This window comes from Excalfactoria chinensis, chromosome 2 (assembly GCF_039878825.1).
Source record: "Excalfactoria chinensis isolate bCotChi1 chromosome 2, bCotChi1.hap2, whole genome shotgun sequence".
Classification (NCBI taxonomy): domain Eukaryota; kingdom Metazoa; phylum Chordata; class Aves; order Galliformes; family Phasianidae; genus Excalfactoria; species Excalfactoria chinensis.
Window position 1 is genome coordinate 79,452,408 of NC_092826.1, and position 136,849 is coordinate 79,589,256.

A 136,849-nucleotide genomic window follows, 5' to 3' on the forward strand; every position below is an offset into this window, starting at 1 on the left:
GTATTTATTTCCATGGAAACTAGAACAGATACAAAGAAAATTGATAGAGCAAATTCTCAACTACAAAACACTATTTTTCAGTGTAGTCACCACTATTAGCTATGCATTTTTGCCAGCAATGAAGAGGAGCCTGCATACTGTGCTCATAAAAATCTCCACCAGTGGAGATGACCTGCAGTCACTGTTGCCAGTGCTGAAAGGCAGCACCCACTGCCTCACTGTGCTCACACTGTTTGGTCTTCAGAAACATTCAGCAAGTGTTGATGAATGTCAGTGGGTACAATTTGTTCCACATGGAGGAATTCAATCACACATCTTTGTTTCATTCATGCTTCCATATCAGACACCATTTTGTCAGACTGCCCCTCTGCTGCCATCTGTCCCACAGCAACAACATGTAATGGAATATTGGTGGGAAGGTTCCACCTCTATTACTGTACCACCAATGTCCTCCTCTATGCGATGGGTGTACATCATAATAAAATTTCTTTCTGAGCAGCCATCATGTATCAATATTCCCAGTACTGAGGAAAGCAAAGAACGAGGTGATTAGACTTAAGAAGATGATCCCATTCCTGGATGTTTCTATATTATCTTCTTCAGACAACATGTTGCTTCTCTATGAGCTGGAGGACAGAATGATCTGTGCCACTCTCCCAGCAGCTGTTGCTGAGACATCACAACTATACTTGATATTCTGAGATCACCATGTTAAATTACTCTTCTGGTCATGGGAAAATACTGGGTTGAAAGTTGAAACTGAAATATATATAGAGAGAGAGATAGAGAGAATATATATATATCTTTGACCCATTTCAATCTGCAAAAAAATCATCTGTTAGATCAAGGATTTCATATTCTTTATTCTTAATGATGCTTTACTATTACTACAGGAGATGGCTTTCCTCTGCATTTTCCAGTTTTCCTTTCTATAGAAAAAAAAATAAAAAGAATGGTCAGGCTTCTAATTTTTTTTCCTATCTAAAAGGAGAAAAACAATGTTTGTTAGTTTTCTAAAACTATCGGATGGAATAGTCTGTTCTTTCTTGATATCTGCAAATACCCTTATCATAAAGAACAACTCATAACCTGGGGAAAAAAAATATGAAGAAAAATCTCTATGAACAACTATCATAGTGTCCTACATGAGCTATATTGGAATATCTACTTAAAGATCTGTAGGGTTCTCTGTATTCACTATGAAAGCACATAATTTCAGCTGCCTCTATTATTCACACATTAACTACATTAAAACTGTATTTAGTCATGAGAAGATAAATCACGGATTCCAGAGAAAATGAAAGAATTAGTATTTCTTAGACACGGAACCTACATTTACATCAGTTCTCAACCTACTACTTTCTTAGCTTACGGCATCTATTTTCAAACATTTAAGAGGACATTCTCTAATTAAGAGGACATTCTCTAATTTTATTTTTGGTTGATATTGGCCTTCGTAATGACCGTCATTTTGACTATGAGAATGAGCAAATTTTTACAGCTGATCATCCATCTAAAGAGTTCTGCAAGGACGAAATTATTCTTCAGCTTCATACCATGCTCTCTTACCAGCTCAATTATTAATCTTGTATTTTGTTTTCGCAGTTGTTTTACAAATCTGTTCCCATCCACACCAAGGGAAGGATGTGATGTTCCAGTGGTAAGTCAGCACCAATTCGAATAGAACCAAGGTATTCAATGAAGTAGCTCATTTTTCTTTTCTCTCTGATGTGAATATCAATGTCTAGGATCTGCTGGTGACCAACGAAGTAAGCTGAAAAGGGAGAACAATGCATTTGCACGAGATAATCCTTCTTCTAGCTTTGCATTTTGGGGTTTTTAAAGATTTATATAGATATAGATATATATTTGTAAGTTAGATAATACCTGTATATACGCCTCTAAAACCTGTAATCAGAGGTGTGTAGCAGACAGATTTACCAGGGATGTGAAGAGATTTTAATCTCATCTCCATTACTATTGACTGTAGGGCTCCTGTAGCTAAGGCTATGTCTGTCCCTCTGTAATGATGGAAGATGTTGTATTTAAGATTCCAGAGTCATGCACTGCAAAACTAGAAAGGCAGGTAGTGAAAGAGGCAGGGAAAAGCAGAAAGAGAAAAGCAGGTCCCATAGAGGAAAAAGATGAAAAAGAAATGAAAAAAACATATATGCATTTTAACCTAGGAGATTATATTTTAGTCCTACATCTGTCACAAAGCTTCCATGTGATACTAAGCAGGTAATTCAAAACACAGTAATCACAAATGTCTTTGATGTGTATAATTGGAGACTCAACTCTAGATGCTGAGTACTAGGCTAGAGTCGTAGAAGTATCTAGTATTTACATCTGCAACTTATAGCTGTGAGAATTATATTTTTAATATATAAAGCAATATGTTATCTTAGATACGTATATACAACCAGGCTTCCTTAACGGAGCAGCAGAAATCAGTGGACATCTCTGACTTGAATTTCATGTCTCATTTCTATATGATGCAATAATACAAACACATTTCATGGGCAGATTGTGAAGAAAAAATATGTATTTGTTCACAAATAATATTACATCATTAAATTTCATGAGGAAACAATGGACCATTTGCTAGTGTTGCAGAAAGCAAGTATCAGTGGAAAGAAACTACACCCTTACCTATAATGATGTGATGATGAGAATCCACAGAATTTACCAATTAACATGTGTGATTAATGTGTGATTAACATTCTTTTCTTCAGTGATTTAAATATGATTATATTACTGTCTCAGTCTGTTTGAGAAGTCGGTGCTAACAGATCAATGAAAATTATGTCTTCATAGTTTAGATAATAAGGGGGTTCTGTTTTCCAAACCTTCCCTTTAAGAATCACATTTAACAGCCACTCTTTCAGGTGATTGTGTTCTTCACATTGTGTCACAGGATAAAGGTACAGATTGTAATAAATGTGTTGAGTGGCTTTTTTGTTTTCTTTTGTTTTAGATTTTCTTTCTCCTTAGCATTTTCAGTTATTTATTTTAAATTAAATATCCCAGAATGCTTAGAAGACAAGAGAAGGAGGCAGAGATGAGGGAGAGGTGCACAAAAGAAGAGCAATAGTAACTTCAGAGATGATCTGAGTACAAGGATGAGCTACATCTTAAGTTATAAGGCAGAACAGCTACAGCACAAATAAAGATAGGATCAAAATATGAAAGTAAAGCTATTAGGGACAAAACTATATATGTTATATGTACTTTATTGACATAATTTGGTCAGCATGCAGTTTTAAGTCATCCAGTTATCTTGGGTAATAGAAATGTGAGAGGGATTCACGTCTCTTTTCTTTAGGCAGTTGCAGAATAAGTATCACACTTCCAGTCTATAAAACTTCAGTCAACATATTCAATCAGATTTAGAGTGCAATTCATCTGGCCAGACACGAGCATCTATTTAGGATGAGATGAAGCATGCCATTAGTTCTATTCAATATGTTTGATAGCTTTTCCTTGAGTAGCATAGGATGAGATAGACACACATTCACTAGGGAAAGCCCAGCAGAGGACCACTAAGATCATCAAGAGACTTGGAGTCCTGTGAGGAGAGGCTTAGGGAGTTGGAACAGTTCAGCCTGGAGGAGTCTCAGGGCACATCTCAACAATGTGTATAGATAACTGAAGGGAGGAGGAAATGAAGATTGTGTCAGGCTCTTTTTAGTGGTGACCCGTGCCAGTACAAGAGGCAGTGGGTACAAACCGGGACACAAAATGTTCCATCTAAATACTTGGGAAGTACTTCTTTATCACGTTGGTAGTGGAGCACTGGCACAAGCTGCCCAGAGAGGTCATGGAGTCTTGGAGATCTTCAAAAGCTGCCCAAATCTGGTCTTGGGCAACCTGCCCTGCACATCCCAGCTAGAGCAGGGGTTGGGCCAGATGGCCTTTAGAGGTTCTTCTGAACCAACTGTTCTGTGATTTTGTGATAAGATTTGATCGGATGTTAATGCCTACAGTGTAGACCATCACATGTAACTGTATCTGTCCGATCTTTGAAATCCTTCAGCTAATCACTGACTGCATCTCAACTACTAAATACTTAATTTCCAAGCCCTACTTCCAGATACAAAAAGCCACCTTGATATCACCAATCACTGACAGTCTCCTTAATGTCAAGAGTTGTGGTCTTGTGAACAAACGTCTGCATATCAAATATGGCTGGGATGTCTTGATTACAGCAGATTCTGTTGATGGAGACCCATTCCCTTCTAACACATACTTCTACAATATTTACAGTAATAGATTTATTTATTTATTTATTTATTTATTTGCCAGCTCCGGTCTACCACTGTAAGAATCTGAAATTCAGCTACTCCATCATCAGTTCATATCCTTACAGACATGCCAGTGGTCAACGGTGATATCAAAATGAAGTTGACCTTTCAAATGAATGTAATTCCACTATCTGTACCTTGTCAATAAATTAGTACATTCTGCAAAATAGAGCAGCTGTCCTGACTTTGACTAAGACTGCCAAGCCAGATGTCTACTTCGGACTGGAAGCTCTGTGTGCTAACACTACCTGCATTATTCCTGTTTTCTGATTGTTACCAAGTCTGGATTAACCAAGGTGGCTTCACATACCTCTAAGAACTCTTCCTGATGCTTTCAGATATGCAGCTGGCCTAGCTTTCCAGTTTCCTAGACTGGTCAGTCAGTGCCGTCCATACAGTCCCTCTACTAGAGACACTTATATGCTATGTTACTGCAGCCATTTACAAAGTTGCTACAAAGTTCTGTCTTAACAGCTAAAACATTGTTGTAAAACCAATAGCGATAATTGACAAGTGCTTCCTGGATGAGAGAAGTGTGAAGCACATTAGGAAAATAAGATGGCAGCACTGATGTAGACAGTTCACCACATAACTTTTAGACAACTCGATTATTTATTAATTTATTTCTTTGTTTTTTTAGATAGAGCAAGATGAGAACAAGCTATTGTGATACTGTAACAAAATCCAACTGCTTAACACCAGCCACAAAACTTGGTAACTCAGATGCTTGAACCACAGCAGTAGCAGCGTGTTGCGTTTTCGTATAGTATGGTTAATTCACCTGGTAATTTTTATAAAGCTACAAGGACAAAAGCTTAGAAAAGGAGGCAAAGAAGAATTAAGGGCACTGCAAGCAATGAACGTGTGAAAGAACTTCCTTCACTAAAGACAAAATGAGGAGGATGGTTGAAACATAAAAAAATAAAATCATTAGTAATAACTCTGAGCTTTCATTGTTTCCTTGAAGTACTAAAAATAGAAAAGTACTGATGAACTGCATTTCTTTTTAGTCATCCAGAAGAACAAAATGCCTAAGATCTGGTTGACTTCAATGGTAAAACCCTTAGAAACAAACAAAAAAAGAAGATGAACTTTCTGTGTTCTATTCTTAGGCCTCACAAGCAAAGTAACATCTTCAGCAACCATTGCTGCCATCTCTTTGCCAAAACATGAGCACAGATTACCTTAAAAAGCTGTCCTTCAAAAGATGAGTACAGCAGTGATGGTATGCTAAGCACAGCTCAGAAAGGATTCAGAGCACACCCCAGGAACTGTGGGTAAATGCTTAGCTCAAGGTGACACTTAGTCTAAGCCCAACTCTTGAAGATCTCCAGAAGTTGTTCAAACATAGATCTGCTCTAAACTTCCCGTAGATTAGTTAGGAAATTACAAAGGTATGAAAGGCGAAAACTATTTTATTTACGCAAATAGTGCCTGCCTGGCAGTCCAGCATCAGATAAGATTTTCAGTCATCTAGAAGAAGAACACTGACCTGGAGGAAGCAAGCAATCTGCCACTAAGAACGGACAAGTCAACCATGTCCACTAAAGGAGATTCCATCTCTTTCTGTATAACTTATCCAAATTTCACAAACAGATCAACATTTTCTAAACGGACACTTGCTGAAGAACTGTTCAAAACATGTTTCTCAAAGTAGAATACTGAGGAGCATCTTCATTTTCCAGAAATGCTTTGCAAAGCCTTTGGAAACAACAACAACAAAATCCAACCAACCAAACCAACCAACCAACCAAACAAAAAACAAAAAAACACAAAAACAAGAGGTAACTTGATCAAGACTTGGTTGAGTCAGTGTGTGGGTTGACCACACAAATGTGATGAACTCTGCTTTAACTTGAGCTGTTCTGTACTAGAGTAAGGCTTCCTGGTGCAGAATAGGGAAAGAAACACCAAAATGAGTGCCTCCATATGGTATAGCTCTTGTCCTGACCTTGGTCTGACTGGTTTTGTCCCACCCTTCTACCTTTTAAGACCAGAAACACCACCTTGCAGAATCTGCTCTTGAAGGAGTGACTCTTCATGTCTGACTTGGCACAACAAGGCATCCAGTCCATCAAGTTGGCAGTTGACTATATGGCACCTTATTTGCACAGCTCCCCATGGAACACCCTAAATGAGATAGTCGGGTGGCAAGTCGCATGGAGTAATTCACGCCGGCCCCAAGCAAGTCAAGAGCTCAGCTGTCTTCCTTTGACCCTCATGCCTGCGAGGCCTCAGTGGGGCCTTCCCTACACCGCAAACACAGCCAGTTGTCAGATGCAAGTCTGGTGCTTGCGGTCGGCAACGATCGGTGGGGACCGGCCGTTCCCCTCGCCCGTTTCCCTTGTGCATTCGCCACGTCCTTGGCTCAGAAAGACCTTCTGCCAACTCGCGTCGGGTTGGAAAACGCACGGGGACACTCGCCACGGGCTGGGCCCAGCGGGCGGCGGGGGTCGGAGCGGGGCGGGTGCGGGCGGGCGACTCGGAACTCCGCGGTCGTCCCGCAGCTTCAGGCACCGGCCCCGCGAACGGCAGCTCCGAGCCCCCCGGCCGCCCGCGGACCCTGCCGGGCGGACAATGGGAGATCAAAGCGCGGGGGGGGAGGAGGAGGAGGATGGTGGTGCTGGGGGCGGCGGGAGCCGGGGCGGAGTGGTTACGTGTGGCGCTCTCTCTGCGCTCGATTAGTGTTCCTGGGGAGGGAGCGAGCGAGCGAGCCGGCCGGGGACAGCGGGGTGGGGGTGCGGGGCGCGCCGCCGTGTGCGCGCCCGCCCGGCCGCGTGTGCGCGCCCGGGTGTGTGTGAGCGCGCGTGTGTGCGTGCGTGCCCGCCCGGCGGGGTGCGCGAGGGGGAGAGCGCGAGGGCGAGCGGGGAGCGAGCGAGTTGCGCAGCTGCGGTGCGCACAGCCCCGCCGCCAGCAGCAGCAGCAGCAGCAGCAGCACCTCAACGGCACGGAGCGAGCGGAGCTGCTAGCTGCGCTGGAGAGAGACGCGCAGGGAGGAGGAGGAGGAGGAGGAGGAGGAGGAGGAGGAGGAGGAGGAGGAAGAAGAAAAAGAAGAAGAAGAAGAAGAAGAAGAAGAGGAGCAGGAGGAGGACAGGAGCAGCAGCAGGAGGAGGAGGAGGAGGAGGAGAGCGACGGAGAAGACGGGGGAGGAGGAGGGAGAAGAGGAGGCCACACGGACACCAACTGGAACAAAGTATTTCCAAACCAGCACCCAACTCCACCTTGTGAGGCTCCCAGCATGGCTTCCGAGGAACTCTACGAGGTAACAGCCCCCGGGCGTCCGCCCTGCCCCCGGCCCCGCCGGCCACCCCGCCCCGCCCGCGGCTGCGGGGGGACGCGGTGCTCCGATCTCCCCCGTCCGCCGGGCCCCGACCGCCGCCGGCCCCCCGCCCCGCTCCCCTCCCCGGTTCCGCCGGGGGAGGACGGAAATGTGAGCGAACGGAGGAGACGGCGAAGTGCTGCCCGTGGCCTGCGCTCCCCCCCCCCCCCCCCGCCCCGCGGCACGCAGCCGCCCGCACGGCACTTCGGCCCGGCGGCAGCGGGGAGGGAGCGCCCTGACAGCCCCCCGGGCAGCCCGCCGCGTCGCGCCGAGTTCTAGCCGTGCGCCGGGCGGGGGGGGGGGCTCGGCCCCGATCCGTCTCCGTCCCGGAGTCCCGTGCCACCATCGTGCGCCGCCGCCGTGCGAAACGCCGCGATGAGAACTCGGGGCGGTGCGAGGAGCGGGGCTCCGCACACCATCCCCCGCCCGCCGGCGTTGGGGGGCACGGGAGGGTGCGACTTCGAATTTCCTGTCCCGAGTGTGTCAATTTCACATCCTTGCCCTTAATTGAAAAGCATGATGGTCCTCTTGGATTTAACTTCCTTGTTTTTATTTTTGCAAGAAGTCATCCCTGGGAGCGAGATGAGGTTGTCGTTTTCTTGTCTTTCGGTTGAATAAATAGTCTTCCACCAAACAAGAATGCTTTTATCTGGTGGGTAATAGGCATCTCGGCAGTGCTCTATAAAAAATATTTATATCCATGGGCTGGAATGCTAAGGTCAAAGCAGCCGGCCGGCCTTCAGGACGCTTGACAGAAGGCGATAGCTTCCCGTGCTGGTGGTGCGCTCGTCTCCCACCGGTGGGATTGCATCCCTGTGTTGAGGTGGAAGGCTCCCCTTGAGAGATCGTGCTCTATGAGAGATGAGTGCTGAGTGGAGGTGCTGAACTGCTGGACAGGAAGACTGGAGGCCTATGTTTCCAAGGCAGATAGATCGTGGCTAATTGCTTTGGCAAGTTTCCCCACCCTCGTTGCATGGCTTAAGCCAGTCTTGAAGGGATGATCCCTGGAAGTAGGTGAGAAATTTAGAGACTGCTCTCCATAGAGGAAAATTGCCCCGGCTTTGCTTTGACTTCAGGAAAAGTTCTGTCAGGCTGGAAGAGTTGGGCCTTTAGACCGTGCTGTGGCCAGTACTTGAACATTGCATCTTTCTGGATTTGTTCAATGACCGACAATGGGTTGTCAGTTTTGACTGGCATCAGAATGACCAGAAAAACTGTTTGCTGGACACTGGGCTGAAGTTAACTGTGACCGCTGCTTATTTTTCTGCTTGGTTGACTTGTGTTGGAAGTGTTGGCTTGTCTGAAAGGTTCCAGTAGGCCGTTGACCGTGGTCATTCTTGCTAGGCAGGCTAGGTGCTCAGTTCCATGGGCAAAAGCCTGTATTTCAAAACACCTGAGGTGATAAACTGCTCCGTTTAATTTTAAAATCAGTCGCATTGTTTCACCGTGTAAGTGCAGGGTTTATTGGAGGTGCTAAAAGCGTTGATGCTTTTGGACTCACGTGTGGTCAAGCTGTCTCTTTTACAATCTCTTTTCTAAACTGCTGATCATTTTTGACAAATTTTATGCCGTAATGCGATTTACAGAAATCACGGGTGATTGAAATGTAGTGAATACTAACTTGGGAAGTACACAACTACAAGTTGACCTGAAATGTTGAACGTTATGTAACTTAAACCTTCTGTGAACTACCACGTATAAGTGACTGTTTCGTGGATATTTTCTTTGTAATTAGTGCAATACGGTATTCTTTTAGACTGGTTATTGAAGTCTACTGTAATTTGGTTTATCTCTTATTCTTTCTCTTGAGTCTTGATCACGTGTCTTGAACAACAACAACAAGAAGTGCATAATCTATTTGAGACTATTAGATTAAATACGAATGTTAACTACAGCTGATAGGTGTTGTGGTTCTTCCAAATTATGAGAGAAATCTTTGCGTAGCAATAAAGATGAAGGTAAGTACCTTTAAACATAATAATAAAAATTAAAGAAAAAAGAAAAAAGTAGTGGATTAGTTGTTGTTTGTGGGTTGATTTTTGCTTTGACTGCGGGTATAATCTCTGGAGAGGGGGAGCCTAACTGTAGGGCAGTGATTGGGAATTGAAGGATAGAAACATGGAAGAAGTGCTCTTGCTGGCTGAAGGGGTGGCTTTGTTGTGCTGACTGTACATCCTGCATGTTTGTTTCTCAGCTTTCTCAGGATTGTGGTAGTGATGACCATATATATATATATAATATATATATATTATATTATATTATATTTATTTATTTATTTATTGAGGGGGGAGATGATCTGAAGAAAACGTGAAGCTTGTATTGAAAAGCATTGAAGAGGCTGTCTTTTCTAGATGAAAAATGAAACACTCAGTAATCTTGCCAACCTCCATGGGTGAGGCTAAGAACATAGTTCTTCTGTTTGTAAGTTTGAGTTTTCAAGTGACAACATGTTGGTGAGGTGGACAGAGCTGGAGAAACTGGTGAACATGACAGCGAAGGGAAACTATAAGCAAAAGCGCTGTCTTCTTTTTTTTTGTTGTTGGTTTATTTATTCACTTTCTTTCCTTTTTCCCAAATTTTGTGTCAGAAGGCACATTTTAGGGCATCTTTCTTTATCCACGCCTTCTGTGTTTCTGTACTTTTTGAGAAGTCAGCAAGTGCTCGGTCTACTTTCTTGTACGCTGTGACAAGTTCACTTTACTGTCTGGATCCCCACCTGTTGCAAGGTTGTTGATTGTTCTCATCATCTTCCTTGGAGTACTTAGAAGTACAATCCCCACACCATGTAGGTGGTTCATCTGGAAAGCAGCTGCGGTTGTGCTGCCTCAGCAGTCATATCACTTGACCTTCTCTGACAGACCCTTGCTATCACATCTGGGATTAAAGTCAGCCTGAATTGTGGTTGGCATGAAGGATTTGTTTGATGAAATGTGGAAGTGATCCCAGGAAGGTACTTCCCAGGACAGCTGTGTATCAGCCAGCATGTCAAGAGCACCAGTGGTAGTACTTCAGTGCACAGTGGAAAAGCTGTGCTGAGTTTGGCAGAGTATCTTCTCAAATTCAATGATTTCTTTACTAACGGCAGAAGAAATATACTAAAATTCTTTGCCTGACAGAGATTATGGCTTACCATCTTTGCTCTAGATGTACGTACAGGGTGTATATGTACATGGTTCACTGGATTGATCCATTTGAGTGACTGTAGTTAGACCTGAGCTGCAATTGCTGTTTGGATGAAAACATTCCTTTCGGGCTTTACCAGGAAGCAAGCAAAGCAGTTTGTGTAAACTTGGCAAGTGTGTGTGTGCATTGGTGTTTTCTTCACTACATGTTTTACCTTGACATTGCCCATAAACCTAGCAGTTTAAGGTGACTTCATCGATATCCATTAAAATATCAAAGCTGAACATATTTAAGTCCTGTAGTCCTATTGCGATTATTTTTGTATTTTATAGAATGGGTGGACCTTTTGGTTTCTGTTTTCTCTTCTAATTTTCAAGTGTCTTGCTAAATGCATATGCATTTTTTTCACCCCAATGTCTTGTGTTCTCAAGGTGATGCTTCCCTTCAGGTGATGATTTGGTATTTTTGTTTTTATTTTTAGAGCTAAAGCCTTCAACATTAAATTCTACAGAGACAGTGAAATTACAAACTGAAACCCATCTCTGGTGCACCTGACCAAAGTCCCGTAGCCTTGCATTAGTGTGTAGGTCAAATCTGACCACCAAATAATAGCATGTTCTATGCAATAACGTATGCAACAGCGGTCACAAGTGAAAAATAAAACAGCTTCTGATACCGTGGGCTGTTCTTCAGCTACTGTGCTAATTTCTGAAATGGCAGAATATAGAAAACTGAAGGAGAAATGCTGTCACTTAGTTGAAAATTGGTTCCTGCATAGAAATTATCAATTTAAAGTTTGTATCAGAGCTCTAGTTACACTGTAGCCACGTCTTGTGAACTTCTGCTGGAAATTTAAAGCATTTGTTCTGCGTAAGTTGACATTAAGGTTGAATCTCCCATTGTCTACAGTCTGCAACTCATAATTTTCTTGTGGCTACTTGAATAAAAACTGATATTAACACAAAATTGATAATGCAGTTTTGGGCTCTAGCAATTGTTTTCCCATTAAAACGGGTTGTTGTTATTCAACCTGTTTTGCAGGAAGTTTGAAGTATCTTGGGACCGATCTTCTGCTTCTTGTTTCTTTTGTGCCAATTCCTAAGATGTTGGCTAAACATCAGTGACATTTCTTCATAAAGGGGATCTTACAGTTGATGTGCCGTGGTGACTGAATTGGTCAGGTTTTGTTTTGACAAAACGTTGCGTGGATGTTATTGCTTGTTTGGGTGAAGGAGACATTTGCTCAACTAAGCAAGTGCAAAGTGCTGCACTTGGAACAATCCTAGATATGAGTACAAACCTCAAGAACTCCTTGAGAGCGGCCCTGCAGAGAAGGACCTGGGGGTCCTGGAGGATGGAAAGCTGGGCGTGAGCCAGCAGTGTGCTTGCAGCCCATAAGGACAACGGTATCTTGGGTTGCATCAAAAGAGGGGCTGCCAGCAGGGAAAGGGAGGGGATTGTCCCTCTCTGCTCTGCCTTTGTGAGGTCTCAGCTGGAGTACTGTATGCAGGTTTGGGGCCACCAGCTCAGGAAGGATATGGAGCTGTTAGGGTGGGTACAGAGGAGAACCCTGAAGATGATCAAAGTATTGGAGCACCTCTCCAGTGAGCACAGGCTGAGAGAGCTGCACTTGTTCAGTCTGGAGAAGAAAAGGATCCTGGGAGACCTCATTGTGACCTTACAGTGTATATGGGAGGCTTATGAGAAGGACTGAAATACTTTTCCAAGAGAAGGGGCAATGGTTTTAAACTGGAGGATGGTAGATTTAGATTGAGTATAAGGAAGAAATTTTTTACATTGAGGGCAGTGAGACACTGCAGAAAAGTTTCAGGGAAGCTGTGGTTGCACCATCTCTTGAAGTGTTTAAGGCCAGGTTAGGTGGGAGTTGTGTCCTTGTCAGTGCTGGGGGAGTTGGAACTAGATGACCTTGAAGGTCCCTTCCAATCAAAACCATTCTGTGATGCTGAAAAAGAGTATAAACTGTATTTCTAACTTAGAAATGAGTTGAGGGTTAGCTTGATTCGCCTTTGGTCGATGTGACTCTTTTAAAATAGAGAGCTAATGAAAGAGAACCTTAAGAACGGGATCGCCACTTAACTCTTTTCCATGTCCCTTGCTACATTGTCCTTCACCACTTTAAGGTATTTCTTATCATCTGCCCCAGAGCTCTTGACAGATCCCAGGAGGCCTCAGTGCCTTCCCTTCCACTGCTGCCTTGGAAGCGCCCAAGCCCCAACTCTTTCAGTATGTCATGCCCTCTGCTGTGCTACTGGCCTGGCAGGACTGTAGTAGCTGTTTCTGTACTCCAAGAACTCAAAGGAGTTAAATTCTGCCCGTGACCTGTGTAGGACTGAAAATGATTCACAGAAAGTGAGTGTTTTTTTTGTTTTGTTTTTGTTGTTTTTTGTTGTTGTTGTTGTTAATATATGAGACTGTTTTGTACATGCACTTACATCTAGTGTGCATGTAAATTATGAAAACATTTTATTTCTTCATGTTTTGGTTCAGTCAAAGGTGTTGATGAATGTGGTACTGGTTACACTTAAAGAGTTACGGAACGATTACTTTCAGCTTACAAGTCTGTAATGTCACAGAAACTTGCTACCTGTGTGCCTACACTTGGTACCTCTCAAATGAGGAAAAATTATTGGACATAAAGAACTTAACGAGACACATCATAGCCTCTTGTTCTTCGGGAAGCCTGGCATAGCTGGAACAGCATCAGTGATGCAGTATTTCCCTTTTGACTTCTCAGTAGGTACAGCTTATTTATTCCTGACCACTTCAGCATGCTCTAGCCATGGGAAAAAAACAAGTTACTGACAGTTATGGTGTCATTTCTATTGGAAGTATTCCTTTCTTGCAAAGATTGTATTTGATACAAAGCTTTGGCAACCAGAATGACTTCTTAAATATGTGATAGCTGGATGTGCAGATCTGTTAGATATAACTGATAGGCAGATCTATAACGCCACTCATAAAGCACCATAATGAACTCCCAATCTGGTATCCCTGGATGATGTATTATTTTTGGTTATCTGATGGAAGTACATACATACTGTACTTGTAAAATGAAAAAGAGCACATAAGTCCAATTAAACTCTGTGCTTTTGAGGTTTGGGATGGCTGGATGACCTGTGATAGCATTACACATCAATAACTGCAGAATTGTCGGGGATTTTTTTGTTTATCTTTGAGTAAAATGATTTTAAGTGATTTTAGCTACTTTGCTAGCACTGGAATGTGTAATTAAACAACTATTTACTAAATATCAATTTACTATATATATATATTTGATAATGAAACAAAGTAATTACACTGGGTGTAATATGAGTCCTCAGTGAGGCTGCACAGTTTATGATCACATTGCACAAAATAAATAAGTACAGCTCTGATCAAATCTTGATCTTGACCACGTTTTGTCTGATGACGTGTTCGTTTCTCTCTTCTCTTCTCTTCTCTTCTCTTCTCTTCTCTTCTCTTCTCTTCTCTTCTCTTCTCTTCTCTTCTCTTCTCTTCTCTTCTCTTCTCTTCTCTTCTCTTCTCTTCTCTTCTCTTCTCTTCTCTTCTCTTCTCTTCTCTTCTCTTCTCTTCTCTTCTCTTCTCTTCTCTTCTCTTCTCTTCTCTTCTCTTCTCTTCTCTCTCCCCTTTCCCTTCCCCTTTCCCTTCCCCTTCCCCTTCCCCTTCCCCTTCCCCTTCCCCTTTCCCTTTCCCTTTCCCTTTCCCTTTCCCTTTCCCTTCCCCTTCCCCTTCCCCTTCCCCTTCCCCTTCCCCTTTCCCTTCCCTTCCCCTTCCCTTCCCCTTCCATTTTCCTTTTCCTTTTCCTTTTCCTTCTTCCTTTTCCTTTTCCTTTTCCTTTTCCTTTTCCTTTTCCTTTTCCTTTTCCTTCTTCCTTTTCCTTTTCCTTTTCCTTTTCCTTTTTCCTTTTCCTTTTTCCTTTTCCTTTTTCCTTTTCCTTTTCCTTTTCCTTTTCCTTTTCCTTTTCCTTTTCCTTTTCCTTTTCCTTTTCCTTTTCCTTTTCCTTTTCCTTTTCCTTTTCCTTTTTTCCTTTTCCTTTTTCCTTTTCCTTTTTCCTTTTCCTTTTTTCCTTTTCCTTTTTCCTTTTCCTTTTTCCTTTTCCTTTTTCCTTTTCCTTTTTCCTTTTCCTTTTCCTTTTCCTTTTCCTTTTCCTTTTCCTTTTCCTTTTCCTTTTTCCTTTTCCCTTTCCCTTTCCCTTTCCCTTTCCCTTTCCCTTTCCCCTTTCCTTTTTTCCTTCTTTTTTTTATTAGCAGGAAAAGATAAATGTATGTTTTAAGTGGCCTTACCGCATCTATAGTTGCACCTCTCCAAACTCTTACACCACCACAATTTCTGAGTGTTTCACAGCTTCTCAGTAATTTAAGTCTTATGTTTTGTTTTTAATATCAGAAAAAGTTTGGATGTACGTTTCACAAATATATGTGCAGGGGAAAACTGAGGTACATTTTTACTTGTTGAAATGAATATAACTCAACTGTAAAATTCTTCCCCAATACTGGTGTGATGGATGTTTTATTTAGTAGATATTTAAAAGCCTGTGGTTTTTGAAGTTCTTTCCATAAAACACAGTTATTACATGAAGCATCATCTGTATGTTGATTACACTTGAATGAAGATATACTACAGGTTCAAAATTATTCCAAGTATCTTCAGGAAAATTATCTGCACTATAGTCTGACTGGTTGCTGCCTCAGAGTTGCTAGTTCTGTTTGATTTTAGCACCTGACTTTCCTCGGCTGTACATATAAAATACAGCTTGTGCCAGCACAGTGTGACTCTTCGGTCATATTTTACTGGCTAGGTCATGTACAAGGTTAAAACTAACAGACCTGGAACTGTGTCTTGAAGAAATAATGAGAATGTAAGACTATACGCATCATCACAACAGATTTGCCCAGTTCAGCATCCTGATGCCTATCACTGGTCAGTAATTTCTAACAGTAGAAGGGAAAAATGGGAGACGTGGGACAGTGGTAATCATTGGGAGCTTTTGTGGTTGGTTTTGTTGAGGCCAAGAGAGATTTCAGCCACGTCTCTTAGAAGTTGGGCAGCGTAACCCAAGGTCTCCAGGTGTCTGAAACCATGTTGATACTCTGCACACATCAGTCAAGGGCTGCTGCAGACTCCAGGGAGGGCAGACACCCCTGAGGGAAGATCATTGCTTTGCGCATCCATCATTTCTGATGGTGTGAGTAGGACATGGGATAAGCAGGAGTACAGTATGGTTGCCAGATCTCTCACCTTCTGTGTCAAGCTAAATGTCTGTCCTCTTCCCTTCAGACTTCCTTTCTAAATGCACTTTGGATGTTGTTCAACTGGTAGAGTTTAAGCACAAGCCTTATCTGAGTCATAACCACTAAAAAATTGCTGTTTAGTAAGCAAAGTAGTAACTTGAACCTAAGGTTTCCAGAAGAGGTTATTATCACGTGGTCAGGCAAAACAGAAATACAAACTCTGGATAAAATCTAAAATCTTCGTCAGCCTTGTATATTCTAGATACACGAAAAGACCTTCATGAAGACTTGATATGCATAAGGTCTGTATCCCAAAATAAGGTCTAGATAACTGCTTTGTATGAACAGACTCCTAGTTTAGAAAGTTAGAGAGAGGAGTATAGTCATAGATAGAAACAAATTGTCATAACAAATTCCAGGAATTAATTTCATTATTTGTAATGAATAGTATTTTGTAAGTGTAAACGTAACAGATTTAGTGGAGTGTAATCCTTCTTAAATTTGGAAGATTTGTGGAAAACTCTTCCAAAAGAAGAAAAATCTGATTTTATTTAATTATTTTAGCTATATAGGCTTTTTGCCATACAGTAACTATTTGGTAGCCCTTAGATAGCTTTTCATGGTTACAGGGTTGAGATATGCTTGTTTTGGTCACAGATAATGAACAGATGTGATCTTTGATTAAAAGGACTTTCAAAGAACTAAGAAACACAAGGACAGTAAAAGCAACAATGTTTTTATCAGACTGAGAATTTTGAGCTTTTGTTCTTAGTGCACTTTTCTGTGGAATTTGACCATAAACATATTTATTTTGAACAAACGTACTTAACGCACACTATGGTCAGTTGAGTGAGCAGTTCTAGATAGAAGATTTCTAATGCTTTCTGAAGTATCATAGAATTATAGAATTACTCAGGTTGGAAAAGACCTCAGAGATCATCAAGTCCAACCTCAGACTAACCATAGTACCCTAACTCTAACAACCCTCTGCTAAGTCATATCTCTGAACACCTCTCACTGTAGATCCTCTTCCTGTGGAAGACTGGATTTCCATAGAAACAACTATCTACTGCCTTTTACAGCTGAAGAAATAACTATGGTGTCCTAACACTCATGAGGGCAATGGAAGTTTTAAATTAGTGAAGTTTTAGAGGAGTCAATCAATTTTCACTTGTGATACAGTAAGGTCAGAATATTCAAAGTTAAAATTTAAACTCATTGCACACCAAGCTGTTTATACTGTATGTACATTTCCAGAAGAGGTTAAAGCCCAGCTTACAAAATTCTTTTCAGATTTTCTTATTTTCGTTGTGTCGTTCATGTGCCTAGTACTTCCTGGTTTTGTTTCATTATACACAAAATTATGTATTGAGAGGTGAATATAAGGATTCTTGTATAATATCTATTTTATTTTAATTCAAAAGAAACATACATGAGCTAAAGTAATAAAGAAGTCTAGTACTAGTTTAATGGAGCATAATCTTTGGGAGGCATAATTTCCAGAGAAATATTAGATATATTTTTTACCCAGATCATCAAGAGATCACAGAATTGTAGGGATCTGAAAGAACCTGTAGAGATCTTCAAGTCCAACCTCCTGTTACGGCCAGTAGCAGCTTACAGTAGGTTGCATAGGAAAGTGTCCAGGCGGATCTTGAATATCTTTAGAGAAGGAGACTCCACAGCCTTTCTGGGCAGGCTGTTCCAGTGCTCCATCAATCACACAGTAAATGTGTTCTTCCTTAAGTTAGTATGGAACTTCCTGCATTCTAGTTTCTGCCAGTTTCCCCGTGTTCTATCACTGTATGCCACCAAAAAGAGTCTGCCCTCAACAATTTGACTCCTTCACTTTAGAAGGAGTCTTCTCCAGGCTGAACAGCCCCAGGTCTCTCAGCCTTTCCTCATGCAAGAGATGCTCCAGGCCCCTTATCATCTTTGTGGCCCTCTTCTGGACTCTAGGTCTAGGTCTTGCTGAATGACGACACAGCCTTTTGGTGTGTTATCTACTCCTCCCAGCTTTGTATCATCAAACTTGCTGAGGCTGCACTCTATCCCTTCATCCAGGTCATCGATGAAAGTGTTAAATAGGACCAGACCCAGTACCAACCTCTGGAGAATTCTAGCTACACCCCTCCAACTAAACTCTACCTTGCTGATCACAATTCCTTGAGCTCCACCAGACAACCAGTTCTTAATCCACTGTCTGCTCATCTATTGCACTCTTGCTAAGGTTCATTACAAGAATGTTCTGAGAGACTGTGAAATGCCTTGCTAAAGATAAGGTAGACAACATCCATTGCTCTCCCTACATTTATCCAGCTGCTGATGACATTGTTTCAGGCTACCAAATTGGTCAAGCGTAATTTCCCCTTGGTGAACCTATGCTGCCTACTCCTGATCAATTTCTTCCACTTGCTTGGAGATGACATCCAAAACAAGTTGCTCCATTGCCTTCCCATGGACAGCAGTGAGGCTGGCTGACCTATAGTTGCTCAGTTCCTCCTTGGCCTTTTTAAAGACTGGCGTGTCATTAGCTATCCTTCAGTCTTCAGGCAGCTCTCTGTTCTCCATGACTTTTCAAAGATGATAGAGAGTGGTTCAGCAATCACCTCTGTCAGCTCCATCAGCATGCTTGGTTGAAATTCATCAGGGTCCGTGGATTTATGTGCATTGATTTTGTATAAACAATATGTGGCCAGCTTCTTTTCAACTAAGGGGAAGTCAGTCTTCCTCCAGTTTCTAATTTTCCTCAGGGATCTGGGATTTCCTAGCGGCAGTCTTGGCAGTAAAGAGTAAGGCAAAGAAGGCATTCAGCATCTCCGCTTTCATTGTAGCCCCTGTTACCAGGGCACCCACATGGTAATGATCAATAACAACAAATAATTTTTCCCAGGTGCTGATGACAAATGAAATACCTTCGTGTTTTGAAAGTTCCATAAACACTTCAGATCCTATTTAATTCTTGTTGCAGGCATCTCGTATCAGGGTAGCTGCTTAACTGATTTGTTTTTTTTCTTTCCACCATATTATACTCATCAAATCCCCTGAAATTTGTGCTTATTTATTGAAACTGCTCAGCACTAAAATATTACCTTCTGAATTAGAAATAAATTGTTTTATCTAAGGATACTTCTTTGAGATGTGGCACTGTAAAAATGTTAAATCATGGAAGACAGCATACCTGTCTTAATTGTATGCAAACAGTGCCATGCTTCTGTACGTTGTTATCAGTGAAGGCTAAATAGCAGGGTTGATTGTATTTTATTGGATTATTATTTTTTTTTTTAAGCTTATCAAGGTACATCTTGTTTTTAAAACCATCTATTTATAAGTATCAGTGTCAATTGTAAGTTAAATTTTACTTGTTCAGCATTTCACCTATTTCAAGGCATGTTGAATGAGATGGTGTTTTAGAAGTTCTCTCTGGTGGCATTAGTGACAAAACATGGATTCTGTGAGAGGACAGAGTTATAGTAGGTCGTTATATTGTTTCTGTTCCCTTGAATATTCCAGCTTGATCCATGTGCAGTAACAGATGAAACATTTTTACTGCTGATCATTTATACCTACTCCTATGTTTTTTGCCTCTGATCACTCAGATGAAATTACTTATGTTCCTGTTTTCATACCTTCAGATACTGAAGAGCGATGAATGGTGGACAGTTGTTGGTTAAATTGCAGTTAAATCAGTGTGAGATACAATTTATCTTCAACATAAGTGAGGACTTTTTATTTATACTTTACTGTCATTGGTCACTAAAATGTGAAGTTTCTGTCTTTATTACTGTCTGTTGTTTGAGCACATTCAATATTAATTGAATTATTCAACATTAAAGTCATTACTCAAGTAATTACAACCAGGTTTATTCTAAAGAATGTTGTCAACTGTACTTGAACATATACATCTCTAATCAAAACTATTAAATGCAACAAAACCAAGTCCTCGCATGCATACAAAATAATTTCCTCCATTATGGCATTATTATTGGCAAGTAAAAAAATGTCTTTTGGCTTATTTGTTTGTTCTTGATGAGCATTTTTATAAATAGCGGGGATTCATTACAAGAATTATTCTAATGTGTATATATGTGTGAGTCTGTGTGTCTTTGCATTTCCATTAGTAAAATAATGCTTTATATGGCTCTAATTTTATTTTTCTTCTTCATTCTTGTTTTAAGAAGCTTGGATTAAGATGTGAATAGTGATGATTAAAGTTGGGGAAGAGATTTTAGATGTTTATATGCTAAATCAAGCCTTAAAGTATACAGAGACGTAACATTTACGATAAGTGGAAGAAGAAAGTCATGGCTGGACTGTGAAACCATGTGATAACTTTTATATTCTGCTTTTCACTAAGCAAATGCTCTCTATCCATTAACTTGTCCCTTTTGTCAAATGTTTGAGCTCTGCCTTCCCAGCCTCTACCCAATAGATGTTTCTCTCATTTTTAGTCAAACCACAAGATATAGCTTCTTCCATCTGACTTATTCGAAAAGTACAATTCCAGAGTGGAATCATTTCTCTACTGATTGTGTAGTAAGGATGATTTTTATTTTTCTGAGCAAGTGACTGGACCTTTGTTATGGAGTGAAAGAAAGACATTCTGCTACAACTGCCTTACCATTTGTAGAAGCTGGCAAATGGGTAGGCAGGGGCTGTAGGGGGGAAGTGTTGGATCTCATCATTAGGATACCTGAATGCTGCATCGAAAAATGTAATTCTTTCTTTCCCTCTGTCACAGCTAATGTACCACTGAGCAAATCAGTCAGCCTGAGTATTTCAGAGGTGATTGCTAATTGTTCTTCTCATACTTGAGCCAAAATAGGAGCAGCATAAAGGTGTCGTTTGTTTTTATGTTTTTTCTAAAGTAAATATGGTCAGAACATCTTAGAATAAAATAATCGAATTGAATCTTACAGAGACAAGCTATACTGAAAGTACAAGTCACAAACGAATCTCTCTCACTTATATGCTTTATTTATTTATTTACGTGGGGCTAGCTGGAGAGGTATTCAGCTAGCATGCAATATCATCTTTGACATTCTCTGTAAAAAGTGACAAGAGTCATCCAGCCATTCAGACCTTTCCAATAAATTTCTCTAGAAGGTCATCAGAATAGAAACTTTATCTCCTTTCTCTACAAAGAGGTATAGAAAGGCTAGTCCGGTTCATTTAGTCAGTTCTGGTAGATATGCTTAAATTGCAACATGCTAAGCACTGTCCTTTTCTCCCCCTACAGTCTTCTGAACCTACTGCAGGATAGTACTCAACTTCTTCATTACAGGCCTTCCCTTGGGACTGTAAACTGTGTTAGTAGGTGAATGTTGTTAAGGGATTGTGCCATTGAAGCTGGGTTTAGGCACAGCAATGAGCTATTGTGGTATAAAGCAAAGTGGTTTACAGTTATCTGTGTGGTAGATCAAATTGTGTTTTTAAACCATAATTTTACTTCTAAAGTTACCATAACTTTACTTTTTTTACCTTAAATCTCTGAAGGATTTTGGGTGGCAGCACATTATAATTGACTTCAGCAGCTCCTTCCTCAGACACCTCATCTATTTCTTCCATTGAACCACAATGGAAGCTCAGCCATTTGTTAAAAGGGTTGAAAAATTAACCTGGTTCAATTAAACAACAAAAAAACTTATCTCCAAAAGTGTTAATTTGGTTGGAACCGTTCCTCTGTGTGTTTCAGTGAGTAGTTGTGAATATCTGCTGGTATGACAAAACGTGTCCAAGGTTTGTACAGCCATGTAGTGTACACAGAACAGCCTCAGTGAAAGCATCCAGAGAATGAGGGAGGAAATCCTGACAACATTTGTGTTGGTTGTTGCATATGCCGTGGGGTCAAAGGGAGGTAGGAGAAGAAACTGGGTAGATATTGGGGTTGGTTGCAGCAGTGATCAGTTAAAAAGCATCTGTCAAATAGTGTATCACATTTTAAGCTGGGCTAATTCTGTGTGCTGCCTTGTGGTATGGCTACAGGGCTTCCATGTCTTGTGCTGGCTCTGGAACAGGGTCCACATCCCTTGAAGGCGCTAGGAGGGCCAGAAGCTGCAGGCAGGGGATAGAGCAGGCAGTGAGACAAAGAAACTGTGCTAGGTCATCATGTCAGAGGACAAACCTGTTCTGCACCATGTAGTTTTGGGCTACTTACTCTTCTGTTTTGATGCAACATGGTAAACTCCTACTTGCAACAGTTTGGGATTACAGTTAATTCACAGTCATATAATAGAATCACAGAATGGCTTGGGTTCAAAGAGACCTTAAAGCCTATCCAACTCCAACCCCATGCTGTGGGCAGGGCTGGCACCACAAGCTCAGCTGCCCAGGGCCCATCCAACCTGGCCTTGATCCTCCAGGGATGGGGCATCACAGCTTCTCTGGGCAGCTGTGCCAGTGCCTCACTGCCCTTTACAAAGATAATTTCCTCATAACATCTCACCTAAATCTTCCTTCTTTTAGTTTAAAGCCATTCCCCCTTGTCTTACTGCTATCAGACCATGTAAGAAGCTGATTTCCCTCCTGCTTATAAGCTTCCTTTAATTATTGGAAGGCTGCTCTCAGTCTTGCACAGGTACTACTTACTAACATTTTCCTAAATTTTACACTAAACGCTGCAGTTAGGAAGTGTGATGAATTTTTTTCATTACTTTTTAGTGCTCAACACAAGTGATAAAACTCTTGCAGCCATGCAAGGCTGCTTGTTTGTTTGTTTGTTTTTTGCCTGTCCACTTGGATCATATTATACTTTTGCTGAGATGCAAAATTGTTGTTGTGCAAACCCAAACTAAGACTGTGGGAGGCATAAAATGAAATTCAGAGTATAATTTAATTTTTTAAGTGATGTTTTATTTTAGTTATACACTAAATGGGCAGCGGGCAGGAACTTGGATAGGACAGCATGTCTTTTAGTAGTTGAGCTCATTTTATACTTTATTTCTTTGAAAATGCTGCGTTTAATAAATATTATATTTAGTCTCTCCATTGGAATTAAAGTTCAAAGTATGGGGGCCATCAATAGCTTTTGAGTAGGAAAACTTGTGCTTTTGTGACTTTTGGTTTCAGTTTTACAGGCAGGAGCAAATTATTTTCACTTTAAATGTGAAGGTGGGAAAACTGATAAGGAAAGTAAGCCATGTTGCTCTTCAGTTCATTCCAAAATATAAATAAGAGCTGGTAGGAAAGAATAATAGTTAATATTAAAGACTATAATGCTAGTGCTTTATCATTGAAGGTGTTCATAACAGAGTGAGAATTTATAAAGCAACTGAGTAGTTTAAGTGCCCCCAGTCCAATGTTCTCAGTTCAGTGTGTTGTTAGGCCCATATTTTGTTCATATTAAGCAAAAATGTTCTGCCATTTACTTAAGTGTAGCTCATAATTAATTATGAAATTAATTTTAGGTTGAACATGATGATAAGAAGCCTAGATTATGTATTCAGTATTGTAAAGACAATTGTATGTACTTATTAAAATCTAGTCTACATTTGTATGCAATTTCAAAACATCATAAAATAAATTGATTAAAATATTATTTTAGAGGCATAGCACTCAAAAATTAGGATTGGATGAAAGTATATTTGGATGACTCACTGTTTTAACAGGTGCACACAGCAATGAGTTTAAAACCTATACTTGCGTTTGAAACCAGAACAGTTTAATGACATTGCCAACCACTGGCATTGATTTTTGGTTTAAATAATATATACATATATATCATTAAATAAATAATTTGAAAGCACAGAACAAGATTACACTCAGAAAAAACTATATTCTCTTGATCGCCATCTGGAAACTCAATCCAATATATTCAAACTGGTTTACTTGCCAACAAAGTATTAAAAAAAAATACACCCAAACACTTCAGACTACTTATGTGAAAATGACCAAGTCGAACAGACTTCCACTGTGCCAGTTTTTATTGAGTGCCACGCTTCATTAAGAGTAAGATCGAATTATGAAATCGGGCCTTTCTCATTGCCCTTCCCACCTTTTCTTTTATGGTTCCATTCTGGCATTATTGTAGGAGCCAGACTTGCCTAGGCACTTGTTCTTTTATATATATGTTTTCACTGAATTCTGTGTCTAATTCTTTGCAAGGTAATGACAACTAAACAAGTTGGATTCTTAGGAACAGAAAATTGCCTCTGAAATTTCTGTAAGTTCTAAACATTTTTTAATAGACATGAGGGTCAGTGTTCCTAAGGTTCATAACATCCGGTGCTACTTTTATTTTTAACGTATTATTTTGGTCAAGGCTTGGAAGACATCACTGATTATTTTGGTTTTTCTCTTTAATTTTTCCAAAATATAATCTGAATCAAAGTTATCATAACTAAAAAGGACTGTGGACATGAGAAAGGGTCTTGGACTTTTTCTTACTGTATAATAGCTCTTTCATATTTTAGTATTTGTGAGATATGTTAGGGTGATTTGTGCTGTTGTATTTCCGCAGTAATATCAGGAATGTATACGCGAATATATATATATATATATACTCTGTTTTATGGGAAATGCTAAGTGTGGAAAATAATATTGGAGTTGCTGTTTGCTTAGAAATAACTGATGATACAGAAATCAAGGAAATGTTTTTTATTGGGCAAGTACTCCGGCTAGATGAGTAACTTGCTCTAAGATTTTCATTTGGAACACTTATTTCAAGAGGAATCTTTCTTTAAGTGTCTGCAGAGAAAATATACATTGCTATTTCAGCGTGATTATAGTAGGTGATCATTAACAAAACCTTCCTAGACTTCATAATGTCTTCAGGTCTTTTGTCACGTTTTCCTGAGAATGAAAAATTATTCTCTGTAAAATCTTAGTTTTCTGAAAAAAATTAACTGAGATTTAAGCTCTCCTAACTTTCACCAGGACAATCAGCACTGGGAGCTCCTGTATATTTAAATCAGTTCTATTTGGTGTAGTGCTTGCCGACAATATTTACTCTTTTATTTTTCTTCAACAGGATGATTTCCTAAAAATAATTTAACAGAGATTTTACTGAAAATATAAAGAAAACTGGTTTGTCTGAAAGTTACAGCATTTATAAAATAAAAATTACCCAGGGGGTTTGTAATTCTTACAATGCAAATTCAAAACAGACAGACAGGAAGCTGTCATAACATAATGAGACAGAGGTGAGCTTTCTGTCAGTGGGGCTAAGAACGATATTATCTTCCTTATTAAGAGCAAAACAATGCTAGTAATGGCGTTAGTCTACTAGATAGGGACAGTAATAGTAAAGAAAAGAAAAATAATGCAAAAAAATTATCCTATGTTAGAAACATAGGAGATCCAATTGTGAATCTAAACACTAATTCTTTGGGCAGGTTCTGGCTGTTGTATTCAAAAATGGCAACAGTTTACAAAAATAAATAAATAAATAAATAAAATTGCTTTATCTGCAAGGAGCAACTAAATTTAATATTTTTCTTTAGTCTACTGCAGTCAGCATTTTCACAGTATGACACATCTAAGAATACATGTAGGGTAATTGGGTCTATATTTTGTTTTTACTTCAGTTTTAATTATTGAAAAGGTGTAAATGATATAGGATAGGCCAAGATGCAACATAAACACTAGACTAGATAGGCTGATAATGATCAGAGGTAGAACTGTGGAAAGGCTGGGATGAGAGCTTGTTAACAGAAAATGGAAGACTGCAGAGTTGGTGCTTGCCCAGCTGTTCATACATACAACTTGTTCATACAACTTGTCTGTATTTATTTCTTCATGTTGAGGCTGAAAGGTTAACAAAGGCATTCACATAGATATAATAAGCTTTTGTAAGGCACTTGATGTACAACTGCACGGTATTCTGATTTTCAAAATCTATCTTTTTGCTAAGTCAACATGGCCAATATTAAATCTAGATTCATAGGACCACAGAATTACCAAGGTTGAAAAAGACCTCCAAGATCATCTAGTCCAGCTGCCTGCCTTCCACCACTATTTCCCCCACTAAACCATGTCCCTCAGTACAACATCTAAACATGTCTTGAATACCTCCAGGGACAGTGATTCCACCACCTGGGCAGCCCATTCCAGTGCCTGACTGCTCTTTTAGAGAAGTCGTTTTTCCTAAAACCCTACCTGAATCTCCCCTGGCACAACTTGAGGACATTCCCTCATGTCCTATCACTAATTAGACAGGAGAAAAGGCTGACACCCACCTCCATTCAGGTAGGTCTCCTCTCAGCCTCCTCCTCTCCAAACTAAACAATCCCAATTCCCTCAGCTGCTCCCCACAATATTTGTGCTCCAGACCTTTTGCCAGTTTCATTGCCTTTCTCTGGATGTGCTTCTGGGCCTTGATGCCTATCTTGTAGTGGGGTACCCAAAACAGAGCACCATACACAGTACTCAAACTGGTTAATGAACAGATCATAGAGCAGTAATAGATGAAGGACACTCGTGTTGGATTTTATAGAGATTTTTCACAGCCCATTGCTTTGAGGACTTAGATAATGATCAAGGGGGAAGTGGAATATAATTTCCGGTAAAATGCATACCTGCAAAAATTGGTGGATTGATAACTGTGAAGGATGGTCTCTACTTAGTTAATGGAGATCATTTTAACATATGTTAATATAGCTAAATTTATCTGTCTAGACAGTAAGATCATACATGTAGGCTGGAGAGCAGTACTTCAGAAAGTGCTAATTCTTCACAGATAAGATGCAGGAGCTAAAATGCACTCTGTAGTTCTTTGGTATGGATATGAGGGATCTCGATATGAGATGTACTTTTATTTTGCTGTATGTTCCTAGTGAGATAACATTAGATAATTATACCCTGTTTGAGTCTAAGATACAGAAGCACCCTTGTTATGATCAGAAAAGATTCAGAAAAATACCTAAAGGACAACTAAAATCCTTGAAAGAAATATGTAAAGAAACACTGATGTATTTAGTAAGAACCTAGAGTCCAGTCTACTAAGTTTAGGAGGTAACTGATAGCCTGAAAGTCCATATATAGTGCCAAACATTTCAGAAAGAACCACTGCCTTTACCTTTACTGTAGTAGACAATGATATTGCAAAATGTGGCATCTGAAGGCTGATCTCAGGTATATCTCTTTTAGAAACAGAATAAATTTAAAACTGAAGGCAGTTATCTATCAGAAGAATTTATTTAAGGATGTTCTGAATATGCAAGTGACAAAAGCTGTGAATCTTTGCAAAGAGATGCCTCTAGCTCAGGCAGAATAAGATGATCTGATGCAGGAATTATGGAGTGATATTGTACAGGAAGGCAAAACTGCACTCTCATCCCTTGGCTAAGTCTGTGAGAGTCATTTACAAAATATGGCAGAGTTGTTTCAGCATCAAAGCTTCCCTGAACTCAGCTTTAATATATGTCCATTTATTTGCAAAGGGAAGGTTGAAAACAGAAAGGAAAGGCGTGGCTGGGGTGGTGAGAAGAGGGCACAATGGTCACTTTAAATACACAAAACAAATACACAAGGAAATAAATTATGAGATTTATTAAATAAAAATATATCACAAACCAAGCAGTACATACTTCTGCCTACCATTTTGAAGGATTTCAACATGATAATTATGTGAATTAGCAACCAGCTGGGAACAATACTCTGCTATTTGTTAAAGGAGAGGACAATGAGGTTCTTCTAGACAGGAAAGAATCTACATTGTTAACAGATGACCTGAAAGTTCAGCTCATTGAAAAGGCAAATATTTTGACCAGGAGAATAATTCTTCATGTACAACGCTGTGAATAGAAGAGCTTAAGCCATAAAACTATTTTTAACCGTGTCACAGCTTTTGAACTCAGTCTTCCATTTATTTTACAAACAATATTAAAAAAGTTAAATAGACCTTCTTCCTTGATGAATGTAGAGGTGAATATGTCACAGGTCTTTTAGATTGCTTTTTCTTTTTTGTTGTTGTTTATTTTGTGTAATTTCTGTGTTTTCTGTAACAGTTCATCATGGGTAAATATTTGTCTCTTGTTTTCAGTGTCTGCCACGTTCTGTTTTGTTGAATTCCAGAAGTATTATTGCATTAGAGTAACTGGGGGCAAGACCTGGACTTATATATGGAGTGGAAGATGTTATGGTCAAGGAATAAGATGCTGAGACTGTGGAAAATCCTACTTTCCTTGAGTGGCAAAGCTGTAGTTTTCCAGAAGTTTTTTCATAAACACTTCTGTAGCTTAAAATGCAGTTTTAAAGCACTGTTTGAGATCGAAGTGTAGCTTTTCAGCTTGTCTAGATTCTTTCAGGTACTTGATTTGATCTTCCAAAATGCTCATCAGAAAATCTTTTGATTGATTTCCTGAATTCAGGATGTAATATTTTTAAGATGAATTGATCTTTCTTCTATTCTGGATAGTGATTTTGCTAACTGTGATGAACTTCTAGGTTCCCTCGGTGCTTTCTAAAAGTAAAATAGTGTCTGAATTGCATTTTGCAAGTTAAAATTCTTCAATTCACAAGATTTGTTTGTAACATAATTAAGATCTAATGAGTAGCAACCCTGCCCACAGCAGGAAGTTGGAGCTCAGTGTTCTTTAAGGCTCCTTCCAAACCAAGCCATTCTATGACTGAACTGAAAAAATATTTGAATGAATGACGTACTGTTTTCAGGACTTATGATGATCATAGTTTTAATGTATCTTGGTATATCTAACCTCAAAACTATGCATAATTTAGAAATGTGTATATTTAGAAATAAACATCCAGGTAGTTCTTTGTTACGGTCTCTGAATGTTATTTTGTGATATGTTTTTTGAGATTTTGAGTTGTTTATGTAAAGTTCTATGTGATCTATTTCGTACATGCTATAAAGTTTACGCTTAGTGTGTGTCTACGTAGGTGTGTAATGCGTCCTTTGGGAAGAAAACAAGCCTCTTACCTCTGTAATTACCATACTCTTCCTTGTAATGTGGTTTTAGTTTTTAACCAATTTAAGAAGGCATGACCCAAATAGGAGAAACTATGAATTGAATAGTGCAAAGCTGTGTGAATTTGGTTTCTTGTCTCTGTTGCAGCTTGTAAGTGTAGTTGCTGTGTATTTCTAAATGATGACATTTGGTCAGGCCTGATGTTTTCTGTCTTCTCTCTACCACTTTCCTGCACCCATGTTAATATACGTGCAAAAACAGAAAGCAAGCATGATGTACTAAATTTTATGGCACCTTTATTGCTTACGAACAGGTTAAGAACAGATCAAGCTACCTTTGAATATTGTTCATGGAAGTGAACTAAGAAGTGTAGGAGAAGCATACAAAGTTTTTTAATATTCCTTATGTTAGTGCAAGTTTTGGTAGCTCATCATATTTTTAAGTATATATAGTTAGACAGTTTTGGAAAGATTATTTGATTCATATCCTAAACAAAATGAAGTGATACAATGTAATAGAAACAATATGAAGTCTGCTCTGTAATACAGTCAACTTGCAATGTTTATGTTGCCACAAAAAACAAACAAATAAACAAACAAAAACGTTTCAAATTCAGTTCCCACCAAATCATTAGATGGTTATTTTTCTTGCGTGACAAATAATGTACATGTAAACAAGCCATATTTAGGTTAGCCCCTTGTTCGTGTGTGGTTGAAAAATCTGATAAAACTCTTGCACCCTTGAAAGTAGGAGCTCTCTGGGACAAAGGGTGTGTCTGAGCATCTGTTCTTTTCTTTAGAGAATTTATACCACATTGTAAAAAGACTGTTATTTACATCACGAATTCAAACACTCTAGATTGAGGAAATGCCAGATTTATGGTTGCCTATGAGTTCGTAATTCTCTTTCTTTGTATCTAATTTGTGCAAAGAGTCAATCATGAATCCTGTGTTCATGGAAGAAAACTGTTTGTGGTAGTAATTAAAAGAGAACTAGGAGGTGCACAGCTAGTCTACTGTTTCAGTGGAAAGCAGTGCTTCCCCCTTTGGTGCTCCCAGAAAGGAAGCAAAAGCCATGACCAAAAAAAACCTCACGTATTACCAGCATGTTTAGCTTCTCTTGTTTATCCTCATTCTCAGCCATGAGAGATACCCATATATTGCAAATGCAAAGTATGTTGAAATCTTGCCTTCCCACTACCTAATCAGCTGGGTGTTCCCTCTAGAAACTCAATGCTCATAGCATTTCATGCAGAATCAGCTTAGGGAGTTCAGGAACCTGAAAATTCTCCTCCTCTTCATCTCCTCCCCTATTTATTTTATGTAGTTTGTTTGAGGCTGAATTTGCTCAGTGAGCACTTGCCCTGTTAGTTTTGGTAGCTTCATGAGGACTGCTTTAAGTAGTAGCTATGGAAGACCATCCTTGGGATAGTTCAACCCTTGGGACAGTTCAGTCTGCTGAGTTTTAGAGGCTGATGCTAATTTTGTAAGTGGTACAACTCAAAAAGACTGACATTGTTAGGGAGCTTTAAATGTATTATTATTTTAATAGCTTCCTTATAATGGAATACCTTTTAGAGTAGCATGCTAAATTATATTAAAATTCTAATAACTTTGTATTTGAAATACCAGCATTGGGTTTTTGTTTGATTTCTGTTTGTTTGTTTGTCTGTAGCTGGAAGTGTCTAGAATGAGTTTGTTAGTTAAAAACTTGAGTTACATCTACTTAAAACCAAAATGTCAAGTCCAAATGATAAATCTGGAAGTTAGAAAAACAAATGTTCTAGAAATTAATTTGCTGAGTCTGTCCATTGTTTTCTCACATAAGAGAGCAGGGTCAAATTTTGTTTTTCTTCCAGAATTTGCTCCTAATTTTGCTGTTCAATGTTTTTCTTAATTTGGATTGTATATTTTTTGATTGATATTTTTTCCCAATTTTTGGAAAATTAGAAAAATCTGAAGTAGGGGGAGCGCTTCTAATAAGGACAAACAGTACTTACAGCTTTCCTCTGTTCCCATCAGTTAACTGTTGCTATTAGCATCATTGCAAACCTTGTATCCAGTTGTATAAGTAGTGAGTTGATAGCTGTTACCACACCAACAAACCTACCTCTCATAGAAACAATTTTGTTTTTTCTTTAATTGTCTATTCAATTCCACTTAGTCTGCTTGACTCCATATGCAAAGCATCAATTTTCTGGGTAGTAAGACTTACTGGGATCATATGTATTTTCTGGAAGTTGTTGGCTCTCCCCACCTGAACTGATGAGTACCTGTCTTTGAAAGAACAGTGTATTTCATGCCCATGGAGTATTTCCTGTAGTTTCTCGCCTGGTTTTAAAAAAAAAAAAAAAAAAAAAAAAAAAAAAAGTAAACCACTCACTGTATAAATACACACATATATATACATATATATTTACAATCCTAATTCAGCTGTAGTCATGGCACCAGAAGAACAACCCACACATCATCAATGCCCTCTGCCTGGTGTCACTTGTCTCTCTGGTCTGCTAGCTGAGCCACTCGTGAGAGCTCTCCCTAATCCAATTCGGTCAAATTGAGCCATGTTAGGAAAGATTTGTTATTTAAATTGCTTAAGCTGATCTGGCTTATTTTGACTGACATGTTTAGGTAGTTCTTATATATGCAGCTCAGCCAGAAGATTTGAGACGTGGTTACTGTCAGCAGGATGTGGTGATAGACTAAGGACATGGGTAGCAAAGAGCAGGTCTTTTACAGGTATGGCCAAACTGGTTGAGGTGTGCTTGTATACAGCCCAAGATTTGGGAACCTGCTCTTCTTCATGGAACTCTTTGAAGTCTACTGGACAGTTTAGAAAGAGAAAACTGCCCAACACCAGTTGCTTTCTGAGTTGTCCTATTAGCCACAATTTCACCCAGAGCCACTTAGCGTACATTGGCCAAAAGGCTTTGATTGTCCACTTTTGAACAGCTCCTGCCGGCATTTTGAACTAAAGTGCAGGTCTCCCTCTGGTGCCTACTTTGTTAAAAGCACAAGATTTTATAATTGGGCTGGGCAATTGAAAACCAACTGTAAGAAAAGAGAAAGGTATCTTTGTAGTCCTGGTAATAACAGTTTGGAGAGTTCTGACAGTAACATTAGGCAGTAGACTACTCTTTTTTTCTTGTGTTTCATAGTGCTAATCTGCACATAAATTCAGTGTATTCACTGTCAGCTGCAGCAGTGCTCGTTCTCTGCACTTCTAACTGTAAAATCTCCTATTTGGGAGGTATATTTTTTAGCAGATACGTGGAAATATAATGGGAGGATTTTTGCCAGTTCCTAATCTTTTCCACTTCTCTAACAATTTCTTTTAGCTGCTCATTTTGGCAATTGCTTGACCACTGGTCAGTCTTATACAACTGGATGTTTTCTGCTTTGGTGGATTTCAAGGTGTCATGATCAAGATCTAACTGAAAGCCCTTTCCCTACTGATGGAAAGGCTTAAACATCAGGCATTGATAGGAGCGCACCACTGCACATCTTCCCAACAAAATGCTATAAACTGTTACCATCCCTGAGGGAGGAATTTTTCATTTGAATAACTTCCCACCCCGAGGCCTCTGACCCTTTCAGAGAACCCTGCTTTACATAAACAGCCCTACAGTTCACAGCTATCTATGTGTACATTTTTCTTCCCATATTCCCAAGAACAAAGAATGCAAGTGTTTCTCAGACATATGCTGATTATGCCAAACTTCAAATGAACTGCATGTGTTTTGGACTTAGGTACCTTCTGGTCTGTACCTTGTAGACTTTGAATACCTTGACTGCTTCTGACACGAGCAGGCAGTTCTCAAACAACCACAAATGATGCATGTGACTCAGTTCAGCAAGTGGTACTTCCAAAAATATTATGTTTTATAAATGCCCCAAACAATTGTATAGAAATACACGCATAGAGGATTGTTAATGTTTCGGTTGCAGGCTTTTGCCATCTTTTGTTGTGAATGAATGAATGCATGTCCAAAGACTTCCCTGGTGTGAGAAACGAGGCAACAAAAAGAACTGATTTGGAATGCGTCAGTATGAGCAAGGTCAAGTTGATATGTAGGGATGATAAACTGGCAGCAGCCACGCAGCACTTTGCTTGCTTGATGCACTTGTACAGAACAGCAACCTAAACCTGCTTTTGAAGGCTATCTTAGAACATCTCTGCAGGCTAAGCTATTCACAAAACCCTGCAGCTCCTCTGAGGTTCAGAATGCCTGTCTATGGGGGGATGAGCTGCTAGCCCCCAGAAGATGCCAGGCAATCTTTTAATTCCCTTTATGCTTTGCTAGTCTTTGGAAAACTGCTGGGGAAAGAGATCATCAGGTTCTTTGGGGGTTTTATATGGGAGTGATGTTGGCTTTTATTCTTCGACCCTGCTGAGAGCAAACTAGTGTTTCCCTGTCTGAGTGTTAGGCTGTAGTTAGGCGGTACTGCAAGAATGATGTGTGGGGTGGAGACATTTGGTTGTTGTTGTTATTTTCCAGTGTGCTCTCTTTCATTATGCTGGCTCATCTGTTTTTATGGCTGAATGTTAAGCAGGTCTAGAAATTCAGCTAAAATGTAAATATTATCTTCATCTGCTTCTTAGTAGAATTAGTTACCTGAGTAAGTACAATATGCAGCTGTGAAACAGCTATGCCTGCGCAATAGCGGGTGGAATAAAGGGGAACTTGAAGAAAAAATGTCTCTTTTTATTTTTATAAAGATTCTTGAAAGGAAGAAAGTAAGTGTGAACAGAGAGCAGGTCATATGATTGGTAATATTTTTTCCTGCAAGTTGCTGTTAAATGGCTTCTGTTCATTCACACTGTAGCAAATTCTCAGCGTGAGCATTTGGCTGTAACTGGCCTTTGTGTTGTCGTCTTCTCTCATATTTTTCTGATTTTTTTTTTTTTCCATAGAAAACAAAGTGTTGAAGAAGCTCTTTCATACCCCCCTATTCAGCTTTCAAAAGAAATAAACTGCGCTTTGTAATTGCGGTGCTATCCAAGGCAGGTCAGCGACCTCATCTAAGGGCACATCTTAGAAGACGATTACTTTTTCACTGCTAGCATTTAGTACCTCTTTAAATTCTGCCCTTGAGTTTAGATATCCTTGCAAAGAAAGGCAATCTAGGTCCCAGTGGTAACAGATATAATGTGAAGAGGTGGTGAAAGATTACTTGCAGGATTCTCCTATTTTTCAGTGGTATAAAAATTGTTTTGTCCTGGAGGCTCAGTCAGATGCTTTATGAGGCTTCTGAAGCTTACTCCTCCATTTCCTTCCCAAGGAAACTTCCTTTCTTTGTGTAGTTGTTTTGTCTTTAATGATTTGTTTGCTTGTAATCTTCCAAAGTGTCTTTGAATTGGAGAAACCCTAAAAACGCCTTGTTTTCAAAATGCACTTGGGTGCTCTGTAAGAATATTACTCAAGAGGCCCTGCCATTTTCACTCCCCGTGATCTTCATAGTAAAATAAAAAGGGCACTAAAGATTAATGGAAGCTATCCGAATTTCTGTCAGCACCAGATGATGGGAAAGATCAGTGAAATATAGTTCTGAATCTCCCTGTTTACACCTGCTGTATGTTGCACTACATCCTTAGGCTGGGAATCTCTGTAAGGACTGTACTGCAGGGCAAGTGAGTTAACATGTAAGAATGTTTTCCACTGAGTTCAGACATTAAGAGTGGCTGGTGGGGTTAGAAGGTGTTCAGAAGCGTGTATTGCGTCATCATAAAGATATTCCAAAATACCCAACTTTTTTCATGAGATCAGCAATGTATTTCTGGAAGACAGTACTTAAACACGGTGACAGTGTTGTCTGTTCCACTGTGGGAATAATTCTTGTTCAGCCTCAGGAAGAAAACAAGCTGTTGGTGTAGAGTACTGTTTCTCAGATTAGCCTTTTCCCTAATTTAATTTGTTCAGTATTGCTTAAATTCCTTTTAAACATATATTGAAGTTACCCATATCTTGAGTTTTGGATTGACCTCTGTGAAGCCAGGGTGTAACCTGTAATCTGATCATTTCTCCTTGGCATGGTCTTCACTGGGTCTTAAGCATATTCCCACCCTTCTTTGAGCCCCGACTGAGTTTGGCCATGAGTTAGGACATAGTTTCTAAAATCAGGGTGCTTCTGAGCATCAGCCATGCAGCTGTCTAAACATCTCTGCTTAAGGTACTGTAGCCCTGCAAAATAATAGTTAGTATTAATTTGCAGCATGTTTCCTGCTTTTCTGTTTGGCCATTTTATTCTCACTTTCAACTCCAAGCCTCTTGGAAATTTGTCATTGCATACAGTGCTACAAACATCTTGTCATTTTTTTATGAAGCTACTGTTGTACTGCATTTTCTACATACAACCTTTGCATCTTTTGTTCTAACCTAATCCTCACTTTCTTTTTTCTTGGCTCCTTTCACACTGTTCCTTCTTCCCTTCTGCTTATCACTACTCCCAAAAGTTATTTCCTTGAGCCCTTATTAAAAAATATCATCAGCTCTGCCACCTTGAGAACGGAGCACAGCGAGGGATGGCGAGCTGTCTTTCAGATGATGCTGTCTCACAGAATGTACTGCTTTATTGTTACCTTCTGTTCTCTTGTCCTCCCTACCCTCTCCTTCCTTCTTTTATTGTATTTTAAGACTTTGTAGAACAACTGTGTAACTAAGCACTTAACAGCAAGTTTTCAAGTTGTTTGGCAGGTGCCAAGCTGAGCATTTTTTTAGAATGCCTCTGGTATAAAAGTACGATCGGTTTCTGCTGATCTTGATTAATTACTGGTTGTGTGCAGTCAAGTATCTTGCAAGCTGTGTTGGTGTGACTGAACCGCACCACTAAATGCAATGCTTGCTGGTTAAACATGAATGGATTTACCTTTGACCCTTTGCTCTCACACTAATTTCACGCTAAATACAAAAACATATACTGTTGTTATTTCCATTGTATCTGGATCTACCACTAAGGAGAGTGTTTTGGAAACCATTGAGAGTAAAGTAAATACTGGTGCCTTGCTAAATGGTAGGATATTCACTTGTTTTCTGAAAGAAGTCAAAGCCAATCCTGCAAAATCTATTGTGAGGAAAACGTATTTTCAACCAAACAGTCCTTCAGACTGATTTATTTTTAAAAATTTAAGAATTTAAATTCAAATAATAGTTTATTTTTGATGCTTGAAAATGTATGTATGTGATTTTTAGGACAGAAGAATTTATAGAGACATACTTGTATTGGACACACTTCATCAGAGCACATGCAAGAGAGCATACTGATTCCCAGGCCCGAAAATGGTTATCTGAGTGAATCTTCACATACTGTACTTAGGACTCTTCATGTTCCTCAACATACTTCCTTAATTAAGCTGCTCATTTCCTACATTCAAATAGTTGTCCCCAGCTGTTGCACATTAGCAAATCCTCACTACTAGTCTAAAAAATTGGCTGAACTGGTTGGTTTTTGTTTTGACCTTAGAATTTGGTTTGAGTTTAATTTAGCCAGTGTTTACTACTGTAACGTCTTGTTCTTCTGTAACGTATAACAGGCACGGTTACACTTAGGAAAGTAGATGTCTGAAAGCTAAATCTGAGGAATTAAAAAGAATCTCTTTTCACTACTGAACGTGGAAATGACAGTAGGTTAATGTGGAAGCTAGGTAAGCAAATAAGTTATACATAAATGTAAAGTTCTGGGTGTGTGATGACATGGATAGAAGTAAAATGGTAGCAAACATTATTATAAAGCAGAGAGATACCTCATTATTTCAGTTTATTCAGTGGTATCAATTAATTAATGTATGGGAAGCTAAGAAAACATTTTGGACTTCAGAAATCAATGTCACCTATTCCTGTCTAAATAAAATAATAGGTATGATAGGAGTCGAGATATTTCACTTCCAAAATCTTGATGTACATAGTTAAAAACAAACTGAACCAAACCTATAGCTTCCCTCTACTGATGATTTTGTCAAAACACTTTCTAACAAAGTCGTGTTAAATAAATAAGGATAAATTAAGTATTCAAGTGTATAACCTCATCTTACTTAAATAATAGACTAAAATAGAAAGGTAAATTTTCTATGTTGTAGCTTAGTTTTCATTGATTAAAAAAGAAAATAGTCATGTCAGCATTAAGTACCTTCCTATAATTTAGGATTTAGCGTATTTTCCTTAATTCGTTTAGAATTAAGAATGGTGCACTGCTGGACTGTATACCAAGTCAATTAAATACTTTCACACCTTTATCATTACAGTAATACATATGAATAATGTATCATCGTCCAGTCTGGTAACACCTGCCAGGTTTAGTTAAAGATGGCATTTATCATTCCAGCTTAGCAGTACCTATCAATGAAAACGAGCCTTTTGGTATAATGTCAGATGCAGATACTGTTAAAATGTAAAAGCCAAGACAAGCAGAAAACCTTTATTTAAGTCAGGATCCAAATCTGTAGTGGTTTTAGTGTTGTTTGCTGGTTTGGGGTTTGTTTGTTTTTTTTTCCCCATAGAGTCCATTTTGCTGCTCCCATACCTTCACCTTTATTCACTCACGTTGCCCTACCTATGCTGTATAACAGGGAAAGAAGAACAGAGCAAGCTGAATAATAAAGTTTTTATACCCAGGTTATAATGAAGAGGGGAAACAGAACAGAAAGTGTAATATTTGGAAGTTGCAGATACAGTTGAGGGCAGTGAGCAAAAAGACCATAGAACTAAACTGGAGGAAGTAGCTCTCACTAAACTGATCTGATTCATTTCCATTTTGGTGTCAGAGAGTTAAATCAGGCAGGAAAGAAAGAGGGAGCAACTCTGAGTTAATTTGCTGAGTGGATGGATGAAGGGGGAAGGAGATATATTAATTTAAAGAAGTTGAACTTAGTTGAAAAACGAGTTGAGATATCTGAACTTTGTTTTAGTGCGTTTGTAACATCTGAAACATATTTATTTTCTCTTTTAAATTTGGCTTTCTATTCGGTGTGGTTTGGTTTCTCTTTTATTCTCTTTATGTGATGGTTAGTCTCTTCTGATCGCTAACGCTTACAAGAAAACCAACAAAAGAAGGCAACACCAAACTCATTCAGGTAATTCAAAAACGCGAGGGTGGAGTTAACTACCCAGAGAAGTGTAGGATGACTCATGAGTCAGGAGACTCGTGGTTTGAAAAGGTTCTCAATTAGCCAGGGCTGGACCAGTGTATCCAAACAAAAGGAGGTGGGGGTTCAAGGTGCAGTTCTGTTGCAGCTTTCAGGCTGAGCTGAGTGTAGGTAGATTTTTGTGGTTTCCCTTTCGAACCATCTCAAGCTGCAGTTTCCTGTCGTGTGAATGCTGCTGGATCTCTTGGTGAGGCAACCCAGAAAAAAGGTGAGTTTTCAACCGAGCGGTGGGATGGGGGTTAAAACGTCCCCGAATCCTCTCTGAGATCAGATGAACCCCAGCACTGTACCAAGGGACTTTTGCAGAAGTACCTGAGTGGTTGTTTTGAAACTTCCCTTGTAAGAAATCCAGAAAACGAGTGGGTGACTTTGTTAAATGACCTTTCCCAAGGCTTTGCTGAATGTGTAGGAGTATTGCGCTACTTTAGAGTTCAGCTTATCTTTAATAGGCTCAGCTATTGGGAAGCAATTGATTGCGGAGAGGGAAGGAAGAAAAGAGAAGAGGGAAGATTAAAAACAGGCTGTAAGAAAAAAATACATTGTGACAGTGGAACAAAGTGTTCTATGACCCACTACAAGAAGTCTTTAGACGTTTTGGTAACGGCACAAGAATGGTTGTGATTGATTATCACGGAGTGGTGCCATTTCTGCTTACAGTCGTTGAGTTTGTCAAATCATATCAAGATGAGAGAGCTTGCAATTTCAGGGAAGAGCCATGTTTAATGGAAACTGTATCTAATGCTAGCAAAGGCCATAAAACCCAAACGCAAGGTTTCTGAGTTGGATGCAGCTATTCTTTTTGAGGAGGACTTTAATGTTTTGTTTTTGTCATCGAAGTAATTAAAAAAAAAAATAAATAAAATGAAGCCTGCTGTCGGCTGAAAGAAAGAATAGAGGATAACCCTGTTATTTCACAGAATGGCTGGCTTTCTGTCGAATAAAGTAATTAAACTGATTCGTCAAGTGCTGCAAAATCCCTGTAACTAATACGAAGGGTTGGAAAAGGGTAATAGTGAAACTGTATCTGCCTGTTTCGGTGATCTCAGAGTACACTGGGTTGGAAGGGACCTACGAGAACCACTGCGTCCTGCTCCCGGTTTTAGGACCATCCAAAATTCAAACCCTGAGACCGTAGCCCAAATGCTTGAACTCCAGCAGCCCGGGGCCGTGCCCACTGCAGCGGGAAGCCTGTTGCAGTTACCTCTGGAGAGGAACCTTTTCCTAACCCCCAACCTGGGCCTCCCTCCATGTAGCTTTGTGCCTCTGGTCCTGTGGCTATCACCAGAGAGGAGGTCAGTGCTGCCTCTCATGAGGAATTACATTTATCTGCAACATCACGCCTCATCAGTAGACTTACGTTCTATTTCACAACACCACAGCTGAAATTAATGTTGTGTTGGCATAGGTTAGCACTGCTGCCATAGAAAGAGGGAAGGTGTGTGTTTGGCTGCTTTGCTGTGTCCACATGTATGGTGAAGCTTTTGTGCTAATGCCACAAAATGGTACCTGAAACAAGTCTGAAGTTGAAAATGCTGAATTTATTTACAGGGACGTTGTTAAGCTGGATCTGTTTCTCAAGCTGGTTCTTTGTATAGTACAAAAATACTGTGCCAAATTCTGTGCAACAGAAGACTTTATACACATCCAAAGAGCAGGGACTACTTAAAGCAGTGCTTGCTGGTACCCATGCTGAGAGAAGAGTGCTTTGTGTTTTTAATACACAACAGTATCAGTTATTCTGGGATTTAAAACATGTTTGTAGAATTATCTTCTGTTGTTTTAATTTTGAAGAAAAGGCTCTTCCATTATCATGTGTTTCTGGCCCTGGCATCCTAGCTATGTGATTGCCTGAAGATCAGCTTGCTTGAGGGCATGCAAATTCACATAGATGGAATTTGTTTGAGCTTGGGGGCAGGGAAGAGGATAACAGAAGATGGCAGGACTTTGTGTTTCTGGAAGTCAAATGGAGTGGACTTTTTTGAAAGTGGTGGTGTGTTTTTTCTTGTTTTTTTGGGGGGTGTTTTGTGTGTGTGTTTGTGGTTTAAGCTTTTGTTTTCCTTGTTGGGAGTGGTGACCTGACTTCTGATACATCAACTTACATTTTTGCCACTGTGACATATCATCTTCAGAGTTGTATTTTAAGAACTTCAATATATTATTTACCCAAATGAACCAAGATCTTATTGATGACATTATTTCTCCCAGAATGCATTGAGAATTCCATCTCTCGGGATTCCCATATGGAGTAGGTAGGCAGGATGCCTGTTTAGTATCCCATATATAGGAATCTCATAATCTTCTGATTTGGTATCTTCTAAAATGAGTGAGGAATTTAGAGCTTCAGAGAGGAGGCCATTCAGTCAACTCTTGTTAACTAGGTTTTGAGCTACATTAAAGCGAAGTGTGTTGAGTTGCTTTACGTAACTTGTTGGGATATTTCAATTGAGATCAGACAAAAGAATGAAAAAGTATCTGATTTTGTTTTTGATTTTGTTTATTGGGGAAAATAAAACTTTCAGTGTGAATTGAAATTTCCAATGGAAATTGAATGGATTTTATGAAAACAGCACTACCATTAAGAAAATATTTAATTTGAAAAATTCCTGACCACATTTAAATATAATAATTGGTTACATTTGTTGGTTATATTTTTCAAAGCTGGCTCTGTAATTCTGACTTTAAACTGTCACTGGTCTGAATCACACAGAACATAAGGGGTACTAGTACAGTTCAGGCACTTGACTTGATGATTACCTTGGCTTTTTCACTAACCTTCTTTATCCCCTTGTCTTTCTCCTTCTGAAAAGTACTGAGTGGCATTTGATGCAAGAGGAACTCTAAGCCAAAGATCCAGCTAGGTAGTGTCTCATCTTGAAATATCTGTGATGGATGGGTTAAGAATAATAAGTCTGCACTAAAGTGATTTTTCCTTTCACATACCCTTCTCATAATGGTAAACAGTAACTGAAATGTTTCTTCGAGTAGAATTTGTGTTTGGAGATTAGTAATATATAACAGATCTATGGTTCATAGGTTTGCAATCTACAATGCAATGTGGCAATGTTCTATAGCTTTATTTATTTATTTGTTTGTTTTTCACAAGATGCCCCCTGCCTTCCTCCATGCTCCCCATCTTATCGGAAATACAGGAAACATTTCCTTTTCATGTTCTTATTCATCATTTCACGTGCCTCTTAATCTCATTCATCTCTTTCCCAGACTGAAGAGTCAGTCTGTGTAGTTGTTCCTTCCTTGGAAACAGCCATAAATTTCTGACCATCTTGTCATTTCTGATCATCTGACCTTAAAGAAAAAAGAGATGTAGAGCACTACACATGTGATGTGTACAGCATTTGGGTTTGTACTGTGCCATGCTTGAGGCATTCAAGTAAACTTCAAAATGTTTATTAACTCATTTTGTGGTTTTCCACTTTGGACAAAAGTCTGGTCCTCAGAATCAAAGTTTTCATATTTGTGATGAGTTGATTAAACAAGAGGGATCTGATGATGCTGGGAAGTATAAAAGATGTTCTTTAGCTTTTTATGTGGGAGAGCAGCAGTGCCGTTGGTTCCTGGCTATGTTAGCTAAAATGGTTGGAGAAAAAATATGAAACAAAAGCAAACAGGTCACCTGTACTTATGGGGTTCTATCTAGAGACTGTGAGACCTAAAGCTTGCTTCAGCAAAGGACTCAGTTTTACACAAAGCGTGGCTCAAAACAGCAATCCTAGCAAAATATGAGGGGTCCAGAAAAGAAGCCCCTTGAAGAAGTTTTCAATAATTTCAATTATTCTCATTTTCACTCTCTGAAATTGGCTCCAATCTCCTTTATTCAAATTAAATTGCTGTGATTATCTTTGTTGTATAGTTGCATAGTGCAAAGTAAATCCTCTCCACCAATATGCAGAAACAGAAGCGTTTTTAAAATGATAAATAATACTAGAAATCAGACTTCCATAATCAGTAACTTCCATATTGTTTCTCCTAATTTTATTTTAATTTGGTTACAACTTTGAATATTTTAAAATTTATTTTAATTTTTTTAAGTGACAACTTATTGCAGTTTGTTAGAATGACTTCCCTAGTTTGTAACAGTATTTTGACTTCTATATTTCCTCCCTCCCTATCATAAGAATACATATATTATCCTCCTTCATACTGTAGTCTGTTCACCATTGTTAGCTCCAAATGTTAGTAAGTGTACTTGATGATGTGGAAGGACTATTCATCATATTATCAAAGTCCTACCTCTTATCCGACCTGATGATCTCATCTAAAAAATTAGTAGTAAACACTTCATTGTAAACATATTTTGCCTTGGAAAAACCCTATAAGGGAAAAGGAAACCCTAGTGAATCTGATTTATTTATTTTTATTTTTCTTTCAGGGCAGGAATGGTGATGTAGACTGCAAACTGGATACCTTGATCTAGACAGGATACTGGCACTTGGAAAGCTGTGAAGGTGTAAGAGTCAGCCTGCGCAACTTATGCAGCAGCATTTTAGGATGCAAGGAGGTAGACTGAAACAGTTATATTAAGGTTAATGGCAGCAGAAGAGTTACATTTCTTCTCACTCTCATCATGTTCAGTTCAAAAAATTAAAAAATAAGAGGGCGGGAGGAAAGTGAATATGTGCATTAACTGTAGGTGGTTTACAGAAGTGTATCTTTTTCATATCCTGTCATAAAGTGAGTGGTAGTAGTAAATATATATATCTCCTGCAATAGGTTGCGGTACAGTTAGCAGAGCATCTCTAATCTCATAGATGCATGCAAAATCCTTTTAGAAAAATAGAGTATTTTTTCCACAGATTGCCTTTTGAAAACAGTAATTGCTCTTTATATATAGTGGGAACTGAAATGAAATTTCACATTCATCAGTATATTTATCCTCTAGTCTGTTTTGCTTCCTTTTCTCCTCACTCTGGTAAGATGTCAAAGGGTTCTGGAAGTGTCAAGAAGAATCAATTCATTCAGATATTGGCATCTGAATACCACTTTTTTCTTAACAGTTGACTTAAAGGTTAAATGCTTTTCTAGTTTTGAAGCAGTTATGCATAGTTTGTTGTTTGTTTTTTGTTGTTTGGATTTTTTTTGAACAGAGGACTTGAATAAATGATCCAGTCTGGCCTTTGAATAATTATTTCTGAATGTGAGATGACAACTTAAAATGACGGTATGCATACAGAATGAAAATAAAACCTTTGGTCTAACGCTTTTTGTATTAATGGAGAGTACTGATAGATGCATCTGCAAAGGTCTGGAGTTTAACATTTTCTTTTATAGATTGGGATGGTTTCATTTTTACCTATCCTCTGTCTTAGTTGTTAGAAAGCAAAACATCTTCAAATAGGCAGTCGGGTTAGGAATACATGGAAGAAGAGGCCAAGACCTAATCATTTGTTTAGACGTTGCATTGTGCTTGATTACTGTGAAAAGAGTCATGTTCTAAGGCAAAGGGCTAAAGGCTGCATGTAGAAAAGCATTTGAAGGAGATGGACTTTTCAAAAACATGATAATGTCCTCTTGTAGTTTATGACTATTCATAAACTAGGAGTAAAAGATAAACATATGCAAGCAAGGAACCAAAAGGCTTAATTCATGTCCTTCCCAGTGTTCTGGAAAATGTAATTAATATTCTTTAAGAATTCTTGAGCACACATATAATTACCTTCAAATTTGTAGTTATTTTCATGTATGTAAATTCAGCATTCAGTCTCCAAAGTAGTCTCCAAAAACAATGCATTCTTTCAGGTATCTTCTTGGACCTGAAATAATGGAGATATGGGACCCTGGGTTAAATTTCCTTTGTTCTTATGACAACCCATTATAAACAATGCTGCTTCCAAACCAACAATTTTCTATGTAACTCATATTTCAGAAAAAAAAACCTCACCATTGCTGTTTCTATGCTAACTTTTTATTTCCTGCCTTTTCTCCCTGCCATCATGGGGGCGTATGGTTCCACAATAAACCAGATCAGCTGAAAAACAAAACATTTTAAAATATATTATAGAATCATAGAATTATTCAGGTTGGAAAAAGCCTCAAAGATCATCAAGTCCAACCTCAGCCTAACCATAGTACCCTAACTCTAACAACCCTCTGCTAAATCATATCTCTGAGCAACATATTTAGTTGCAGCAGATCCATCTGCAAATTTAATTTGTGTGCACTACATGGCTACATTCTGGAAAAGGAAGGGACCAGGTACATTCTTCACAGTAACTGAGCTAAGTTGTTCCAAATTCAACAGAATATGAAACAGAGGTGTTTGTTGTCGTGGATTATAATTATGAGAACATGGCTACTTTTTCTTAAAACCACATCTGTTGGGACAGGGCTTACATTGCTTATATGCATTTTTTTTTAATAAGTGTGTTTTTTTAAATAAAACACTTCAACATTTTTTATTAAAGGAATTACTAAAGAGAATTTAACTTCATTGGTTTGTGCTGTTTCAGATTCAGAAGGTATTTCTCATGTTGGTGGTATGGCTAATATCTCTCAAAGTGGAAAAATACAACTTTCAAGTCATGCTTTAAATGTGAGTGTATCTACTGCCAAAGTATCAAAGGCTGGAGCATGCAGAGTTATGACAAAGTACAGCAGTTTGGTCATAGTTTCCTGGAAATTCCTTTAGAAATTAATTAGTGCTTTTGATTGCATCTAAACTCTGCACTTGTCTCGGAGATTTGATTCTGCTCTCTGTATCACTATTGTAATGATTGTATCTATTCATTTAGTTTAATTTTTGAGTAGCTGTAGAGATAAGACTCAAGTTTTGTTCTGAGTAGAACTAACTGCACTCTAAAACTGTGCTAAAGAATTTGAAATGATACCAAAAACTATTGCGAAAGATCCTTAATCTGCAAAGCATCTCTTTTAAAGGTATGTTTCAAAAGGTATTCCTGTTAGCTGCTTTTCTTAGTGAGGTGATACTGGATATTGCCAACAGATGACTAGATTCATTATCAGCATCTAGAAGAGGGAAAATACCTATTTTTAAAGAAGATCCCAAGTTCAAAAGATTTTCAAAATATCTTGCCATTCATAGAAACAGACTCTTTTTGCAAAGATTTTACAGCATAAAATCTTTGGATGCAGTCTAATTATGCAGTCATAATGCTAGGAATCGAGACAAATGTAGGGAGAAAGCAAATCTCATCTATCCTTCCAATTAGAACTGAAAGAACATGAAATAAAATTCTTTATTTCAGTGTTACTGTAACTGTTCTATGACAAAAGGATAATTCCATATTCCTGGAATTGGATGGCTTGCTTCTAGATAAATTATTTCTGTTTTATACAGGCAGAGATTACCAAGTTTAGAAATTTGGAAGACCAACATGCTAAATCTTGCCTAAGCATTTCCTGAATTTGAGGACTTGTTTGTGCAATGAAACCAACAGGAATTACTTGCGCAGAAAAAGTGTTTTATGAGTTGGTAACTTGGGGAATCATAACTCCCCCCTGTTGTCTCTGCCCTACGATGAATATTTCTCAGTGTAGGCAATCTGTAAATAACACTGATGTTAAACTGTAACATTTTTATGTAAATTTTTACTTTTTTGTGGCATTAGTTTGAACTTTTTTGTTTCCATTGGAGAAAGGGGGAAGAAACAAAAATGTTGTATGTTAAAAGTGGCTCTTAATTTAAAAAAGTTCATGCTTAGAAAGCATATTTAAACCCTTTTAAAATATGAAAAGTCACATTGAAGGGTAAAATAGATGCCAGTCTGTATTACATGCCTAGGTCTTTACTCTCCACTGTCCAATTATTGATTTCCTCTATTTCATAAACAAGGAGGTGAGACAGTCACTTCTTCTCTAGAGCCTGTACAATAAAAAAAAAAAAAAAAAAAATTTAGATCTGTTTGTAATACTATGCACACACCTAATGCAGAAATAAAGATTTGGGGATGACTTTAAATACTTCAGACTGTATGCAAGCACTCACTTTACCACAAGCAGTTGCATAGGTAAAAACAGAGTGCTTTACTTCAGTGTGAAAACTAGAGAAATTAGTAAGAGCCTAATGTGCTGTTACAGTGTAAAATGATGAGGAAAATAATCCTCAAGGCATTGTTTGGACTGCAAGCTGTGATGTGTGGTTAGGCAAGGCCTTGCAAATAGCAGCATCAGACAGAGACAAAAAGGGGGGAAGCAATAAGAAACAACTAAAGAATAAGAAGAGACTGAAGGGGAGATGGTGTGAGAGTAGAAGAGCACAGATATATTTTCTTTTTCCTTTTTCCCTTTTTCCTTTTCGCTTTTTTCCTTTTTCCTTTTTCCTTTTCCTTTTCCTTTTCCTTTTCCCCTTTTCTTTTCCCTTTTCCTTTTCCCCTTTTCCTTTTCCCTTTTCCTTTTCCCTTTTCCTTTTTCCCTTTTCCTTTCCCTTTTTCCTTTTCCCTTTTCCTTTTCCTTTTCCTTTTCCCTTTTCCTTTTCCCTTTTTCCTTTTCCCCTTTTCCTTTTCCCTTTCCTTTTCCCTTTTCCTTTTCCCTTTTCCTTTTCCCTTTTCCTTTTCCTTTTTCCCTTTTCCTTTTCCCTTTTTCCTTTTCCCTTTTCCTTTTCCTTTTCCCTTTTCCTTTTCCCTTTCCCTTTTCCTTTTCCCTTTCCTTTCCCTTTCCCTTTCCTTTCCCTTTTCCCTTTCCCTTTTCCCTTTCCCTTTCCCTTTTCCTCTTTCCCTTTCCCTTTTCCCTTTCCCCTTTTCCCTTTCCCTTTTCCCTTTCCCTTTTCCCTTTCCCTTTTCCCTTTCCCTTTTTCCCTTTCCCTTTTTCCCTTTCCTTTTCCCTTTCCCTTTCCCCTTTCCCTTTCCCTTTTCCCTTTTCCCTTTTCCCTTTTCCCCTTTTCCCTTTTCCCTTTTCCCCTTTCCCTTTTCCCTTTCCATCCCTTTCCTTTTCCCTTTCCCTTTTCCCTTTCTCCCTTTTCCCTTTCCCTTTTCCTTTCCCTTCTTTCCCTTTCCCTTTTCCCTTTCCTTTTCCCTTTCCCTTTTCCCTTTCCCTTTTCCCTTTCCCTTTTCCCTTTCCCTTTTCCCTTTCCCTTTTCCCTTTCCCTTTTCCCTTTCCCTTTTCCCTTTCCCTTTTCCCTTTCCCTTTTCCCTTTCCCTTTTCCCTTTCCCTTTTCCCTTTCCCTTTTCCCTTTCCCTTTTCCCTTCCCTTTTCCCTTTCCCTTTCCCTTTCCCTTTTCCCTTTCCTTTTCCCTTTCCCTTTTCCCTTTCCCTTTTCCCTTTCCCTTTTCCCTTTCCCTTTTCCCTTTCCCTTTCCCCTTTCCCTTTTTCCCTTTCCCTTTTCCCTTTCCCTTTTCCCTTTCCCTTTTCCCTTTCCCTTTTCCCTTTCCCTTTTCCCTTTCCCTTTTCCCTTTCCCTTTCCTTTCCCTTTTCCCTTTCCCTTTCCCTTTCCCTTTTCCCTTTCCTTTTCCCTTTCCCTTTTCCCTTTCCCTTTTCCCTTTCCCTTTTCCCTTTCCCTTTTCCCTTTCCCTTTTCCCTTTCCCTTTTCCCTTTCCCTTTTCCCTTTCCCTTTTCCCTTTCCCTTTTCCCTTTCCCTTTTCCCTTTCCCTTTTCCCTTTCCCTTTTCCCTTTCCCTTTTCCTTTCCCTTTTCCCTTTCCCTTTTCCCTTTCCCTTTTCCCTTTCCCTTTTCCCTTTCCCTTTTCCCTTTCCCTTTTCCCTTTCCCTTTTCCCTTTCCCTTTTCCCTTTCCCTTTTCCCTTTCCCTTTTCCCTTTCCCTTTTCCCTTTCCCTTTTCCCTTTCCCTTTCCCTTTCCCTTTTCCCTTTCCCTTTTCCCTTTCCCTTTTCCCTTTCCCTTTTCCCTTTCCCTTTTCCCTTTCCCTTTTCCCTTTCCCTTTTCCCTTTCCCTTTTCCTTTCCTTTTCCCTTTCCCTTTTCCCTTTCCCTTTTCCCTTTCCCTTTTCCCTTTCCCTTTTCCCTTTCCTTTTCCCTTTCCCTTTTCCCTTTCCCTTTTCCCTTTCCCTTTCCCTTTCCCTTTTCCCTTTCCCTTTTCCCTTTCCCTTTTCCCTTTCCCTTTTCCCTTTCCCTTTTCCCTTTCCCTTTTCCCTTTCCCTTTTCCCTTTCCCTTTTCCCTTTCCCTTTTCCCTTTCCCTTTTCCCTTTCCCTTTTCCCTTTCCCTTTTCCCTTTCCCTTTTCCCTTTCCCTTTTCCCTTTCCCTTTTCCCTTTCCCTTTTCCCTTTCCCTTTTCCCTTTCCCTTTTCCCTTCCCTTTTCCCTTTCCCTTTTCCCTTTCCCTTTTCCCTTTCCCTTTTCCCTTTCCCTTTTCCCTTTCCCTTTTCCCTTTCCCTTTTCCCTTTCCCTTTTCCCTTTCCCTTTTCCCTTTCCCTTTTCCCTTTCCCTTTTCCCTTTCCCTTTTCCCTTTCCCTTTTCCCTTTCCCTTTTCCCTTCCCTTTTCCCTTTCCCTTTTCCCTTTCCCTTTTCCCTTTCCCTTTTCCCTTTCCCTTTTCCCTTTCCCTTTTCCCTTTCCCTTTCCCTTTCCCTTTTCCCTTTCCCTTTTCCCTTTCCCTTTTCCCTTTCCCTTTTCCCTTTCCCTTTTCCCTTTCCTTTTCCCTTTCCCTTTTCCCTTTCCCTTTTCCCTTTCCCTTTTCCCTTCCCTTTTCCCTTTCCCTTTCCCTTTCCCTTTTCCCTTTCCCTTTTCCCTTTCCCTTTTCCCTTTCCCTTTTCCCTTTCCCTTTTCCCTTTCCCTTTTCCCTTTCCCTTTTCCCTTTCCCTTTTCCCTTTCCCTTTTCCCTTTCCCTTTTCCCTTTCCCTTTTCCCTTTTCCCTTTTCCCTTTTCCCTTTTCCCTTTTCCCTTTTCCCTTTCCCTTTTCCCTTTCCCTTTTCCCTTTTCCCTTTTCCCTTTCCCTTTTCCCTTTTCCCTTTTCCCTTTTCCCTTTTCCCTTTTCCCTTTTCCCTTTCCCTTTCCCCCTAAAACTACTCCATTAAATTGATTGAGCATTATCTTAGAAGTAAGTGGAATGACTGAGGAGCTATCAGAAGCCAACACGGGATCCGTTTCTGGTGGAAAATGTAGAAAGATATCTTCTTCCTTTGCAATGTAGCTCGTAGTATTTCTCCTGCAAATATTTTTGTAGTAATAAAAGGAAAATGACAGATCATTTTATGTGGCGTCTCTAAGAGTGGGGCACTTGAATGTAAGTAGAGAAGGACATTTGTGCTCTGGAAAGGAACTCTTAATGCCTTGCTGTCTAAGACTGAACTTTACAAATATTAGTGCCATGCCATTTCTGGCTAAATGAAAATTTGAGCCATGGTTTAGTTTAGGAGGAGGCCCAGGCTTCCCACAGACTACAAAGAACATTGGTAAAATCACCAGAACAAATAGCATAGTTTTCTTTATTTGCAATGCCACCTCAAAATGCCTATACGTAGTACTTTTTTATCAAGAGTACAATGGCTCCTTCATACTAGAACCAGTTCTAAGATGGTGTGCCCTGGGAAACAATATGAGTAAATATAACAAGTGTTTGGGCTAAGCTTCTCTTTTTTGTTACCACTTTCTGGAAATGGAGCATATTTTTCCTTTTTTTACCTAAAGATTTTTCTAAAGAAGGTTTTTATATCTTATGCCATTGTCTAAGCCTAGAACACTTTTCCTGCTGTTTCTGTCGTTGTTGCCAGAATGGGGAATTTTAAGATGGGACGGCTTGTTTAATTAACCCATGTCTGCATAATCAGTTTAATTTCTACTGTTATTTATTTTCCTGCATATATGAACAGTGAAGTGGATAGAATCAAGAAATTATGGAGCTTAAGACAGCGCGTATTATCATAAGACAATAGAAGAAAATCATATAGGCCTCAGTCCCTTTGATTCAGGACCCATAGTGTGTAACACTGAATTAAAAGTTTTTTAATATTAGAAAGTATTCATCGTGAAAAAGCATTGATATATTTCAGAAATAATCATAATTATCAGAAATATAATTTCATATAAATAAAACCAGGAAGAGTTGTGTGTTTAAAAATACGAATAAAAATAAATTGTGTGTTATGTCTGATTGGCATGTTTAAAGGATGAAAAGGTATGGTTTAGGAAACTCCTTAAAGTTATAAATATTGGTGAATGAAAGAAATGATTTGAACAAATACATTATTGCAAGGCTTGTCTTCCATATGTTCTGTGTTCAGGCCAAGTAAAAAGCAAATAATGAGCTGAAGATGATGAGGTCCTTTTTTAATTACTTCAAGAAAAAAAAAAAAGTACACATTGTAGGAACATCATAAAGCTTACTTGTTGTTACAAATAAACATTAAAACCTTGCAGCTTGTAAGAATCTTTGCCAAGCAGAGTTACCGACAATAGCTACTGTATGTATAGCTTTATGTGTATTCCGTAACTATGTTCCAATTGACAGTGGAAAAGAGAATGGAATCACAGAAGCCACAGTGATATTAAATAAGAAAAAAGAATTTGGGTTTATACCAAAAGCTGAGCAGATATGGAGAGATGTGACACCTAAAACAGAGAAATGCCCGTTTCCTACTTTCCAAGGAAAAACAGATCATCTTCTAGTAAATCCCAGAGCCAAACAACGTAAGAACTAATAGGCATCTGTACAGCATTGAGGCTGACTAATTAGAGGAAATTTTTTTTATCACCATCTTTTTGAGACAGGGTTAGATCAAGTACCGAGTGATGTCATGTTACAGGCAGAGAGACTGGGAACTGTGCTCCTACAGCTCATTCATCTAGGAGATGTTGAAACAGGAAAGGAATACAGAGAAAGCCAGCAAAGAATGTTGATCTTAAATATGGCCTGGATCTGTTTAGTGTGTTTTTTGTGTTTGGAAACAAAAATGTGGTTGTAGTCTTGTATCCAGATGCTTGAATTGTGTCTTGTGGAAATAAACTTTTACTCCCTGTTTATCTGTAATCTTACATGGCAAGGGTGAGAGAAGTCTGGTAATATGAGTAAGATGTGTGAGTGTTCTGTATTCTCATATCCAGTGACTCCAAAGAAAGCTGTCTCTAGTCAACTTTATTTAATGTAAGCACCTCAACCTCCAAGAGGAAATAAGTACTAAATAATACTAAGAAATAATAAATAAAACAAATAAAAGCTTGCTACCAAGTAAGCTTCTGAGAATTTGCCTGAGGCCTGATGTGCCTTCTTACTGAGGTCTGGTCAAATGATCTACAACTGCAGGCTCCTCACTGTCCCTTCCACAATTAGGAGGCTGCTGGAAAGCATCATTTGATTCTGGTTTGTAAAAGTAGAATTAAGAATTTGATAAGTCAAATGCAGCAGACACTCAGCATTTCCCTCTTCAGCTGTCTTGTGCTTTTCGTTTTCTTGTTTTTCCTTGCTATAGCTCCTGTTGGAGAAGTTTACTTAGGCACGACAAAGCATTCTCTAACATTTGCAGTCCATTTGTGCTGTGACCTCTCTCAGTAAGACTCTATTTTTGAATATTTGTCAGTCATTTGCATTTGCAGAGTCTTTGTAATTGAGCACTGTTGAAAGTTCTGCTTCTCCTGCTTTGATAGCAAGTATCTGCTGCCTTGATATTTTATGATGAATTTTTCATCTCCTACTCTGTTATTCTTCTAGATGTGTGATAAAGTGACAGTATTTCTATTGGCATTTTCCTTTAAGTCAATTGTAGTCAAGTTGTAGAAGCTCTTACTGTGAGATAGCTTGAATTTATTATTGTGTTTTCCCAAATTGTCACATCCCAAAACATGGTCATCTTTAAGTGAGTTTTCTGTTTTCACGATGCTGGTATTGCCAATATACATTTCAGTTTTCTCCCTTCTTTTTTTTCTTTGGGACAGTATTGCTTATGCCAAGTTTGAGACTTGTGCTATTCATGCCTATGAATGATATTTTTCAAGGGACCATTGAGGAGTTACATATACAGTGATACTCTGTTTGTTGAATGTTATTGCGAGGCATGAAACTTCCTAATGAGCCATTTGAGGAATTTCCTGTGCAGCCCGGGTGTGGCATGTGCCACTGCCATGATTCTCAAACCATTCACTTTGATAAGATTGTGGTAATGATTTTTGTCTATAGTCTGTGTAAAGGTTGTGGATGACTGTCAGTATTCAGGTTAATGGTAAATTATGAGCTTGATCAGAATACATGCATTTTCATAGGCAACTTCATTAGAAATGTCTGCAGAACTAGCACTTGATGTGAACTAGAACTTTACTATGCCCTGAGGGTCTTAATTATCAATTGAGTGCTGCAAATAGCCACAAAGTTAGCTCTTGCATGACTTGTGTCCAGGAATCCTAAAAGAATGAGCAGCCTTTCATCAAAATAAAGCTTGGAAAAGGGAAAAGTCACCATGTTTGTTTTAACACTGTTAGGTTTTAGAAATAGGGTTGAGAATACACAATTGTCTTTGCTAGGCTGTCAGTATGAAGGGACTGCTGGCATTTTTTTTAGACATTTACCTGACTGGTGATAGTATGTACGAAACTTCACTGCACAGACTGCTTCCTCAGAGGGAGGCTGAGGCTGTCAGGCCCTCAGTGCTGGTTTGGAAGCACAGTGGCTTCAGGCTGTGAAGTGTTGGTTCAGTGTGAACTCTTCCTGATGGTCCTGAGTGCCAGAAGGCACCCTGGTGGGCTGGCTCTGTTAGCAGGCCTTGGGCCGCATCAGGCATCTGCTCAGAGCTATCATAGAAGTCACGCTAGAGCTGAATAGTCTACTGTAGCTGGCTGGACAAGAAGACAGTAGTCAGCCCACATCTAATCCATTTTTAGCTTGTACAGCCCTGGCTTCGAGAACAATATAACAGTAATGCAGGTGGCACCATAGCCAGAGCTTGCTGTGCCGTACAGACACTCCAGCTACTCATGCCACAGGGATGCAGCAGCTCAGTTTGCCACAGTTCTTCAGCTGTTAGTCCAGTCACTGTGCTGCAAATTGAATCAGTCAGCTCCGAGAGCATGGTGCAGCAGAACTGCATTTACTCCCAGACTAAGGCACATGAAGTAACTTGGAGCTGCAGTGAAGATGTACATGGTATTTTAGGATGCCTTTGTAATGGTATCAATGTGGACTTAGACTACACCAGTACCATGGTTTGGGCATTTTAAGCATACATGTGTGAAGCTGTTTCTAAAATTCAACTGCTTATGCTAACTGCAGTGGGCAGCACTCAGAACTGGTGTCAGGCTATAGTATTGGGAATAATGTATTTTCTGAATAAATGAGTACATCAAAGATTTTAGTGCTCACTTTGTAGACCTTGAGATGTAATTTGACTTCCTCGTCACATTATTTTTTGAGTAACTATTTTCCCAAAACTTGCTCATTTTGCTTTAAGCAAAATTTGTTGCTTCGCTTTTTCAGTTGTTGTATGCATGTTTATATAGTATTCATTTATCTTAAAATAAAAAGTGATTAAATATTTTATTACTGACTTTACTGAATTTACTCAACTTATTACTGAGTTTATCACTGACAAGATGCTAATAAATTGAGGGTATAGTCATTCTTAACCACTGTTGATTGTTTATGGATGATCATTTAAGTCCCATTTGTACATGGGACAGTTTCTAGGTTAATGAAGTGATTGTTCACATGTAGCACGGTTAGTTGTGCAAAACTGCTACTTGCTATGTCTAGTTTCAGTCACTGAATTAGGGAATGTCTACATGAGAAATGTGGCTCAATAGGAGAAAATGAGTAGAGTGAAAGAGCTGGTGCTGTGGCCCTTACCTCAGTGCATTATGTTGTGCATCAATTTTTCTTGGACTAGATTTAGTAGAGCTTCTAGGGATCAAATATCCATGCCACAACATGTGTTGAAACTGATCAGAGCTGTTTTTCTCTTGGCCCCTTATCCCCTTGGTGCTGAAGCATGTTCTGTGCATCAGAATCACCTTTTCTAGTTTATATTTCTCCCAAAAGAATCCACATCACTTATATGAAAACTAGTCTGTGAACTGTTGCATAGTAAGTGGGAATGGTGGCAGGTGGAAAAAGGATTCGCTTCTCAGTTGCAGTGTTGCTCTGAACCAAACATAGCCTCAAGCTAAGAGAACAAGGTCTTCTGTATTTCACAGGCAACAGAGGGGATGAAGTCAAACGGATTCTATTCTGTTTACCTTTAAATTAATTTAGTCTGACACAAACGTGAGGACATAGAGAAACACCATGGGAATGGAAAATGAATTTATGATTAACATAGCAATGCTCCTTGAATATTTACTTGCCCACCTATGTGTTTATTTTGCTCACTCTGTCTTTTTCCCTCTATTGGGGGTGGCGTACCTTTACTTGAATCTTTTCAAATTGTCCATTAAATTAATTTATTTTAAAAGATATACATACAAATGCATTTTCAGTATGCCTTTCACAGAGTTTTTAAATGTGCACAGATTGCAGTGTTTTGGATGGAAAACGTTCTTTTGAATTTCATCTTTATTTTGACCTGAACTAAAAATCTTTCATCTTGGATTAAGAGTGCATAGAATCATAGAATATCCAGGGTTTGAAGGGACCCACGAGGGTCACCATGTTCATTTGCTGCACATCCAATTTGGAACTGGAAAATAAGTGTAGCAGAATGAAGAGGTTACTGCACCCATCCTGCTCAAAGGTGTTTGTTGTCCCCTGCAGTCCTCTTAGATGTGTCAGAAATACCGCATAAGTGGCTGTTCTCCAAACCAGTTCTTTCAGGATGCCTACATTAGCTCAGGTATTCTTAATATCTAAACCAGGTCACTTTGACAGAGCTAAGTTAGGTAACAATTGCACAAGGAGTTATGTGGACAGATGGGGTGGAGCTGATGTCTATGAGCTTGGGAGAGGGAGGAGCAGTTGCAGATGGGCTGTAAATATGACCATTTTCACCTGGCACAGCTGTAGCCTGACGGGACTTTTTGATTGCAACCATATCTTATCTGTTCTGTTTTAAAGTGTAAATGCTGTTTATTTTGTTATTAAAAGCAATTCAAACCGAAGTATTTCCTTCCTCAAAGAGAGAGAAAGCAAACACTAATTAAGTCTTACCACATTCATGGAAGTAATGGAAATTTACCATTTTGCAGATGGGAAGTCTTAAGTATAACTGTTGTGTGTGAGATTATAATATGAATGTTGCAGTGTTGGATTATACCTCAGAGCACAGTGTTCATTTTCTGTCGATATTTCTGCTGGCTGAGTTTCAAGTGTAGTTGATGAGTACTTCGAGTGGATAAAGTGGGGTATGTTAACTTTTGCCACCCAGATTGTTCTTCCCTTACGATCATTTTTTTTTTTTTTCCTCTTTAAAATCATTTTCATTTTTCTTTTGATCCTTCCACAACACTTGAAAACTAGATTGTGCTGCCAGTATCCGCTGCTAAAGAACCTTTTAAGAACTAAAAATAAATCTCACCCTGTGGCAGAAGGCACTGGAGGCTGTAGAAATGGTAATTGGCAAGAAGTAGTTGTCACCAGCATTTCTGCCGCGATCTTGGCCTAGGATGCGGACTTGTGCTTACCTGGTGCTTTGGGGCACTCTGCCAGTTTTTGGCTCTCAGAACTCACTCATTATAGGATCAGGAAAGCACCAGCTCAGCTCCCAAGTAGCAACAGGCGAAGAAAAAATACTGCCTGTTTTGATGTTGCTTATTTTATCTGTTTAGCTGTACCATCAAACTGAGCCGTAACTGAAGTGTTAGGAAGTGGGAATTTGGACTAAGGATGGAATTCTCTGCTGAGTTATATTCTTGTTCATTTTAATATTCAGGTGTAAGTTGTTAGTATATTTCAATGCAAGAACTAGAAGTGTCTTGCATTATATTTTACATCATGTCAATGCTGTATAATATAGTAGAAATGTATGACTTGGCCAAACTATTTTTCTGTAGCAAAAGAGGAAAAGTACAAGTTTATAGTCCTATTTTTGCTCTGAAATTGAATTCAAACATTCCTGTTCATTCCTGCGTAACCCTATTTAACAACTCTGTGTACTTTGTGGAAATGTTCCAGTCTTCTCTTCTCAAACCTGGATGAGAACCATTTCTGTACCTGTTATTGTCAGCAGAAATACTGAAGTAGGATATTCCTGAGCAGCTTTCCTAGTGGTCTGAAGGCAGTTTGATTAAGTGAAGGCAACTGAGAAAGTCCCTCAATAAAACTGTGAAAACACGTGAGGAATTGTGTATTACAGGTCAATTGCTATATTTTTGGGGTTTTAAATAAAACACACAGAAGAAAAATAATGTCGTAAAAATAAATAGATAAATCTTTAAAAGAGCATTATCAAAATGGATTTTGTTGCAGATTTGGGCAGTGTGGCTAAGTGTAACCGCTTTCTGTAAGCATTCCTGTTTGCTCTATAAATTATTGGGTTAGCAATGGATTTTTGCATCTCTCGTTCTAAGGTTCATCTGTTATCTCTGCAAGGTGTCTGGGTTTTTTTGGGTGAGAAGAATGGCTTCCTGCTTTAAAAGGATGTGCCCTTGATGGGTGGCCTTCCAGTATGTAAAGCATTAGTAGAACTTTGTGCCCAGAAATCGATGTTGTTTGGATTGTCATGAGGATTTCCTGACAGAAAATGAAAATACCTTGTCTGGTTGCAGAGATCTTTCTGCAAATCATATTTAGAAAATCTTTTTCAATGGGTCATAAGAAAGATAAACAACAAGCAAGACCAAGATGGTAACTGTTTGGTTTTTTTTTTGACAATATCATATAAGGTTTATGATTCATGAGTTTATTTACTAATTTAACATTTCCGACTTAGTACTTAAAGACTTTTTTACTCAGTGTTTACTGAAAGGAAAGGAAGGCATATTTCTACATAATGACTTTACTTGTGGTATCATATGTGTTAAGTACAGTTTAGTGGGAAAACAATAGTTTCAATAGTGAGGTATTTTTTAAACCCAATAATCAGAGTAAAGACAGATTTAATTTGTTTCATTGTTGGGACAATTTATATTGTGTTCCCTAAAATGTTTTGAATTGCCAGCACCATGCAACTGAGGAACAAGGTAAAGGTGCAACCAGTCTGACAGTTTGTGTTTGTCTTTTTTTGTTGTTGTTTTGGTTCTTTTTAATACCAACACAAACAGAACTACGTAACGTCCTATTGGCAGGACAGCATAGTACAACACTTGCAAGAAAAGTGTGAAGTTCCAGGAAGCACAGTTATTTTGCTTCTGAAATTGTACTAATAGCAATCATTTAACTTCGCCGTTGTAAACCATGCAGGTTATCATGATTACTTGCCACATAAAGAATCAAAGCTGAGGAGTACTGTTAAGAGAGTCTATTGTTGAGAGTGACATGATTCTGAAGTGACATATATCTGTATTTTGCCTCTGTCCTTCTGTAGACGCTTCACTCTAACGCAACTCCAGTAGATTTTGCTAGTCTTCAGAAGTTATCCTAGGTATGCGTGATCGTTGCTTGTATGCACGGTCTTTGCTCACAAGGTGCTGAGCACCAGGGTTAGGAGGTAAATTAATAAGTGGTAGTCTCATCACATACCTCTTCCCCTTCTTTTTTTTTTTCCTTTTCTCCTAACAACGAAAAGGGAGAATGAGATGAGAAGAAAGCTGTGTTGGTTCTGTAACTGAGACAAAGTAGGCTGGAGGATTTAACAGAAGGAGCAGTCTGGATGAAAAAAAAAAATAAATAAAATAAATAAATAAAACAAAAAGGGAGAAAATCTGGAGTCTAGCCTTACACTTGGATCTCCCTTTCCATGAAAGAATTCCCTCTCTGTTGTGGCAGTAAGACTGACAGCAAATTTGGTGCAAGGCATGAGCCTCTGTCCCTGCAGCTGCTGCTCTCTGCCCTGTCTGCCTTACCCCAGTGCCTGAATTCCTCTACACCACGGCTCCCATGCTCAGTCGTAGCATGTGCATGCTTAATGCTGGTGACATAAATACCATCTCTATTTACAGATAAGTGAGGCATGGTAATTGGTTCAAGTATGTGTACTGAAGTCTCTGGCCAAAACAAGTTCTCTGTTTTCACAAAGTGAATAGCCTCTAAAAACTATTTCATGTTTGCCCTGACTTCTAATCTGTATTATACTGACCCTGGTAACTAAAGGATAAATTGCCATAAGTAAGATATTCTCACATAAGCCTTTTGCTAAGTAAACAGGAAATAATACATCTATAAGTTTAGTAAGGTAAGCAAACTGTGTTTTCATGGCACATTTAAGTGTGATCTCTTATATTCACAGAGTGAAATCCCAGTCACATTGATCTTGGTGTTGAAACTCATTGGGAGCCAGTGCCAATGGTTAACAATATGCATTTTACTCAGGTTCCTGTGCATGCAAAATTCATATTGAAGAATGACTTTGGTATTTCAGAGCATCTTTTATTAGGTGGAAATAACAGTCTGAAGTATAAAGAGAGACATTTCCAGTCAGCAGTGAAAGATTATATGCTATAGAGCTACAATTGAGAATTACAGGACTAAAGAGCATTTTAAAATCTAGGTACACTTCAGAAAATTATTTGCATATGCGTTGCTCGATTGACTTGTGTGTCTGCCTGTGCCTAATGTTTGGTTTTCCTTTTTAACAGGTAGAGAGAATTGTTGACAAGAGGAAAAACAAGAAGGGAAAAACAGAGTATTTGGTGCGATGGAAAGGATATGACAGTGAAGACGACACCTGGGAGCCAGAACAGCACCTTGTTAATTGTGAGGAATATATACATGAATTTAATAGGCGTCACAATGAAAAGCAAAAAGAAAGCACATTAACTAGGACAAATAGGACCTCTCCAAATAACGCCAGAAAACAAATTTCTAGGTCTACCAATAGTTCTTTTTCAAAGACTTCTACTAAATCTTTAGTTATGAGTAAAGACCACGAGTCAAAAAATAATCAACTCTTTACTGCCACACAGAAGTTCCGGAAAAACAATTCACCATCTCTTTCTGGAAGGAAAAATATGGACCTTGCAAAATCAGGTATTAAAATCCTAGTGCCCAAAAGTCCAATTAAGAGCCGGACAGCAGTTGATGGCTTCCAAAATGAAAGCCCTGATAAAATGGACCACACAGAGCAGGATCAAGAAGACTCTGTAGCACCTGAAGTAGCAGCAGAAAAACCCGTGGGAGCTTTATTAGGACCTGGTGCAGAGCGTGCCAGGATGGGGAGCCGACCAAGGATACATCCATTAGTGCCACAATTGCCAGTGCCAGTAACAGCCACAATCGCATCAGCATTAACAATAAATGGAAAAGGTAAGTCAGTCATTCTTATGTAGATTTTTCATTTGACTGATCCATTTTGCAAATAACATGCAAACAGATTATCCACTCTTGTTTCAGAAATGTTAAGTCTGGGGAACTTCACAGCTTTATTTTACATAGCTGTATGACTACAAAGCCTTTTCAAACTTTATTAGCCTTTGCTCTTTTCACAGAGATTTCTTGGTATTTGTGTTTTCAGAACCACCATAAGATATGTCTGTGTTTGCTTTGACATGCTTGGTTCATGTATTCAGTGTACCATTTCCAGAGACAGCACCACTGCTTCTTGAAATAATGTCAAAAACTCAAATTTCTTAAGAATATTAGAAACTTACATTGTGCAAATAAATGAACAATATGAGGAGGGATTTCTTATAATTTATCTGTTTTATAATAAAAAAAAACTGGGAGAGTGATGTTGCTTAAAAACTGAAGTTGATGTTTCTTTCCAGTGAAAATTTGAGGCAGCTGTGGAGATACACCTTCTGCCTGGATTGGATTCTGTCATTATTATATTTTATCAATATTTGTTGTTTATACCTCATTTTGTATTGAGAGTTCATTTAGTTTTAACACCTGGCTTGGCAATATTTCAGTAGTTTTACAGTGCGAGTGAGATAAACATTTTTAATACCAAAGAAATTCAAACTGCTTCTTTGGTTGGATGGGAGGAAGCTATTAATTCCCTTCACCCTGATGAGCGACTGGTTTAATATGGTCATCATTTTGATGCCCCAAACATTTGTTTTCCCATGACAGACTCAACATGTTGTTGTAAGCTTGCTTCTGAAGCTAAGTTCTCGAGTGTGATTAACTCCTCAGTTAAAATTCAGAGAGTAAAATCTGCAGGTATTCTTTGGATGATGACTTGCTTGAAAAATATGTTGAAGACTTTGTGAGAGGTTGAGTTGCGTGTCCCAGTGTTGCTTGCATTCAGATTTTTATGAAAAAAATCTCCCACGTGTCTGTAGTGGTCAACAAGGAAGGAATGCTCTCCTGGAGCTGTGGTGTCAGGTCATGAACCAAACCCTTTTGCTGCAGATGAACTAGGTAACCATGGCAATGCACACATTAATGCCTCAAATATCCCTTCCTTTGCGTGGGCTAAAGAGGGAATGTGTACTTCTGAGGATGTAAACAAAGCTGGAGGGGGAAAAGGCAAGAGATGCCAGTGTGCAAGTTTCTTCTGCAGGTGAGATAGATAAGTGTTCACACGTGATGGTTTCATGATAAATAATACCTGCTTTGGAGCACAGTGTTGTTCCTACTGAAGTGACTGATTAGCATTGCCTTCAGCATCCTGGTTTTTGCCTGGAGGCATTCACAAAACCAACGAAACAAAATAAAAACAAAACAACAAATAAACAAAACAAAACAAAACAAAACAAAAAAAACAAAACAACACACAACGCAACAGAAATAAAAAAGGACCTTCTTAGGTAGGTTAATAGCCTCCAAATTAAATCATCCCCACCAAACTTTCACTCTGGTAATGCTAGTGTAGCAAGGGCTTGTTACAGGGCACAAAATGGGATTGGAAAGTCCTGTACAGGAGTGATAGCGCCATGTAAAAGATTAGTGGAGGTGTATTAACCTATTTCACTGAGGTGTTGCAGTTCCCTTGTCACCACCTCCTTCATCTAATGCTGAAAGCTGTGCTTGCAATCACCAGAATACAAGATTTTTCTCACACTGACATTTTCACATGATCTTAAGGTGTGGACCAAAACAGGAGGAACCAAGGAGATAGTCACGATGCATGACTGCTCAAAGATACACGGCACATTTCTGCTTTTTTCTGCTCCTGGAGAGTTATTAACTGAGGCTTTCCTTTTCTCACAACACTGCTACCAGCCTGAGCTGTGCAGCTTGCTTGGAAATAGAAGCAAATATCCTAATTTGTTATGGTTTTACAAATAGACTCCTCTACAACTTTTCTGGGGTACCATCCAAATTGAGCAGTAAATCTCTGATTATAAGGCTTGGAAACAATGTCATGGAGGAATAATACCCAGTTGTATTCAACATCTGTCTCTTTCCCTAGCTTCTTAAAATTTCTGTGACAGAACTCTCTCATAGAAGCCTGTGGTCCTACTCAGCTATTCTTCATTGGCATATTGGACCTCCGTTCAGAAGGAAGCCAAGAGCTAGCCTGGCCTTGGAGCATAATAAGCTGACACATTCTCCTTCTCTTCATTAAAGTTGCACCCTGCTCTTTGCTGGTTTTATTTTTAATGTCACTCTGCTATTCATTGAAATGTAATAAGTAGACACTCCTCTTACTCCCCTGCACAGGTCTCCAGCTGTTCAGAATCCTGTTCTGTTCCTTACTCAGGACATTCCTTCTGTCCTGTCTGGATGCCTCATCACATTTTCAGCACTGTCAACACCTTAGCAATCACGTCAGAATTGTTAATTTTGCAGAAACTTCCTCAAATCTGTACCCTCGTCGCTGGCTCTTCATACGCACCAGATCTGACATATTAATAATGCAAATGATAGATCTGGCATTTGGAGCACTCTTTCCAAACTTCCCACCTCCTCCATGTACACCTTCTGTTAATTTTAAGAGTTCTTACTTCCACGTGCTGTCAGGAAGACAAAAGCATATTTTGAGGAAAGTTGGTACTTGAGCCAATTCAGGAAATTTTTCTCAAAACATTTTTTGTGGGAAAAATTCCAGTTAGTTGAAACAGAAATCATTAATTGGAAAGCGTAATTTTGAAACATTCTAGGGAAATGCAAATTGCATTTCAGATCCATTTTAGACAGCTTTGATTATCACAGCTGAGTTAGGTGTTGATTTTCTTAAAGTAAAATTGGAAAAATAAACATTAAAAATGTTAATATGAAAAAGACATTCACGATACTGAAACTCTTAAAAATTTTGTCAGTTCTTTGGGTGTTTTTTCCCCCAACCTCTTTTTTTTTTTTTTTTATCAGATAAAAAAAACCCAAATCTTGTATGCATAGGAGAATCCCAGTTTAATGTCTGGAATTACGCTGAAATACTGGTATTATTGTAGCATCTAGTCGTGCTTTCAGATGACAAACTGTCGTGACAGTTCTTGTTCCTAAGACGGTCTCAGAAAAGGCAACCAGCAAATATTTAGACATGTACGTAGAAGTGCTGGGAGAGTGAAGTAATAGTTGAATTTGCTCTGGTTGGTGGTTTCAGTACCAAAATCTAGTAGGTGTCCAAACCATGTGTTTTAAGAAAATACATGACTGTATTGAATATTTATATTTTAAAGGAGGCTTGGCTTTGAAAACAAAGTTGATGGAGTAATATTCAATATACTAGCGTAAGAAGTGTGGTGTATGTACAAAGCGGGACTTGGTTACTGAATTAACACTTCTTTGGTTCCAATTTTTCTAAAGATCCTGTTACTAAAAGCCAATAGAAGTGATCTACAAATGAATGGATGAAACTGAAAAAAAACATCACCAAAAACTTTGATGTTGTATAAGAGATTTTAATGGTGCCTACAAGCAAGCTGTATTACTCAAAAACAGGCAAGACTGAAAATGGCCTTGTATCTGCTATGAGGTTCTGATACATTTGAGATTTTTGAAAGCGTGCTTCCTTAATCAAAACTGAGTAACTTTGAAAATCCATTGCAAATTTTTTAAACATAGTGTGCTTATAGCTATTCTGGGAATGTCTCTTCAGTAGAATACAGAAGAAGTGAAACTATGAAGGGAATCTGTGAGCCTCGCAAGACTAGAGTTGTTTTCAGTTTTAGAAAGAGTTAAAACACGGAACTGGCTTTTCAACTCCTGCAAAACTTGAGTAGAAATTAGGTGAATTCCATTGCTTGGCAAATGCTAGCTTTCTTTCTGAACTTTATGGGTCACTCTCTGGTCATCAAGGTTTTTATTCGGCTAATGACGTCCAACATGTGGATGTAATTGAGAATAAATGGCACAAACAGGTTTTGGATAGAAAGACATGCAAACTTCTGGAAGCATAAAACAAGCAAGAAACACCCACATAGCTGTATGTGATGTCACAATTAGAGCAATGCAGGCTGCTGTCTGGTGTGCAGGAAAAGAAGAAATACAAGAAACGCAGTGGATTATATTGCTTTGCTAGATGAGCAAGCACTGCTGGTGTGCACAGGGGCATCAGCACCTCCCTCTATGCACATGCAACTTCAGATGTGTAACTTGCATGAGCAATAGGCTGTCTGTCAATAGAAAGATGACTGGAGTATATTAAAGTGTGGGCAGCAAGGGTGACTGCTGATTTTTTGGTTGAATGATGGTGCTGTTCTTGTCTTGAAACAATGGTACTGGCACTGAAAGAAAAGCTAGGCATCCTGAGAAAAATTATTGAGCTCACGTTCTGTTTGTTACCCGTTCTCTCCATTATTCAAAACAGTTTGTGGAATTAAAACCTACAGATTTGGAAAACCAAGAAGCCACTTTCAGCAACATGGAAAATAGTGCCTATTATTTGCTTAAGATTTTGCTGTGTTGCAAAATCTTTGGGCCATGGTCAGGAGGCCCTTGGGGAGAGTATTGTGGCTGATGAAGGCGTGTAGGGTGTGAACCAGACTAATTGTCCTTGTAGACCACAAGTGATGCATATAACCCATCTGTAAAGCAAGAGGAAAGTCACAGAACTCAATCCTGTGGGAATTTGAGTGAATAGTACAAATAAAGGACAGTTGGGATGATGTGTTGCAGTTCTTCAGATTCCTGTTTAGCATTCTGGAAAGACAAGCAGCTCTGAGCCCTCCTTCTATTTGTTTTTGTTATGTTTTGGTAGTAAAACATCATTCCAAAAAAAGCCTTGAGACAGGAACTTCCTTTTCCAGTGTGTTTGTACATTGCACTTGGGTGGTGGTTTGATCTCTACAAAGTGATCTGGAAAGCAACCAAGCATTTTATTAGTGGAAACAAAAGCCAATTAAATGGGTTAAAGTCCTTTGTGAACCTGCCTAACTTTTGACATTACTGGTTAAACCTCATTGTTGAATGCAGCAGTGTGTAGTTTGGTATTTTTTCTATTGTGTCTGCATTTTGCAATTCGCTAATTCAGAGTAGTTTTAATTTGATCAACCTTAGATACCTTTGTTGTTTTTTTTTTCTTAGAAGGTATATGTTTTGTAGAATTTACTTTTGAAAGGTTTGCATTATTACTTCTATAATGCGCTATCTTGCATCAATTTTCCATCTGTTAAGTCATTTTCAGTTTCTTCAGCTTCTCTCCTCTTAACTAAAATAATACTCTAAATTGTTGTTAATTTGTTTATCTTTGTTTTTCTGCCATATCATACATGCAAAAGCTTTAAGTACTGCGGTAGTCTGGATGGTGTGTATTATGTGGAAAATCAGTCTGTTATCCCATGCTGTCCTGGGTTTTGTACATCACACACACACACACTTCTGCAGTTTCTTGTACGTGGTATACATCATTGTGCTTTGCATGATTCTCCAGGATGGAGAACTTATGTGAAAGTCTTTTGTCTTCAAGATATACTGGTTTATGTCAATAGATTATTGTAATGACAAAGTAGGATTTAAGTACGAGGCTTATGAGTCTTAAGGATGTCTTACAGAGTATATAAGGAGTGAATATCTGGTTTCTTGCTTTTTCTGCCTTCTGCTGTCTTTCGCTGATTTGAACTGAGATGCTGTGGATTTGGATGCCAGGTTTGTCTGTTTGAAGACTGTTAGCGTGGACTTCTGGTACAGCTGACAAAGAGGAACTACTTTGGAAAGAATGAACCCATTCCTTTTGGTTGCTTCCCTAATCCCAATTCCAGTGTGGCCAAATGTTCCTTTAAAGGCATACTTATTTTTATCAGTGTGACAGAGAGGGAAAAGCTATGTCCTTGGAGACATATACACACAAGGTTACATGCAACTTGCCCCAGAAAAACGAGTTCCCCTTTAATGGGAACTCTGGATTTTATCTATCTGTATGTATGAAAGAAATTTCTCAAGAAATACTCAATTTGGACATAAAATGTTGAACTTCTGTTGACAGAAAAATTCCTGTTATCTTCACCAACATTTGTATTGCATCTTCAGGCCCAGTGATAAGCCCCATGCTGTTAGCTGTGCATTTCTACAGGCATTGCATCAATTTACAATGACTGAGGATCCGATCTCTGGGGTCTAAATCTGATGACTGCTCTGAGGGGGTCAATAAATGATCAGCCATCACATATTCCTATTGTACTTGCATCAAGATCAAAGAGAAGTGATTTCCCTGGACACATTTGTCATACCTGTCATGGTAACATTGGGAAAGAAGTGCTGTGTGAAGCAAAAGTTCTCTTTGTGAGGCTCACTTTCAACCTATTTTACTTATATCTCTGCAGAGAAAATGTGGTGAAGATCAGACTGAATATGTTGACAAAAGTGTTGGACTGGTTGTTTTCTTTTTCTTTCCATATTGTCAATGTTGTGCAACTTTAAAACAGCTTTTGATAATACAGCAGAAGTGGGAAGTGCAATCAGAAATACTCACACAGTGTTTTTTACAGTGTCTTTTACTTGGCGTAGTAACCATCAATGCTTTTTTGTCCCATGCTGTTTCCACTTCTGAGTGGAAACATCTTTCTTAAGACTCTGAAGTAGATTGAATGTAACTTTTCTAAGAAAACTGTCAGTGTGGATCTGTGTTCTGTTGACAAGAAGATTAATCTTAATACGTTGATAAAAAGAAATCCATAAAACCTGGACGAAAATAATCTTAGTATGGTTCATTATCTACTTGAAAGGGGAGATAATGAGAGTGCAGTTAAATTTTCTGCCAAAAAAAGACCTCATAGAGACGCTGTTATAGGTGGGGAAACATCACAGAATTAGTAAATGAACTATTATTTTTTTTGTTTAATCCTTGCAAAAGATAGAAAACTGATTTATTTTTTTTTTTAAAGAATACTTTTTAAAAAATATATATTTATTTTCACTCATTACTTGGATAAGAGCTGACAGACTTGTATTGAACAGGTGACTGCAAATACACTTTGTTTTATTATCAAGACCTAATGAAATACCAAGATCCTATATTGCCTTGGGATATCTACTCCAGGTGCAAGTTGCCAAATTCAAACTGGGATAATCGTGATTCAGAACTACTGCTGTGATTATTTCTACTATTCTTTTAAGTGGCAGAAAATAAATATATAAGCAGTACATCTGTGCAACTGCAGTTTTAAAAATCAAACATGAAGATGACTAGATGGCCTTCTGTACATACCGTTTATATCATAAACACGTTTAAGAATTCACACTCAAGTGCGTTAAGCCAGAAGTCGACAATCAGTATATTCTGCTCTAGTAAGTGTTTGCTTAATTTTGCAATATTAGGTTGTATATAAAGAAGATCTTAGTTTTTATTTGAGAAGTATTTATTTTATTTATTATAAATATATATATTTATTTTATATATATTTATTTTTTATATATTTTGTTTATTTTATAGAAGCTTTAAAGCTTATTACGTTTTAGATGATGTTAAGAAACAAAGGCAAATCATAAACACTCATGCTCTGAACTAGACTATTCTGTGTTTGAATGTATCTGAAAACTGGAAAATTCCAAGATTTAACTGGAAAAAGAGAGCATCTTTCTATTGTATTGAGTTCTTTGAACATACCTGAAGCAGTAGATAAAGAAGTACAGAATGTCATTTATTTTCTTTGAAAATATTCCTTGAATGAAACAACTGAAGGAAGTAAGCAGGTTTGCTTCGAATGACTGCTGAGAGACCGGCTGGGAAGATAGAAAGCGGAGGAGGCTTAATGGCTCATTTCAGTTGTGTCAGAAGCTTAGCAGTAGGATGTCCCAAGGCTCTGTAATAGGATCTGTGCTTATTTATATGTATTATTGATCTTAAAAAAAATAAAAAATGCAGCGGTCAGCAGAGGTACAAAAACTTGCAGAGAGGCACATAGTTATTAAGACAGAAGAAAACTGAAACTTCAGAGGGATATATCTAAAGCTGATACAGGTGCTATGTGGTGGAACTTGGACTGGTCATTTTCCTTGCTGGCTCCTAAACTGGTTTTGAAGGCTGGGTGTGGATAGGAGTGCCTAAAGACTGTGGAGGACAACTTTGAGAAGCTTTGCTTAATATTGAGCTAAAGAAATTCTCAAGGTTTCTTTGCCACACACATTTGTCATTGCGCTTCAGTATAACCAAATATGAATAACAAGGATTTGCTGGTCTAGTGTCTTCCATGCATTAGCACTGCTGTGCCTCAGATTGCTGTGTCGTTTTTAAGATGAGCTCAAATGAGAGAGAGAAAGTGGAAAAACTGGCTAGCTGCCTTCTCAGGCAGTTCCACATGAGAAGCTTCTGAGTAGACTTAATATGTATATAGGGTTGGCAAATCTAGGATAAGCTACTGATGAATGCTGGTGCGGTAGGAACAAAAGGGTGTTAAAAGAAATTATACATCTGATGGGAATACTGAAAATATTGCATCTGATTATTTTAGAGAAGAATTAAATTAGAGATGTGATGAAATAATTACTGATGTTGGAAATTTTTGTTCTGGAATGAATTAATAAGGCACGCAGACGTCAAAATAAATTGAAAGGTGTCACATCCAAAGTAGATAGATAATGCCTTTTGATGAAGTTTCCATTTAATTCTGAGAACAGCTTAAAGGTAATGATCATGTGAAAGAATTGTAGGCATTTGTAAGGATAGCAGTACTAAACTGCGTTTGTAGGAATGAATGTTCTAGTTCTAGAAAGAATATAAGTCCACTTGCTGTAGAAGGAAGAAAACTTTCTGTGACAGACCTGAAAATTGTAATGCAGGGATTTTTATATCTTGTCCCGCATTGCTAGCTGTTATTAGGTACAGAATATTTCACTCAATTTTTATTTATGAAATTAATTTGTTCTGTACAAATACTGAGAGAATCTGATTATTTTCCTCTTAGGATATTAGGGTAGGCATTAGAAGAGTAAAAAGTAGGTGGAACTCTGGTCTAGGTCGTACTGAGACCTTTACTGTGAGGGACATGCAGTCCCTTGGAATCCAGAACTAGATGTCTGTATGTCCCCAAATAGCGATGTGGACTACATCTTTGGTTACAGAGAACCGGCATTTTTCCCATAATGTAGACCTTTTTCTCACTTCTGTTCCACATTTTCCTCTTTCCAGCATCAACAACTGCACCCACTTCTTGAACCACACCAAATCAGTAGCTAATAGCTAATATCTGTTGGAAATTGAAACCAGTGTCCTGTTGCTAACATATTCAAGTGGACAAGCTGTGAACTGGGACACTGCCCTTTCTCTACTCCAGATCCATATTCTTTTCAACTTATTAAAAACAAAGAAACAAACAAAAAAACTCTTTTAAAAATTCCACCCATATTCATACCCATCCTTTAGAAAATGCTTAGAAAGCTGTATGAAATTATTTGGCAATAAATAATCCTCCTGCTTCTGCAAAATGTAGATGCTTTCAATAAACAGTACTGATTTTCATTCATCCTTTTTGGTTTTGAAACAGCCATCTCAGAAGACCTTCAAGTGTAAACAGATTTGTTGCACTGAGTTCTCCTCTAATCCTCATTTACCCCCTTTCCTCATTTTCTGGACAGATTTCAAAGTCAGTGGGCACTTTTTAGAAATACAGCAGTGAGTTGAAACCAACCGTAAATGTAAAGCTAATTCTTATTTTACCAGACATAAAATTGTACAGGCATGGATAATTTAAAATTAATTTTCAACATATGGAAGGAATATCCTGCTAGGATTTCTCTTAAAGTTGGTAATTCCATAAAGATGCATGTGTGGTGATGCAGGAAAACACCTCAGGGAAACTTTTTCTCATGTGAGTGCAAGTAGGAAAACTGTGTAATGTGGTAACAATTGATATCTGAAATAATGTACTGTGTGTCTGTGATTCATTGTTTATTTTTGTTTCTGAGTACAAAGAATGACTGATGATTCTATGTTCTTTCGTTTGGAAAGCCATCTATTTTTACTTTGTGTGAATGTGTAGGCAATTAGCTTGAAAACCTGTTTAAAATGCTCAGAAGTTTATACTAAACACAAGTTACATCTTTGATTAGCATCACTGAGATAGTGAGGTGTTTTATTTTCTTCTTTCTTTATTTTGTACGTTGACGGCCAGGGGAGTGTGTTGTTGTTCTTTTTAAATATCTTTTCTTATCTCAAACAATATTAGTGCATTAATAAAAATAATAAAAATGGGAGAATGATATTTAATCATATTGCTTATGTCATGTCCTTGTAGGAAGTGGTATGTTTTCCTTTAAAAAAAAAAAAAAAAGTATTTTATAATACACTTAAAATAAGAGAATGGGCTTTTTGTAAACGATTCTGTAGTATAACACATTTTGAGCAGCCACTCCATTTAGTAAGATCAATATGGCTCAAAATTCAAGATCTATTCTGGAATAAGTACTATAAAATGAGAGTTATCTGAACTTGATTTATTTTTACTTGATGTTTCTACTTGATGTTTCTAAGATTCAGAAAAAAATGCTTATTTCAAAGGTTTTCTTTCTGGAGTGTTAGATTCAGCACCCTTTTAGATGCTGTAAAATAAAAGAAAATAAAAACAAAAAAGAACAACTATATTACGCTTAATGTGCTTTTAATGCAATGGATAAAATTATTCAAGCACGAGCACTTTTAAGACACATGGCAAATCAACAGTATGATTTTTGTCACAGTAATTTTTCCCCCCAGATGACAATTTAGATACTTCCAAGTCTATTAGCTTGACAGGAAAGCACTGGTGCTCAGGACCTCTGGAAATCAGACTTTGTTTGCATTTCCAAATACAGAGACTTAGCTGGCATTAGAGGTTGAGCTTTAAGTCTTCTTCTAAAGTAATACAAGTCAAAACAAACATTATCCACAACTGTTCTTTATTGTTTGGCTTGCCTTAAAACTTTGAAGAAGAAAGTGTACTTGATTCACTGAGAGCAAAAGGTATTTTGATTTGAAGTCTACCTTTTCTGGTATTAAATTTTACTCTGGCACGGTGATCATCTTCAGGAAACCATCATTCTTTCTTATAATGTGCCATAGTAAGAAGTTGTGTAGATTTATTACATTAAGAAAAAAAAAAAAAAAAAAAAAAAAGAATTCTTAAAAGAAAAGTTTGGATTTAGTCCCTTCTCCCCTTCTCACCCCCCCTCCCTTTTTTTTTTTTTTTTTTTTTTTTTTTTTTTTTTTTTTTTAATGTATTACTTTGCTTTCTATTTTTGCATTCCTGGTATACAGTCTGATATCTAATTAATTTATATCCTATTTGTTTTAGATTGACAGGTGCAATTTAGGCCTCAATGAAATTAATGAATCTCTCTAGATTCTTTGTAGTTCAAGTATAATACTTGTTCAGTGCCTGTCTGAAGAAACTGTTACTGCACTATCGTGTATTATAAATTACAAATCCAGCAGAGTAATGTAATCCAGATAGGCCATATATATCCATATGTTCAGATTAAAGGCAGGGAGGGGAAATACTAAACAAAATATATTTCCTAATAAATTCGCGTAAAAGTCACTCAATCTGTAGTTGACCTGGCAGTAGCATCTCTATACCTCTTCTGTCATTTTCTCTTGTATTTTAGTATTTAGCCAGGTTCATAATAAGGCTTGCTATGATCTTCCAGCTTCATGATGAAATATTAGGATGTTGCATGTGGATTTTGTTGTTGTTTGAGGGGTTACATATTAATCTGTGTTTCTATTATAAGGCTGCCTGTGGATGTTGTGGATGGCCCATCTCTAGAGATATTTAAGGCCAGATTGAATGGGGACCTGGACAATCTGTTCTTGTACTTGGATCTAGTGATTAGAAACCCTGCCTGTGGCAGGGGAGTTGGGAGTTGATCCTTGAGGTCCCTTTCTACCCAAGCCATTCTATGATTCTATGATAAGTACTCCAAACAGTTTTTTGTGTGAACCTAAAATAACTCAAAAAAATAAATCCATTATAGTGAGTCAGTTTTTGAAGGATTTTTTTTTTTTTCTTTTTTCAATTTGGCTACTTACTGCTCTCTCTACAACAGTTTTTCTCAATTGTCTGTGCTATTCTTTTTTTCCTAGCCTCCCACCGAAACATGCTGTAAGCCCAGCACATTTGCTAATGCACCTTACATGCTCCCCACATCACCAGGGAAGAGTAACTTGTACAAGGGCTGGTTTGGAAGTTCTCTTTCAGGATAGGGAATCATAGAATTGCAGAATGGCTTGGGTTGGAACGTATCTCAAAGACCATCTAGTTCCAACCTCTTGCTTTGGGTAGGTTTGCCAACCAATCAGGCACCAGATAAGGTTACCCAAGGCCCCATCCAACCTGGCCTTGAACACCTCCAGGGATGGCCCTTCAGAAGGCTGTTGGGGTTTTTGAATGGAATCTTAGATACACCAGCATCCCAAGGAATCCTCATAAGTCAAGAAGGATTTTTGTTTTTTGCATTGTGATAGTTATGCAGTTATTGTATGTTTTTACAGTGCTTGTTTATAACCAGTAACTACTTTGCTAAGTGTCCAGTAGTCACAGATACTCCTGCAAGCCTTCTCTGATTGTATTATTGCCTTACTTACACGAAGAGAGAAGTTTCTCTAGAGTTTGAGGTTACGTATGTAAGTTGGTTTGGTTTTGGATTTTTTTTACATAAAGAATTTGTAGAAAACTGTGGGAAATTGCTATGAGTTCCTAGAAATGCTCTGCCCAGTACTTATCTTACTTTGGTTTAGTTAAATATTAGTTACACCTGTTTATTTCAGTTATGCTATGAAGTAAAAGATTTGTTTAAATCAAATTAAATGCTATGCTACTGCATTGGTAAATATACTATAAAAAAGCTATACTGCTGCATTGATAAATATACTATTAAAATGCTATACTACAGCACTGATAAAGTTTTTAACACTCAGGCATATAGTCATTTGTGTGAAATCATGTGTTTCCAAGTTACACAGTTTGCTCAGCAGTCCCCAGACCTTTCAGCATTCTGGATATATCAGGGAGGAGAAAAATAATGATGCAAGCTGATCTTCTCAAAGGCACTTTGAGTTGGATAAAATCACTCAAATAACAGTGGTGTCAGAATCTTCTAAAGATAACAGTTGCACATTTAAACAAAACCTAAATTTTGCTTTCTGACCCTGAATCATGTTTTGATAAGGCTCCTTATGATAAAATTAGAGTGCCGTTTGTCATTAATGGAATACTCACACTAAGACATTTCTATTCTTATTTATTATTTGCCTACATCATTTACCATTGAAATGTTCAAAGAAAATGTTAAAATTTCTGTAGTGATACAACTATGACTTTGTAAACTTTTATCATTCTTAATCGTGAGAACTTTGGGTATAAGCTTTCTTGAGATGCTCTTAGTTTGATGAAAGATATAGTTTCTTTTTTTTTATCTTAACATTTGACTGCATATAGTAGATGGCATTGTCTCCCACAGTATTCACCTGAGGTAGCTGGCAAAGCATGACTTGGACAGGTACACTCTTTACTGGGTAAGGAACTTGCTGAATGGCTGGGCCCAGAGAATAGTGGTGAATGCAGTTAAATCCAGCTGGTGATCGGACATAAGTGGTGTTTCCCAGGGATCAGTACTGGGGCCTGCCCTCTTCAGTATATTTTGATGACCTGGACAAGGGGATTCAGTGTACCCTCAGTAAATTTGCTGAAGATATCAACTTGGAAGGAAGTGCTGATGTGCCTGAAGGAAGAAAAGACCGACAGAGGGATCTGGTTGAGCTGGACAGCTGGGCTGAAGCAAGTGGGATGAACTTCAACAAGACCAAGTGCCAGGTCCTGCAATTTAGCTACAAGAACAGCAGGCAATGCTACAGGCTTGATGCAGAGTGGCTGGAAGGCTATGTGGAAGAACTGGACCTGGGGGTGCTGGTCGATGCTCAGCTGAACATAAGCCAGCAGTGTACCCAGGTGGCCAAGTCCAGAAGTTCAATGGCATCCTGACTTGCATCAGAAATGGTGTAGCCAGCAGGAGCAAGGAAGTGATAAGCAGGGAGGCTGCTAGCAAGAACAGCTGCCACATGCTTCCTGCAACAACTGCATGCTCTTTCTGGCAGCAGCAGCTCTGCTAGGCCCCTTGCTCCCTCAGCAAGGCTAGTAGACCAAGGATAGTGTGTGCATGGAGCAGCTGTTGCTGATGGAAGAAATGGAAGGCAGGGTTATTTTTATGGGAGAGGATGAGGGAAGGTTAAGGGCATCCTCCCACAGAGTGTAGAAGGTGAGGGTCTTGTGTGAGGGTGCAGGGAGCATCTGGAAACTCTGGAAAGAGGGAGGAAAGAGAACCATAATAGTTGGATGTATGTGTAATAACTGCTGGATTGTGGCATGCAAGGTTGTAATGACAAAATAAGTCACTTTTATTGTATTGTACTATTGTATGGGGAATTAGCCTCAGTATATCAACATATGTGGATATGTACGACTCTTCTCCATTAAAAGGAAAAATATTGATTAAAGGGAACACTTAGCAGTCTCAGAGATTAGTTGTGTTGTAGGGAGGATCAAGAGAGGAGAATGTTTTATAGTATTTGGCTTCTTTTTAAATTATGTCTTGTGTGTCTGTAGTGATAAGATGTTCTTTAAAGTGATAACCTTCTACAAAGTCTTGGTAGGAGTTTAGACTTCTCAATGAATGGAGATTTATGGTTATGATTCAGGAGGAATTGCACAAAACCACAATATGGAAGCTATGTGCAATATCATACAGAATCATACAATGCCGTGTTTGCACGACAGTATTCCTGACATACCTTATAGTAAGAATTCTTGCCTCTGTTTTCCTTTGTATAAACACAGAAAGTTGCACTAGACACTTCTGGTTAACCATAGGTCATGAAGTCTGTCTATCAAATGTGCTCTACATTTGGAATGCTTTTTCTTGTAGTATAACATTTGGATCAAAAGACATTGAGGTCATCTAGTCTGCACTCCAGTGTATTACGACTCATTACATTTCATCACTTGCTGCTATTCCTAGAGTTAGCCTAGAGTATTACCAGTCTCTGGAGACTAGATTTTTGTTTGTCATTTAATGCTGAATAGCAGGGAGCTGATTAGAAAAAATATGCTCAGATGAAAATACTTGTTTTGTGTGTCATGTTCTGCATAACATCTTGAGAGGATGCCATCTGCTTCTGAATAAATAAATAAACTGGATTCCTATTAAAAGAGCTTCCTTGAACAGTAGCTTATGTTTCAGCCATGTACACATAGCCTGGCCCTTCTAGTGTACCCTCCAAATACTTACTTCTGGCAACCTCCACTCTTCCCACAAAGATCCAGGCAGATTGCTCTGCCTCCCTCAATGTCATAGTATGCTGACAATGTAAAAATGTGTAGGCTGGTTATTAAAATGTCTGCTGGAGTCATGCTGTTAAAAGGCTGTCTCTCGCTGTTAGCAAATTCTTACTTCAATGTCCTTTTCAACTAAGTAATAGAGGTGTGTTCAGGCAATCCCTTATTGAACCTGCAGCACAATCTGTGGACTTTCTCCTGCATGTAAAAGTAGACTTGGCATGAGCAGCTTTATGAATACAAAAGAAACATAGATTTTCTTATTTATTTATTTATTTTAATTTTTATTATTTATTTTGTTTTTAATGAGGGTTGGTTGGATGTGTTCTGTTTTCTTGTGGACTTTTTGTGTTTTGTTTTGGTTTTGTTGCAATTGCCCATAGAGTAGCATATGAGCAGAGGCATTTTTTAATTTTACTCATGTCAAACTGAATTGTAGCCTGGAATGACTCTTGCAGGTCCTCCAGAGAATGGAGATTCAGTGTGAACTGATTTTGAGATTGAAGGCCTTATGAACACTGCATTTTTTCTTGAATCGTCTAGGCTGTGGGTGTTCTGCAAAAGTGAAGGTATTATTCAGATTTCAAATTTTTAGAACTTGTTTTGAGGAATATCCTCAACTTCCCTGTGCTGAACACTCACAAGAGTGAGAAAGCTCCAGACAAGAAGTTATTAGGTTGTTTTTCCTGTTGCTGAAGTGTCTTCCCTAATTTTTGTCTACCTTCCCTAATTTTGTTGAACGCAGCTAATTGTGTGCCCCTGGTGGTGCGGTGGTATAAGGTGCTGCTTGCAACACTGGAGGGCCCAGGGTTTGAATCCCCCCTGTGGCACAAGTGGTACAAGTGCTGCTCTGCTACACAGAGAGGCTTGAATCCCGGGAGTTGGACTCGATGATCTCTAAGGTCCCTTCCAACTCGCACAATACTGTGATACTGTGATACTTCGAATCTTTGTTCTGTACCGTTGACTGGAGGGGAAGAAGAATTACAGCCATAGATTCATGTTAGGCAACCTAGCCCATGCTGTCTTTACTGATTCTCTCCATTTAACACTGTGGTTAAACATTAAGTAAAAGTGCTTCCAAGACAGGCTGCAAAATGCCTTTTATTCTATCTATCTTTTCCTCTTATCACTCCATGCTTATCCCTGCTTATTTCTGTCTGTATCCTTAATTCATGCCAGCCACTTAGAGGGCCTGAGTAGGAGCTGAAACAAGGTGGAGTTGGGCTCAGAAAGTACAGGTGTAAATTGGCATTGCTGCTTACAGAAGTGTACTCTTGTTGTTTTTTTGAAAATACTTTCTTTTTCTCTGCTAAAAAACATGTAGTACAGTTGTTGAGAGTGGTAAAGAACAGCTGGGCAAAGGCCAGAGAATAAAAAATACAAAGATAATGCTGAGGTCCCCTAATTAACTATCTCTTAGATGCTTGTCTTAATTCCTGCACAGAATACCAATCTGTTACCTCTTTCTTAGAAGCAAGAGGTATTACCAAGCAGTTTCTTCAAATGCAGGTAGTATATAATCTGTAAACATAAAAACCTCTGAACTGAGTTTTATGTCTCTAGAAAGAATGCCTCAACTAAGCTATCAACAGTCTTTTTAATGCAGACAGACAAAGCAGAGACATTTGATGCCTTTCTTTGCCTCCATCTTCAATACTGATGATGGGCACTGGGACCCCTGGAGCTCTGAGTTGCATGACTGTGACTACAGTAACAATAAATTCCCAGCCAATCCCAAATTAGTACAGTATTGGCTGTTTCAGCTGGATGCATGTAAGTCTATAGAGCCCAATGGAATTCACCTTAGTATACTCCCAAGAGCTGGCTGATGTCATCACAAGAACTCCTTCAATTATTTTTCAATAATCCTGGGAATCTGGGGAGATCTCAGTCAACTGGAAGCTGGCGAATGCTGTCCCAGTTTTCAAGACCCAGGTAATTACAGGTCTGTCACTCTCACTTTGATTCCTAGCAAAATTATGGAAAAAGATATTCTGAAAGTTATTGAAAAATACCTGAAAGTCAAGGCATTCATTAGCCACAGCCAACACGGGTTCAGACAGGGAAAGAAAGTCCTCTTTAACAAAACTGATCTCCTTTTATGTCCAGGTTACTCATCTAGTTGACAAAGGGAAGCCAGTTGAGGTATGTGTTTGGATTACTGAAAACCTTTCAATCCTGTTTCTCATAGTATCCTTCTGAACAAAATGTCCAGCATATAGATAGACAAAAATATGTGATGAGTGAATAATTAGTTGATGAGCTGAAAGGACTGTAGTAAATAGGGTTACATCAGGCTGGTTGCCAGTCCACTAGCAGTGCTCCATTTTAGGGCCAATTCTCTTTAATGGTTCCAGTATTTCTGAAGGTATACTAGGTAAGTTTATGGAAAACACTAAATTGGGAGGAGCTGTTGACTCCCTTGCAGTGAGATCTTGATAAATTGGAAAGCTGAACTATTACCAACACTGTATGAAGTTTGACGAGAGCAAACGTTGGACTCTGTACGTGGGATGGAACAGTCCTGGATATGAGGGAAGGGTCTGACGGGCAACATGTATGAGGAGGAATGGCTGAGGTCCCTGGATTTGTTCAGCCCAGAGCAGAGGAGGCTAAGGGGAGGCCTTATGGTGGCTGCAGCCACCACAAGGGAAGTCTAGGGCAGCACTGAGCTCTGCTCTCTATGACAGGAACAGGGCCAGAGGAAACTGCACGAGGCTGCATGTCAGGGGAGGGTCAGGTTGAGAGTTACAGAAGGGTTCTTCACCAGAGGGCGGTGGGCATGAAACAGGCTGCCAGGGCAGTGGGCACAGCCCCAGTGCCAGAGTTGAAGGAGCATTTGGACAGCACTTTCATATATGCGGTTTCAATGTTGGGTGATCCTATGTGGAGTTGGGAGTTGGACTTGATGGGCCTTGTGGGTCCCTTCCAACTGAGGATACTCCACAACGTTTCCTAGCCATCCACACTCATCTCATTGGCTGCTGTATCCCTATGGATGAAAAGAATGAAAGCAACTGACTTCAAACTTTGCTTCAGCCTAGAATTTTATAATTCAGTAGCAGCAGAATATGTCTTGGGGTCATTTGTTAATAATATGTTTTGAAACTGATGAGGAAAGATGTCATTTGACATACTAGACTAGTGTGATAGCAGGTCACAGAAAGAAGTTAAATAAATTTTACAAAGTAGTATTTAACATACAAATATGTCCTGGTCCTTTACTCTGCTCAATAATAGGATTAATTGCTAAGATCTAGTAGGGAGTTCAATGAACAAAGTACTTTAGGTTGTATGTGACTATTAAAAAAAGTTGGGTGATTCAGTCTTGTGTTGAACATTATATGCTTTTATTCTGCTCCTCAGCAGACATTCAGACATCCTCTTAAGGGTTGCTTGGGGCTTGCTTACAATATCTCCAAGGCATGCCTGTCCTGTGTTTGCCTCTTTATCACAGAATCATAGAAGTTGGAAGGGACTTCTGGAGATTGTCCAACTCTCCTCTAAAGCAAGTTCCCTACAGTGGGTTGCACAGGAAAACATCCAGACAGGTTTTGACTGTCTCTAGAGAAGAAGAATCCACAGCCTCTCTGAGCATCTTGCTACAGTGCTGCCTTTCATTCATTTTTAACTGAATATCTAATCAGAATTTCCCTGGTTACAACATGTTTCCATTACTTCTCATTCTCATGCACACGTCCAAGAAGAGCGTGGTTCTACTTCTCACATTCTAGAGGCACATTAGGTGCTTCTTTCTAATGTGTCATGCTATCCTACATGCACCATCAGAAGCAAAATCAGAACGTTTTTTGTTTTTGCTTGTTCACTTTTCAAAAGTCTGTTTTTTAGGAGGAGAACAGGCAATTTTTCAGTTCTGATAATTTCCCACCTACCTCATCAAATTTTCAAACTGAGCATGCAAACTGTATTCAGACCATGTCTTTGTTCCAGTATTGGTCACTGTTTGAGTCATTTGATTATTTGAACTTGTAGCCTCACAGTTTTGGAGAATTGGAGAGCTCAATAAAGCTCCACTTAAAGATGTTGTTACCAGACGGGAATTCCATGTTGTGTGTTCTGGAGTCAGTTTAAATCTTTCGCAAAGTTAAGGTTTCCATTGGCTCTGTCATTATTGGAATGGATTTCTACCAACAGCTTCAAACTAACAAGATGGTGTGTGTTTACAGAATGCCTGCCAGTTTAACACTTTCTCTCCACTTAGAAATAACTAGTATCTTAAGCTTAAGAGCTGTGCAGAACAGTGTGTGACTGAAGCAATAAATATCAGCCTTTGCTCATGTTATAATATTACTGAAACCAGGGTGACCCACATGGAAAACTTATGGATACTATTAGAGCTACATGTTAGACTAAAGGGCATGTTGATGAGCTTCATCTCTCCTTGAACTGAGATAGGATAGAGCAAGTGTTTCTTTTCCCCAACAGGGATTTTATAACCCATTATTAAAATACTTCCATAATGGGGATTAGACCATCTCTAACTCAGCTCTGTCTTTCTGCAATAGATTTTAATTGCTGAAGGATAAACCAGTGCTATTCAGTAGTGTTTCTTTCAACGAACAATTCACATATGACTTTCATCTGCAGTAGAACAACTGTTGAAGATCTGTAGTTCCTTTTTCTACAGATAAAATATACACTATTCCTTTCATCTTTCCTCTTTATCTCATTTTCAGTTTTCTTATCGTTGTTCTTTAACTGTGAACTGTCCAAAGTATTTATCTTTAGATATGTTGCCCAAAACTGGATTGTTTCAGCAGATACTTCACAAGTATTTAGCAGAATGTGTTATCTCTTTGCACATGTGAAATTTCCTTACCAGTGTGCCTCAGAATAGGGCTTTGCCCTTCTTTTTACATGATGCTGCTAACTGGTGTACACTTTGCAATTGATCACGACTGAACAGACTTTTCCGTGTTCTGCTTCTTAGTCTCTGAATCCACATTTTTCCATGCATATTTTATTTTTATTACAGTGGGAATAAAAGTTTACTCCTCAAGATGTCTTCCAAATTCAGCACTATATCTTGTCCTTCCAAAAGCTTGTGATCCTTTCATTTTTATGTAACCTATGAATTTCATAAATATGCTTTCTCTCACATTTTCCAGGTCTTGAATCAAAAAATATTAGTTGGTCCCTAGACAAACCTTTGCATTAGAGACTTATTTTTCAGTTTGGTAATTTATAAATAAGAATGTTTTTGTATTTATTTTTTCAACCATATGCCTCTTCCCACCTCTCCGTTATTGTCACCCTTAGACAGTTTTTTCTTGTGGCCACCAAAACCAAAAGCATCTTTTTGTTTTATTTTTTTCTTTTACTTCATTTTGGGGAGCCTAAAAATATTGGCTGTGTGTATGGGGTGATTTTGTTTTTTGGTTGGTTTTTAATACTCTATTTGCATGTACTACACCAATAAGCATGGGTGATATATGCCACTAGGAAAATGTATTTCCTTCTCCTCTCTCACACTCTCTCTGGTGAAGGGCTAGGTGGTTGTGGTTTTTGTTTTTTTGTTGTTGTTGTTGTTGGAAACTGGCACCACAAAGACCTAGTATTTCACTGTCTCAATTCAGATCTGAGCTGCAGCCACTCTCCTACCATTCCTAGGAAAGACAAGTGCTCTTGGGCTCAAGTTATGACTGCTTCTCTGAGATCTTTCTATGTCCTGTAAGCAGGCTGTGTTTAACAGTCTCAGAAATTCCTCAGGTAAGGTTTGTCCACCATGCAATCAAGCATGACATTGGGCTGCTTTAATCTATGACTACCTTGTGTTTCCATCAGCTTCTATAGATGAAAGTGTGTGCTGTGTCTGAATTGGTTACAAATTTGAATGTTTTGCCTATCTGGAGGTCATCAACCAAACTATATTTGTAGACGTTGTCTTCAGAACATGTTGCTTGGTCGGTCTGATCAGATCATAGTATCATAGTATTGTGCGAGTTGGAAGGGACCTTAGAGATCATCGAGTCCAACTCCCGGGATTCGAGCCCTCTAGTGTAGCAGAGCGGCAGTTCTACCACTTTGTGCCACAGGGGGTATTCGAACCCGGGCCCTCCGGTGTTGCAAGCGGCGGTTCTAACACCGTGCGCCACCAGTGATGATGATGTTTGTACATTTTTATTTGCTACACACAGCAAATCCAATACAGTGGTGGACTTATATTGGTCTGATTTCCTTTTGGTAGCATTAGCCATGTGTTCTGAACAAGGAACTGTGTAACAATAGTTATTTTTAGTATTGATTTTGGATGAGTGCGTTTCTTTTCTTTGGGAAATCTTCTCCAGTGTTGGTAGTACAGCAGCACTTCCATTGCACAATGACTTGCATTTTCAGCAGTTGACACTGATGAATCAGTTGCACTTTGTTTCATTTTTAGCTCTGAACTTTCCAAAAAGTTATGCACTACTTGTTAGAATAATTTGTTGGCTTTTCTATGCATGGTCCTTCTCATACCACAGTCACAGTGCTTAATTTTCCCACATGCTCTCCACTATTTGGGCTGTGACTTTGAGCAATTTCTCATATATTGAATTTGTTTCAGGTGGTGGTCCCTACCAGTTTTTGTTGTTGTTGTTTGTTTGTTTGTTTGAACAGTTCTAGAGTTATTTTAGCTTCTTCTCTCTGTGAAGGTAAATGATTTATAAGTCATTCAGACTCAAACACATTAGTTAGTAGCCTTATTACTGGGCTTCAGCTCATTTAAAGGCTGAGATTGAGAGGCAAGAGGGGAGTACTCATCTCAAAATATTCTAAAATCTATGTAATACTAGAATAAGTATTGAATGTGTGTGGGTGGTGAGATGTGTTCATAGCATGGTGGTGTTCAGAGGGCAATGACATTGTTAGCTGAGCATCAGTCGGCAGGTGGTGATTGCATTATGACTTTATATATTGTTATTATTGCATATTTGTTTCCACTTTCCTCTTCTGTTTTAGTTTTTATCTCAATCCATGAGTTCTATTTTGTTTCCACTTATCTCCTTCATCCCACCTGGGGGATGTGAGCAAATGACTATGTGGTGCTGTGCTTTCTCTGGGTTAACCCACAGCACCCAACCTAGGGCACAAATGGTGGAGATAATGACAGATATGACTCTAGTGTGTTAAAATGAAATTGTTAGAAGAGTTTTAGTAGTTTAATAATTTTTGTTATATTTGTTATATTTTCAGAGATCTGACAGAGCTTTTTCATGAAAACATATTGCTTACTGTATATGAAACCAGTTGCCGTGTTTACAATCTCCAGAGGCTGGGTTGAGGATACCATTTTCTTACATGCTGTAACACTGGACAGGATACTAATCTGTATTTGTATTTGATACTGTACTCCTCTTCAGACTTTGGAAACCATTCATAATTTCACTCATTACTTTGTTTCCTTGGGAAGCCAGGCTATGTGGGAGACAGAAGGAATGTTCAAACCAGCATGTTGCTATTAGCTATGAGATACGGTTTAGTGGTTTGCTGTAGCTACGGCAATGGGAGGACGGTTGCACTAGATGATCTTGTAGGTCCTTTCCAACCTTGTGATTCTATGATTCTGTAATTCTATGTCCACTGAATATGTTTCAGGTTTTGTTTAAACAACTATTTACAACTGTGCCGGAGGAATCTGCCCTGAAACTAGATAGTTATGAGTGGCATAGAGTGTGGGATGGCATGGGAAGGTACCTAGAACAGGAAGCACCCTCAGTATTTTGGAACACTGAGTAGCTGCCTACCTTGCCTGGATCCTCAGAAGGCCCTTAACTTGTGGAATGGCTAAGAGTAGAACAGCCAGTGCCAATCACTACCACAACAGTGCACCAGTGGAAATACCACACCAACCAGGACTCTCTGATTCCCATTCATCAGCTAATTTGTCAGCTGGAGAGCCAAGGAATAATCAGCAAGACTCACTCATCATTCAGTAGTTCTATAAGGCCAGTGTAAAAGTCCAGCAGAGAGTGGAGGCGAACAGTGGACTATTGTGGCCTGAACAAAATCACACCACTTCTAAGCACATTTGTACCAGACACACTAGTACACCAGCTGGAGTCAAAGGTAGCCAAGTGGTATGCCACCACTGACATCGCCAGTGCCTTTTTCTCAGTCTCTCTAGCAGCAAGAGTGCAGGCCACAGTTTGCTTTTATTTGGAGAGCCATTCATTACACCTGGAACTGACTGCCCCAGGAGCTGAAACGGCACTACCATTTGACATGGGCTAATCCAGACTGCACTGGCAGAGGAGAAAGCTCATGAACATCTGCAATGCATTGATGACATCACTGTGTGGGGCAACACAACAGAGGAAGTTTTGGGGAATGGAAAGAAAATAATTTGAACCCCTCTGGAAGCTAGTTTTGCTATAAAGCAAAGCAAGGACAAGGGACCAGCACAGGAGGTCAGCTACTAAGGAATGAAATGGCAAGATGGATATTGTCAGATCCCTATGGATGTGGTCAGTAAGATAACTGCCATGTCTCCATCAACTAGCAAAAAGGAAACACAGGCTTTCTTAGGTGTAGGAGAATGCATATTCCAGAGCACAGCCTGACTGAGTAACCTAGGAGAAGAACGATTTTCCATGTGATCTGAGCAACAACCACAAGACTGGTGTGCTATTAAAACTTTTGGCTGGAACCAGGACAGTGTAGTAATTACGTATGGCCTACAAAATGCAGGGTGTTTTAAGAGGGAAGAAAATGGTTTTAACAGTTATTGTTGGCAGAAATTCTCAGCTTGTGTATCTCTTCAGTGCTGTCTGACAACACAAATGAAAAAACATTTTGGACCCAGATTCAGTATTACATACATAAATAATATAGTTTGATCTGGTTGGAAGCTAGAGTAGTTTACATTACAGAATATAAAATTACCAGTTTTATAGGCTTCTTCCGGTAACCTGCAGTAATACATAACTAATTTTAGCATTCCTGTGATTTAGATTTTTGGCTTAAAATAAGCAAATACAAAGGACATAGTGCTTTTTCATTATTGCATAGTTTATATTACAAGGTGTAGGGGAACTGTTGAGTCACAGCCTGAACCACTGATTGATCTCCTGAGGCAAGGACTGAGTTAGCCCTGGGAGCACAGGTGAAGGCAATTCAGCTGTGTGACGAGATTAGCTGTGTGACCAGATGGGGTAGAGCTTGGCTGCACCTCTCCTAGACCCCATTTAAGGGTTGACTGCCACTGGAGAAGTATTTCTTTCTGAAGACCACTCTCTTTGGAGTTTTCTACTACAAGCCTAGGACGTGGGTGAACATTTTGTTTATTTTTTATTATCTCTTTCCACTGTGATAATCTTTCTAATTATACAGCCTATAAAATGCCATCCTAACTATCCCACTCTGCTAATTGTACATTTGTTGATTATACATGAGGGCACATGGATATGTTATTTCTTTCTGGGCTTTTGTCCATTTCCACTATAAGCATTCAGTAAAGTCACTGGCAGGTGTTAGATTTTTCTCATAATTAAACTTGGTGTACTTCTGATGGTTAATTGCTTTATAGCCATTTGGATAATTTACTATGTTCAGATCTTTTGGTAACAGGGCCAATGTGCCCCTCAAAGCTCTTTTTCATGTTTTAACAAGAAGTTGCATTTCGCTCTTTAAAAAAATGTAGATATGATTGGGGAGTACAATTTTTTTTTCTTTAAAATCAACATATTCTTTTGCAGTTAAGGCAGATAACAGGTTACCATCCTATACCATTGCTGCTCAAACAAAAAAGCCCTTCTTCGGTTTTGTACATTTTATTTCTCTGTGTGTTATTTTTTCTTTTTTTATTCTAGTTTTTCAATGCAATCTCTGGAGCAAGGCTTTGTTCTGGAATCCTAATAGATTGCTTAGATCTATTTGCTTGTTTGTTCCCCTCTCTATGTAAAACAATTTTTTCAGTTGCTGTGGGGTGAAAAGGTGCAGGTAATAGCAGCAGGGTAGAAATGAAAGCTGCAGAAAACACATTACTCTTTTTCATTTCTAGTGTACTTGATAGGATTTAAACAATGAGAATTGCTAAGATGACAAAGCGCATTTAATAAGAGTGCCGCAGGATTCACTGGGTAAAAGTGCAGTGAAACATCACCTGTTTTAAGAGCTCACTCTCTAAGTCTACCTAAATTTCTTGAGCAGAAGGTAGTTGGGCTTCACTGTTGATTGTTGTTCCACAGCTCCCTTGCTTTGCCCGCTAATTCTAGTGCAAAGCCATACAAAAGGCTGTTCCTTGCTTAAATTATTTAGTCTTTGGTCTTTAAAATGTTTAAATTTCTCTGAGATGTCAATAACTGCGGTTGGGTTATATTTGTTTGTACCTCTTTGTTGTGAATAGTGTTAAGTTTTAAATTGCAAAGCAGACAAACTGCTAAGAGGCAAATCATTTGGCACATAGAAAGAAGGGACTTGTAGAAGAAAGGAACGCATAGAATGGGTGTCTTTGGGCATCTTTCTCATAGCATTGTACATTTTTATAAAGAGGGATTTCAAAGATAAGTGTTCTGTTGACCAAACCAGTTTGCTTGAATTATCCATGATTCTGTTACATTAATTTTATTCCAGCCCTTACAAGCTTCACAGAACAGCGCATCCATTCTCCACTGCTGTGGTGGGTAGGACTGCCCTAACTGTGGTGCTGCTATAACTCATATTTGTGATCTGTCATCTTGAAAAGTAATGTTTGGTGTGTTCCTACTTGCATTGGAGTATTTTGCTCTCAATCTCATGTTTGTGTTTGTTTTCCTCTTACAAATTATTTGCTGATTGATTCCAAAGTGGAACTTTAACAATTGGAACTTGCAATAAGGACATGGATACTTGCTCTGATGACTGATTTTCATCATGTCAGGTGTGGGATAAATGCATATATGCAGAGAAAGTCATATGTGCTTCTGATTGTTTACACAGAATTATATTCCCATTGCTGTTTCACGGTGATACTTACTAATATGTACTTTACTGTATTTTATGAGAGAAAATGGGTCTTAATGTGGTCACACTGTTAAATATTAACCAAGAAGCTAGTCTTTTCCAAGTGATAACTAAAGCAATTTTTAAAATGTCAAGTATAAGTTAAATAAGCCAATATTAAATTAATTTAATGAAGTCTAATGCTGAAGTCCACACAATTAAAATAATCAACTACATAGGTTTAAAAAGAATCACGAAAACTGAATTAAAGAATAAATTCTTTTTGAGTCATAAAAGCAGCTTTGCTAAGCAGGTAAGAGAATAATTTTCTGTGCCAATTAACCTCTTTTTACTATGATAGACAAGGAAACATTCCCAGGAAAAAAAAATATATAAAGTTTGTACTCATTTTGTGTGTACAGCAATATTTAATGGGTAGAAGTCCACTGAAAATGTAACGTGTACATCATATTTGTTGGAGTTGAATTTGCTCTTGGACATTTTACTTTACAGTACTCAAGTTTCAGGACAGTAATGAAATCTTAGCGTCTTTTTCTCTAAATAAAGTGTTGTGGTTTTTTTTTTTGTTTGTTTGTTTTTAAGAGAAAAGGGGGAGCTGAAACATCAGAGACGTCACCTGTAGCACAAACTTATGTGTACTGCCTTCTTCATTCAGAAGAATATATTTGATCTGTAGAGGGATGAAGACATTAGAAAATAAAAAAGGGAAAAAGTCATTCCTTGCACTGGAGGGAATTATGTGGAAGACATGCATGGGATATCAGGAAATATCATGTCTCAATTCTAGCATGGAAATGAATGAAACAGAGGCTGCAGGTGTTTCACAGAATGGTTTGGGTTGGAAGGAACCTTTAAAATCATCAAGTTCCGACCCCCTTGCTATAGGCGTGGACACCTCCCAGTAGACCAGGTTTGCTACCAAATATAGAGGAAGCACTTGTCTAGGCATATTGGTCTCCTCAGCAGAGAAATACTATGCTTCCAAGCTAGACTTCTCTAATAACACTTCTTTTCAGGAGTGTTTGCATCTTGCTCCTTTTGTACTGGGAGGGCTATGTAGCTGAGACAGCTGAAGCTCTTCTTAGGCCAGGTTGGGATGGGGCTGCCCACCAGATCACAGCCAGATGTGGCTGCCTCTGCTGGCACACATTTGAGGGCTCTTTCTGCTTCAACTCTTCCTCTTCCCTCCTTTCCCTCCTGACAAATTTGATCAGCCTTGGCTATCTTTCTGCAATACAGTGCTTTGTTTTGCTACAGAGCTATGTGCTCTTGCCATATCCTTTCCATGCCTGATGGGAGCCTACCTTTTACTGGCCAACCTGTGGCCGTAGACAGCTAAAGGACCCTCCTGCTACTGAATGCTGTTTTGATTTACAAGTACCTTTCCCTGAAGAAGTATTGCTCAGTTTTGGGGGCGGGGAGGAGGGAAAGGAGGAACCTGAAAGCCCCTAAGAAAGAACTGTCTCTGCATTGGCTGAGGCTCACAAAAAAGCTGGGTATTTATTTATTTATTTATTTATTTGTTCTTGCTCTGAAACATGCTTTGGATGATAGGCTGACTTCAGGGTTCTTAAGTAATGTAGTGATAATGAGCAATGCTGGACTAAACAGGCAGTTACAAAACCAGTGTAGGACCTACAAAGGGGGAAGGGTACTGCACAAAGTTAATCATTTTCATCCCTCCTTGGTAAATGCAGAGAGGTAGGGACACCTGGTACTTGTGAAGTTATGTCCATCTTTGTTATTGTTTTCTCAGATATTCGTGCCTACTTCCCATGTTAGAGGAATGGCAATTTTTATTATAGCTCCCTCTGAAAGTACCAACAATTTCAGAAGAATCGGACTGTCTTTATTTTTAGTGCTGTAGCTCTGTTGAATTTTATCTTAGCACCAAGCACCACATAAGTTCAAACTGGTGAATGACTTCTACAGTAGGCCATAAACTCCCTTGGGTAGTCCAAAAGGTATTGCACAGAATATACCCAGTAATAGCACCCATATTTAATTTAGATAGGATTTTGGTTTCAGTTGGAACCAAGGAGATTAGTGAATTCTCTTGATGTATGACTGGTTGTGCTCCTTACCCTTGGAGGAAAAGAAGTTGTCAGTTTTAATCTGATCATTTAGAAGTTTCCTTTTACCACAGGCTATTTTCCTCATCATTACCTTGTAGCTTGTATGAGGTTATCATTTACTGTACCCAGTCACAGAGCCCAGTTTCCTGATTTTGAAGTATTTTACAAAGAATGCATAAAATGGGTGCAATATGCACCTCAATGAGGCTGTTGTGGAAATGGTGGATACAGAATTGGAGGCTGCAAAACATAGGAACATTCTTTAAAAAATAAATAAGAGCCCAGGTTTTGTGGCAGAAGTACTGATTCATTTTGGAGCTGTGGTAGTGGCTTTGCAGTCAAGTACTCAAGGTGTATCCACAGAAGAGAACTTTTCTCTCCAAGGTTCATTCAAGGACACAGGCAGAGAGTTTCCATCAAGACTGAAAGCAGCAGTTAACTGAGAATCCAGTTGTTGCTAGGATTTGCAATTTTTGTCTGATACTATCAGTCCAGGTAGATTTCCTTTGTCCAGCTTGGTGAAAAGTAACAGCCTGTAGGTTAGGACAAAAGGCAGAAATTCTACATAACCTTGCCGCATAGGCATCCCAAGAAATAGGTCTGGAAGAAACTTGTGTAATCTAAATCCATTCTCCTTCTATCAGACTGCTCTGCAGATGTTGATGCAGTCTAATGGTTTAGGGTGGGTGGAATCCATCATGGCTACTGGGAAACACTTGTAATGTGGGTGTGTAGTTAAAGAATGGGCTGGTGGGTGAAAAAGGGCAATAGTTTCTATCTCACAGTGAGTAGGTAAAAGGAAGGAGCAAGGACCAGCAAAATGGAGGTAGGTTTTTGCTGAGCTGTACCTGGGAAGATCATGGAATAGATCTTCCTGGACAACAGGCTTGATCACACAAGGAATGAATGTGTGATCCAAGACAGCCAGCAGGGCTTCACCAGGGGAAGGTCATGCCTAACCAGTCTGGTGGCCTTCTATGATGAAGTGATGGCATTGACGGACAAAGGGAAGGTAACCAATGTCACTTACCTGGACTTAAGCAAGGCCTTTGACATGTTCCCCCCACTACATCCTTATCTCCAAATTAGAGGGATGTGCATTTAATGGGTGGACCACCCGATGGATAAGGAATTGGTTGAAAGGCCACAGACAGAGGGTGGTGATTAATGGTTCTATGTCTGGGTGGAGGTTGCTCTTCAGTATCTTCATCAATAACATCCATGATAGAATTCAGTGCAAGTTTGCTGATGACATCAAGCTGAGTGGTGTGGTTGACACAGTGGAAGGAAGGGATGACATTCAGAGGGACCTCAACAGGCTTAACAGGCTTGAAAAGTGGGCCCAGGTGAATCTAATGAGGTTCAACACAGCAAAGTGCGAGGTTTTGCAGTTGGACTGGAGGGATACCAGGCATGTATACAGACTGCAATGAGAGTAGCCCTGCAGAAAAGGACCTGAGGGTTGTGGGGGATGAAAAACTTAACGTGAGCCAGCAGTGTGCTCTTGCAGCTCAGAAAGCAAATCAGAAGAGGGGTGGGATGGTAATTGTCCCCCTCTGCTCTGCCCTCATGAGGCCCCATCTGGACCTGGAGTTCAGGTCTGGAGTTCCCAATACAAGAAAGATAGAGAACTGTTGGAGAGGGTCCAGAGGAGGGCCACAATGATGATCAGAGTGCTAGAGCACTTCCCCTATAAAAACAGGCTGACAGGGCTGGGCTTGTTCAGCCTGGAGAAGGCTACGGGGTGACCTCATTGCAGATTTCAGTACCTATAGGGAGCCTATAAACAGGAGAGGAGTCAACTCTTTGAAAGTGTAGATAACAGCAGAATGAGGGGAAATGGCTTTAAGTTGAAGGAAGGAAGAATTTAGGTTGGATGTCAGGGGGAAGCTCATTGTAGAGAGGGTGGTGAGATGCTGGAACAAGTTGCCTAGAGTTGCCCTGTCCCTAGGGGTTTCAAGGCCAGGGCAGCCTGGTCTAGTATTAAATGTGCAGGTTGGTAGTACTGCCTGTGATGGGCACTGGGGATTCATGGTTTTGAGGTCCCTTCCAACCTGGGCCATCCTGTGATTCTGGTGATGCAAATGGTGTTTTTAGATAGTGTTGCAAGTTGGAATGCAACCTGCTTTTGTAGATGTGCTTGGAGTGTCAGAAGCTGTGACAGTAATAGTCGGTTAAAGCTAGAAGGAAATAGAGTCTTAATGAGGGAGATTTCAGTGAGAATTATATTTAGTGAAAGTAATTCATATCTCTAGAGATTCTTCATTTTCTTTTGAACCATGCTTGCTTGTGGTGGCTGTAAATAAGAGAATTTGACGTTGCTTTCACACTAGGTTAAACAGTAAAATATATGTTGTAGGTTAGTGGTAATGTAGAGTTACAGCACTGAGTAGTAGTCACACGTTACTTTATGCTGGTCATGCTTTATATATAGGCATAAGTTGTTTGCCTGCTTGTGTTATGTGTCTGTCCAGGGGAACCAGCACTTGTGAGCCTGTGTGATATAGATCTTAGTTTTGTAGTGGCATCCTGACTGCAGGGGTAGTGGATCTGAGCCTGTTCTCTACAGTACAGATAATCTACTCCACAGATGCACTCTAAGCAATAGTTTGCTTGTATAAGTAGTTCTTAATATTTATTGTAGCCATGTAGCTGAAATATTAGAAGATAAATTCATATCAGGTATGTTGTTGTTTTTTTTTTTCTTTTAATGTTCTAAACCATAGGGCAAGGAAGAGCATGTTGTATGGCAATTGTTCTCTTGTTATTTCAATGCTATCACTTTTCTGTGCAGATACATCAGTGGTTTATTGAAGCTTATTTTGTAACTTTGGGCTCAATTCCATTACTGAATGGCTTGTGTGAGGAAATACCTACTCTTTTCTATGATGATATCTGCCAGGCAGTATATTTTTATTAAACTGGAGGGAAATGTGTTGCTGTTCTCCCTAGATTTCCTTCTCAAATTATTCTCAGTTGTCCCATCCTCTTTTTTTTTTTTCCGCAACCCTATTCCCTCTGCCTGGCCAGCAGCATCATTTGCTGCATGATGAGGCAGCTGAAGGAAATGATCAAGTTGCAATCCAACCCAGAACACCCCACAGAAGTGTTTGGCTTGTTCCTGTTGATAAATTAATCTGACAGCCTTTGTGGGTACTTTTTGGCATATCTTCATTTGTTTCTGTCAGTTTATTATTCATTTTTTTGGTACTTAGTCATAAGTTGTTATTTCTCCCCAAGTAATGAGCCCACAGTAGGAAAACACCAACACTTTCTCCTGGATATTTTGCTGTAATTGAACTGTACTTAAAGTTCTTCATTGGTTTGGGTTGGGATTTCATTTGTCTTAAGACTGGGAAAGGAGAGGGAAACTAAACGGGCAGAAACAATGATGATGTAAATTGTTTTTAACTAGAATTGGCTTTACCTTCAGAAGGCTTGTGGAACTGTTTAGCAAATCCATCAATGGTGAGGTATTTGGGGGCGCTGCTGTCTTGTTTGTGGGCTGGACACAAATACCTACAATGAATGATTAGTTTGGTGGGCTCTGTGCAGGAAAGAAACAGAGCTGTGAGGAGGAAATGTGATTTTTGTTGGTTTGTGGTTTTTCTTTTTTGCGTAAACCATATTGATATTCAGGTACCAGTGAGTGATTCAGGATCATAGGGGGGGAGCAATTTCCATGGGTTACAATGAGACTCATAGGAGATCCTGAACTTGGTAGCTAAACTGCATGTTAGTGTGTTGACAAGAAAGTCCAGCTCACAGGCAGATGTGCAGTAGACCTCTTCCCTCTTATAGCAGGAGTGAATTTTGGCAGTATGTTCAGAGCACTGGTCATCTGATCTGAGCCAGCTGTATCATCATACTGCTTCTTCCTCTTAGTCTCTTACTTGGTTTAAAACAAACCAAGGGGGGGGGGGGGGAAATGAAGAAAAACCCCACCACATAAATCCTCCTTGAAATTTCATTAAGTGGATCATTTTGTTTAAGAGTTAATGATAAAGTAAAATAGTCCCACTGCAGCATTTTTGTTAATTATAATTAACAAAAATAGTTTGAGAGAACACCTTCAAGATAAATTCCTTTGAGATCTCAGAGGCGTTTTAACTGAGCTGTTGGGAAAAATATCTGTAATATCTTCTGTGGTCTAGCTACATTTGAAAATTCATCTACTGCAGCGATTAAAAATATTGATATATTCATAAACCAACAAGGTGATGTGTAGATAACAGAATGGAAAGCTATACGCAACATCGTTGTTTGGAGTTAACCAGTGACCTTATGGCAGATTATTACTGATATGTCAACATATTCTGAGATCAAATGAAGGCATGGTTTAGCATAACTCTGTATAACAAGTTCTCTGTGACAGAAACTATTAAGTCTTACCATACAATAACCCTGAAATCTTAGTTGTTGCTAGGTAGAAAACCAGAAATGAATACTAACTGCCACCTTTTGGCATCAGTTGAAACTTAATGCATGTTTAGTAATGGTATGAACCTGCAAAATAATGGTAAAATATGTGGCTGCTAAGGAGGGAACAGTTGGAAGGAGGTAAAATTTCCCTGCAGTATCCAGCATGGTTCTCCTGAGCATTGCTTTGGATCCCCAGTAGCTTTTAATCAGAAGGGAATTTCTAAAACTTCATTTAGTGAGAACAGTCTTTTAAGCAGAAATACACTGCACAGATCTGAGACTGTTTGTTTTGGGTTGGTTGTTGGGTTTTGTTGGTTTGGTTTGTCTTTGTTTGTTTGCTTTTGCTTTTTGTTTGCATTAGGTTATTTTTTTATTGTAACTCTGAAATTATATCAATACAAATCTTATTACTCAAAGTACCTTCCAAGTCTTCCAGTCTTAAAGCAAACAGGTATTAGAAGTATTTCACTTGCTGTGGTCCATTTCCCACTTAAAGCTGTCACACTTGTATGCTTTTCCCCCTTTCCTTTTCCCCCTTTCCTTTTCCCCCTTTCCTTTTCCCCCTTTCCTTTTCCCCCCTTTCCTTTTCCCCCCTTTCCTTTTCCCCCCTTTCCTTTTCCCCCCTTTCCTTTTCCCCCCTTTCCTTTTCCCCCCTTTCCTTTTCCCCCCTTTCCTTTTCCCCCCTTTCCTTTTCCCCCCTTTCCTTTTCCCCCCTTTCCTTTTCCCCCCTTTCCTTTTCCCCCCTTTCCTTTTCCCCCCTTTCCTTTTCCCCCCTTTCCTTTTCCCCCCTTTCCTTTTCCCCCCTTTCCTTTTCCCCCCTTTCCTTTTCCCCCCTTTCCTTTTCCCCCCTTTCCTTTTCCCCCCTTTCCTTTTCCCCCCTTTCCTTTTCCCCCCTTTCCTTTTCCCCCCTTTCCTTTTCCCCCCTTTCCTTTTCCCCCCTTTCCTTTTCCCCCCTTTCCTTTTCCCCCCTTTCCTTTTCCCCCCTTTCCTTTTCCCCCCTTTCCTTTTCCCCCCTTTCCTTTTCCCCCCTTTCCTTTTCCCCCCTTTCCTTTTCCCCCCTTTCCTTTTCCCCCCTTTCCTTTTCCCCCCTTTCCTTTTCCCCCCTTTCCTTTTCCCCCCTTTCCTTTTCCCCCCTTTCCTTTTCCCCCCTTTCCTTTTCCCCCCTTTCCTTTTCCCCCCTTTCCTTTTCCCCCCTTTCCTTTTCCCCCCTTTCCTTTTCCCCCCTTTCCTTTTCCCCCCTTTCCTTTTCCCCCCTTTCCTTTTCCCCCCTTTCCTTTTCCCCCCTTTCCTTTTCCCCCCTTTCCTTTTCCCCCCTTTCCTTTTCCCCCCTTTCCTTTTCCCCCCTTTCCTTTTCCCCCCTTTCCTTTTCCCCCCTTTCCTTTTCCCCCCTTTCCTTTTCCCCCCTTTCCTTTTCCCCCCTTTCCTTTTCCCCCCTTTCCTTTTCCCCCCTTTCCTTTTCCCCCCTTTCCTTTTCCCCCCTTTCCTTTTCCCCCCTTTCCTTTTCCCCCCTTTCCTTTTCCCCCCTTTCCTTTTCCCCCCTTTCCTTTTCCCCCCTTTCCTTTTCCCCCCTTTCCTTTTCCCCCCTTTCCTTTTCCCCCCTTTCCTTTTCCCCCCTTTCCTTTTCCCCCCTTTCCTTTTCCCCCCTTTCCTTTTCCCCCCTTTCCTTTTCCCCCCTTTCCTTTTCCCCCCTTTCCTTTTCCCCCCTTTCCTTTTCCCCCCTTTCCTTTTCCCCCCTTTCCTTTTCCCCCCTTTCCTTTTCCCCCCTTTCCTTTTCCCCCCTTTCCTTTTCCCCCCTTTCCTTTTCCCCCCTTTCCTTTTCCCCCCTTTCCTTTTCCCCCCTTTCCTTTTCCCCCCTTTCCTTTTCCCCCCTTTCCTTTTCCCCCCTTTCCTTTTCCCCCCTTTCCTTTTCCCCCCTTTCCTTTTCCCCCCTTTCCTTTTCCCCCCTTTCCTTTTCCCCCCTTTCCTTTTCCCCCCTTTCCTTTTCCCCCCTTTCCTTTTCCCCCCTTTCCTTTCCTTTTCCCCCCTTTCCTTTCCTTTTCCCCCCTTTCCTTTCCTTTTCCCCCCTTTCCTTTTCTTTTCCCCCCTTTCCTTTTCTTTTCCCCCCTTTCCTTTTCTTTTCCCCCCTTTCCTTTTCTTTTCCCCCCTTTCCTTTTCTTTTCCCCCCTTTCCTTTTCTTTTCCCCCCTTTCCTTTTCTTTTCCCCCCTTTCCTTTTCTTTTCCCCCCTTTCCTTTTCTTTTCCCCCCTTTCCTTTTCTTTTCCCCCCTTTCCTTTTCTTTTCCCCCCTTTCCTTTTCTTTTCCCCCCTTTCCTTTTCTTTTCCCCCCTTTCCTTTTCTTTTCCCCCCTTTCCTTTTCTTTTCCCCCCTTTCCTTTTCTTTTCCCCCCTTTCCTTTTCTTTTCCCCCCTTTCCTTTTCTTTTCCCCCCTTTCCTTTTCTTTTCCCCCCTTTCCTTTTCTTTTCCCCCCTTTCCTTTTCTTTTCCCCCCTTTCCTTTTCTTTTCCCCCCTTTCCTTTTTCCCCCTTTCCTTTTCCCCTTTTCGTACAGCATGCTGGTTTCCCCACTAATATTTTAATTGACTTTGTAACTCACAGTACATCTCACTTTCTTATTATTGGTCTAATTCTCCTTTTGTCATTTAAAAGTAATTTGTTTTTAGCATCTGTAACTATGAGAACTTTAGAGTTTTACTTTGCATTTCTAATACCATTCTTTATCTGTTTTAGCATCTCCCTGTATTCTTCCCAGTGTTCTTTTCTTCCTATTTTCTTGTAAGTATAGCATATTCTATTTTTACCCTCAGTTCCTATTGACCTGTTTAACTATGTGAAGTTAATTGAAGCTTCATCTCACTCCTGAAGAAAATAACACAACTACTATTATAAGTTCAGCTCAATTTCTACACCCTCTCCTTATGAGTGAGGTGTCTCATTGTTCGTCTAAAAAAGTATGTAACTCAAAATTTTTTTTACATAACACATTTATCTAAAATTGCACAGCTTTCATCCTGGTAGAAATTAAGTTTCATTTCTATTTGCCAACACCATCATGTTTCTATTTTATTTATTTTGTTTGGTTTAGAGGTCCGCATCTAATTTGAATAGGTGTGTACCTGTCAGATTTCAAGAAACAGACACCCGTGTAATTGCTCTGTCACTTCATCTCATCTATGGTATGTTCTAAATGATGTCCACATTAAAGAGTGTGCTGACAATGAAGCTAGTTATGTACAAGTCCCAGCATTTTTTGTGTACACGATCTCTGGTTTTCCTAGTAGCAATTCTTCTGTTTTTTGTTTGTTTTTTTGGTTTTTTTTTTTTCGGTAGTGACCACCTCTGATATTTTTGGCTTCTTTGTATGTTCTTAATGGGTTGTTTCCTAAGGCAAGATTCAGCATTTTAGGCTTCTGATATATACAAGGATGTTCGGTGCTCATTGTCTGTGTACACTGAGTACAGTGATAATGTACAAGAGTCAGCTTGTATTTTTTTAACCATGATCACACCACTGTGACTCCTCTGTAAAGATGTGCTCCTAACTCTGCAAATAGGTAAATAAACTTTGCTTTCCGGTTGCCTGCTACACAAGCTACAAAAACGCCTCTGAGGTTGCTGCAGTTGTAAGGGTCAGATATGATAGTTTGGTCTTGTTTTTACTTCCCTTCCTCTTAGCACAGTGGATGCTAGTTGCCCTGTTCTGCTGTCTGAGATGGATCTTAACTGATTTGTCCTTTTTTGTTCTGTAATTGGCCCTAAACCACATTGTTAGGTTTCTTTTTCTGTGCTGCATTTATAGCTTCCTAATTTTCTGGGACTTTCTTCAAGATCGCAACCTTCTAATATTAGTCATAGTTACCTTTTAGTGGCTATCATTTTGCATTGGTGCTGCTGAAATGGTATATTAAATACCACAGTGTTATATTCCATTGCTTCCTTAGCTGCCTGTTCTGAATAGCAGTTGTATCAATATTCCTACTGGTACTTCTTTTCTGAATGTGTATAGTTTCTGGAAAGAGGAAAAAAAAAATCCAGGAATTTATTAAAGAATATTTTTACTGTAGCTTTTGGGGGTTGGAAACATCTGTAACTGTAGTAATCTTGGCTTCTATACAGACACGCTCTTTAGCTCAGGGGAAACTACTTGAGCAGCTCTGCACCACGTTCATGAAAGCCTGAGTAGTGAAAGACAAGCTGATTTCTTTCCTCAACAGCATGAGGAAAATGCATCCAAACTCTGCCCATTTACGCTTGATGCGTCCTGCTGTATAGGGGCAGCTCACTGTCTTCCATTCTTCCTGGCTTCTAGCTGAGATTAGAGCACTACCCTTTCAGTTTGCTGCTTTCAGCTTTAGTTATTGTCCTGTGGTTTACCCTGGGCATGTTTTTTGGTTTCCCTATTCACCACTATACTCTCAATTTCTAAATATGATGAAAATATGTTTTTATGATGGGTCTTTTTCCAAAACATATGTCTGTGTTCAAGATATTGGCTACCTCTGCAAATCCCTAAACCTGAAGAATCACACCATTATTACTGGGGTCAAGTTGCAGGCTGAATGATACAAATACTTCCTGTTGTCTACTGCAAGGGCTGCTCCAAAAGTAATGCCTCCTATATTGTGTTGGCCCATGATGTCAGTGGCAGATGTTGGTGGTATGCAGTAGATGCTGAACTTTGCTGCCAGTATTCCATTATGTTTTGTTGCCGTGTGACAAATGGCAGCAGAGGGACAGTCTGACAGAATGGTGTCTGACATGGAAGTGCGTATGAACCAGAGGGGTATCACTGAATTCCTCCATGCAGGAAAAGAAATGGCACCCATTGACATTCACTGATGCTTGCTGGATATTTCTGGAGACCAACCAGTGAAAGCAAATACAGTGAGGTGGTTGGTGGTGTTTCAGCAGTGGCTGGTGCAGACTTTTAGGAGCATTGTATGCAGGCTCTTCTTCATTGCTTCATAGCTAATGGTGGTGACTACGTTGAAACAGTGTTCTGTAGGTGAGAATTTGCTCTATCTGTTAGTGTTCCTGTGCCCTTTGTATCTGTAGTAGTTTCCTTGGAAAGAAGTGTGAGGCATCCTGTGTAGTTGTCTACCTCCCTGAGGGGGAGGATATTGCCCAAGTTTTCTGAGTGTGATCCATGCCTTATGCTCTGAGGAGTCTACTACTGTTGAATTTAGGGCTTTCTCTTCCTTTCTGTTTGCTTTTGGCTTCAGGTTTATATTTGTTTGTTTTTCTTTTAGTATAGGAAGTGTAAAGAATTCTGGATATTCTCCCTGAGTTCTTCACTTCAGAGATGTCCTCACACACCCACTGGTATTGCTAAAGACAAACATGAGAAATCAGATTCAGCTTGAGAGCACAGGTTGTATTTACTGTTCTCCTTTCCATCATAAATTACTTAAGCTGTTTGAGATTTATTCCCATCAAACAACACAGAAGGACAAATTTGGCATGACAGCATGCTGTTCTGAATCATTTTTTAGTTCAGTGCATTGGAATATTCAGCACCTGTTGCATGGGATGCCTTTAATCATCCTTTATTTAATGTGGGCTTATTTTCCCTAAATACTGGGAAGACTTAGGGAGAGGTTGCCTTTGGAACAGCTTGTGAATGTGTCTTTAGATGTGGTGTAAATAACAGCTATGTGCTTTGCCTAAAGGCACGATCTTTAACAGATCTTCTTGGCTCAAATCCTTGATTCTTCAGTGAAGACTACTTTCTTCTGAGTACTTCCTTGTATAAAATAAGAAATACACATGCCAAACAGGTTATTAATGCATGTTAATTCACAGAATCATGGAATATCCTGAGTTGCAAGGTGCCCATAAGGATTATTGAGCGCAGCTCTCGTCTCCATACAGGACCACCCAAAATCCAAACCATATGTCTGAGAGCACTGTCCAAACACTCCTTGAACTCCGGCACTTGGGGCTGTGCCCTCTGCCCTGGGCAGTCCATCACCCACCGCCCTGTGGTGCAGGCCCTTTCCTACTCCCCAGCTGCCCTTCCCCTGACACAGTCCCATGCTGTTCCCTCGGGCCCTGTTGCTCTCACAGAGAGCAGAGCTCAGTGCTGTCCCTCAGCTCCTCTGCTCTTGGCTGAACAAACCCAGGGACCTCAGCTGCTCCTCACGCAACTTGCCCTCCAGACCTTTCCACATCTTCACAGCCCTTTGATGCTCACTAGTAGTTATGTCCTTCCATCCACTGGAGATCTCAAGCTGTGTTGCACTTTGCCAAGACCTCTGATCTTTTCACCTATACTTTCTTTCCCTTTTCCTCCCCAGTGTCTCTGCTCAACTCTGTTGCTTTTTGCTCGGCAGCCCTTTAAGCAGCAGAAGTGCTCATAGAGTTAGTAGTCATCTTGCTTAAGCACGTGGCTCAGGACCAAACACCCAGCCCTGCAACACTTAAGATTTTTTTTCCTGTGATGTACCCCAGGGAGTCAAATGAAACTTCCTCCTTTATGCATACCCAAGACAGTTATTTCTGATAAGGGGGTACTGCTGCAAAACAAGTAGTCACCCAGCAACATTTTCTGGTGCATATAACCCAAGTATAAGGTGTAGCTGGCCATATTGCACAATGGCTTGCTGTTGTGTACAAGCAGGCAGCCTTTGTGCATCAAGCCAGTTCAGCCTCAGGTAAACTACTTGACACTCCTTAATGAACCTGTTGGTTACTAGAACACAGGAGGTCAAGACATCTGCTGTTAATGACAGACCTCAGGCAGTGACTGGAAAGATAAACATACCTCCTTAAGGGAGATATGTGAAAACAGAGATGCTTCTTCACAGCTGGGATGCTCACTCCAGGTACTCTGATTTTTTTATTTTTTTTTTTTCTGTAAAGTCAAATACGTACGTATCAGGGTACTAAGCATCTGGAAGTCCTCTGGCCCTGTTTGCATGGTACATTTCTCCACCTGAAAGCCAAATGTTTGTGTGGACAATTGCAAATGGATTTCTTGCAAACTGGTATTAAAAGCTTCATTTGTGTTAGAAGAATGAAATGTGAATACTTGTTAACGTGTTGTTTTCCAAAAGATGGCAAATGAAAATATCCAGCCAAAGTAATGTTACTGTACTTGCCTATTTAAATATCCTTAAGTTAGCAAAATGTGCTAGGAAGTTTTGGTGTCCTTACAAGAATGATGTCATGTGTACAGGGCATGTATAGATTCATGTCTATACAGGAAACTGCCTGGCATGTCTTTTGGCAGAATCTATCTAAGCTAGCCTTACATTAGGGCACTCTTCTTCCACATGAAGAGAGCCTTTTTTTAGATCACTTTGGGAATTGGATTAAATTGCAATGAAGTGCTCTTAATATAGAATGTGTTCACCTCAGGACTTACTGTGAAATAGCTGGGTATGCTTCAAGTTTTAAACCTTAGCCTATTTTGTAGTAGCTTTCCTCTATAGATGAGCCCCGAGAGATGTCCTTACTTAACTCTAATTTGAGAGCATTTTGAATGAATGCTCTGATATCATAACCTGCAGCTCTGAAAATATTGAAGGACAAGATAGCAGAAGGCTCTTCTCATAAAATGTTCCAAGTGCTAAGTGGCCTCAAAAAGGAGTTGGTAACCTGGGAATGGCTTTTCTCTCATTTGTATTTATTTGTAAGGAGAAGAAATACAAACGACTCTTTCCTTCCCTCATTAAATACTTGGTTGCATACTACTATGAATTATGGGTGGGATTTCTTGAATGGAGTGATATCAGAAGGACTTGGGTGTTGTATTTTTTTTTTGTTTTGTTTATTTCTTTTTATTCTTTCAACCATCTTAAATAATAGCTAAAATGATGGGAACGGTCATGGGCTCTTTTCTGTTTGTCAGCAGCGTTCTGACTAGATTCAATGGGGGAAAAAATCACTGCAGAATGAAAGAGCAGTGGAAGGGTAGAAGGGAGCAATCCTAATTTGTATAGACGTCTAGATAAAGGAGAACAAGAATTTACGCATCTGATGATTTCACCATATATATGTTATATAAAATAAGGATGCAGATATATTTGGACAGCCTTTTGCAGTTGTTAAGAGGAGGGCCTTCCCTTCCCCTTACCCCCCCCTTCCACTGCAATACAGCAGAAGTAATGTTTACTTAATACATTATGCACAAAAATGTGTAGCCCTTTCTCAGAGATTGTGAAACCTGGGGCCCTGGTCAGCCTGATTTAGTGTTTGCCAACCCTACCCATGGTAGGGAGGTTGGAACAGGATCATGTTTAAGGTCTTTTCTAGCCCAAGCCATTATTATTATTTATTTATTTTTTCTTTCATAAGTGACATGTGAATACTTTTTCAGAAACATAGAGTTAAAGAGTATTGCTGGTGAAAGGTGTAACAAATTCTCTATTTTCTTACAAATATTTGAAGTGACATTAAAGGAAGCTGAAACTTTTGCTTAATTCCAGAGCATCAATGCTGTGAGTATATATATACTGGTTCGTTTGTCTATGTGTGTAGATAGAGCTCTTTGCTCATTTTGAATTTCTACAGTCTCTGCCAATACACTGCATTTTTAAAGTAATATTTGCTGTGTAATTGTGGAAGCAGAGGTAGAAAAATTACTGGAAACTGTTATATATTGTTTGCATTGCAGTATCACTGTCTGGGGTTGGTATCTTGTTGCTCCTTGTCCTGTTGCTACACACCATCAAGAAGATGGTCTGAGAGACCATTTGGCCTCATCCATTTGCCTCCCATCTCACTTTAGATATTCCTTAACATGTATCAGATCCCCTCTCAGATGTCTTTTCCTCAGGCTCATCAGACCCAGGTTACTCGGCCTATTTTTTGGCATGAACTATGTCTTCCATTATTACTATTTTTTTTAACCAGCTTTTCGCATTGTATTTTCCTCTCTTGTACTTGAGTTGTAATCAGTTACAATTACATGTTATATTTGCAGTTAACACTTTTAGAAATCCTTGCTGGTGTTAGTTCATTTGCTTACTCCGTAGAATGCTTCTTATTTACACTTTTGTTATGTAGTTCAAGAGAAGAAGTAGTTGGTGTGTTATTGTATAGGAAAGGTGTGAGGGTCCTTCAAGCAAGCTCACTATGATTCTCGTGGACACAACCTAAAATACTTTTAAACATGAAATGAGCGATTGCCTATTAGAGTGAGATTACTTGCAGTGCAGATGTGTCCTGAGTAATGAGGAGGGGACAAAACATAATTCTGTATGACACTGCCTACAGCAAAACATAAAACTGTACCCAGATAATGATTGATTCTGGACTAGATTTTTTTCTCATCAGAGATGTCAATGGATTTCTTTTTAGGCAGTTTCCTAAAAACATCTACTTAGAGCTAATTATATATATATATATATATTAAAAAGCCACAATTTATTTTAGCAAAGGAGGAGAGGAGAATAGAGGCTTAGAAATGCTATAAGTCCCCATCTTGAATATTGTGTGCCGTTTTGAACCCTGTTCCAAGATTTAGCAGAAGAGAAAAGCACGTGGAAGGATGACGTGTGGAATGTCTTCTGGAAGAAGGAAGGGCAAAATGATTGGGACTGACCAGTTTGGGGGAAGGTTGTACTGAAAGGAATGAAGGAAATGAAAAGTCACAGGGTTGTAGGGTTTGTAAGGGACCTCTGGAAATAGTCTAGTCCAATTCCCTGCTAAAGCAGGTTCTCTGGAGGGTGTCCTGACAGGTCCTGAATATCTCCAGAGAAGGAGCCACCACAACCTCACTGGACAGCCTGTTCCAGTGCTCCATCATCCTCAAAGTAAAGATGTTATTTCTCATGTTCAGATGGAACTTCCTGTGTTCCCATTTCTGCCCACCATCCCTTTTCTATTGTTGTATGTCACAGAAATGGTTCCACCCCCATTAGCTTGACTCCTACACTTCAGATATTTATAAACAGTAAGAAGATCCTCTCTCAGCCTTCTCCAGGCTGAACAGTCTGAGGTCTCTCAGCCTTTCCTCATATGGGAGAGGCTCCATGCCGCTCACCATCTTTGTTGCCCTCCACTAGCCTCTGTCTAGGAGTTCTGTTTCTCATGAACCGGCAAGCCCAGAACTGGCAGAACTGGAAACAGTACACCAGATGTGATCTCACCTGGACAGAGTAGAGGGGTGAGGGGGACTTTCACCACTCTAGACCTGCTGGCCAAGCCACCTTAGCCAGAAGGACACACTGCCATTTCACGTCTCATAGCCAGCTTGTTGTTTACCAGGACACCCAGGTCCTTCTCTGCTGATGCGTGTTGCAGAATTTACTGGGGGATGGGGAGGAATGTTTGTAAGACAAAAACAGTAGTCTCAACAGTAAGCTGGGCAGTTTCATGGTGGATGAAGATTTGAATACTTTGCTTTGGGTGCATGCTCTGGTAATGGACTAGCAAATTCTAGGAACCTGTAAATTTCTTGTGGCTATTGTGGAGGAAAATATGGAAATCACACCTTCCATCTTCTACTCATTCTGGAGGAATTTGACACAGCACTATGTTGGGCTGTGCATTCTAAACTGAACTTCTTAAGAATTTGGGGGCTGGGTCTAGTTTAGAGTGGAGCCTAGGATTTTAACTTGTAACAATGTTACTTGTTTTGAACTCGGTGTGTTTATCTAGGAGATTCCAGGCATCATGTATTTTGATTGTTCTTGCCTTCATACTTTGAGAAGATGACCTTGTGTTGTTCTTGTCTTCTCTAGGAAGGATGAGGATGTTACCTTTGCTGTTGTGTCCTTTCAACTCCCACACTTTGTCTGCCTTCCTTTATGAACAGGAGTTCCTTTCCTATCTACTACCCATTGCTTTCTTTTTAATTCTAAGAGCAGATGGATGAAAATAGTGACTGTTATCAGGTTTTGATCAGCAGCAGCGGAACCAAGTGCTCCTATTAATTTCATTTTTGTCCATGGGGTGAGGCTTTGAGCAGTAGTAGTATGTCTTCAGCTTTAAGATGGTCATGCTAATGTTAATTAACTTATTTACAAAACAAAACAAAAGCAAACAAACAAAAAAACACGACCCAAAACCAATGTTCCAACTGCAACTATGATCTGTTTAAAAAATAAACATAGCTCTGCATTCACTGATGTAACCTTTACCTGTTTATGTCTATCACAAAGCTCTGCTTTACATCTCTGGGCTGTTTCTTTTCTTTTGAGGACTGAATGTCAAAAAAACTGTCCCCTGTGCTTCAAGGTGTAGAACACCAGACATGCAGTGCTAGTAACAAATGCTAACTGAACTTCTTTTAACTCTGTCAGTGGAAAAATTCTCCTTCATGTCTTGTAAATGCACTTGAAACAATTACATGGAAACCGAAAGCCCATCGGCTTTAGAAAAAGCACTTCAGCACAAGCTAAATATCCCTTTTTCCACTGAACTGCAGCTGTCCCTTGTTTGTGGTTTGGAACTAACTATTGACAAGTGTGGACAAAATTTACAGAAGAACCTAAAACATCTCTTGCCCATTCAAAAAGCATGAAAAGTGTGTGGTGTTTATATCTTGTTCTCTCTTGCCAGATTTTCTTCTGCTTGAGTACATCCTTAACAGTGTAAGTTGTGAGCAAAGATCTACTCAAAGCTCTTACGCAGGTTTACTGACTTAAGGTTTTTTGTTGGTGGGTAGAGAGGCTCTTTTTAGTTCAGTCTTGTCTCTTGCACTCTCCCAGTTCTCTACTTTTTTGGTTCTTGTCATCACAAAAAGCAATAAAATCAATATATCAGGGTTTAGAAATCATGTTTGCTTTAATTCATATTTCTTATGGAAAAAAACAAACTGTTGCAGACAGTGATGCAATTTCATCCTATTTTCCTAAAGAAACACGGGGTAATAGTATTGTTTCTGTGTATTTCCCTTGAAGGGAATCATTTTTAAAGGAACGTAATCTGTATGGTATGGTTGGAAAGGGAAAAGTATCTAAAGCATCACTCATCAATTTCACATTTGGTCTGCATCAAATTTTTATTTATTCTGTTGAAAAGGAAACAGGGAATTTGATGAGATGTAGAAAAAACTTGAGAATAAGCATGAATCTTTTGTGACAACATAAAATATTTATCTTCCTTTTCATTTTATTCTATCCTCTCTGAGGATGTTTACAAGCTGAACTCAGCTCTGTAAACCTTTTCACTTCAAACAATTAAGATCTTGAATTGTCTTTATCTTCTTGAGAAAAAGCTACATAGTAAGAGAATTAAAACACCAATGCAAAGGTTTGGAAATAGCAAAATAAAACCTTATTGCATAGTTCCTTTGACAGGTAAGTTGTCTGTTTAATTAGGCAAAATTTCTTCTCAGAGTGGTGAGGCAGTGGCACAGGCTGCTCACAGTGGGGGTGGAGTCACCTTCCCTGGAGGTGTTCAATAAATGTGTAGATGTGGCACTGAGGGATGTGATTAGTGGGCATTGTGGGGATGGGTTGATAGGTGGACTAGATGAGTTTAGTGGTCTTTTCCAACCTTCACGATTCTGTGTTTCTAATAGGACCAGATTTATGATGAGAGGAGTATTTATTTACAAACGTTTAATATAAAGGTTCACTTATTTGAAAGCAGTTTCTGTAATACAAATAGAAGGAAATCTTTAATGTCCCAAATTTGCTTTCATTAGCTTTTATATGAGACTTCATATGGGTCAAATTAAGCAACACTTTAATAAAGTTGAAATGTGGAAATATAAATTATTTGGGTGAGTCCATATAACACCTACATTGCACCAACAATTATATTTTGTAAATAAACAATTACAGCTTCATGTGTTATCCAAACTTGAAAAATATGGCTTCTTCAGCAAGTTTTTTGAAGAATGAAACAAGACCCAGCAGTGATATTTAATTAATATTTTTTAAATATATATTTAAATAAATATTTAATTTAATTAAACTCTGCTTTTTAAAGGCAACATATTGATGATGTCCAAGAATGTCAGTGAGATAAGGCCTGAGGCTATCTAGTAGATTTTGACACAGACTAAGATCTCAGTTTTCAGCAGAAGGCTTTCAAACCTTCCGTACCATGTCCTGCAGCATTTTTCCAACATCTGAATCCTACTGTTGCCTTTCACCTTGCTCATTCCATTACAATAATAGTCTGATGAATTTTACATTGAGATTTTAACATATAGATGGGTATAATAAAGCCAAGATGTTCTTATTTTCTCTTGTGAATGCTAATTATTTGATATTATGCACCCTAATGTGGAGAACAGAAAACCTATCCCTTCTGTGCTATGACGAATGGCCTGTTTACTTGCATTCCTTCAAATACTGTCTATTTAAATTACTGGGAACAAGACCAGAAAGACATAATACTCAGTTTGCCAGTTTTAATAGCAGAATTGTTTAGACTTGAGAAATATCTCATTGTCTATGAATCCATTAAAATATCCATCACTGTATGGGTCTTGTTTCTTTCCCAAAGCAATATAGCCTGTATTTCTTCATTTCTGTTTTCCTTTAAAGACTATCATGGTTTATATGATCTTGTCGATCAAGGTATTTATTTGGCTTGCTGTGTCATTTTTCTTCCATTTATTAACTTGTTGTGTTGTTTGAAATTGAAAGGCGTCTGCTTCCTCTTTGCAATTGTGATGCTGTCAGACCATGTAAAGATGTTGGGAAAAAAAATAAAAAGCAGGCATCTCTCCTGATTCTATTTATTTATTATACTCCATAAACCTACTGAAGTGCATTGACATTAGGGTCAAATAAACCTTTCCCTCCTCTGTAAGAACAAATATTGTTGGTTTGCTTTGCTCTTTTTCTCACAAATGTAAAATTCGTTTGTATTATTGCTCAGTGTGCAGTGTATGTTTCTGTAACATTTCACCAACTTCCCTGGGAAGGAGTTCAATGTTAATTATATGTTCACAGTGGTATGCATAGCGTGTTTTCATGCTGTAGGGATTATGAGACTGTTGAACTAATACAATGTAATTAATAGGATGTTACTATTTAAACTATTTTCTAGGTACATCTACGTTTATGGAAGCATTAGCGGCCAATGGTACAACCAACATACAGACTTCTGTGACAGGAGTGACAGCCAGCAAGCGGAGGTTTATTGATGACCGTAGAGATCAACCTTTTGATAAAAGGCTGCGTTTCAGTGTGAGACAAACAGAGAGTGCATACCGGTACAGAGACATTGTTGTCAGGAAACAAGATGGATTCACGCACATCTTGCTATCAACAAAATCGTCTGAAAATAATTCACTAAATCCAGAGGTCAGAACAGTTCTAATTTTGGAGCAGGTTGGGGGGGAAGAGGTGGCGAGGGTGCAAAAGGAATTATAACACTCTGCCTTATTTCTACCTTTTATTCAGGCACAAACACACTAAATTAGATTTGGGGTTTTGCTTGCAAGTTATTATACATCCAACTGACTTGTAGCATAATTCAGTTAAGGGTATTAACTTATTATTACCTGAACTTTTGATGTTCTGTTATGTGGAGATCAGTGAAGTGCAACTGAAAACAAACTTTAGCCTGAATAAAGGTTCTTTTCCTCTGAACTGGTTGCATGTGCCATCTGCTGTCCAAATTACAGAAATGCTGAATAAATTCTGTGGTTGGAGATAACATCTGATGTATCTTTTCCTAACGATTTCATTATCTCACTCTAATTATGTTTAGAAACACAAAGCTAATACTGGTGGAGCTTTGGGTTGTTTTGCTGTTTGTTTGTTTTTAAACTTCCTTACGTTTGAATAACAAACTTTATAAATAATAACTTTTGGTTCCTAAGGAAAAATGAAGGATCTCAAAGACTGAGATCTTTCATGGCAAAGGGGAAAGAACAGCACACTACTTTCTAATGCTCTAATAAAAGTACTTTAATCGATTTTTCATTATTTTTTTTCCCTCCAGGTAATGAAGGAAGTCCAAAGTGCACTGAACACAGCAGCTGCTGATGACAGTAAACTCGTGCTGTTCAGTGCAGTTGGTAGCATTTTCTGCTGCGGTCTTGATTTTATTTATTTTATACGACGTTTAACGGATGATAGAAAAAAGGAAAGCACTAAGATGGCAGAAGCTATTAGGTATGTAAATGTATCTTCAGTAATCTGAGCAGGTATTTTTCCTTATCTAGTCTGACTTGCTTTCTTTTCTATTTCCATGGCCTCTAATTCAACAGTACTTCAGACATTCACCTGTTATGTGATATGCGCACAGCACTTTTATACTCACTGTCCATTTCTATTTGTTATTTTATGCATCCTAATTTATATTATTAAAATTTACCTTCAGAACCTGGTATTATGATAATATTTATCCAGTTGAAGCCAATTTTAAAAGACTTCAACAACCACATGCTTTCAGGATTGCTAACTGAACACAGAAACACAAGATGATTGTGACTGAACAATTAACAGTATAGTTGATAAAGAGCAGTAGAATTATGGATATTTTAGTAATAAACTAGTAGTGAATTAGTTAATACTAGTTACCTGTTGTGTTTTAACACAGCAAGTGGATGAACACCACACTGCATTTTGCTCATTCCCCCATGTCTCTCTGGGTTGGGGAGTAAATTGGCAGGAGGGAAAAAGGTAGGGAGATTAAAAACTATTTACTTAGACAGAAAAGGAAGGAAAAAAATAACAGTAATGATAATTTCTACACCATATACACTACTATGAACTAGAAGAATGTTTATGAAATAGTGTGTGGTTCTTCCATGCCCACATACAGGGAAGCAGCTTATCCTTTGAATGCTTTTGTAAGGCCTGAGATCTTGCAATAACTTCTGCATACTTCCAGAATAACTACACTCCTTCAGAGACCTATGTTCAGTTGCTATCATGTTGTAGGTATCTAAACTTTAAATTTATGAGTAAAGCCCTTTTTAATAGAAATCCCACATTCAGTATCTAAAACTGAATTGAAAAGCCACCTGTCATTCAGAGCAAAAGATTGTTTCACAGGTGCTGATTCCTATATGTTCACCTCAGAATTAATAATCATGTACCCGCACTCAATATGGACAACTTTGTCCTTATGTGTCAGTCCTATTAAATATTTGAGGGAGCTGGGCTTTTTCAGCTTGGAGAGCAGAAGTCTGCAGGGTGACCTCATTGCGGCCTTCCAGTACCTAAAGGGAGACTACAAACAGGAGGGGAGTCAAGTCTTTACAGAGGTGGTTAAAGGCAGGACATGGGGAAATGGTTTTAAGTTGAAGGAGGGAAGATTTATGTTGTATGTCAGAGGGAAGCTCTTTGTAGAGAGAGCGGTGAGGTGCTGGAACAGGCTGCCCAGAGAAGCTGTGGATGTCCTGTCCCTGGAGGTGTTCAAGGCCAGGTTGAATGGTTCCCAGGGCAACCTTGTCTAGTATTAAATGTGGAGGTTGGCAGCCCTGCCTGTGCCATGAGGGTTGGAGCTTGATGATCCTTGAGGTCCCTTCCAACCCAAGCCATTCTATGATTAACTAAGAAATATCAACATCTTACTTTTGAGTTTGGAATTCTCTCTCCCTACCCCCAAGTTTTATGTATGCATTTTTAATATATCTTTTATTTGAGAGAAGGGAAACATATAAACATCCATACTTTTATTGGAATGATGGTCTTTTTATGTTGATAAGTATGAGAATGCACAAGTGTAACTTAATATCATCCCATCATCTAAGAGAGAGTGGCTGTATGAGGCACAACATTTTAACACAAATGCTTCCATGTCAGTGTCATTAAACCCACATCTGTCCTGTAACTCTGCCTTGTTGGACTGGGAGCAGTATCAGATTTTCACAGGATCACAGAGTGGCTGAGGTTGGAAGGGGGACCTCAGGGTTTATTTGGTCCACTCAGCACTGTGCCCAGGACCACGTCTCAATGGGGTTTTGAAGTTTGTGCTCATTGGCTCTTGTTACTGAGCACCACTGGAAAGAGCTTAGCTATCTTTCTTGCAGCCTCCCTTCAGGTTTTTGTATACATTGACAAGATCCTTCCCACACTCTGACCTTTCTATTCTCCAGGCTGAACAGTCCCAGCCTTTCCTCATAGAAGATATGGTCCAGTCTGTTAATCAGCTTTGTGGCCCACCACTGAACACTGGCCAGTAACACCCCATCTCACTTCACTGAGGATCCCAGAACTGGACGCAGTATTTTGGGTGTGTTTTTCCTAGTGCTGAGGGAAAGCACTTACTTCACTCAACCTGTTGACAACGCTCCCCATAGTTATCATTAGCCACCTTTGCCACAAGGCAAATGTCCAACTTGGTGACCACTGGGACCAAGTCTTTTTTTTTTCTGCCAGGCTGCTTTCATTTGCCTCCTGCATGAATTGGTGCATGGGGCTGTTGCTCCCATGCTGGACTTTGCACTCCTTTTTGTTGAACTTCATGAGGTTCCTGTCAGATGTTTCTCCAGTCTGTAGAGGTTTCCGTGTGGCAGAATGATACCATAGCCAGCTTTTTAATGATCAGTAAGCTTTCTGAGAATACACTAACCCACCTAGGTCACAAATGAATTTAAACGTGACTGGACTGAGTACCTAGCCTTGGGATGCAGTACAGGTAACTGGCCTCCAACTAGACTTCGTACCACTGATCACCACCCTCTGGGCCCAACCATTCAGCCAGTTTTCAATCCACCTCACCATACCCATACTTCATCAGCTTCCCTGTGAGGGTTCTGTGGGAGATGGTGATGAAAGACTTACTGAAGTCTAGGCAGACAATATCTGCTGCTCTGTCCTCATTGGCAAAGCTAGTCACCTCACAGTAGGTTATCAGGTTGGTTTTGAAAGTGACATTGCTATAGAGATTAATAATTACTGAGATCTCAAGGGCCTGGTATATTTTGCTTTTAATACATGAGTGCATGTTCTTGTTTTTCTTCAGGAATTTTGTGAATACTTTTATTCAGTTTAAGAAGCCTATCATTGTAGCAGTAAATGGCCCAGCCATTGGACTTGGAGCATCTATATTGCCTCTGTGTGACGTGGTTTGGGCTAATGAGAAGGCTTGGTTTCAGACACCATACACTACTTTTGGACAAAGTCCAGATGGATGTTCATCCCTTACATTCCCCCGGATAATGGGCCTGGCTTCTGTAAGTAGCTTGCAGGGCAGGGGATGACAGCTTCACAACACAGTTGTGAAACTTTATCCAGTGACTTCACAATCTTTTAAGCTTTGCTGTCTTTATTTTTCTTTCTCTCTTGAAAACTTTTCATGAGAAACCAGTATTTATAGGTTTTCTGCTGTTACAACTTATCTTACACCTGAAGGCACCGAACAGCAAGTGTGGGACCTAATCCCACACCATGGGCACCCTTAACCCTTATGGTGGCAGCAGGGGGAGATGTGTACCTGGATACATGTGCCCAGCTGAGGTCTTCTGAAGACCAGCCACTGGTGTCTTGCTTTCAGCACAGCATCAGAAAGTGTAGTAAAGAGTACACTGGTCTGTGCTTATGTAGCAGATCCCTGTATTGACAGCTATCAGCAGTCTTAAGCTAATATGCAAAATAGGTAAATGAGCTTTCATGCACTCTTATTCTCAAGAAGTTGTGCTGAACTTCTTTACATTATGGATCTCTCCTGGTGTTAAATGAGTGTGTTATGCAGGAAATACTTGGTCCAAGTCACTCTTGCAAATCTTTTTTCTCTTCTTAATTTTAGCTTTGTGTATTATATATACAGTTTTACTGGCTTGAAATAACTGATAATGCTTTGCATTGCTGCTGAAGCTATAAGCCACATTATTTTTCTCTTCTTACTTGTTTTCCAATCAGATGAAAGAATTGAATGTAAGAAAATACTACTTAAAATGTTCCTACCTACATTATTTTTGTGCTGTTTACTTTTTTTTATGCTTCATTCCTTGGAAACTTGGACCTACATCCCATTCCAGTCGAAAACTGAATAGTTACAGTGTGAAACAAGCACTCGTAGCTCTGTGGTTTTTTCCTAAGTTACTGTTTATTATAAAATCCGATTTTCCCCCGTAGGCATTTACTGTTTTTAAAATATAGATTTTTTGATATGTTAAGAGCACCAGTTCAAATAGATCTCATAACTAATTATTTGCGTGATATCTGGATTTAGTGAGTAGAAGAGAACAGAAAAGGTAATTGAAACAGGTTAATAGTTATGAGTGTATTTAATATATTAGCATGTTACAACCTACTGATTGTTCCTTTCCCTTTTTATTTGGCCATCAATCCATTCATTCATCCATTCATCCATTCCATCCATCCTCGTCCTTTAGAGTGAGTCTTGTGGTTGTTACTTTTTGTTCCTTCAGAATTTTCATAAAAACACAAGCTCTTCCCTGGTGTACTCCTTCATGTGCCTTTGTGAATGCGCTCATTCTTAAATCTAAAGATTTAAACACGAAGCTCCTAGTGCTAATAATTCTGTATTATTCCGTAGCTAAATGCATTTTCCAAGGGAAAGCCCAAGCTGCTGCTTTCATTCTATCATTGACTCTTTGCAGTACAGCGGTGTAAATGCTGTGGAAGACAAAGTTGGTCCTTAATCAGTGGGTTTTGTGAAATATGTTCAGAAGCCATGTTAGAAATTTCACTAAATCAGCATGCTTTGCAGAGAAGTCAGCAGAAACAAGAGGCAACAAGCAGGAGATGACAAACATGCAGGGGAAAAAAGTCATACAAAAGAAGGGGGACCTCTGTCTGCTTTGAAATTTTTTTACAGATGTACTGAAGCAGATACCAAGTCCCACACTTAGCTCTTGTAGACTGGCTTCACTGCATTCCTTTTATCAGCAGCTTCTAGTAAAAAAAAGAAGCCTTCTAGGACAAGATTGTTGGAAATACCTTTGCTGAGTGGGTCAGTCTTGGCTGCTGAGCAGTCGGCCATGTAGAATTTTTTCCTAGAATGTGGTTGATGTGAAGCTCATTACTGCAGGAAATTTGAAGTCCAGACCTTAGAATTCAAAACTGATTCCGTATTGACAATACCAAGAAATTTAGAAGGTTGCTTAAGCCCTGCTTTTTAGTTCTGAAAGCAAATCTGTAATAGAGGTTGTGAAGTCTGTTTGGGAAGCCCTGTTATTGTGTCTGCTGTGGAATTCTTGCTCTGTTTTTTGGTTTTTGTTTTTGTTTTATGGTTCTGGCCATAAAGCACAGAAGCTGTGTGATCAAGTTCCACACACTGTCTCTAGCATACTAGCACTATGTCTTAAGCTTTTGTGTCAGGCATGGGGGATTCACATTTCCTAGAGTCTGTAGTCTTCATTAGTCAGGGTCTTCAGCACTATAGAGAGCAGCTGCCTCTTGACAGCAGCGCTTGGGAGAGTTGAGGTGTTCCATGCCATCTAGACTTGTGTGGTAGTGCCTTGATGGACTTTGTTTTGACAGAGGGAAACAGAGGTCAGCAGATGTCTCAGTGCAGTATGGCAATTTCTCAGTGAAAGGATAAGTATGAAACTGAGTCAATGAATACAAGAGTTGATCATGAGAATGTGGTATTAATGAAGTATTTTTATCATCTCCATTTCTATGGCTGTTTCTATTTCTTAGAAAGTAAGCAATGAGTGTGTTAAATATCAGAGCAGATAAAAGATGCAGTCAGATGAATAAAACTTGACAGTGGGTCTCCAGCATACAATGAGTATAAATCTAAATAGTCCCCTTCAAAATCTGTCAGCTGAGATCACTATTAAGAATATGCATTTCATATGAGGTTTTCTGTTAATGCTGTGATAGAGCTTGTAGAAATAAGATGATTGCACTGCTAGCGCTTGTTGTCTTCACATTCAGGAGAATAGTGTCTTTGAAAATAATGTTTTCTAACCTTCATTTTTTTTAACCTCATCACTTAAGACCTATGTGAAGAATATGTAACTGACCGGCTGACTTACTTAAGGTGTTAAATTTCCAACTCCCAGTAGATTCACATTTTGATCAAAATCAGTGCTAAGTATCTTTCAAAATTCAAATCCAATTTCCAAATATTTTTTTTCCTCCGTTTCCTATTTTTCAGTCAAAATTGTGTATATCACTGATTTTTGGCTAGCATTACAAGTCAGTGTAGTTTGTGTGTGATCTAGAAAATTAGAAGGTAAAATTATGATGATAAATCTTGCATAGTTAAGCTCGCTGGAACCTTTCACAGGGATATATAATGTATATGTCAAAGATCCTAGGAAGCATTCTTTTTCACAAGCCTACTGAGCTGGGGGTCAGCACCCAAACAGCCTCACGTTCCAAGTGTCTAGTGATGGCTTTGTCATATTTTCAATGTAATTTAGTCATTAAAGAGCAGTAAAGCTGATTTTTTTTTTTTTTTTTTTTCAAGGTTGACAATTTCTCTGAGCTTTTAATGTTCACTAGCTATTTCTGTGCAGATGTCAAGGCAAATACAAAGTTTTAACTGTCTCTATAAGAAACTTCATTAAGAGATACATAAACATGTAGGGTCACGTTTAACAGGGAAGCTATTAAATAGTCAAGTGTGTGATTGGAAATCAAAGAACTTTACAGAGATTATTGTATAAAATGTATTGTTCTTCTGTACCTTTATTAATGTTTTTTTTTTCAATGTATAAGGTCTTCCTAAGATTCTGGATTTTGATTGGTTTGGGTTTTTTTGGTTGTATTTGTTGTTGTTGTTGTGGGGTTGTTTGTTTGTTTGTTTTAATTCCTTCCAAAAAAAGGCTCTTCTGTCAGCTTTGGAAAGAATTAACCAGTCCAATGTTAATTTTCTTTGAACGGAATTCAGCTAATATCCCATTCACTCGCTTCAGTGGGTTTGGAGATGGAACTCCAAAAGATGAGCCAGCTATTTTAAATGTTGCATCACAAATGAAATGCTATAGTGCTGAAGACATTTGAGACAGGCTCAAAATAAACCACATATATTTAGGTTTTGGAGTGTTCAGTATTAAGCAGTCTGCTGTTATTTTATTTTTTTTAACTGTGCTTTCCTTACAAGATGAGCATTTCACAGGAGGTCTACTACCAGAACTGGCTTATTCTTATATTTTTCAGATAAATGTAGACTTTTCTTTTAATTTTTTTAAAATTATTTTTATTTTTAAGCAAGATTTAGTTGCTGCAAGCGTTGTTATCATGGAAAGCAAGGTGATGAGTTCATTGCAGATCTGTTAGGCATTGTAACCTATTACCATAAATACATTTAATCATGGCTGCAGTGCTCCAAGAAAGCTGAAGCTTATGAACACTCATGAATAGGAAATGACAAAAGCCATCTACACATTCCACACTTAACCACAGATCTCTATTTCTGCAAGTACTGAAACGTGCAGTCAGCACCACTGACCAGCTGATCTGTAGGCAGCTCTTTAATAACTGAAGTTGGAAGAGCCTTAGTCAAACTTTTTCAAATAGCATAGGCATTTTCTCTTTTCTTTTGAGCATTTTTCCTTTAATGAGTTCTGTCTCATTACATTTCATACCAGAAGTAACTTTCTATCCCTTCAGGCCAATGAAATGTTGTTCAGTGGAAGGAAGTTGACTGCGCAGGAAGCTTGTGCCAAAGGACTGGTCTCTCAAGTGTTTTGGCCAGGAACGTTCACACAAGAAGTAATGGTTCGAATTAAGGAACTGGTGACATGTAATTCAGTTGTAAGTGTCCTTAATTTAACTATAAACAACTTAACATAAGGAAATAAATAAAAACTGATGTAGTGCTAGACTACATCATTATACCTTCCCTCTCTTAAAAGAAGACAGAGATCACACTCCAGTGTAGTAATGACTATAAATGTGTTTTCTTACTTTCTTTGTTGTTGTTCTGGATTTCTTAAGGAGTTCATATCTGATTTTTTTTTTGTTTGTTTTTTTAATCATATGCTGTAATATGTTGTGGTTAAGATCACTGCACTCTTAAGTTAAAAACAAAGTATGTTTCTTAAGTATAAATGATACAGTAAAGAAGTCCAACTTTTTCTAATTAACAGTGTAAACAGTTGCCCTAAATGCATCTTGACTTGTAAATTAAATTATCAAGGAAATTGATAACTCAAAAATAATTGTGTAGCAAGAACAGTTTTTGATAATAGGTTAAGCTTTCATTTTTTACTGGTGTTGCCTGTGGCATTTGTGTCGTCATGTACTTCTGGTCATTCCACGTGATGGCTGCAACTGCCACAATCCCCTGCTTCCTCAGGGTAAGAGATACGGTACAAAGCAACTGTTCTGTGCATGAGAAATTGTGGATTGTGAAAATGCCAACCTTTGATTTTTATGTTTTGGTTTTTTTTTCAATCTGTTTTAAATGTTGTTTAAATTAGGATGTCTACCTCGTTATTGATGCGGTTCTGGATAACAGTATTACAGTTAACCTTCACCACAATGAAGTTAGTTTTCTCTTGTTATCACTATAAAATCATGCACGTGTAGTACATGAAAAGCTCAAATTCATGAATGACATCAGGATCTGTTTGTGTAAAACTTAATGCACAAGTTGCTCACAACTGAACAAACTCTTCTTTTTCTGGTGTAGGTACTTGAAGAATCCAAAGCTCTAGTACGTAATATTATGAAGGTGGACTTGGAACAGGCAAATGAAAAGGAGTGTGAAGTTTTGAAGAAAATCTGGGGCTCAGCACAGGGGATGGACTCGATGTTAAAATATCTGCAAAGAAAAATCGATGAGTTCTGATGAGGTGCCCATTGACACTGGAATTGTACTTCTTGGACATCGGGGCAAACAGAACATGCCCGTTTTAAAACCTATATAAACTCTCCCCTGGCTCAGCTTGGGAACAGTAGTATATCCCTCTTCCCTACCCTTCCCTCCCCTCCCCTTTTATCATCAAGGGGTATGAAAGTACTGTATCACTTAAATTTGAACAAAACTCCTTTCTCCCTGATTGTTTTGTGTGTGTACATATATATATGCACATGCATAAAGTGCATGTGTACATATAACTTTTTATATATACAAAATATTATGTGTGAGATTGTGTACGTAGACACATGCACACACAAGGTAAACAATGATATAGTGCACTACTTCCCATCTCCTTAAAGGCTCTAGTTTTGGTCATCATTGGCTAGTACTGTATCAAACAGAATGGATTAAAAAGTGAAATGGTGTTGTATTATTTTTCGTGTGGCAGGGAAGTTTGGAATAATGCTTTTCTTTTATCATTACAATACAGAATTGAAACGGGTATTAGCCAGCCCTTACTTTCACTGTCCAACAAGTCAGCTAAGATGTAAGGCACTGTCTCAGAAGAAGGTTGACATACCTCAATGGAACATCCTAACATTTTTCAGATGAACTCCTTAAAGTTTAAATCAAAAATATTGCCCAAAAGTGCGTGCTCAGGATTAATGCTAAGGAAAGCACTCTGCCCTTTTCAGGGGAGTGGTATAGAGGGGTGGCAGGAAGAGAGCAGGAACGCACTTAATTCTTACCCAGATAACGTGAAGAAACCACTGTCTCTTGGGGAAAGGCAATGAGGGGGATAGCAGGGGGAATGCGGAGGGGAAAGGAAAAAAAAAAAAGACAAAAAAAAGCTTGTTTTGCAGTATTAGTGAATCACTGAATATCTATGTATGGATATCCTAAGTTATAAGTTAGTTTTAGTGGGTTTTCAAATAGCCTTTTTTTTGTTTTGTTTTGTTTTGTTTTGTTAAATAACTACATAAGTGCTTCTGTTGCTGGGTGAGAATACTACTTTATATACAGTTGTTTGGGTTTTTGTTTTGTTTTGTTTTTTTTTTCCTATTTGCTGGTTTAATTGATGTATTACACCAAAAATGCATTTTATGTTCATAAATTTTAGGTTCACTTAGAATATATTATTTAATAAGTTAAAATTCTTTTGGCACACTATTAAGTAAAAAAAGAAAACAAAACCTTAAAAAAAAAAAAACTACCTTATATTAGATGTTTAATGTTCTTTGTCTACGCTTTTTTTATTATTTTAAATATACACTATATACAGTATGGTGTAAAAGAGTGCCCTGTGTAAATAGACCTATTTTGCATTCCCTTCAGGAGTGGTTATTGATTCCTGACTGCAGATATCTATTATTATTTGGGTATCTGTGCTTGCAATCTTATTGAATGTATTATGAAGAATGGAATAGAAATCAAACCTTATTTTTGTACAGTTTTGAAGTTTTTACTTGGAACTGACCCACCTCCCCTTCCCAGTGGAGAGCTGTACAGTGTGTAAATCTGCCTTTACCTTGGATTGGTACAGTATTTTTGCATCTGTGGGACCTACTTTTTTTGTTCTAGTAGTTTGAACTATATATAAACTGTACAATCTGTAAAGTTTTTATAGAATAAATATTCAGCTGTGAAAACTGGTTAAATAAAACTAATATTTCTTAACACATTTTAAACATGGTTCTCATACGGTTGTCTTTTTCAAAGGCAGTTCTGCTTTTAGAGGAAGTACTGCTTAGATCTTGAAAATTAGCACCTTGAATATTTATGGTTTACTCTGTCAAACATATATAAGCTCCTAGTTGTTTCCTCCAAGGAAAAGCTGAAAACCAACTGGTTGTGGTAAACTGTACCAACATTTACTCTGAGAAGAGGTGGATAACACCCCAGGACAGCCCTTTTCTGGCAGCTTGGAAGAGGCACTTGGGCATAGGCTGCATTTTGGCTTGAGACTCGTTTATGCTGTCCTTACATACCGAAGGATTACGCTGAAACAGCAGACTGGACCTAGAGATAGATAGAGGAATTACACCAATTGGAGGTCAGCCAATTCAGATGGAAATGGAATTCTGCTTCATTTTGTGCTGTTACAGTTAGCCAGGCTTTGCTTTGCATGCCTACAAGTTTCATAGACAGCTGCAAATAAATTGGAAAAAAATCCTTAGTTCAGACCAATTTCTGTACACAATAACTGACTTCTTTTATGCTTTCATTCATAAATGCACATATCAGTACATTCCACTACACTGATACTTTTTTCTGTATGAAAATTCTTTACCATCCCAAATTGGTCAGGAAGTACCTTTGGTGGCCAACAGTCGCAAAACTTACCTGTGGAGGGTCAGAACTTTTTTCATTCAAGGTCAGAAGCATTCAGCAGAAACTGTAAAGCAGTAAAGGCACTGGTAGTTATACTGAAGAGGTTGTGCAGAGAGAGTAAACAATGTAGGGTTTATTATTTCTTTGGCTCTAGGATGAATATGCAGAAGAAATGAATAAAAAACTTACCCCTACATGTGAGGCCCATCCAATAAGGCAGACTTCAAGAGTTGAAGTAGAACATACTGTGCTCTTTTTTTACAGCCTCCCCTCAAATCTGAATTGCTGACATCAATCCCTGTTCACAGGAGCCGTCTTCAATAGCTGTAGGTATGTAAATCTTCTAGAGTCTTCTCTTATTATTTCATACTGTTTCCTAAGACTGCAGGGAAAAAAAAATGATAATTTAAGTTACATTGGTAAGGAAATGTGACAAAAACATAACGCTTTGTTTCTTCCATCAAATACCTACTAAGTAACAGAACTTTACCTTCATCTGCTCCCAAATAAATAGAAATTCTCTGCCTCAGAAAACTGAGGAGCATGTATCTGAGTGGAACAGCATCATGGAGCATTTAGTCTTTTGAAACAGAGCAAAGCCAACTCAACTGTGACCTTCTAATAGCAAGCAATAACACATGAGAGGTCTTAAGTAAGCGACTTAAAGCTTTTAAAAATTACTGTTTACAAGTCTCCTTCACAGAAGTCAGGTCTTTGTCTAGCCTGATTCATTGCAGATACTTGTGTTACTGCATAGATAAATCAGGTTTTGCTTCCTACTGCTTGAAGGCAGCTGCAGCAACTGGGAGTTGACAGGGCCAAGGAGAAGGGTGAGAAGGGCTGCTGAAGCCAGTGTTTCTTCAAAGGCACCTCATTTAGAGTCACAACCTCCCAGAAGCAGTTGTACATTAAGACCACTTTTCTTCGCTGATTCTAGTACTAATGATTAAACAACTTCTGTGGAGAACTTCAGAGCATCATGAAGTTGTTGAAGAAGAGCTGCTGTAGAAGAGGATCTATGGTAGTACAGTGGAGGAATCTCTATGATAGTCTATTTCTCCTTCTGAAGTAGGTATGACCACAAGCACTTGAGCAAACAGCAAACGGTTAAGTATTGGCAATTGAGCAGGAGTAAGCCCCCCTCACAAAATGTTGCATTGCACTGGAGTTCATAACACTACTTTTGTCCTGTCGGGAAACAGGCCTAGATAAGCCAGAGGTTGAAGAATGTACTTGGAACTGGTTGAAAGCCACATGCATACTCTTCTCTTGTGTTACTTTGAGCAGAAATAGAAAGCACAGCAACATTTTTGCTCTGTATAAGTTAACGTACAACATACAAAAAGTATTTTGGGTAAGCTGAAGAGCTGAACTCACCTCGATGTCTTTCCCTTGTTTCAAGTTCTAAATTAGCCCAGACAGCATTTAGAACAGTTTCCTTCAGTGAGTCCTTTGCTGTATTGCTGTCATTGCTAAAGGGTACTTTTCTCTGTACTTTAGAAGCTTGCTCTGAAAACAAGGCTCGAGGGAATTAAACCACTTTGTTAGGTGGGATCCATTTCTTAAAGCTATGCTCGCTTGAAATTAATTGAAACACACATAATACTGGAACTATAATTGCTTTCCTTTGTACCAATGCAGTCATCATGCTTTACTCAAACGGTGGGCAGAATTGGACTGCAAACTAGAGCTAAAGAATGTGGCAGTAGACAGCATTTCAGGATGAGAGGATGGGAGAGACCTTCAGTAAAATGGGTCAATGACCTACCTCAGTTTGCTGGTTGAAGATGAGGTACTTCATGTTCTTCTGAGTTGTGACAAGTATGAGTAGGAGAGAAGAGGTACCTCTCAACTCATTTGCAGTTATCCTTATGATTTTCCACGCTAAGGAACTGCCAGCAGCTGTCAACACTCAGGCAGTCTTACAGTGCTATATCAGAGGCTGAGTTGGCAACCTTAAATCATGCATCTTGATGGCACAGTTATGCTGAAGATGGCACAGAAGTATATTTCCCTTTCCAAAAAAAATGTGAGCATCAGGATGAGAACCGTGATATGGCACAAGACCACCACATTGTAGTCCTGTTCTGTACAGCCCCACATTTTTCTAACTGAATACTTCAGTTACAGATCTTTGCTTTTCTTTTTCCTTTTTGTTTTTTGTTTTGTTTTTTTTTTTTTTCCCTGCTCTTGAGGAACACAACTGGTGGGTTGCCATGCACCAGCCTTTCAAAAACAAGGAAAAAAAATATATATATAAAAATACATCATGAAGCACTTGCTCCCAGGACGAAGAACAGTTTGATGTGCGATGCAAAATACAGCAATAGAGATTGAGTTCTTTTGGTCCTACTCATCACTCCTGCACAGGGAACAATAAATGAGGGGAACTGGAAACCACCACATAGACACAGAAGATAAGTAAAGTACTTAAAGCAGCTGCGTGGAGAAATAAAGGAATAGCTAAAGGAATAGAAGTTACTCTCCCCTAAATCCTCATTCCCATCACCCTCAGTATTAGAGGAGATAAACAGGAGGTGTACATATACCTCTTCAGTACATCAGTGTGGAGTACCTTATCAGTACATATGCCTGAACTCACGTGAACAACAAACCTCACATTTGCAGGACCTGGTCCTCATGGGAGACTTCAACTACCCTGATATCTGCTTGAAGGATAACACAGAAAGGAGAAGGCTTGAGCTGGTGAACTCATCAACACAGTAAATACTTGAAAGAAGGATATGAAGATGACAAAGGCTACTCTCAGCCGTCCAGTGCCAGGGCAAGATGCTGTGGGCACAAAAATTCAGGATAGTCCATCTGAACATCAGGAAACATTTTCAGTGTGAAGGTGACTGAGCACTGACACAGGTCTCTTGGAAAGGCATGAGATCTTCAGAAGCCTCCTGGACACACTCTTAGACAACCAGCCCTCAGTGGCCCTGCTTAAGCAAAGGCTTAGACCACGTATCTTCCAGCTGCCTCTTCCAAGCTCAACTGTTCCGTGATTCTGCGGAAGGAATAAAATACTCACATTCATTTTCCAGCAATCCAACATCATGCACAATCACTGTGTCTAGGGCTGCAAGATCATCAGGCTCTTACATGCTTTAGTCTTCTTAAAGCCCAACATCTTCTATTAAGATGGTATCAAATCCCCTAGAACAGAAATGAGCACAAAATGGCATGTGTGTTTAGGGCAGGACAGGGATCATCCTTGACTCTGGTAAAAACCATAAAGATAGTCTTAATTGTTTCTTCAAGGATAAATAGGATTGCTAAAGAAAACAAATATATATGCCTTTTATATAGTGCCCAAAGTTTTGCTTTAGACTGCCAAAGAAGACAGCATATAGTCTCAGTCATTAGTTCCAGTTTAACACATTTTACAACATTGCCTGGCTATAACTTTAGACTAAATACTCTAGAAACTACATAGTTTTGCACAGAGAGAAGTTAACTCATAATGCTATAATAAAATAGTATTTCCTAGATATTCCTCAACTCTTTGAAAGGGTAGATAATAGCAGGACAAATGCAGATGGTTTTAAGTTGAAGGAGGGAAAATTTAGGTTAGATATCAAGGGGGAGTTCCTTACCAAAAGAGTGCTGAGGTGCTGGAACAGGATGCCCAGAGAGGCTGTGGATGCTCCATGGTGTTCAAGGCCAGACTAGATGGGGTCCCAGGGAAGCCTGGTCTAGTATTAAATGTTGATGGCCCTGCCTGTGGCGGGGGGGGATTGGAGATTCATGATCCTTGAGGTCCCATCTAACCCAGACCATTCTTTGATTTTGTGATCCTCTTTTCTGAAACAAATTCATTATAACCCTATACATCTCTCTCCACCAAAATGTTCTAATTACCAGACAAAACCCAGAATATTAACAACAGTATCCAAAGTCTTGCTTGGCATCCCTGCCTCTCCCTCATCAATTAATTTTCAATAGGTTCATAGTACCACCTGTCTCAGTGGGAGCAGACACTCATACCAAGCCCCTTGACATCACCCCAATCACATGCTGCACCAACTGCCTACTGCCAGTAGCAATTATGCAAAACGCAGACAATGCTCCACATACATAAAACGTACGCATGTGAAATTCACTGAGCTTGTCAGGCTGGACTGGGATCTGTGTCAAACAGTACTATTTTAAAAACAAAAACTGGAAAACCTGCTAAGTCTGGAATAAAACACATACATACATAAACCACACACGTACTTCATCATATAAAAGTGTGAAAGTAAGTAACAGTTTCCTTTTGGTGCTAGCTCACATACGGTCTATTGCATCAGAGGACAACCGTGTCATAGAAGCACACTGTGATCAAACGTCAAAAGGCAGATAAATGTTCCCTTTCTTCTCACAACCCCTGTTGCTGAGCTTTATGTGCAGAAAGAGCACGGGCAATGAAAGCCGGCAATCTGCTAAGTCCTGGACTTACGTTCAGGAAGGATTTTTTTTATTCTAGGTAAGGTTAACAACAGAGCAAAGCTAGGAGCTTCTAAAGAAGACGACCCCTTGAGTCAAAGGGGTCAAAATAAGAAAGCAAATGGAAGCAACACTGCCCACCAAAATTTATAGGCCTGATGATGAGTGACACCAAAACAGTGGTCTTCAAACTGAGCTTTGTGATCTCAGTAGCTGAACTGTGACATCCACAGAAGCAGCTGTAAAATCAGCATTACATTGCCTAAGGAAATTAAAGTCACTCTTTCATTTTTGAGTGTTTATGAAAGAATTGTATTCATTTATGCAAACGTGAAGTTACATTCAAGAAACAAATACATCAATATGTCCAAAAGGCAAAGTCATTTTTTTATTCCAATTCTCCTAAGTGTCATGGTTTTGTAATGTTTGCTATTGGTATTCCACATCATGACATCATGTGGACCACAGAGAAGAATAACTACATGTCCCAGAGGACCTCATGGTCAGAGAGGGAAATACATCGCGGAAGCGATGCTTGCTCTCTCTCTCACTGCCTGGCAGCACGTGTGGGTGTGCTTCCAAGCCGTGGCACCTTGAATTTCAAAGTAGGCTTCTCGGTCTTCAGAAAACTCTCTCTTATTTTACTTGATTTATTAGCCTCCATTTCAGTTATTGTATTATATTGTGTTATCTTCCATTCTGATATCATAGTTAGTAAAATAAGTTTTCCTCCTTAGATAGTTGTCGCTGCCTTGTTTGTTTCCTTGAGCCCAGCTCCCATCTCCCTACCCCTTCCCTTTCTCCCTTCCCACTTTTGGGGTCAGGGGGCCCCACAGGCCTGCTGCTCCCATGTCACGGACATAGATTGATCTAGATAACTCCATGTCAGCAAAAATTACAAAGCCATGACAATAAGGAAAATGAGTTGCTAAATATTCAGGAACAAATAGCTAATACAACAGCCTGTAACACTGTGCATATATAATAGAAACAATACACCATATCAAAACAGTACAGAAGTCCCCTAAGAGAAGTTGGTGAGCTAAGAATAAATGTAATTTTGCTAGTATCTAGAAAAGCACACGCAGAATCTCTGACTTTAGTTGGGAGGCTTCAGAAATCCTCAGCAGGGTTTTGTACCCCCCAAGGGGCTGGTCTGAACACAGGAAATGCCCTGATGGAAAGCTTTTGGTCAGAAGTCTGCCATAATCCAACACATCACCATTACTTCCCTGCCTCACACACCCCTGGTGCTCCTCTCCATTCATATCAGTGAAGAGCAACTGTACCCTGGAAAGAGCTTCAGTGCTAATGGCAAGAACCTATGGCACATTCCCCAGAAACACATTATCACTGAAGACACAGTGCATAATAGTGTAAGGCACAAGCAAGATAAATGTTGGATTTTCTCTCTCAGACTACTGCCTCATCACAAACTGAAACTGCAAGGGCAATGAGGATAAGAACATCACATCATGAATGCACGAAGAGAGAGGCAGTCCCCTTGCAAGAACATCAGAACAAAGATCCTTCACATCCTCCTAGCAGCAAGACCAAGCTTTCTTAAAAGTGGAGCAGAAGAGATTTGATCCCAAGAAAGGAAGGCACATGCTTGCTGCTCTCCATAGAAAGACTTGAGTTTGGAAGAGCTGCAGAGCCTCTGACTGTTTCTCTATGGGAAATCCTGAGGGAGAAATAAGAACCTCCTCAGAACTGACATGAGAATGTTAAGACTTTCTTGAAGAAGGAAAGAAAGAAACAAGGCATGAGAAATCTGAGGCAAGAAGTGTAACTATTCCTAGCAATCATGGCAATTGCAGCTTTCTGAGTTAGGTTGGCCAGGTGGCCAGAATGGGTAAGCAACCCTGAACCAGCAGCACTGACAAGCATACGAGCTAGCCTGGCTCAGGAGTGATGCAAGATGGCCTCTAACATTTCAATAAACTTAGCTACCCTTCTAAGATTTTTGTTGTTGTTGTTTAAAAATCAATAAACCTAGAATTGCTCTAGGATGGTGAAGTCTGATCTTTTCAACAGTAAGATTCTATATGATAGAGAAACTTTCACAAGCAGTTTTAGGAACTCTGAAGGTGGATAGATATCAGGCAACCTTTACTTTGTGTCCTGTGGTATAAACAAAAATGAATGAGTTTATTTATTTTTAAACAGAGGATGCTAGAGTGCAGTTATTTCATACTGTCACCTGCTCTGCATGGGCTTTTCATGCCTAGAAAGAGTTAATCTGAACAGCAGCATTCCTTCTGTAGATGGAACTATGCATCCCCTGATAACTCTGTACAAAGATGGAAACACAGTGTTATAAAAAGCGCTGTCCATCGGTTTTAATGAAAGAAGGGGCAGAAACCATATGGATACAGAAGACCCTGAAAGGCCGTGCATCATATTCTTCCCTGGCTTTCTCATCAGCACTGCGTCCAGCAACATACTTAACATCCTTCACCACTCTTCTTAGAGAAGTTCAGAATAGCTCTTACCAACCAGAAGTAAAACCATTTGCAATCTAACCACTTGCAGAAGGAACACAGGCATGCTGGAAGTCTGACACTCATCTTGCTTTGCCTATCTGGAGCTGGTACCATACTGCATTTCCCCCAAACCCAAGATCCTAAGGTATTTAGGCTCCAAAACTCCCATTCACACATACATAGGGTAGCTCATGAGCAATGGTGGCTATGAGCTGCTGGAAATTATATTTATCTAATTTTAACAGGCTCATCTTTCTTAATGACCTTTTTTTATAGTGAGAGAATAAACAATCCCTTGGGATCCCATTTTATTTCTCTTCAGGCCTTTTTAATTTGCTAGTTTCTCAGGCCTTGATGCCAGCTTCCTACATACACAGAATCACATAAATCACAACTGTATCTAATTTGCATCTTTTCTAATAAGAAAAAACAAGGCTTATTTCTCTCTTAGTACTGTACTTAGCAATACAAAAGTGACTGGAGCATAGCAAATCATTCGGTCGCCTTCATTCCAACCTCAGTTTCTTTTGCTGCTATCTTTCCCACAAGTTCCACTTGATGCCTACTAACACAATGCACAGCATGCTGGATCTAGACTCACTGTTTATGCTACTCTTGACACTTCCCTCCAGCCCCCTACCAGCTCAGTTCTTTATTTAATCTGATGATTCGTGCCAACCACTGAAGTCATAGTTTGAGTCTTCAGTTTACTCAAATCCCTCACTCTTCTCCTTATTCTATAGCTGCCTCTTCCCTTATGAACATTATCAAGTCTGAATAACTCCATCTTTTTCAAATCTGTATTTACATAATAGACAGCTGTAACGCATTTTCCTTTTCCTCATCTCATTAAAACCTGGCAGCTCAAAACGCTCAGTCCTTGTGCATTTGCACATCTTCAGGGAAAATCTGGAGTTCACAGTGATGTAGGGGTTAAGAAATATGAAGCTTATTTTGGCTCTGCCATGATTCTGACTCCTAGCAGCCAATTTGCCTCTTTCAAAATGCCATTTTTCAAACAAAACCCATGGGCTTTAAGACTTTAATTCATCCCCAAACTACATGCAGATGAGCAGGTTCCCGCCAGCTCTCATTTGCCACAAAGCCAACATGTAATACAGCTCCATTCTTGCTTTCAAAAGCCTCATGACAGACTAATTCATTTAATAGTCCAGACTTCTCTTTGGCTAGCTCCAGTTCCTTTCCCAGAAAGCTCCCCCTAGCTCTTCACAATACCTTGAAAATGTTTTTCACTATCTCACACAATTATTGTTTTTGACAGTCCGTCTCAGCATTTCCATGCACCAACATTTTCCATCACCGAAGCAAGCCAGAGTACAAGAGGAAAATAGATCCATTTTGTACTTAGTCCAGAACCTCTAAAAAGGGTTGAGTGTGACATTATTCTGCTGGCAGAAACGTCCTCAGAACAGCCACAGGGGCACAGCACAACAGGCTATATATCTGACCACAGGCAAGGACAAACTTTCTGAACCTTAAGTGCAACCAAACAAGTTTGAAAGCTCTGGCTTGTGGGAAACATTGTGATGTGCATTTCCTTTCTCTGTCCTTTTTCTATCAACAGCAAAACCTTTTCTGGAACTTTACCACTTTTGTCCAAGTCTGTTTTATTTATTTAAACATTTGGAAGCAATGAAAGACAGAAAGCAGAAGTGGATTCTTTTTGCACATTACTACAGCACTGGACATAAAACTGCTAGTAGAATATGGGCATTTCATGTCCAGCACCAGAACTGGTTAAAATTTCAGTGAAGTTGTGAAGTACAATTTGTACTGCTTCCCTTCTTTCCTGTTCTCAAATACTGACTCCCTTCAGTGCAAACACTCAGGAGGTTCATGCAGGAAGTTTTTACCTCCCGTAGTAAACCTGACTGTAGTAACTTCCAAACTACAAACACAGCAAAACATCGGGGGAACTGAATCAACAAAAACAAACAAGATTGGCAGAAAAGAAATGCGAGTCCACAAAAGACAGCTACTTGTTTCTACTTAGAAACATAGAGTTCTTCAAAAAGTCTGACTTGATAACTCACACTCAAGGCCACACAGAACAGCTCAGAGATCATGAGAGGACAGTGCCCATGGGCCAACACCAGATGATTTGATCAAAGACGTGCCATCCTCGGTGATGTTTACTTACAAAAAAAACATACCACGGGTAATTTACAAATAATATATATTTTGTAGGCATTCTCATGCCATAAGAAAGCAAGGACAAGAATACAAGATGGTTTGTTACAATGGTAACCAGATTCTTCTGCACAGTTTCTGGCATTTGCAGGTCTTCTCTTAGAAAAGTGCAGTATCTCTTCTGGATGGACTGGGAATGGAATGTATCTAAATACGGATAAAAGCATTTGGCAGGGTAGACTAATGTAACTCTACCTTTCCTATTAAAACAACTAGTTCTTAAGAAACTCAGGAAGCTATAGAAGAATATGGGAATTCATAGTTTGCACTGAAATCTTAACACTGTTAAGATCTCTTTTGTGTATACAGAAGCTGTTCTGTCCACACGGCTCTTATTGAGTTTGGAGAAGTAAAACAGAGCAGATACTCAACTCAGTCTTAAAATACTCTTTTTCTCAGTTGCTATCTACAAGATCTCCCTTCGACAAAATTTATCATATTTAATCTCAGTCCAAGACCAACTTCTAACTTATTCTAGTTTTTTTTTTTTTCCCTTATCTACCTTTACTTTTTTTTGTTGTTTCTGAAATTGAATTTGGGGGAAGGAGGGCAAAGCAGCCATTTTCAAGCAATAATTATGTGAGCTTGCACACTTCACTGTGCTTTTACTTCGCCCTCATAACTAACAGGGATGAGAACTTCTGAAACTTTGAACAAAATCTTCATAAAGCAATTTCTATGCTATTGAAAAGTCACTGTCAAACTTCTGCCTTATGCATTCACTGCAGTTTTCCATCCTGTCTTTGTTTCTGAATCATCTTTGCAGGGTCTTCCAGAAAATGACAAATAAGTGACCGCTCTCCAAGAAAACAACAAGCAAACAAAGAAAACAACAAGAAGAAAGCCACAAAAACAAAATACCACCACCTTCTAGGAGATGTAGCACTTGTGAGTCGAACTGTGAATTATCAGTGCTGAGAGTTTCTTGTCTGAACTGTGGTTGTCAGATTGCACTTCCAGGAGGGAGGCCAAGAACTCCATAGTTTTTATTTCCTGGAAGCAATCCCTGCTTGCTTATCTACATAGCCTGTGGCAAACACTGGCCAAGGGCAGGGTAAGCAGGCCACTAGGCAGGCCCTCTGCCTTCAGTGGTGCCCATCTCCCTGGCTGGTTTCTCAGCTTCAGCACAACGGACAATTTTAGAAACTATACAAGTAAATACAGGAGGAGCAATTTGAACTTTCTCAATGAACCTATCAACACCGGTGTAAGAAAAAATAAGAAATAGCCACTCCAGACTACAAAGTCCCCAAATAGTCCTGAATGGGGCAGACCTACCTTCTGATAGGCATGAAGGAAAATAAATAATTCTTCATAGCTCCTGTTCCTAGAGGTCCTCAGCATATAGTTAACTTGGACAGGTCACAGATTAAAGGAGGAGCAGGAAGAACAGCATCTGGATTTAAGGATGTCTCAAATTCAGTTGAAACTTAACAGCAACTCCGTTTTCAGCTCCTGAAGAAAATTCAGTGTAGGTTTCCATTCACAAAAGTAGTAAATCTATAGAATAAAAATCAGCTATTCCACCCAGATTACCAATGTCAGTGAAAAGTTCTGTATAGAGCATATGTGTTTGCTTACATGGAAGTATCATGGCTATGCTCCAAGTTCCCAGTTCCATAGGAGCTATACAGAGAGGTTCCCACGACCAAGAATACCTTGGGGACTTGAAAGGAAGCTACAGGATTGCTTCACTATTTAAAAACGCATTCACTTCTGTTCAAGGGAATGGAAGGCATCAAGGAGAAGGGCTCACATACATAAGTAAGGTTGAACTGGAGGCCCTTTGAAGACATAAGTTACGTAGCTTCTTGGCAGTGTGTTCAATCTTGTCCCTCTAGATCTTCACCCAAAGCAAGTTGCTTTTAGTTCACCTTCATCTAACTTGGCTTAACACATAGATGTTTTGAGCATTGCTTGGGGAATAGTAAAAGGAACCTGGCAGGAAGAAGTTGAGGGGGGAAGGGAGGGGAAAAAGAAAAAAAGAAGAAGAAAAAATAAAGTTTTAGTCTGAGAAAGCAAGGAATTGAACAGCATCGTAATGATTCTGCAAAGCTCTGGGAACTCTATCAACAGGGATCAAAACCTGACTCCTAAAACTCATGTATTCTCCTCAGAATGGTACTGGCTGCTTCCCACCGGACGCACCAATTTCTGTCTAGAACACAGTGCACTGACACTCTTGTAATGGAAGCCATAACTAACAATGTTTCAACAAAACAATACGTGGGAATTTAGCCATGTCTCTCTACTCGTTTTACAGGGAAGTCCTAAAGCTAAAAATCTGAGCCTTCCTCTTGGGGAAAACAGAACAATGAATCTTGCTGCAGAGACATATTCAAGGCAATTAATTACAAGAGATTCAGCTCACAAAGACGCACTCTGACTATGACTGGAACATAAATAGATTAGCAACCGCTAAAGATTGCTTTCCTCCTGACCCAAAAAGAATGTTCCCTCTTTGCTTTTGTAGCCTTTAATGATGCACAACCATTCTTTTAACAAGAAAAGCCATTTCACATTTTTATAAATATCCCAAATGCTTCATGTTACCCTTAGTTACCCTTCATCTCTGTTCTCAACAATGTTTCCAACAGAGTCATGCTTTCCAGCAACTACAGTCTTGCCTTAAGCAGAATAAAAACTATGCCACTTCCTTCATTTACATCATTCCCCAGACAGGTGGGGAAAAGATATGACTTGTTTTGCCCTGGAGCTCTGGTCAAAACCACTGCTCTCTGATCAGCAGCCTTCAGAGGAAGACAGACGCGGCCAGAGCTGATTACAGGTTTTGAAGTTCAGCGAGAATTGCATGCACCTATAGCTATCTCAGTGTGCTGTACAAAGCCAGTAGTATCACTGAGTCTGGTGTACTGAAACTGTCAGAGCAGCACAACTTCAAACTGTACAAGGTCACCCAGCAATTTGTTATCAGAACTAAAACCCAGCTCTCTCTACCACAGCCCTTCAGGCAGCTCTCCCACTTCAACCTCTCCTTTTCTCCCCACTCCTTTCACCTTCCCCCGTACAACAACAACAACAAAATCCCTACAACAACAAAATCCCTTTTTCTATCAGAGCAAACTGAGCTAAACTGCAGAATGAGAAGAATTGAGCACTGGAACAGGCTGCCCAGGGGGGTTGAGGAGTCTCCTCTGGAGATATTAAAGATCCACCTGGATGCCTACCTTTGCAACCTGGTGTAGGGAACCTGCTTTGGCAGCAGGATTGGACTCAATCTCTGAAGGTCTTTTCCAAACCCTACAACTCTGTGATTCTGGTACACCTACAGATTCCCGTTGAAACAATTACATGACAGCATTTACACCACTGATGGGAAAATAAACAGTACCAACATTGGCATAAATCTTTTTTTTTGAAAACATTTAAATAACTTTATGGGGCTGCAACTTCTTGTTCTGACATCAGGAGCTCTAAAGTTGGATTCATTATCTAATAGAACAACAAGCTCAAGAACCGATGCTTAGCTGCTTGGCTGCTTGGTTTTGTGCCTGCCCTGCAAAAGCTGACAGCTAATTTGCTTCAAGAACAAAGATACCTCACTCCATAACATGCAGTCTGCGATGATCCGATAACAGTGTAGTGCCCAGCTCGATAAGGCTATCTATCATCACTCCAATGCCAGATTTGGGTGTCAGACTGCAAGAACTTTTGAAAGCTGTGGTGTAATATAGCACTAGCTTCCCACAGTTGTTTAAATTATACTCTTAAAACATAGTCAATTTAGCAGTGCTGAAGAAAGGCACTAAGTTTAACGATGACAAGGATTAATCAATACACACGCTACTTTTCAGCTACTAATGAAACCCAGTTTCTCTGCACACTCTACAGCCCTATCAGAATACAACACAAATTTGAAGATTCTCGGTATCTAGTGAACTTAGAAGTTTGGCTGAGATATTAATAATATTGATGCTCAAATATATTTGATAGCAGGTGGGGATAAAGGAAGCGTTCAGCACTGCCGGACAAAACAGCATATACTGCTGCTCAGAATGTTCCTTAATTGCAAGACACAGCCATTTTCTAGTAATGAAAGTCCACTTAACTGCTACAACATAGCCTACAAAAAGAAACTTGGCATAACCACCTCATCCTACTCTGGAAAGCCAAGAAGCGCTCAAATCACTTCAGCTCTCTTTTTTCACTCCTGTATATGGCTGCATTAAAACAGTTTAGGCAGTGCTGGAAGCATACTTCCAAGAATGAATCAGAAGCCTTGTTTTGTGTTTTGTTTTTTTTCTCTGCTAGTGGAGGATTTAATATTCAGAAAGTAGGAATTTCATAGCCCACTCATTGAATTAGCCTCTGGTTTTGCTCTTTAAGCTCTATTCTGGGAGTAGAACTGATTGAAATGCTTCAAATATGTTCCAGCAGAGCCACCACATAAATACTAAAAACTGACCAGATGCATGCAATTATCACTTAATTAACAGTACTAGAGGAACTACAATCTAGTACCTAGAGCACTGGACTAGCTATAATGAGCCTTCATTCTGACAGCAGATCAGCCACTGCCTTGCTGCGTACCTTTTATGAGAGGGAAAATACTTGTTTAAGTCTTTCTTTTCTACTTTTTGTTTTACCTATTTGTTTTGCAGTAGGGGCACTCCTTCCATTAATCCCTGTTACCTCTCTGTCAAGTAGCCTTAGATCAGCACTCATTCTTGTCTCTCCTACATCACCCAGAATTAAGCTGTGCTGTCTTGTTGCTTTTTCACTACAACCACAGCATCTTTAGAATCTCTTTGGATAGCTGAAGTTCCTTTTCCTTTATCCTTACCTCCAATGTTCTTAGATTCCCCCATATTAGTATTAATTATTATTATAACCTCAAACAAAATAGTGCTACCAAAGTTAACTCCCATTATGCCATTTTCAGTCACATATTTCCCAGCTTGCTGCAAAACCACACACTAGCCAAACTAGTCACTAGTTGAGACAACAAAATTCCCTGTCTTTCCATTGGCCTGGGGAAGACTGGCACAGCTCGGTAGAAGGGCTGAGATTAAAGCAGAGCATTGTCTCCTTAGCTCTCAAGGAACAACTTATCACTATCCACATACCAGGACAAAAACCTCTACTCCTTATGCAACCAGCTTGCCCCAGGCTTGCCTCTGCATCCAAATATTTTGCTCCCCTTCTCCATGCTAGATAAAACACTCCCCAGAGGCCAAACTTCATAGTGAGCAGTCAGCCCTTTGATCTCAGAAGCAGCTGGTGCACAGCTGCTTCCCGTTACTTCTGCAGCTCTCAGGAACCCATTGGATTTTCCTGTCCTCCCTCACAGTCAGTCACAAAGGGCAAGAATACCACCCACGGTTATCTTTCATCCTCCCTGCAAAATATCATCTGTCACCTCACCTACTCTTCACAACTCTTCCTTGAATTACTGGCTCAGCCCCAGCTCTTCCCTTCTAAGCACTCCTTCAAGGACATGAACAATGCTTTCTCCAGCATCACCTGTTCTTGGGAGTATCCTAGAGAAGATGCGCTGACCTCCTCCCAGCACTCTGTCTGCCCTGTAGGCCATAAGGAACAGGATGATGTCTCTTCTCTCCCATCTCAGGAAAATCTTCCAGAGGAGGAAAAGAGAGGAGGAAAAGAGAGGAGGAAAAGAGAGGAGGAAAAGAGAGGAGGAAAAGAGAGGAGGAAAAGAGAGGAGGAAAAGAGAGGAGGAAAAGAGAGGAGGAAAAGAGAGGAGGAAAAGAGAGGAGGAAAAGAGAGGAGGAAAAGAGAGGAGGAAAAGAGAGGAGGAAAAGAGAGGAGGAAAAGAGAGGAGGAAAAGAGAGGAGGAAAAGAGAGGAGGAAAAGAGAGGAGGAAAAGAGAGGAGGAAAAGAGAGGAGGAAAAGAGAGGAGGAAAAGAGAGGAGGAAAAGAGAGGAGGAAAAGAGAGGAGGAAAAGAGAGGAGGAAAAGAGAGGAGGAAAAGAGAGGAGGAAAAGAGAGGAGGAAAAGAGAGGAGGAAAAGAGAGGAGGAAAAGAGAGGAGGAAAAGAGAGGAGGAAAAGAGAGGAGGAAAAGAGAGGAGGAAAAGAGAGGAGGAAAAGAGAGGAGGAAAAGAGAGGAGGAAAAGAGAGGAGGAAAAGAGAGGAGGAAAAGAGAGGAGGAAAAGAGAGGAGGAAAAGAGAGGAGGAAAAGAGAGGAGGAAAAGAGAGGAGGAAAAGAGAGGAGGAAAAGAGAGGAGGAAAAGAGAGGAGGAAAAGAGAGGAGGAAAAGAGAGGAGGAAAAGAGAGGAGGAAAAGAGAGGAGGAAAAGAGAGGAGGAAAAGAGAGGAGGAAAAGAGAGGAGGAAAAGAGAGGAGGAAAAGAGAGGAGGAAAAGAGAGGAGGAAAAGAGAGGAGGAAAAGAGAGGAGGAAAAGAGAGGAGGAAAAGAGAGGAGGAAAAGAGAGGAGGAAAAGAGAGGAGGAAAAGAGAGGAGGAAAAGAGGAGGAAAAGAGGAGGGAGTCAGTTCCACTCAGTGGAGTCTCCCTGTTGTGCAACTACAAAGTCCAGTCAGCAAAGGGATAGCCTCTTGAAGGCTGATCTGTGAAGAAGTGAGCTTGATATGGATGTATGATAGGAAGTGTTGGGTGACTGTTACGTTTTTAATGACATTTGTAGATCTTATGTAAGAGCTGTAGTGGACTATTAAAGCGTAACTCAGATGGGGGTTAAGTTTTTTTCTATGGAGATTTTGAAAGAGCCTAAGAATTCATTGATGGTAGAGGTATGTCCTGGGATGAAAGGACAGGAGGTTTTAAAGGTTCATTAATAATGCCCTTGTAACGTGACCTGGAGATGACTTAGACTGTAAAGAGAACCATAACCCAACTGGGAGCTTTCATGGTGTGCTGAGAAGCACTTAAGACTGTAAAGTTCGAGTGCTGAGAAAACTTTGATTTAGGGCTGGTATACTGAAGAGGTATTTAACTTTGTTACCTTCCAGAACATCTAGAGTGAGGCTAAGAACAGTTTAACACAGACTGCTGAGTCTTCACCGGGTGCCATCATCAGGAGGATATCAGGGAAGATCAGTGAAATGGAGATGGGTGTAATAGGAATATTTATTTTTAGAGAGGCACAAAGAAACTCTAAGCTGATCCTACCGATGGCATTACAGTCTCAAGACCAAAAGCTGCTGCACTCTTGCTGACTATATTACAATGCGCATGAATATGGATTTCTGTCTTGATTTCAGTTGATAAAGGAAACTAACACACAAATACAAGACCCTCGGCTCTGGAAAGTTGTCTTTTGCATGCGGGTCAAGCTAGTTTTTGTTGAATCTGCCAGAAAGATAAGAACATTCACTGGAACAACTACAAGGTTTCCAAGGTTCAGCTTTTCACAGAGATTTGCATACAGAACTTTTTCTGTGGTTCTAACTTTCAGAAAAACACAGACTCTTAAGAGACCTTCTGATAAAGGGGAAGAAAGTAAGACTTTTGCTTAACTATTCTCTTTTGTGGAAGTTGAAGTGTGGTGTAATCCCTCAACAGAAGCTTTCAAAAGCAAACTTTAGCCAATAAATGAAGTCATCTACACGGCTGCGTAATAACAAAACAGTAATGTTTGGGCCAGACACATCAAATGTCTACTAGTCAAGAACCAGAACCAAACTAAGAACTTTCTAAGACTCCTGTTAACCAATCATTCTGTGAGCTTACACCTGCATGTGTAACAAGGTAGTATTTCTGCACCTGGTAATTCATCAGAAACACCTCATGGCAGGATAATTGTGAAAAACAATGAGCACTGAGTTAGGAAACCGTGTGCTGATTTGTCACAGTTGCGGGTTTGCAAAATGTTTAAAATTGAGCTAAAGGGGTGACACGCGGTGAAGGTGTATGACAAATCCCACCCAGTTATCATCCAGGATGAGTTTCCTCACTGAAGAGAATCAATAAAACAAAATACAACTCATTCCCCCAGGCTTTCTGCTTTTCTGTTCTACTCACCCTGATAAGAGAGCTTGATTTTTTTCCTTCACAGTCCATCACTACCATTCCTCCTTCCCCATCACGTGGGACAATTTTCATTTAAGACTGTATTAGTACTTTAAAGATATTGATTCCATAGAACATAAACAATAAACTAACAAGAAAAACACCACCAACTCTTCCATAAATCTCAACAGGATTCAGAATGGATTTTTTAGAGCTGCCTATGCTCTTGGTGTTTCTGCTTATTACTAACAAAAGCTATTTTGATTCAGCTGAATTGTTTGAGGATACCCATGGTGTAGTTCCCAGAAATGTACCTCTGTGAGATCATGACAGTGAAGGCTTGCTTTATAAGCAAGAACATAAGCTACTTCTAAAAGTAGAGACAAGGTGGGGCTGGGGCTGTGTGCATGGGGATTTAGCAACAACAAAAAAATAGGAATCGGTGAGAAGCCTTTAGCATTGCTGTTAGTAATAACTTGTTTCTGATAACCACCTGTGATCTGTAATATCCAAAAAGCAGGTTTATAGCCATCATTTCTTTCCATGTTCAGCAGGTACTCCTCTTATTCCTATGTATTTGCTCCTCAACTCTCTTCTTCCCTTTTCCAATTTATGGAGAAGGCATCTCCCACCCCTCCCCCTTCCTTTTTTTTTGGTACCTCTATATACACTGAAATGTCTTAAACACACATCTGAAGTTTTTACAGATCTTTAATGTAAAGAAAGAAAATGTTCAACCTCAAAATGAGCTTTTCTCCACAATACTTCAACTAACTGTAATGCTGTAATGCTATAATGTGATGGAATATACAGCAATAATAGCAGAGTGACACAATCCTAGGCTGCAGCAAAAGAGAACAAGCACAAACACAGCAGTCACAGACACAAAAGTAACAACAAAATCTGCTTACCCTTGGAAGAGCCTCTGGTAGGCAGGGATCTCAAGCAAGACACCCTTGCCTCCACTACTCCATCCCTTCCAGTGACTCAGGTGCATTGCTTGCACCTGAGCTCCCCTGGTTTGGTCCTGCCTTCCTACCAGGTGCTCAATCACTGGTTCCAGACATGACTTAGCATCTCTGCTACACTCCACCCCTTCATGGTGTGAACTAATGATTGAGCAAGCTGAAGGTAAGATCTTTCCATTATGGTGATCCAGGATACTGTGACACTTCGTACAATTTGCCTGTCACAGTGTAGGCTGACAAAATATAAGGCGACTGATGATTGGTTCTTTGTTGAGTTTCACGCTCCTTTGTGTGTCAGTACTCAGTGGTTTTCCTGGTGACACACAGTTGCTTGGATCAGGGAAGGTTTGGCTCGCATTCTATCAATCCCATATAGTCCACCACTGGGTGTCACACTGAACTTATAGTGACAGTAGAGCATCTTGATGTCATGTCACTCCTTCTGGTGACCCTGTGGACCCAAAGAGACCCACAGGATATAGCACAGATGTTTCAGATATACCAGAAGAGGTAGGTTTGCCCTCCATAGCGAGATACAGGCCATGCTCTTGTCATGGGTCAATAACTTCAGCTTGCACTGGGGCACATCCCAACCATCTGTACATATCTTTTGGCCCAGTATCTGAAGCTTCATAACTATATCAGGTCCAAAGAGAAGGTCCTGATTTGCCATAGGGATGTGGTTAAGATCCCCTTAGTGATGAAAACTGGAGTGCTGACCATGACATTTGGAAGCCATGTACCTATTACTGGGGGAACTTCCAATCTCACAGCCTGCAATAAACTCCCCTAAGGTGCAAGTGGGCCACACCACTTCAGTCCTACTTGCACCTTCCATTTTATGGGTACCAGGCTCTAGGTTCTCAGGGGCAGGGAGCAGAAGATTATTTTCATTGCCAATTTGAGGTCTTATCCAATTATCAGTACCCATAATCTGGATTCTAAGCA

The 136,849-nt window shown here is 39.4% G+C and overlaps 1 protein-coding gene across 3 annotated transcripts; it reads left to right on the forward strand.

Annotated features, from left to right (window-relative positions):
* The first annotated feature begins 7,031 nt into the window (after nucleotides 1-7,031).
* On the forward strand, nucleotides 7,032-116,315 carry CDYL (chromodomain Y like). Of its 3 annotated transcripts, XM_072330169.1 has the most exons (7): nucleotides 7,032-7,566; nucleotides 58,507-59,173; nucleotides 105,889-106,145; nucleotides 106,789-106,961; nucleotides 109,762-109,972; nucleotides 114,330-114,473; nucleotides 115,354-116,315. In XM_072330169.1, the coding sequence occupies exons 1-7, from the start codon at nucleotides 7,543-7,545 to the stop codon at nucleotides 115,510-115,512; spliced, it is 1,635 nt and encodes a 544-aa protein (XP_072186270.1). In that variant the 5' UTR covers nucleotides 7,032-7,542; the 3' UTR covers nucleotides 115,513-116,315. The 3 variants fall into 3 exon arrangements, with proteins under 3 accessions (XP_072186270.1, XP_072186271.1, XP_072186272.1); XM_072330170.1 differs by lacking the exons at nucleotides 7,032-7,566; nucleotides 58,507-59,173 and adding an exon at nucleotides 83,655-83,766; XM_072330171.1 differs by lacking the exons at nucleotides 7,032-7,566; nucleotides 58,507-59,173 and adding an exon at nucleotides 94,687-94,707.
* Nucleotides 116,316-136,849: the final 20,534 nt, after the last annotated feature.

Bases quoted from the DNA above. Each gene is read 5' to 3' on its own strand.
- CDYL (XM_072330169.1), top strand. From the start codon at position 7,543: ATGGCTTCCGAGGAACTCTACGAG. The intron at 7,567-58,506 runs GTAACAGCCCCC...CCTTTTTAACAG, and splicing joins CTTCCGAGGAACTCTACGAG to GTAGAGAGAATTGTTGACAA. The intron at 106,146-106,788 runs GTCAGAACAGTT...TTTTCCCTCCAG, and splicing joins ATAATTCACTAAATCCAGAG to GTAATGAAGGAAGTCCAAAG.